Below are 132,313 nucleotides of genomic sequence, written 5' to 3'. Positions count from 1 at the left end.
ATTGGCCGCCGCCGCCGCCCGTCAGCACCGCCCTCACCTGATTGCGGGCCCGCGCCCCCTTGGCCACGCCCCCTCCCCGCCCAGCCCCCGGCCCCGGAGTCGCGCACTCACCGGTGTGCCCCCCATTGGCCCCCGCCCGGCCAGCTCTCGCTTCCCATTGGGCCGCACGCTCCGAGCTCCGCCCCCCCTGCCGCTTCTCATTGGCTGGGGAAAGGGGCATGACACGGGCCAAAGGCGGGGTGGGGCAGCCCGAGGGCGGAGCGTGCGGGCGCCACCTGGTGGCGGGCGGAGGCGGCGCACACCTGGGCCAGCGCCGCGCCTCCCCCCGAGCTCGGTGTCCCTCGGCCCCCGCGGGGACCGTCCCTGCCCCGTGTACCCGGAGCGCGGGCCTGCGCCGGAAACCAGCCACAGTCTCTGTCTTCTGTCAGGCCATGGTCTTCCGTAATCGAGCCGAACTTAAGCGCGGGCGTTAGATGGTTTCTGCACGAGGTTGTCATGGGTGTATCCTTGCTGAATGCCTTTGTTGAAAATTAACAGAATTTACTTCTCACTCTTGCAATCAGCATGTAGCTGCTTGGTCCTGAAAATCCTAATTCCTTCTCCCTGCTACCAGGGTTTTCACAGCTTGTGGAGACACCAGATCTTGTCAATAGAATTTGTTTACACTTGGTAATATTACTGGGAGATTTTCTTTACGTTTCACTCCATTCTTTTTTTTTTTCATCCTCATTTGAATTTCAGTGGTGAAACTGGAAATGAAAAATCTCTGTTCGTGCTTCATTGTAACAATGAATCGTAACAATGAAAAGCAGAATACCTTCCATTGCTTCTTAAAACAAAGACTGGGAATAGACTGGCCTTTTTGTTTACCCTCTAATAATTTGGTGGTACTTTAAAAATATATATATGCAAAAATGAGCTTGAATTAAAAGCTTTGGTTCAAAGCTCCCAGTTTGAAGTTTGAACTATATTCAGAGTATCTTCACATACCCACTGATACCAAATGAGAATCCCAAGCACCCTGACAACACCTGATGTCTTCCCACTTATACAGAAAATCTAGAGTTAAGTTATTCTTCAGTGTTTAGTAAATGCAATTACACAGTTCTTCTCTGCAAGATAGATTTTTAAAATTTTCTCCATTCCCGAGTGAGGCCTTTGGTTTGGCTTATGTACAGAGTAGCTGCTAGTAATTCTTTAATGTTGTGTGTTGGGGTTTTATCTATCTTTGCATTAGCACTATGCTGTAGCACCTTTATAGGAAGCATAAAAGGATGATGAAGATCTTAAGTGTAACATGCTCTGAGTCCATACAAAATCCTTATCATTGTTTGTAAAATATTTGAATTTACTTGAATTTACTCTGGGATTACACCTCTACTTAACTGAAACTTAGTAACAAGTATTGCAGAGAACCCTACAGGGAACTACAATTATTCTAGTTTCTCTTTTTTTTTTCCCCAAAGTTCAGAGCCTTTATTTCTCACAGAAACCAAACATAAGTGGTCTAGAAAGAGCTGGTATATTAGTATCCTTATTTTACAAACAAAGAGCAAAATGCATCTAGTTGAGGTCAGAACTAACATTTTACTGTGACATATGCAAGATTTAGGCATGTTCCAGCACAAGTTTTCAATTGAACTTGTCTAAGAACTGAGCTTCAGGTTCTCTCCTCTCTCTCCATTGCCTCTTGTCATCGAGGGCAGAACTGAGGATGCATCCTCTCCACTATTCCTTTGTTACTCAAGGGTGTGTTTTCACAATTAGTGTAAGCTTATCCAATACTACTCTGTTGCTGAAAGGGACTTTCCTGCCCCTTGTCACATGCTTGACCTGCTTTCCTGATTGCAACAGTAGTGACTGTGTGGCTGTGGAGTCATTTCAGCTCATTTCTCTAGCTGAAAGCTAAGCCTCTGAGTAGAAGCAGCTAGTTTTCAATCAGCTTTTTAATGTTGATCTGACTTGCATTAGGACTGTACATACAGACATTAAAGCACAAGGAAGCAGGACAGGTGAAAGGGACAGCCACCTTTCAGCAACATCCCATCTTTAGGTTACCTTGTCTTGATCGTGAAGACAAGGGGTAACAAATAGCTGTATTTATGATTTTTGGAGTTCAAATAATAGATGACTGAGATGGAATGTGAAGGGCTGATGTTAATGTTCCTAGTTAAAATAATTGCAGTTGCATGCAATAATTTTCTGTCTAATTTTATGTAGAAAAAGATTATTTCTTTAATTCACACAATGAGAAACAATTATGTTTTATGTGAATATGGTGCTTTAAATGTTGTAATATGAAAAAATGTGAGACATAAGAAAATAGAGGCCCTCCTGTCTTTCAGCTGTTTGCCACTTACTTTGATCACTGCTATAGAGCACTGATAGGTTTAAAGTAGAGAGTTGTATTACTGATGGTGAAAACTATGGTAGGAAAAAGATTGCTTCTGTAGAGGCTCAGGTTGCCTTCTGTAGTGACCTGCCAAGACAGAACCCTGCCATCTTGTGGAATGCCTTGATATCAAAGTACACAGCTTTGCTGCTCAAAAGACACCTTCCTTTTTTGTTGTTGTTTGTTTGTTTGGGGGTTTTTGTTTGTTTTGGTTTGGTTTGTTTGCTCGTTTGGTTTTTTTTTTTTCTTTATTTACCGTGATTATATGTTTGTTTCTACAGAAGTGGTGTGACTGGCTCAGGAAGCCACTTGTGCTTGGAGCTGGGAGAGTGTCCAGGGAAATACTCTGAAGAGCCATCATAGGATTTTCCCACTCTCATAGACTTCTCTTGGCACCTTTTACCAGCCATGTCAGAGACTGGTTTCTGAATGAAAAGATCTGGCCAGATTGGGTAGGCTGTTCTTAGCATCAAGGTAAATAGAACTGTCAGTAAATATCAAGCTCATGTTCCAGTAAATGACAAAAGGTAGAAGAAAAGAACATTAAAGACTGTCTGCATGCTGTCTTTGAAACATGGCATTTTAGCACTGGCAAGATACAGAAAGATTTTTGAAACGGTCCATGCCTTTCTGATGAACATACAGCCCAAATGCTACATTGAAACTTTTTTCTTATGCATTTTCTAGTAAGACTGTATTTGTTCCCATTATTATTCAGCAGATCTGAATAATGGGAATCAGATTTTAGATATAACAGATCCAGCTCTTAAAGACTGTATTTGAATACACTGTGCTTCTTAAAGCATTTGAATACTCTGTGCTTCTTAAAGTTTGGACATGGTTTTTGTTATAATTTGTTTAAAAAGGAGAGTCTAACCTGAAAAATGCAGATGATACTCTGAATATAGTTCAAACTTCCTTCAAACTGGGAGCTTTGAACCAAAGCTTTTAATTCAAGCTCATTTTTGCATATATATTTTTAAAGTACCACCAAATTATTAGAGGGTAAACAAAAAGACCAGTCTATTCCCAGTCTTCGTTTTAAGAAGCAATGGAAAGTATTCTGCTTATTCAGTATCATTATTAATACAAATTCAGGATTATGATCTCAGCTTTTGTCCTGTGTTTTCTAGAGGCTTGTGCAGACTACCAAACTAGTACTTTCTCTTTCAGTGGTTGTGTTTCCTCTCTCTTCACTGGACTTAGCAGCTCTATAACTTCTTAAAACTTGGCAGTCCATAGTTATAAATCTACACTGGATATCAAAATGTTGGTGGTCTAGGCTCCTAGTACCTGTGTTCTGTAAAGGGAGAAAAACAGAATAGTATTAAAAACAAAAGAAAGAGGAATGTCCAGAGAAAAGGAAGGAGTACTGTCACAGTCCAGCTACACTGCAGTACTAGAAACATACTGTACTTCCAACTATAGCTACAATGAAAGCACATCCCTACCAGCACAGTGAGAAAGTATAAAAGATTAAGGAGATGCCCCTTGGCACATCTATTGCAGCTCACTCCTTTTACATCCTGTGGTAATTTATATTGCATCTTAAATTAACCCAGCACTAACACTCTCATTTGGCTTTTATACATTTCAGAGGATACACCACAGATTTGTTCTGTGCTTTTATCCACAAATATAGCCATATATACCACTCTGGAGATGAATCTCACTCCAGTAGCCAGATTTGTTTGATCAATTACTGGTAATTTCTACTCAAACAATGTAAGCTTTATTGACAAATGGATTCTTCTGTCATTAAAAATTGCCTCTCTACATGGCTGTAAAGCTCAGCTGGGTCGTTTCCCCCACTTTAGAACAGTACCACTTTGCCAACATCACTTTAGTGTAGGTTTGCTCTTGATGAGGGGGAGAGGGGTAAGCCGCTGGCAACAGAAGCTTTATGAACTGTGCTGTGCTAGCTAGGAGGCAGGCTGCAAATCTGGGTCTTTAGCATCTGAGTCAGTAAAGAGAGAGCTCTACTCTGCTTCATAAAATATATATGCTAATCTCCCAGATGGCTATATGTTCTTTCTCCATAAAACAGATGACCTGGAAAAATAAAAGACTAAAAACACTGGAGAGTGGGAATTCTGGGCCAAAATCTGGAAACTTGCAGTAGATTTTATAGACAGACTTGGATTTGAAATTTAGTTTGAATCTGGTTTCATAACAAGTACAGCAATGCCTATTATTATAGGTCACAGTATAATTTCACATGCAACGTGAATGATTCATACATCTGCATCCCTATAAGAAAAATAAAACAAAGGAAGAATTTCAAATGAGATTTCTGTCTGCACTAACAGATATACACCTAACAGAAATAACGGTTAACTTTGGCTTAGTAATGATTAACATTTGCACACTGTATATTAGCTCAGTCCGAGCCACACATATAGTTCTTGTTTGATTAGTCATAGATGGAGTTGCTGCTCCTGTAAAGGAATATCAGAACCATGCTGCCACACTGGCAACATTGTGCCACAGTTTTGCAAATGTGTGGAAGAAATATTTAACTTATTTGAGGAACTGTGATTAGTGCAATGCAAATGCTCTCACCAGAGTTCAGCAAAGACACTACAGAAAACTTTTAACGTTTCTGAGATCTTTATAGGTGCTGATAGCCTTGATCCTTGTTTTCATGTTTCATGTGAAAATAAAGCAGCAGCAGACTACCCTTCAGTGTCACAGCCAGCATATGGTGCAGCACTCACTCAGAGTACTCTGCACTGCCTCCGGCACCTCATCTCCCATTCAAGGCCTTCTGCCCATGGAACAACCAAGTCTCCCTTGTTTGTGAGGGCAAATGAGATTTTGTTTGGAAATACCAAAACCAAGAAGGAAAACAAGGCATTTTGTTTAGGTTTTAAGTTTGTCAAACAAAGCCTTTGGGACAGTTTTCAGATCACTAAAGCCACCCTTGAATATCTTCAGAAAGACAACACAAGAATGAAGAATCCTGCATCTGAGTTCAAACCATACAGATAAAAACTTCATTTCTAAACATACAGAGACACAACATCCACAAGATACCAGCACTTGTATGCAAATCATAGCCTCATACCCAAATCCTAACTCTGGTAAATTTGTCATTATAAAGTTATGGACATAGAATAGATAACCTTTTCGTTTGGAGTGGCATAATCATTTTGTCAATTGAGGCTGATGTCTTTTTTTCCCTAATTTTTATTTACTGAGTTAACTTATTATTCAGAATAATAAACCTCAATCTAAGATAAGACCAACTAGGTCAATGCAGTAGTAATTATCATAGAATTATATAATGGCTTGGGTTGGAAGAGACTTAAAAGATAATCTCATTCCAACCTCCCTGCCATGGGTAGGCACATCTTTCACTAGACCAGATTACTCAGGGCCCCATCCAACCTGGCGCGGAACACTTCGAGAGATGGGGCAGCCACAGCTTCCCTGAGCAACCCGTTCCAGTGTCTCACCCTCACAGTAAAGAATTTCTTCCTAATATCTAATCTAAACATACCTTTTGTCAGTTTAAAGCCATTACCCCTTGTTCTATCACTGCTTGCCCTTGTCAATTGACCCTCTGCAGCTCTCCTGTAGCCCCCTTCATGTACTAGAAGGCTGCAATGAGATCGTCTCAGAGTCTTCTCCCTCAGTCTTCATTGTAATTGTTTTTTGACACACTGTCTTGAGGGAACAGGCGACATTTGCCTGCTGTTTCCTTTTATTTACAATCCCAGTTTAAATCCTTAGCAGAATCAGTTGGAGGAGCCTCTTTTTAAAAAGTGGATGACTTCTGGAAAATTTTCTGTCTTGATTTTCCCTTATAGTGTCTATGCCTGGTGACTAAGCTCAGATATAATACTGTATCCATTCTAGATTTCATAAGGCAGCTAGAAGATTTCCTCATACTTACATGAAAATAGACCTAAGTCTATTTTGATCTTTTAGTTAAGTGCGGGCAGAGAGACACATGTTTTTATTGTGATGCTGTCTCTCAGTACTGGCAGCACCAGGTCCACAGACAGACAGAGACATGCATTGAGCAGGGATTTCGTGTTACAGGGTTGAAACCATGTCAAGAAGTCTGCCTTTACAATTCAGAATTAATTTGTGTTATTTATTTACATTATTTTCCTTCTCAAATTGGTGGTCTTAATTAGTGGACTTGGTCCTGCACACCATCAAGGCACTGCACAGTTCACTGTACAGCTGAAGCTTTTGTAGGACAAGGAAAATGTGATTCATGGAGTGAGAGTAGACAGTTCAGTCCCAGACTACAGACTGGTCAGCGTCATTGAGTCTAATTGGTACTTGAACAGTTTTCAAAAGAGAACATGAAACATAGCTAACTTATGAAGGATACATGCCTTCTTCTTTCTCGTGCTGTTGTATTTCCCCTCCAAATGATGGTGCTAAAAGAGCCGGTGAGAATAAGATTGGTTAGCGTATGAATGACAGGATGTTTGCACATATATATTGCTTGACCATAACTCTTCCTGCTCCACTGCTAGTAGGATCGAAACTTTTGCCCGGTCCGGTGGCGGGGAGGCCCCTGGAGCCTGCGGGGGGCGCCGGCAGCCCGCGGTCCCGCCCGCCGCCGCCCCGCAGCGCCTCCGGCCACTCCGCGCTTAAAAGCGGAGGGATTCTCGTCCGGGCTATTTTTGGCCCTGCTGGAGCCTTGCGCTGTTTCCTCAGGGCTCAGAGCTTATTGTTTTTGTTCACGTAGATGAACCAACTGTAGTCTACATAGGACGTATTTGTTTTCCAGTTCCTCAAACCATTATTACCTTTTTCCTGTTCCTCTTGAGAAAATGGACTTTTGACACCCTGCCAGGTTGCATTACTGAATTCCCTTGCCTGTTTCAGGGTGAAATCATGATAAAGGCAGGCGCTTTTATTGAAAGGAAAAAAAAAAAAAACCCACAGAAAAAAATGTGGAAGAAAACCTTACTGTGGGAAAAAAGCAAGTTGCGTAATAGTGAAGGAATGAGGTAGTGTGAGTCATCCCGCTCATGAGCACTTCATCTGGTGAAGTTAGCACCATCCAGGAGGGAATTTGCCAGGCCCTGCTTACATCCCACAACCAGTAAGCCTAGCCAGAGGTGTAGCACTGAAAATAGGACTGTATCCAGTAATCCCCTAGCATATATGTGAAACCATATCACAGTTGTCTTCAGTAGAAGCATCAACTCTCCTTACCTGCATTTTATTATGAATAACACCACGAAACCCAGCCTCATCTAGGTCCACAAGGTAGCCTGGAAGACTTGGGTCCACAGGCTCCCCCAAAGACCCAGTTTGTCGTTGGAAGACCCCTTTTTATGGTCCATGCTTCATACTACCCTTACCATACTTTTCTCCATCTTCACCTTCAGAACAAGTTCTTTTATCATCAGAAACTGCAGTTGATTTCAGTCCTTTCCTGTTCTCCAGTTTATCCCTTTTAACCTTCTATGGATCTTAGGGCTGTCATCACCAATCCTAAGGGTGATGTAAGAGTGAGAGAAAAGAAACATGCATTTTGGATGTAATCTTGTTTCTTTTTCTTAAAAACTCTGGAGGAGGTGAGGCAGGTTAACTATCTTTCATTTGAACTTTGAATTAGTCTTAATTCAATTGTAACTGTACACACACATCCAGGACTTCTAGCTTTTTCCTCAGCTCTGCTACTGATGGATTCAGAGAATGTGACAGGTTTTCAGGCTTGTACCCTCAAAGACTGACTAACTATTGGCTCATTTCTATCCATTATTTTGTATAGAGAGTTAGAAGGAAATATGGGTCACAAACACAATGGCCATTGCTATCTCATTGGTGGGGAAAATATGAGGTGTTACTTTAAAGGACAAGCTTTCAATAATGAAATCTCTTCTTTTCCTGAAGACTATACAAGGCCACACATGCTGACTGTGCAGCCACCTCATACTGAATTTCCTTGAAGGTCACTCTAGCTAATTGAATTTGATGGATTTTCTGGAGACATTAGTCCCCCTCCTTCTAAACATTTCTAGCCTGGAGCTGATACTCATCCATCACTCCATTAAACTCAGTCCCTCATAATTTCTCTGTTGTATTTATGAGCAAATCTGATAATTTAAGTACTTGTCTCAAAACTTGTGATATGATGAGGTACACAGAACCAGGAGATGAAATTAGCTAGTGAGAATAGCATCTGACAGAAGCTCCTACCAGGCCTGCCAGTCACATAGAAGTCTTTTTGAGAAAGTATGTGTTGTTTAGATCTGTGCTAAGAAGTAAGGCAGAAGGGAGGCCAGTGAAGAGCTGGATAATTATAAGTTCTGAACTGTTTATTTGTAAGACTCAGATCCTAGAGATTTTCTGCATTAAAAGAAAAGCAGAGATATGCACAGTTTTCCTGATGTCAGTAGAAGTAATAGTTGTGAATAAAGATGCTTTTCAATCTAGAGCTTTCAAAACTACACCTGGAACTTTGACTTAAAAAAAATTCTAGAATGTTTTGCTTGTTTTCCATCACATGTCATTTAAAGAGTTACAAGAAAGCATTTAGTTCCAATGCTACAACCTAACTGTAAAGCAGCAGGGTGTACCAGAAAATTCAAAATGCAGTCCAAGAGTCAAATTACTTTGGCCACCTGTACTTAATTCTTTTGTTACCACATTGAAACTGTTTTTCTATGATTTGTGTAACACTCAATACTAAATTAAATCTTGGGAATACTTGTTCTACTGCAAAATATCTTTTTGTGGTTAAAATATTGTTTGCAACAAAACTTCCTCTTTTCATCTCACAGCACATGCTGAAACAATGGCAAAAAGATAAATTACTCCAAAAGTAATTTTAACTGCTGTAAATTTCATAACAGGATCCCTAATTTCTATAATGTTTAGAACACTGTACATAACAGCTATAGGCAGTGCTTACAGATTTCTGACACAACCTTCACTGGCATTTCTGGGTTCTGTAAGCAGCACAAAACAGAGAACTAGTCTCTCCAAAAGGGTTGCTTACTCCACCCTTCCTTTGTTTCAAAGTGGTTTCTGATTTTTTTGCCTTTAGGGTTATTTTTAATGTTAGATCATTTCCATTGTTTATCTCCAAAAAAGTGTTTCCAGACCATTTTGCAGCCACCACTCTTCTGGAAAGGCCTATGAAAAACTGAAGATTCTATGTTTCCTCGGCAGATGTGGTCAGAAATATATGACTATCATCAGCATTGTACACCTACAAGTCTTCTCCCTGATGATTTTTCATTGCTTAATCCATCAAACATTTCCCAAAGGGTTGAATATACCTTTCCATGCTGCAGACCAATAAAGAATGCACCAAGACTAATGCTATTAATATGGACGGTGTTCTGGAGTGAAGAACATAGCAGCTGCACAAGGCACCCATGCAAGTGGTCTTGGGAAATACAGGCACCTCTGGATGCCTGAAGATCCCTAAGGATCTGCCATGAGGGATTTATAGGCTGTTCCATAATGGGTAAATTCACTCATTTCTGAGCAAAAGATCAGGAAGAAACTCTTCAAAGGCTTGCACTCTCTCAGAGAGTATCCTGTGGGCTTTTCCACAGAAGGGATGGACAAATGAGCAAATTTGAGGGTACAAATTTGTAGAAAATGCTTTAGACTGGCTGAGAGCTGGAATTCATCCCCCTGCAATTCTCTGACCCATGAACTTCACCACTACTTTGCCAGTTATTATCTGCTGCTGATATGAGCTGGGGAACACTCTCATGTGATAAACAAGTATAGGGGAAAGCTTTAGTTTCATCCCACTGCCTTGTCTCTGAACCAATGAAAAACTCGTCTACCACTGACTCTGCAGAAGCTGTGACAGTTTGCACAGATGTTCTTCATGTAAAACGTAAGTCTGTTTAATGGATCAGGACTTGGGAGATCTACATGCTGGATTTGCCAGTGATTTACGTCATGACCCAGAGCAGATCACTCTATTGGTAACAGTTTTAACATCTGTACAAAGCAATTAAGGGTACCTTCTTTGCAGGTTGCTTTCATCCAGATTAAAGAAATATATCCAACACATGCATTAGTATCGGTGCCACTTAACAGAAAATTTTGAGTTGCAAAGAGTTCATCTATTTCTAAGTCCACTTTTCTTGGCTGCACATAGTTCTCTATTCAATCTGGTGCTATCGTGACATTGCTCATGTGGTAAAGAATTCTGATGTCAGACCTCATGGACACAAGGATAAATATAAAAAGTGAAACCCAGTCTGATATGAGAAGAGGCTGAAGACTATCAGGTCATGCAGCTGAAAGAAGATTTGCATGAAAAATTACCCTGTCTCAGAACCTGTGGTATATCTATACATGTGCACGAACACATGGGGCCATATATACACGTGTGCTCTTTGTTCACAGGGATTGCCTTACTGGGTTACAGCAAAGAGCTGGCTGAAGGCAGAGGCTGCAAAGAGAGACGAGTCGAACGTGTGCCCGTGTTTCTCTATAGCTAAGACACTAAGGTCTTCCTCCCACATCAGTTCAACATGGAAGGCTGTTTTCGGAGGTAGGCTAAAACCAGTTGCCCACTGAATGTCTGTAACAAATCTATTCAGCCAGCACAAGAAGGAGAACACCTTTGTTGCTGCTTTTGTTTCCTTGATGAATACTTATGCCATCCCCAGCTGGCTGCTGAAGATCGTTTTTTTAAAAGCCATATGTCCTCTCTAAGAAAGCTCTCATCACACCTCCTTCAGGCTTCCATCATTCTACTGTACTTATGCTTGACTTCATTTAGTTCATGAAGCGATGCAACTGTAAGATGATGGCTTTCTTCAGCTCATGCTTAGAGAAAACATGGCCTAGAGAAGAAGAAACGATTGTCTCGGACAGCAAATGTTACTCACTGGGTAGCTCATGTGGGTTTTCTTTCTAAATAGCTCTTTAAAGGGTTGCTGGAACACAAGTTACTTTAGATCTGCCATAAATTGGCAGCATTTCAGGGCACTCCCCCCAGATTAATAATTTTCACATTCTGAAATCTGTCAACTATACCTCCAGACACTGCCAATTCAAGCAAATACAAAAAAGAGTATTCACAACACCTCAGGGCATGATTTCATCTGTTCTTCTATACTAAGCAGGTCTGACCTGCTCAATATTTATCTGGGAGACCTCCAGAGAACAGAAAGAAGAGTACAGGAATAGGCAGATCTTGTGAGGCAGCTGAGATTTCTTGCCAATATAAATCATGCAACATCTCTGGGAATTTAAACCTTGGTTGCTTAAAAAATAGCACTGCTTCTCCTGTGACCGACCTATATTGGCACTGAAGCACTGTATGGCTAGAGATGCTACCTTCCAAAAGGGATTTAAAACTGAGATTCTGCAGTTCTTTTCTCAAATTCAGGTTGTTAACCATGGCCACATTCCATCTCAAGGCAATGAATTACATACTGTTTCCAATAGTCTTGAATGTCAAAATTATTCTTCACACCTCCTACTAAAGCACATACTCACTGCCATGTTCCACTTCAGACAAGGCTGTATTCAGTGAGGAGTCTTACATACACAGTTAGCAAAGGAGTTGAAATCAGACAGAAATATGGAGTTACTTTTCTAATTATTCAGAATGAACTCAAAATCCAAGAAAGTTCTAGGGAAACTGCTAACACAAGTAGGACCTTTCAACTAATTTTCCCAAGCAAATCCTTGTAAGAAATGCAATTGCATGAAAATGTGACATATTCACTTCAACACTCTCACCTTGCAATGCCACCAGTTATTCCACAGATTTCCACAGCTCTCTGTTGATAAGCCAAGTGTCTTAACACTATTGTCCAAATTCTGCCCACATTTCCTCCTCGGAATTCCTAATTTTTGTGCCTTTGCAGTACCCTGAAATTGACAGGCATTTAATATACGTTGTAATTCTGCCTCTAGCAATGTACTTTAAACCAGAACTGTTTCCTAGGCAGGGACTGACCAATTCAAAAGGCTGAACTTAGAAAAATGGCTAAGAAGAGCCATAAGAGAGAGGAAATCCTTCAAATTTGAGAAGATGCTTTTGGGGGCTCATTATCTTACAGTGGGAGCTTTGTATTTCAGACAGAGAGTTTTAACTGCAAACAAAGATCTTAAATTGCAATTTATGCCACTGATATCATGAATCATTGTTTGGTAGAAATCTCTTACAGTGAGGCACCACTGTGCTGTACTTTAAAGAATGTGGTATAAGTGCTGCTAAAATACTGTCAGCTGAGTGTTTGGATATTCTAATTTTAGCCTTGTTTATTATGCTTCTTCTCCATGGCATTTTTAGGCAATTCATGTACCAGCAATGTTAGCAAATTCCTCTTTTTCAGAGAGACCTCACGGTCACTGGGACATTGATGACGCTTCTCGTTGTGATTTCTGTATGGACATGTTCACACAGTTAGGTCCTTCAATGTAAAAGTGCATGATGCCCTTACAATTTTCTTGTAAGAAGCACTGACAGAGCTATTTTTAGGAGGAAAATCCATGTAAAACTCTACTCTTTCTCCAGCAATGGGACTATTAAGCCATTCTGACTGATTTTTCAACCATGCTGAAGCAGCTGCAAGAAGTTAGGGTAAGGAGACTGTGGCCTACACAGCTGTTAAAAGTGTACAGCAGAAAGATGCATAGATACAAATTCTAACATGAAATAAAAGGAATAGAATTGAAGATACTATTGTTCAAGTAGCAACTTACAGAAAGCTGCTATCAACAAGTTGGTAAGAATTTGTTTTTATTAGCTGTCACGGGACTTCTTTGTCTGTGCAGATCTATTTTAAGCAGTTTTCCCCTTTCAGCACTCCTTGATAATAAGAAACTTATGCAAGTGCTCTTATTTGGAAAGACTCTTGCTTTGGTCTTCTTATTTTGTCTTGAGAAAACCACAGGGCTCAGACAGTGTATAGATAGAGCTTACATACTCAAAAGGTGCAGCAGGCAGCTGAGATAAAGTGCAAGGGCAGGATTAGTGGGACTGTGGATTCCACAGTTCAGCTGTTTACAGATGAGTAATTAGCATCCTCCACCCAGTGAATTATCTCCTCCTCAGTAGCACCGTGAGGTAATATGGAGAGCTGTATTAGTCACAGCGATAGTTGAAAAAAATTAAAAAAAACCCCAACCCCAAACCTTTCTTCCCCTTTCTTCTATTGTGAGTGTAAGAACGATATTCTCCCCTACTGAGAGGGAATAGTTTGGCCTTTCCCACAAGGTCCTGGGCAGGGTGTATCCTGAAAGCACAGGTGGATCTGGGAATGTGATTTGTGGTAGGCAGTAGCCTGGCACATAGGTGGGGCTGTTTCTTGTGAGGTCTGTGCTAAACCTGCCAGCACAGCATGGAGAGGTTGTCTCCCGCTATGGAACCTTGCAGCTGGTAAATCCCTCTCTGGTCTGTGCTGAAACACTAGAGAATAGGCATATTTTTCTTGTTGTTTCTAAAGGCTGTATTCTAGTTGGGAGTCAGGGTAATATATAGGACTAGATTTTGTGAAATAACTTCATAACAATCCCTTAATGTGCAAGGCTGAATCTGGTGTGACTTATAGAAATGAAGTGGGGTCTGTGAGAGTATCTCGTTCTTGCTCAGAAGTTTGTTTAAAATCTGTGCAAATAGCAGATAGGCTGCTGCAAGATGCTGATGTCATGGCAACATGTAGAGTCCTGTAGTTGCTAAAACCACTCTACTGTAATTAAAAGTTAACATAGAACATCTTCCTGACAGGCTTTATGAGAAAATTAGCTCTCTTACAGTGAAACTAGGCTAGTAAATATCGTTGTAAAATTACTTTCTCCTTTCTCTCCCTTGTAAACTCACTTCCTAATTTTCATATGAGATGAGAGAATAAAACATATCATCACTATTTATGACAATGGGTCAAATTCAGATAAAACTTTTTCTAACTTGGTTGCAATTATAGGGAATGGTAGGGGGGAAAAAAGTCAAGAAATAAAATTATGCAAAGGTTTAATGCCTTGGTAGCAAGTATACATTTCATTATTGTTTTTTCAGAAAAGCAAAAAGTAGGTGTGCTTTTTTCCTAGGCTGATTAATTATATACAGAATTAACTCCTGTCTTTTTTTTGCCTATTTTTTTTTTGAGCTAAAGTTGTTGCTTTGGATACTGTATGCAACTCCCATAGAGTAGTATGTGTCAGCAGGATGCAAAAATTGGAGTTGAAATGCTGCTGCCTAACTATAGATCCCAAGTCAAGGGATCAATAGGAAGATTATATATATATAAAAGTTGGTAGCGATCCACCAAGGCCTAGTTTGTCAATCTTCATCTGAGAATAAATACTTTATCCAGCACAGAGAGAAGTGCTAACCTTCATATCTGTTAAGTGAGTAAATTGGTGCTGTTCTTGTTTTCTGCTGAGTGTTTTATTAGCTACTCATAATTTGGTATCATACTGTGATGATTTACTGTAACAGAAGTTTCCAAGTTATAAGCTTCTTTTATGGACATAATAAGTTTTGTCCAATTTAGGCAAAATACTCTTTTTTAACTTTCTGTTTCACTTCTTGTCCTAATTATGAGTTATGTTCTCATAAAACTTAGGAATTCTCTTGATAATTAATTTAAAAAATATAATTTTGGGTATCCCATGAAAGATGTCTGGAGGGAAAGTGTAGAACTGCATTCCCTTGAATGAGAAGATGAGAGACTAATGCACTTCTAATGGTGAAAAGCATGCCACAATGTTATTATTAGAAATAGCAATGCATTGAAGCATTTTTTGTGACAAGTTTCAGTGTTTTATTACTGTTTTGATTAACTTCTTCTTGTAATAGTACATGTTGGTTGGTCTCTAACCACTTAATTTAATGCCCACTCTCAAATATTTTATCTAATAAATTGTCATGCTCTATTTTTTCTAGAGCAAACTATTTTCCTGTACCCATCCTAAAGAAATACTGTAAAGCTAAAGTACAGTGCAGATGATAAGCTCCTTATTCACTGGCATGCACAGATTGAATCTACTGCTGTTACTTTCTATCTAGGTGTTGATTGTTTGTTTCCCCTTGAAAGCTAATAGTGATTTCTTTTTTCTTGCTTTGTTAATGATGCCTACAACCAGACTTGTTATCAATTTTACTTTTTGGGCATGGATGGATTCCAATAATATTATTTCCCCCTCTTGTGTCCTAATGTTTTCAATCTGTCTGTATTTAAATAGCTAAGCAATGAAATTTTAATTGTTCTCTCAAGCACATGATATTCTCTTCCTTATTTTACTGGATGCAGACTAGATCCTCCCATGATGAAGCGTACTTGAACAGGGCTATCTGTGTGGAACGAGGTTATGCTGTTTTGGATCAGGGTTGAGTCTGTAATTTTACCTGTATTTTATGTAAATACATATATGTACATGTATTATTATGTTTTGCTTCCTCTGTTTATTTTTTGCTTTTAACTTACACACACACACACACCTTCCTCCCCCCAATACCCCCAAGCCTTTACAACATCATGGCTGGTCCAGTGGTCCAACAACTTCTAGGAGTGGGGCTGGGGAAACAGCTAGACGCCTCCACAGCATCCAGCTTCTCACATAGGGGCACTGTATAATATGAATAATTACAAGGATGGTGAGGCTCATCTGGCCAGATTTAATTAAAGGCTTGTAAACAGGAGCATAAAGATTTCTAAAGCATTTACTGTAGCCTTCAGACATGTTATTAGTGAATGCTATCCCCTTTGCCTCCCTTTGTGAAGGTGAACAGCTTTTATGTAACATTCATAAAACAGCTGCTGAAAGAACTAACACTTCATAATCCTGATCATTACAGTATCAAAGTATATGTATGGATAACACAATCTAACCAGTTAATCTTTGAACAGCTGTATTTATAATTTTAGTTTTTAATGGTATTTTGGCAAATGATGCAGTTGAAACTATTTTCTTTTTTCTAAGCATACTGTAACTGTGAGGTTTGTCATGCTTGGCTTTAATGCAAAAGGATAAAGGGAATTCCCCCTCCTCATTCCATGATAATCCTCTGTAGTTTTGCACTGTTGTTTTTTTTCCCTTCTCCGCATCTTTATTTCCTTTAATATCTCAATCCTGTTTGACAGAGTGAAAAAAATGCTCTTTTGTAAAATACTGCTCCCAGTTTTGTATTTGAAAATGCACTGTCTGAGAAAGGTTTATTTTTTTTACTGGGGACAGAGCCATTGTGGTTGAGGCTTTATGTCCATCCCTTCTCCCTACTTTCTCACTGGGGGAACAAAAAATAGATGAAATACATTTGCTTTGAGTCAGTAACTTCTGTCTTCTGGTTTTCCAAGAATAGCCAAATGCTGCCATTGGCTCACTAACTGTCAGGGAGACGGCAGAGACTGAGGAATTAATGCAGCCTCTTGAAAATACCAGCCCAAATGCATGCTCATCATGAGTCATGGCTGAGTGCTTGGGTTATTTCATTCCTGCAGTTTTTCTGCAGTAGAGACCCAGAGTCACAGAATGAGTGAGGTTGGAAGAGATCCCCACAGTGGGTCATCTGGTCCAACCTCCCTGCCCAACAGGGACCTCCTAGAGCACATGGCACAAGATTGCACTCAGACAGTTCTTGAATATCTCCAGTCAGGGAGATTCCTTAACCTCTCTGGACAATGTGTTCCAGTGTGTGGTGACCTGCACAGTAAAGAGGTTCTTCCTCATGTTCCACTGGAACTTCCTGTGCATCAGTTTCTGCCTGTTGCCTCTTGTCCTATTGCTTGGCACCCCAGAGAGGAGCCTGGCTCCATCCTCTTGGTATCCTTCCCTTAGGTACTTATGGACAATGATGAAGTCCCCTCTCAGTCATCTCTTCTCGAGACTGAACAGGCCCAATTCCCTCAACCTTTCCTTCTAAGAGGTGCTCCACTCTCCTCTTCACCATCTTTGGAGCCCCATAGTGTTTGTAGGAAGAGGACTCCTCTTGTCCCTTCTTGAGGGCACTGTCTAAACTCCTTCCCTAATCTGCCCCTTTCTAAATGACATGTGAGATTTGGGATGTGCATATTAAAAGGGAAAGCTTGAAAAGCCAGCCCTTGATGAGAACTGGTGACCTTTTAAAGACAGGTGAACGTGGAAGTTGAAATTTAAATTTGTGAAAGACTCGTGGTGCACCCACGGCCTGCTTGCTGTGTTGTGTTCTCTCTGTAAACCCTAATGGTTCTGGCTTTTTAGGTGTTGCAACCTACAACAAAGCCTTTGGTGGGGATAGGCATGCCAAGGTTTTGGCAACACTATGTATTGAGAGTAAATGGGGGGCTTCAAAAATGGCGAGGTTATTTTCTTACTGTAAGTTTGGAGACTTAAAGTGTACTTGAGAGGCTTGACAAATATCTTCCTGCCCTGCTGCAAGGAGAGGATGCAGCACTTTGCCAGGAGTCAGGCCCTGCGAGAAGGAAAGAAAGGAGGTTTGAAGGGGAAAGGGGGTTAGCCCAGGCTCCTTAGACGTGAGCCTGAAGATGGCGTGTCTGAGTTAGGGGCGATGCCGATAGCCCAGCTGAAGTGCCGTCTACACCATTGCCTGCAGTATTTAGATTTAGGTTGGACATCAGGAAGAATTTCTTCACAGAAGGGGCGATTAGACATTGGAATGGGGTGGAGTCACCCTGCCTGGGGGCCTTCAAGGAAAAACTGGATGTGATAATGCCATGGTATGGTTAATACGGTGGTGTTCGGCCATACCTTGGCCTCGGTTAGCTCAGAACTGTTTTCTAACCGAATTGATTTCGTAATTCTTTGATTGAAAAACCCCTTTCCCAGGGCTGTGTCTCTTCCCACGTTCCACAGTACCCTCAGAAGGCGGGAGCCCCGCGGGCCGCTGGGGGGGGGGGGCGGCACGCGGTACCCACGCTCGGGGCGGACCCGAGCCACCAGGGGGCGCTGTGCCGGGCGGGGGCGGGGCTGCGGGCAGGCCACGCGCAGGCGCAGCGCTGCCCCTCCGGCGGCGGCGGCGCGCGTCCCCTGCCGCAAGGGCCGCCGGTCCGTCGGCGGCGCGGGGGCGGGCGGGCGGCCCGGGCCCGGACATAAGATGGCGGCGGCGTTGCTGGGGCGGCGGCGGCGGCGGTTGCGGCTGTCGCGGAGCGCGGGCGGTGCGCGGCTCTGCCCGGGCTCGCAGGGCGGATAGAGCGGGGCCGGCGCGGCGGAGCGGGGCCGCCATGGGCTCCCAGGTGCTGCAGATCCTGCGCCAGGGCGTGTGGGCGGCGCTGAGCGGCGGCTGGTACCAGGACCCGCACCAGGGCGCGGGGGTCAACGCGCTGCACCTCTACCTGTGGCTCTTCCTGCTCGGCTTCCCCTTCACCCTGTACATGGTGAGTGCAGACCCGGCCTGTGCCGGGGGTCGGCCGGGCCTTGCGGGGCCCGGGGTGGGGGGGGAGGGTCGGGAGGGGCCGCGGGGCCGCCGCGCGCGCGCCCCCTGCCCGCGGCGCGGCCCCGGGAACGGCCCCGGGCCCCCCCGCCGCTGGGAGCGGGCCCGACAGCCGCGATCGGGGCTGCGGCGTTTCGGGAACACCGACCCGTTACTGGCAATCTGTGGGTGGGCGCTATCGGGGCGCGGCGGGGCTATAGGCGCTGGCACTTTGCCTTCGTTTTTCTGTTTTCTTTCGTTTGAAATTGAAAATATCTCTGTCAGTTTCCGCTGCCGATATACTGACGGTTTAGTAAAAAGCAGTTTCTATAGAAGCTGTCAGATTTATCCAGTGTTTTTGACTGGCAGCATTATCACTTTCTGAGTTTTGAGTGTGGTGGAGGGATGTGGTTCCATTACCTGGAAGTTTTACTTGGATGTGGTGTGGTGTGCTCGCTGGCAGTGTATCTGGATTGTATTATCGACAAGAAGTTAGTCTGGCTTTTTTGTTAATGTCTAGATTTCAGTGTACTCGGTTGGTGAGATTTCCTGTCCTATATATCTTTGTAACTGACGCTTCAATCAAAGCTGTTAAAATACTAACCTTTAAACCTAGGAACTTTCTTGACGTTTGGACTTGGGAACAAATAGAGAAGGGATGTGATCGGTTAGAAGAAAAGGGGGCGGTTTCCTGTTGGCCAGTAGCTTTTTTCCCCCTGTGTAAGCTGTGTTTAACTTATGAAATGCTAATAGTTTACTTTGGATTTTTCAATAGAAAAGTGTGATGATAATAGTGTGCTTTGACCAGTTTTGTGTATATGAGGCAGAACATCGTTTGCAAGACTGCCAGATGCTGTGACAACCTTAAGTAGAAGCTGCCTTATGAAAATTTAGTTAGTGAATGAAATGTTGGAGATAAAATGGTATGCAAGTGCAGTTGCAGAAATTGAGAGCTCTGAGGTCAGGCATTTGCTCTGTTTAAAAGCAGTTTGTAAGTTTGCAGTATGAGACACTTCATACTAAGAAATAGCTAATGTGGAAAAGGAGGTTACAGCTCTGTATGGTTTTTAATTCATATTACAGTGTCTTGGAAAAGGCAACTCTAAGGCTTTTTGTTTGAAAACTTCTAGGCTACTGGCAGGGAAACTAAAGGCTGAGACAAATTACTTTTAAAACTGAAGTTAAGTGAGAACAGCTAGGTAAAACTTTTAACTAAGCAGATACTTTGTATGAGAACTGTGAATCTGTATGTATTTAAAGTTCTGCAGAATATGGGCAGAAGAGGTACCTTTTGGTTTTGAATATAGCTTTACAATTTTTTTTTATAATAGTACTGCTCTTCTGTTTCGACAGAACAGTCTATTTAATTAATACTGCCTTGCTGAGAAGGCTCACCATGAACATCTACATCCTGCACGCACAGGAGACTTTTGAAGGGGGCTGATCTATATCACACATAGGTCTTTTAACAAATGGTAAATCTGGGCCAGCATTTGAGTCTCCTGCTGCTCTTAAAGCAGTAGGTAAGCTTCAGTTACCCGTACAATGGGGTAAACTTCAGTGTTGCTTAAACACTTTTTCCTGTGCAAAGGGAAAAGACAGACAACAGCAAACTGCTTTGGGTTTTGTTGAGGTCAGAGAAATTCTCTTGCTTCATAGCTCTGGATAAGTTAAAGATGCAACAAGTGCCAACTTCCCTGAGAATAAGTAGGGAGATTAGTCACAAGTTAAAGGAGATTGAATCATATTTGGCTGTTCTCCCTCTTTCCACCCTCTGCAGTTTAAGTGTTGTCTAGACATAAACTAAACAGGCAGAACTGTGTTGGTCATCTTAGCTTTTTAGCATCTCTTAAGTTCTTTTTCAGAATAAAAAGCAGTAAGTGTTGCATTGCTGTAGGACATGCATAAATAAGCAGAACTTGCTTAAAAAGTCTTAGGTAATTGTAATCTGAATTCTGAGCATGGCTCACTGATGTGTAGGAGGGAGTTTCTATGCTAGCTTCAAGTGACTTGTTGCTGGCAGACAACCCTGTGTGTTTAAAAAATCAAGGTATATAGAAAGACAGACTGCTGACAGGTGTTATATTACTTATAAGACTTCCCCATTTAAAGATTTACAAGATCATAGCATTGCTTTTATGCCTTGGATCATCAATAACTGTGGTTATTTCTAAGTTGTTTTGTAGGAAGAAAGACAAAAGAATCCCCTAAGAACTTTGCTTATAGCTGGCTCTCAAGGCTGAATGCATTTAATAGAAAGCTAATCACTTTTTTTTCCAAATGTTATTTAACCCCCAATAGGAATAGAACACTTTAGGATATGGGAATTTAGATGCACTTACTGCTTAAAGACTTGGTTTAGTGCACCCAAAGTTGCTAATCTTTTTTCTGTGCATTTTTTTTGTTGATCTGGTATTTTCAGAATGGAATCTGGTAATGGTTGTGGTCAGCAAGTAATGCCATAAATCTGTGTGTTCCATTGTGTGTGTATGCCAGTGCTGTTAGAGTTGGTGGATTTAATGTGTGGTACAAACTTACTGAAAAAATTAGCAGTAGTCAGTAAGCAACCTTTCTTCCTTGGTCCTGCATCTGCCTTCTGAGCTTAAGCACGTGCAAGTGAGGGTTGTACCCTGTGTGAAGATGACGGATGTATACATACATGTATCTATTTTACCAGTCTGGATACTTTTACTTTTTCTCGTGTATTTATATACTTAAACTGAGCTTGTTGGAAGCGTGGCAAAAATAAAAGTGTAGATAATGAAGGAACTGGGGTCTAGAGTAAGAAATGCTGGTATAGGGAAGCTGCTTGAGTCTGTTCTTGGATTTGTGGCTTAGCAGTATGCATATAAAAATTTTGCTTTCTAGGCTAGTTAAATCTATCCTGTTTGTATTCAGTAACAGACTCAAGACTGTGCTTGTTGATGTGCCTGTCTCTTGTAAGAGCTGATCCCTGCTTTTACTCTAAAGCAAAATTAGAACTGGGAGAAGAAAATGTGCTTTCTATATGGTGAAGCTGTCCAGTCACTTTGTAAAATCTAGTGGTAGAGTTGAAAAAAATACCCTGAATGCAGAAGCTAATGTTATGCATCAGTGTTGCAGGGGGGAGGGGAAAGAGGAGGCTGCCAAAGCACTTCCCCTAGTCGGAATGCTGTTTCAGCCCCACCACGTGCGCATGAGGGGGTGAAGTCTTGGCTCTGGCACTTGTGGAATTTTGCCAGTGACTGAAGAGGAGCCAGGGCTGTACCTTGCTTGGGGTGATGGGCTCATATGTACCTACAGAACTTGTCTGTCAAAGTCAAGCTCGTTTAGACAACAGTTCACTCAATTTCCTGACTTGTGTACATAGTTATAGAAGTAGGTCATATAAATGTAGCTTCACGTGGAAGTTTATCCAGCTGAAGTTCCTGAAATATGTCCTGTTTCTTAAAATAAGATTTTAAATAATTGAAATTCAGTTTGTGATCGTAATGCCTGGTATGCCATATTGTTCTAAGACACTTCTAGTTTCTTGGCTACTCAAGTTTCGGTTGTATGGTTTGATGTTTCAGTCAAAACCTACATGACTTGTAACTGAACTCTCTTCCAGATAACAGCAGTTCTTAAGGGCTCTGATTGTCCATAAACAAGAATTGGGGACAAAATTGTATCTGTTGTTTCCTGATCTTTCCTCTTTTCCAGTAAAACTGTTTCTATAAAATACTGGGCTCAAAATGCTTGTACTCTTAAGTCTTTTTACAAGATAGCTGTTACTTCTTAATGTTTAGTTGATATCACCTTTATGTATGGATTTGCAATCTGATTTGGTTTTGAAAACTTTGCTGTGACTGTTTTCAACAGGTAACAGCTATGCATTTTTTTTTTTTTCTGAAAATAATCTGGAATTTTCATTGCATCTGTAGGGCCTAGCTAAAGATAGGTAATTTATTAGATTAGGTGGGATCCATATAGTGTTAGTTTCTTCATAAGGATGTTGTACAGCCTCTGATCAATGAAGTTTCTTCTGGTTCCTGGCACATATGTGCTGGAAGCATTCAATTTAGATGCAGTGACCTTTTGTGGTTAGGAATTATTTTAATGCTGTAACTAGTGGTGGGAGCTTTCTTTTTCTATTTTGACCATTGGAATCTAGAAGTGCTTAAACCTTTTTCTACCTACTTTTTTAGAAGAGGTGTGTTGTGATAGAAGTGAGCTGACTTAACTGCCAGGAGGTTTCAGAAGAGGTAGTCTTCCTTACCTTTGCCAAATGTGTATCTTGGATTTGATAAGTTGACTTGAAAGCTTTAAATTTGGAACGTAACTCTTGTGACAAAGGTGGTAGAAAATCAGTGTCCTTCTCTCGGCCCCCCATATTTGAGTGTACTACTCTAGCTTCCCTTTAAAGAAATAGTTTCAGGTAGGAGTTTATCTAATAGTTGGGTTTGTTCAGTCATTAGATAACTGAAGTTTTCAACAGAACATAATTAAAAACAGTTTTTATATGGTTCTGGGTAGCTCTTTATATTGTACAAGAGCTTCAGTTGTGATGACTGCTGTGGAGTATGTTTTCTTTTGGTGCTAATGCAAGTGATTAGAAATGTGCAGTAAAAAGGGCTGTTCTCTGAAATGTTGTTGCAGCTGTAGACTTGTGGCCAGCTGGTATCTACTAACAAGTGCTAACCTGAGGGTTTTGGTATGCTGTGCTCAATAAAAACGCTTTAGTATTTGAAATTATTTTGATATTATTGAGATGTAATCTAGTGGGAAATTTGCATGACTTAGATTTGTATTCCAGTTTTGAAGGTGGTATCACACAGGATGCTGGTGAGAAATCTGTCTCTCCTCAAATGTGGCAAAATGCTAAGCATGGTTTAAAATGGTAATCTTGCTTTTAGCTTGCTTTGTTTCGTGGGGAGAAGAACCCAAATGGATGTTGAGTGCTTCTAAGTTTGGCTAAGAAAAACAGAGAAGGTGCAAGTGATTTAGCTTAGGCTGCAGTAAGTCTCCTCTTCAGGCTGTACTGCAGACAAATTGCTGGTACCATGGGTGGCAGTGCTGTGCCCACAGCATGATACTTGATGTCAAGTATGTTCATATGGCAGACTAAGCTAGGTAAAATGCCATCTCCTTCCCAGAGTATGTGCCCTATTCTGAGATGAGCAGCTACTACAAATATGAAGAAGGAAAAGTAGTCAGTTACCTTAGCTTATTTTTTTATTTTTCTGTAATTCTGTGAAAACAGAATGTGAGGAAAAATCTTGAATTCCTTGTTAGGTTTGCTGCAAGTTACATGAGGTGTTTTGCCTTTTTTCTTGCACTTTTTCTTAACGCTTTCCTTTGAAAAGCTGGATGTGTAGGTTTCGGAAGATAAACTGGATATACTGTGACCTTCCTGCTGACAGAGGAGAGGGGAGAAAGAGCTCTCTAGACAGGAAAGTACAGGCATGTCTTTTATGGAGCAATTCTAGCTTTTGTTACTTAGTGTTAGTCTGACTCTTCTGGTAATGGCTTCTGAATGATAGGTGTTGTAAAGGAGAGGAAAGTTGAAGCTCTGTGAGGTGGGGTAGCAGACTGCCTAGCAGGTACAAGCAACTCATGTGTTTTGTCAAAGTTAACGGGCTGGCCCTTGTCTGCAGGGAACCAACTCTGAAGTTTTTGGAAGTAGAAACACCTCATTGAGGAAACCATTCTAGCATGAGTTGTAGGGATGCTTTGTGATTGTGGATCCTGTTTGCTTATTGATGCTGGTTTTAAGTAGCTTGGTTTCTTCTTTCTCCTCCTTAGCTGGTGCTTGGTGAGTGAATATCTGTTCATCATGATGTTGTCCAGCTCAGCATGTGAAATGAAACTTAGAAAACTTCAGCTTAGTTTGCCTGGCCTACTTCAAATGTTATATTCAGTGTTGACTTAACTTTTTTTGGAGGGAAAGGTACGTGTTGATGATGGTTGTCAGACTTGACTTGTTTTGGATGATACCATGCTGGGTTGTCGTGGTGATCAAAGTTCCAGGGACATCTTGAAGAGTCAGAAGGGGAAAATGAGTAGAGAAAAAGAAAAGGAGGCCTCTCTATTCAGCACATATGATCAGGCTGAGTAATTTAAAATTGATTGGCTGACAACTATGGTTAGGTTATGCTACTTAAAATCCTTCTAAGATTCAGGGAAATAATTTCAGGTAGGAGGTTGCGTTACATTGCGTAATGTTGCGTTATGTTGTCAGCAAGTCAATTTTAAATGACTCAAAATGTTTCTGTGTGCTGGTTAAAGGCATTACTGTCTTATACTTTGATCGTTTTGTGGTTTTGACTCTGCAAGATGTTCCTGGGACTTTATCAATGATGACTTTTCTCTTCCCATGGCCTCTCTAGGGAGGTATGGAAATGAGCTGGAATTGTCCTTCAGCCATGAGGTCTAAAAAGACAGTTCATTTGTTCTACTCATTTACTATTAATGTTCAAGCTGGATATCAGCTGTTTAATTCTGATTGTCATATGTCTGTATGTGGTTTTATATTTTGGAAGTATATCCCAAACTACACTGTGAGCAGGGTAACGGATAGTGGTGCACTGAAATACTTCAGAACCTAAACTTTTGTTGCTTTTTTAAGGGAAATGATATATTTGTGGATGAATACTGAGACTTAATAGCTCATTTTGTTTAGTCACTGCCTAGGGAAATGGCAAAATTTAAAAACATGAATAAAACATGTTTTAGAAGGATGAAAGTGTTGAAGTGAAATCTGGAGTTTAACCAGTACTTTGAACACTTCTCCTAAATAGCTGTTAGGCTGGACTTCATCGATACCTATTGCTGAAGTGATTGATCTGTAAAAGCCTTACTTACCTCTGCAAAAGTTGCATGACAACTCTTAACTCTGACTGGAATTTCAAATGTTGAATTCAGGACTGAGGGGGTTTTTTTTATGTGGCTTCTGGTTGCCTTTCATACAGATGAAAATTTTTCTTCAAAACATGTGTTGGCTACCTTTCTGTGGGCATACAATGATCTAGCACAAATCTTTGCTGCCTCTGGTCTTGCAGGTTATTGTGTTCTGGTGTGCAGTGTGTGTGTCACACGTGTAAGCAACCTCTTTATGTATGCAAGTAAGAAAGTTTGGCCTTTGTGACTGATCAGTATCTTGTCATGCAGCAGTAGCTGTTGGAAGCTGACAAGCAGAGTCAAAACACCAGTGTTTGGTTTCTAAGCAGGTTTTTTCCTGTCCAACCATGCTGTCAAACTTGCATCAAGTTTTTCCAAAACGGAGTTGGTGCTGTGCACTAGACCTGAAATAAGATCTCATCCCATGCTTGCTTGATTTAATCTTGCCTTTTTTTTTTTTTTTTTTTTTTTTTTTTTTTTTTTTTTTACTCATAACAGTTAATCAAAAATATTGGGTGTCACACATGGCTAGCTCTAAGTTTCCTGGTCTAGGTCTTGCATTGCAAAAGCATGGAAGAAGAGAGTAAGAGTTGAGCTTGGTTCTCAGGCTTCAGTGAGACAAGTCTATTGAGCATGGTGCTGTGGTGATTTGGTATGTTTGGTAGTCCAGCTGTTTCTTTTTTCTGTGTTGCTAGACTTTTAATGTTTTTCACACAAAGACCGACTGTAGGTGGTGTAACTTTCAGAATGATCGTATTTTCTCCATGAAACAAACTGTTAAAATCTAGATAGTGTTCTTACAGATATTTGACCTTGTATTCATTAACTTTTTCTTACTCTTTTTTTGGAAGGCTCTTCCTTCTTCCATGATGATAGTAGCTGTCTACTGCCCCGTGATTGCAGCTCTCTTTATCGTTTTGAAGATGGTGAATTACCGTTTGCACAGGGCACTGGATGAGGGAGAAATTGTGGAGAGGAATGCCAGTGAGCATATGGACAGAGGTGCAAAAACAGAACAAAGCAATGTTTCAGCCAAGAGGAAAGACAGCAATGGGCCCAGGTAAGTTGTCTGCTGATGTTTGCATACTGCTTCAAATGACTAACAGTCCTGTCTTCATCTGTGTAACTGGAGTGGTGATTGAGATTAAACACTGAGGAATACAGATACAGACCTGTAGTTCTGAAAGATGGTTTTAAGTCTGGTCTTGAAAAGCAGACTTATTCATGTATTAGGTTTGAAATGATGGTTTCACAGTAATTTCCTAGTTCCTCTTCCAAAGGAGCTCAAGAACAATATTGAACATGCTGGAAGCACTGAAACAATAGCATGAAAAATGTGAGCCGATTAGGTCACTAAAATACTTAATGAACATAATTAGTACAAGTAATCTTATTTCAGTAGTAGATGTAGTATTAAAAATCTAGCTTCAAAGTCCTCATACTATATGCTAATTCTTTTATCACTAGGAGGAGTGTCTGATGTGGTTTCAATTTTAGTGTTGCAAAAACAGGAGTCAGATACAATGCTTGACTCCAGTCAGTCTTTCTTTAGGAGAACATTTTCCTGTGAATTTGGAAATTCTGGAATTGCTCTGCTCAGTAATGAAGTTAATGATTCTGAAGTACTGTCAATAGGAGGTGATTGCTTTCCAGAGAACTCCGCTGTAGCCAGCATAAAAAAACACCAGAGGTTTTCCTCCTCTGTCCAGACTGTTTGGAGAAAGAAGAGCAAAAGATGACTCATCAGCAAGGCCAGCTTAACCAGTTTGATCAGACTGTGGATGTTTTACAAGCTCTATTATCAAAGCCTCTGCTTGCCTTTAGATAATTAGGGCCATCTTAAAAGTTAAACTGTATGAAGTAAATCAACCTTGAATTGTTAGCTTTTAAAGATGACCTTTCTCTTGTCTCTGAGTTTCCGGTACTAGTAGTCATGAGTAGTTTTCAAAATGAGGTGATTTGTATGCTATCCTGACTCTTAAAAGGCTGTGTGTCTTACTAAGGAAATGTAGTTGAAAGAAGCCTCTTGAGTCTGTTTATTGGGATGCTTTTAAAGAAAGGAAGTGTTAAACTGCTGCTCGTTAAAATGCTAAGCCTAGAAGTGAAAGGACTTTCCTGTGTATATGTGGGGTAGCTTCTCATGAGATGGGTCCTAGATTCTTCTCTGTCTTCTCTCAGCTCAGGTATTGTTGGCAAAAACGGTGTCTTAGATTCCTCTAAAGCTGATAGACAGTAACTTCTTGTATCAATCTTTTATAAACCTGCCCCTTTTTCCATGATGTGTTTGGCAACTGAAGCTGCTTATTTTAATTGTGACTCCGTTTAGCTTACACTATACCTTACTAAAACTGTACTGAGGTATTTTGGCATTCTGTTTCCCTAATTGTATCTTAATGCTTACTCTGCTTAATAAAATTCATGGAAATAAACTAGTGGTCTGTTCTTTCTCATGCAACCTTGGTAATGCATGTTTTAGGTGTGACCTTTAGATGTTTTGTCTCTGAGTGGTTTTTGGTGGGTTTTTTGTTTGTTTGTTTGTTTTTTTGTTTTTTTGCCATGTAGCTTTTGCTTCCAAAACAGTGGCCCAAACTTGGCAAGGGAATTTCTACTAGTGCTGTGAATTACTTCTGGATGTTTCAGTTCTGTTTTGTCTAGGGAGCAGTTGACATGGGACAAGATACTACATTATAAGCATTGTGAGCTCAAAAGTAGAGGTTAGTTTGATGCTGTGTGTCCTGCTTGCCAACTAAAGTTTCATTAACTTTTATATGATCCTTGTTCCCACTTTCAGGTCTCTTAACTAGAACTGGGAACAAGGTCAATGCAGAAATTACGGAGTTACTTTTTGGTAAGTGGGATGTACAGTATATACTAATCTTTGCCTGGAAGCATACAAGAACTCTGGGATAACATTCAAACCAGTAGATGGGATGTAGAATGAGTGTTTAATTTTGAGCTGTAACTTTATTAGTAAGTTAAATTGGAACACTAATAAAAACCCAAACCTGTGTGGGAAGAGAATGTGTATGTAGGGTTTTCTTCTTTTTGAATTCTGCTCCTCTAATATAAGGTGGATATAGGGGAGATTTGAGCAGAGATGCTATCTGAAATATTTGCATAATCATAATATTAGTTTTGATAGCTTAGGCTACAGCATGTGATACTGAATACAGATGTATATAGTATAGTTTGCAAAGCCATCCTAGAGTTTTTACCCTGCCCATTATATACTCATGGAGATCACTTTAGATACAAATCTTAGTATATTTGTAGGGTTAAGTAGAAGTAATGTTGAGGGTTCTGTTTAGCTTTTAAGAATTGCTTTTCCTTTTTTCTGAAGATGTTTATCCTCAAAGTGGTGCTTTCAGGTATCTTAACAAATTATGTGCTGTCACTTGTAGGCTTGCTTGAGCTGCTCATTTATCTTCAGTCAACACTGGTTTGTGGATGGGGGTTTTTAATGTTTCCGTGAAACTTCAGTATGTTTAAGCAAAGAACAACTTACTGTTCCTTTAGAGAAGCCTTGTTTATTTTTTTGCTGTCCCCTTTCTAAAGCTGAAATTCTCTAGTTAATTTTTTCTCTTTTGAAAGAAGCTAGTCTTAATTTAGACATAGGAATGTGAGTTGCTGTTTTCATACTTCATATAGTTGGTATAGTAGTGTTTCTGTGAGGTTTCATGAGAGTAAGTAGAGCAGATATAGGCTGCTGGTCTCGTAGAAATATAGAAGAAGCAATGCAAGCATGATCTTTGGGTATCAGTGGACCCACATAAATAATTTAAAACCCTTAAGTCAATCCTTCTTTTGGATGTATGAATATGGCTTCTTGTCAGTGACTGCTATGGTTCAAAGTATCATAAAGCGTTCATCTGGTGACGTTGCTGTTTCTGATCTCCAGCAGCATGGGGGAACTGTAATAATGATGCTACATAAATTTCAAATGTATTTCTATCAAGTAAAGCTAGTAGCTGGAGAATGTTGCATCTTTGAAATATTTACAGTCTACTTAAATATGAGCAAGAGAAATAAAATTTTAAAAAGGTGATCTCTAAAACTCTTGCCCTGCTTTTGCTTTTTATTCTCCTTGCAGTTTTCTGTGGCTGGCAGACCTGTTCTTGAGTTTGGAGTTGGTTTGTATTTTTGACTATAATTAGTGACTCAAGCTTGAAAGAAAATTTGTCTTAATACTTGAAGCTGTTGTGATCTAGCATTTGCTAGATGCAGTGGCTCTTCTGTATTTTGAGAGCAGCCTCCTGACTTGTTACCCTGCTATTTTGATTGGAAATTAAGGACAGATGATGATTTTCAAAGGAAAATAATAAAACCTTTCCTCTGCTTTGTCCAGAAATCAAAATAACTTATTCCAGATTACCTCTTGAAGTTCTGGTCTGAATGTCAGATTTGAGCAGTCAATCAGCCTAAGTCAGATTTTAAACTTCTGAATTCATGTAGACTTATGGCCTCTTCAGACTTGTGGTTAGTCTCTGACATGCTCATGTAATATACCTGCAGGTAGTAATTTTAGTTAAAAGAGTTACTAATAATTAGAAAGAATAGTTTTAGTTTGCTTTATGTCATCTTTGAACGCCTCTTTCACAGCAATCTCCACTGCTGGATATAATGTTTTCAGTCTTCTTGATTTGTGTAGTAACTTCACTGCAGTTATTTTGTTTGCAAACTGAAAAGTGTAACACTTGCTTTAGGGAATGAAGACAGCCAACTGTAAGAAACAAATTGTGGATTTTCATATCAGAAAGGCCTGGCCACAGCACTAGCATCAAGTAGCTTCTAAAGAACTCTGAATGTTGCTAAAGTCCAGATACTTAAGCATACAGTGGTCAATCCTAGAAATCTGTATTTCCTGCTTGTTCCTGCAGACTTTGTTGGTGGTTGTTACTAACTTTTGTTCAACTATTGGTTTGTGTGTGCTATCACAGAATACAGAAGCTGTGAGTATAGTGGCAGTGATGGATTGTGTTGTTTTTCATGCTGATATCTGATGATTCAGTTTTAGACAAAATTGCCTCCTTCTTCTACCCTGGCTAACTACCCAGTTCTATGCATGAAAGCATATTTGCAATGACTTATTTTTCTACTTCATAAGATGTACTTTAATCACATGCAGTGTTTCTCAATGAATTATTCAAACAGGAAAGGAAACCCATCTTTTTGTGAAAGGCATTCTTTGTTATATCTTCAGTTTTCATTGTAATGTATGCTGAACTTAAACATTGTGAGATTTTTTCACTTTAGTCTTTAATTTCATGCTATGTCCTTCTGTATTCTTAAAATGCTTACAGAAGCAATATTTTGGATGAAGCTGGGACTGTATCTTTTAAAATTCATTTTCCTTACCTGCTGTAGCATAATTGATAATACCAGGTCAGAGAGGGCTCTCCATTGCCAAGAGGGTGCCTGTCTGTTTGCTGATCTGTAACAAAATGGTGGCTTTTCACTTCTTTTTTTTTCTTTTTTTTTTTTTTTTAAATTTGCTGGAGTTGGATCATAGTTGTTCTGTGATCTAATGGCTGGTTGTCTTTTAAGTTAACTTATTTTTACTGAAGCAATATAGAATATATTCCTAACTTCAAAGTGTCCTTTTTTTGGTCACCTCTTTGATGTAGGAAGAATCATGTGCTGCTTATATTACCTAGAGTGATTCCCAAGGTTGTGCCCTTGCACCTCTCCAAGATGAGAATATCTTGAAGTGTCATACTGCAGAATGAATCATGTGTCAGGTCCTTTAGCGTACAGACAGTTTGTTTACAATGCCCTCAACTGATGTCCATATATTACAAAAATTATTAGAATAACAGAAGATGCGGAGGTGGAAGAGACCCATCAGGATCATTGATTCTAACTCCTGGCCCTGTGCAGGCCACCCTATTCAGTGTTGGTCTTATTGCATGAGACTTTCCTGTAAGACTAGTTGTCTATTAAGTAATCCCTGCAGTGCTTCTGTCCATTTCTGTCCCTTTCTTCAGGGGGATTTTGTCTTTAGTGTCTTTGGTCCAGCTGGAGGAGCGTTGTGCATGTGTACTTTGTTCAGCAAAATGCTGGACTTTGCTTGTTGGGAGGCAGTTGTTTATGCTTGGCAAGAAGCAGAGAGGGTCAGTGTCAAATTACTCTGCAGTTACTTCTGTTTAGAAGTCTTTTGGATCAAGGTGCTTGAAGACAGCTGTAATGGGATAAGAAGAAGAGTGCCTCAACTGCTTCCTCTTTGCAATTAACAATCAGTGCTAGGTTGGATCCTTGTGTTCTAGTCCTCGGCTTATTTCAGATCCTGTTCTCCTAATGGATGGATCCAACTTGCCCTTGTTTCATAAAATATCTGCCTTTGACAAGCTGAATTCTGTTGAATTTGATGGTGTTGCTCTAGGAAATAATTTCAAACCAATAGTTATTAATCCAGAAAGGGTGAAATCACTAGGATGTAACGGTATATATGTTGTACCTCAAAGTATTTCTTGGTAGGAACTGTAAAGTACCTGAAGGAAAGTTATTTTTGGGTAGAAAAATGTGGTTTGCATCCCTGGGAGAGATACCATGGCCCTATATGTCTCTGCCTGTCCAAAAACTTTTACATGTGGCTTTCTTCATTAGCCATCCTTGCTTTTGCTCCTAGATTCAGTCTAAGGAAAAAAACAGGAGTCCTTTCCATGCTCCGAGTTCTGTGTAGTACACTTTTCTATTGGTGAATTTCTGGGTGTTATAGTTTCACAGATGATCCAAAAGTTACATGTGTACATGTACAGACAGGGAAAATTTAATATGTCAGCATTTTGGAATGTCTTATAGCACCTAGGTCTTCACAGTTGGTGTTGGCTGGTGACAATGGACTTAAGGTGGCAGCTTCTGTGACAGTGTATAGCGTGCTCCAGCTCAGACTGAGCTTCATGTGTCAAACAGGCAGTGTTCATCCAAGATACTGGAATATATTTGAGCCCCTGATTTTTGAGAAGGGAAAACTTGTTTTGAATCTGCAGTCAACATAGACAAACTTTTGTTTAACTGGTGGGATAATGTGTTTTGTTTTTTTTTTTTTTTTTAATGTTTCTCTCAGTGATCCTGGTGGAGGGATTGAGATGTCAGAGTTCATACGAGAAGCAACTCCCCCTGTTGGCTGTAGTTCACGCAATTCTTATGCTGGGATAGATCCAAACAACCAGGTGAGAATTAAAGCTACTGCAGTTGTTGCTTTAGTATTGCTGGCTTTGCAATCTGTAGATAACCTCTTCCTATTATTTTACGGGGGTTTTTTTGTAATTTGTATTAGATTAAACAATTTATCTTTCTTTATGTAACTGCTTTATTAGTAAGGCATTGCATTCTCCCAGCAGCATAGCTCTCTCATCCCATCGTGTACTTAAATTAGTAATGGCTGGATTTTGTAAGGGAGCCTACTATCCCATCAGAAAGTGTTCACTTTTGTTCAACTAGCTTTCTTCTGATTTAATAAATCAAAATGGCTCCGAGCATGGTGAGCTAAATACTAAGAACCTACTCTGGTGGGATTCCCTTGTCCCTCTGGGTATCGGTGAGCCATTAGATAGCTCAAGCTGTATCTTCATCCTTATGTTCTAAGTTTTTCTTCCTCCCTTACTTTTGTTTGTTCTGCCATTTAAAGCTTAATTGGTAAATTTAAGTGCTGTATTTGAGGAGGCTTCTGTTGTCTTAGAAAGTATCCACTGCTGATTATCTCTTGCAATTGTAAATAGCTTTTTGAAAGTTATTATTCCTGGTAGTTCAAATTTTGCCGTCAAAACAGTTAGTTTGCTTAAGTATAAAGAAAGATAAACTGCTAGAAATGGAAAGACTAAAACTGCTTATTTTTTGGATGTCCTCTGCAAAATATTCACTTTCTTGATTGTTCAGCAGGGTTGGGAAGAAAGCAATAAAGAGGGACTCCTACCAGATAGAAGTGCTGAAGAACATGGCTTGCTTACATTTTAATGTAACTGCATTATGCTCTAGTTGCCTTGAATTTCACTGGGAAAGTTGCTCTGTTTCCATATTATGTCTACTAGGTTTGTGTTCAAATTCCATAGCATTGGATGTGCTGTTCCTTCTGTCTGGGTTGTGATGTTTAGCTAGTTGTGGCTACTTTTTCATCAACCCTTCATGAGGACAAGTAGATGGTCTGGCCAGGCTGTACAGTTATGTTGACAATGAGCAATGCAGCATCATAGTAAAGACACAGAACCCGTCTTTGAATGACGTGGAAGTCCTTGGTGTGGTATTACAATATCATGTTCTTCTAATTAGCTCTCTGAGCAAGCAGTAGATAACAAAGTGCAGTGGTATGCTAATGTTGGTGTTTTATCTGAATCATGCTCAGTTATGCAGCATAGATACTCTTAGGAGATTTTCCTTCCTTTAAGAGAGAACACCAGCAAATGCCAAAGGAATAGGAAGCGATGGTCTATGTGGGAAGATGGAAGCATGATGCCCAGACTAGTTCTTTGACTTGTCTTTGGGAAAAACCTGTTCCAAACATACTTATGGCAGTTTTAATATTAAAGCATGTGAAGAAGTTCAAGCTACTGGGACAGAAAGTATCGTGTTTAGAATGTATTTGTCCTAATAAAATTAGTATCCACTGGTCCCCTGTGATTGAATGTGTAGCATGAAAAGGGAATGTGAACAGTAAGCATCTGATTTCTGTTCAGTTTTTTGTGTTAAATAGCTTTCCTATGATGATGCATTTGTATTCAGTGACAGAATTCAGCAAAGCATATTACTGAAGGGAAAAAATGTTGAAACATGACAAAATGAGTAACTAAAAGTATGTGTGACAATGTAGTGAAGAAAATGTATTAAACAAGCTCTTAGCTGCTTTTTCGCATTACCCGTAACAGAGCCATTGTTCTTCTGTGGTATGGCTGAATAGAATCTGCACACATCTTCAGGTTACCAAAATTGCTGTGCTTACAGAAAAGAATTAGTAGAATTATGCTCTTTTCCTCAGAGTAACTTGAACTAGGAATTTTTGGAAAACAGCATCCCAAATTTTTATGTATTTATGAGTTCAGATTTTGCCTTTGAGTGCTCTTTATCTTATTTCTGAGTAATTTAATTATCTGACACATGCACTTTTGTATGCTATCTATAGTTAAGAGAGGTTGTATTGAAAATATTATTGAAGGAAAGACTAAGTTCTCTTTACCATCTCTGTAGAGTAATTTCCTGTGGATTATAAGATATATGTAGAAAGGTAGACTGCAAACCTAAATGGTGAAATTTTTTTGTATGAAGAGGTACCGTGCCTGCTGGTTTGCCATTGAATGTGAAATTAACTGGAAAAATACGGGTTTTTTCACATGGGAGCAGTTTTTGGATTTAGCTTGGTGTTCACTGTGTTGAACAGATAAGTTTTATAGTAAGATTGTGTTTTCTTTAAGCATTTTAGACAACCAGGATCACTGCATTAAACGTTCAGCTTTACAATAGCAGTTGCTAGTATAACACTGCACTTGTACTTTGTTGCCACATTAAGTAAGGAGAAATCCTAGGTTAGAAACTGTTTTTAAAATCAGCATAGTAAAGTTTCCAGAAACATTGGTTTTTGAATGGAATAGTGGTGTGATATAGTTGGATGCTTAATTACATGACTTGTCATCTCTGCTTGCAGTGGACACATAGTCAGAATTTTACAGCACTGTGCTGCTGGATGCTCTTGTGCCTTTAAAAACTTCTCCTAGCTGTATTGGCAATACATGTGTTGCAGTAATAGGGAATAAGAGTTGTTTATTTCCTGAAAGTGTACAGCTTTTTACATAAATCTCTGCTTTTAGGTTGGATCTGGGTTATCTCGTCTGGGAACAGCAGCAACCATCAAAGGTGAGATTTTTAGCTATTTAAATTATCTTGCAGAAGCACTTCAAATCGCTGTTGTTTATTATGTTGTTTCCAAATACTGTCTACCATACTCATCTTGATTTTTTTTTCTTTTTTGAGCAAAATACAGCATTTACTAGTTGGAGGAAGTCTTCTTTGGACATGGAAATTATATGACCAAAACATGAGGAGAGGATATTCTGGGGCTCTTGTTCCTTTTCCCATGTAATGACAGGTTTTCCCTTTGCCTATAAAATGTGGAGCCAAAGGGTTGGTTGGGGTAGACTTTTCTCTATTATTTTGAGTTCAGCGCAACCAGTTACCATTCGGGTATTGTATATCAATGACTCGATTATTCCTGGTTGCTTGGCATCTAGCTAAAGTGTTTTCCAGCCCTTGTGAACTCCTCTAAAATGAAAAGATAACAATTTTGCATATTATGAATAATTTCTTGTGAATTTATCCAGCCACTAATAAGGCAAAAAAAAAAATTTGAATATGAATTTTTGTCACCTTTTTTTTTTCCCCTTGCTTTTCTGACCATTACAAGCATTTTCTTAGTCTACCCCTCTTTTTTTTTTTTAATGGGCAACCATGCAAAAGTAAATGTTCCAATAGATACACTTCTAAGGGGGAAAAAAAAATCGTTATTTCCATTAAGGTCTGTGGAAGATAAAAGAAATAGAGTAGACAGTACTTGTATCTAAAAGAAATCTTGTGTTATTGTAATTATGTAATTATTGTTACTTACCTATAAATGAAGAAATACAAGCAGCAGTCTTTCATGACAAGTGAGAATGTAGATGAATGTGTTAATACTTTGAGTACTAGTACTCTCGTTTATTAAAATTCACAGGTGATACTGACACTGCCAAGACCTCTGATGATATCAGTTTGAGTCTTGGCCAGAGTTCTAGCCTATGTAAAGAAGGGAGTGAAGAACAAGGTAACATTTCTTCTTCTCCATATTTAAACATGGTATTTTGTTACCAAAGATCTTTTGCTTAATATGCTAAATAAATTAATGCAGTTTGTTGATACCCTTTCTTAGAGTCTATCTTGAAGTTCCCTGTTTCCTTTCTTAATTACTCAAGCTTCTGAGAAGCATAATTTGATTGCTTATAACTTTATTCTTTGACTGTGTGTTTCTTGTTCTGGCATCTTCCAGCAGGTAATAAATATTTACTGTAACCTTACTGCTGAAAGATAGCTAACTTAATTTCTTTAGACAGTATCTCAGACTACAGGTGGCCTGGGGTTGTAATTTGTTTTGCTTACAAGTACAGACAAATGGAAATAGCTTTTCTATAAAGTAAATAACCCCATACAGAGCTGTATGTTCTTAGAGCTATAGACTGCTTCCAAGGTGCAAGTTATTAGAGCTTGGTGATTTATTTCTTTTTTTTCCCCTAATATTTAAGGAAACTGTTTGCTTGTGTTCTGAAACAAAACTTGACAATTTTTCATTTCACTTCATTACCAGAAAAAGACCTGCTCTGACTAAAAGATCATAAAACCAAAGGGAAATCTTTTGTTTTCTGATTTTTCAAGTACCTGGTGATTAGGAGGAAGTTAACTCTGAGAATATCACCTTTCATTTTTCCAGTCTTATCACTAGTGGGTGATTAGGGCCATTAGATGGATGATTGTCATTAATGTGTGTTTCAGTGCAGAAAGTGTGTTTGAAATAGACCATCACAGGTGGCCATGCTATTGTAATAGGCCAGCAGGGTTCTGCTACTTTCAGCTGAGTAATGTAACTGTGAAGTCTCTTAAGTTGCATGTGTTCACATACACTCTACAGAAATTTAGCAACTGTAGAAACTGAACTTGGCCTCCAGATCTTCTATTTTTAGTGATTAGTACCAAAAGGGAAAGTAGCCTGACTTTTAGTACTGCCTGCAGGTGGACACTTCTACAGGAGACTGCTTTTGATGGGTAAGAGGAACGATTGTTCTAATCAAAAGCTAACAGTGAATCGTCATGGTTTGCTTTAACAGCAAAAACTACTGTGGTTTTTTGGTTTTTTTAGGGGTAGTGAAACTCAGTGACTTCATAGGGAGTTTCAATATTGTACAAAAAGACCTGTGACAGTGACTGCATCCTTGCTAACTGTGAGCTTACTTGGTATCTGGTAGGAAAAGGTGACTTTTGTTGTGGTTTTGGTGACTTCAGAGTTAGTGGGGTTTACTCTGTTTTTATTAGTAATCTTAGTTTGTTTACTCCGTGTAGGAACCAAAACAATGGGCAAGGTAGTCTTTTATAAGAAACTTTGGGCTACGTGAAAATATTAAGTCTGAGACACGTAAGCAATAGAGGAGGTTGAGGACTTGTCAGAATTGCATTGTCTTATTAGCTGCTGGGGTAAGCTGGTATTGATGGTTTGTTTCATTATTAAAAAAAGCCTGTCATGTTTGCTCAGATGTTATAAAATATTTTTAAATGGTAATGTGATGCATTCACAGTACTTGCAATTGGATTTTTCAGTTAATTTACTTTGTCTGATATAAACAGTTTTAAAGCAAGTTGTATAACTTACGTGAGTGTTTTTCATTAATATTTTTAAATATGTACTTCAACAGATTTGGCGACTGATCGGAAGCTTTTTCGTCTGGTGTCGAATGACTCGTTTGTCTCCATCCAACCTTCATTGTCCTCTGGACAGGATTTGCCAAGGGACAACAGTGACAAAGTGTGCCTCTCGAACAACCAGCTTGTGGACCAGTCTAAAAACAGTGCATGTGACACAGAAGTAGCTTCGCTTGTAACTCTGCATTCTCACTCCTATAGGAAGGATCATAGACCACGAGGTGTACCAAGGACTTCTAGCTCTGCTGTTGCTTTTCCAGATGCTTCACTAAATGACTTCCCCCTCTATCAGCAAAAACGAGGACTAGATCCTGTCAGTGAGTTAGAAGCTTCCAAGCCCCCTTCTGGATCCCGAGAGTCTTTGGGTGAGAACTCTTGCATTTCAGGAGTTTTTCAATTAGATGACATTCTGAAAAGTAGCAGCCCTCAACCATTGACTAAGAGTGGGAAGAGCAAATCCTTGAAAGCAGACAAAAGTATGGACAGTCTGAGAAGCCTGAGTACTAGAAGCAGTGGTTCAACAGAAAGCTACTGCAGTGGGACTGATCGTGACACCAACAGTACCATCAGTAGCTATAAAAGTGAACATACTAGCTCAACACATATAGAAAGTGTATTATCAGAGCACGAGGAGGAGTCTCCTAGAGAAGAGAAAAAGGATGGTAAGAAAAAAGACTGTGGTGTCGACTCAGAGGATGACAGTAGTTCTACTACTGACAAAAGGACTAGTAGCGAAAGGACTGCTGTGGAAGTGAGCCCTCTGGGTGGTGTTCAAGAGGTAAAGGGTTCTAATGCATCTGATGAGATGCTCAGCCAGAAAGGTCTTGGTGCCTCTGCTTCAGAAGAGGCCAATAAGAACCCACATGCCAATGAATTAACTACACAAGCTGACAGGCCGCTTGGGAAGGCTGCTGAACAGAGAGAGGAGCAGAGTGAGAAACTAGCTGTGTTAGTAGATTCAAGAGCTTCTAAAGAAACTAGTGGAAAACAAAAAGAAGGAGATGTTCGACCAAAATCTTCTAGTTTAATACATCGAACAGCCTCTACCCACAAGTCCAGCCGGAGAAGGACAGGAAAAAAGCGGGCTAGTAGTTTTGATTCAAGTCGGCACAGGGAATATGTTTCCTTCCGAGGTGTATCTGGTACTAAACCTCACAGTGCTGTGTTTTGTCATGATGAGGACTCCAGTGATCAAAGTGACTTGAGCAGGACATCAAGCATGCAGTCAGCTCACCAGTTCAGCAGTGATAGCTCTTCCAGCACCACCTCCCATTCATGCCAGTCTCCTGAGGGAAAATACAGTGCTTTAAAGACCAAATACGTTTCTAAAGAACGTGGGGGCACAGACTCTGAAAATGCTCACAAAACCCACGTAAGCTCTGAAGGAATTAGCAAAAAAAGATCTACACGACGGACTTCTAGCACAAACAGTGCCAAGAATCGTGCCAGAGTGTTAAGCCTGGACAGTGGTACTGTAGCTTGTTTAAATGACCCAAATAGTTTAATGGCACCAGGTAACATAAAACAGTTAACCACTTCAAAATCTGATTTGGAAGCCAAAGAAGGAGAGGTGCTAGATGAGCTATCTCTGTTGGGAAGGGCTTCACACTTAGAGTCAGTCACTCGTTCTAGGAATAGCTTACCAAGCCAGGCTACATTTCCTGAAGGGGAAGAGCAAGAGTCAGCAAGTGGAGGTAAGTAAATGACCTACCAGAAGAACCTTGTCATATTTTGTTAATGAGCCTGGTATCTATGACTTAAGTTAAAACTATACTTTAAGCATCCTCCTGTTTCTTCACTCTTGCCCAGTAAAACTGAAAAAGCATTTCCTTCATAATCTCTTGGAAGATCTACAGAAATGGATGTTGAATTCAAACAGCTTTTTCAAAATCTCTAAGTAGAGGTGTTAGGGGTTTGTTACCAGCAGTCTTCATTAATTAGAGCTGTATCTTAAAACTGTTATTTGTGGTCAAATCAAACCTGCTCCATTGTGTTGGGTATTAGAAACTATTGCAGCCTCTCTGGCATGGCTCGAGGTGCTATCAAGAAATAAAGCCAATCCCAAACCCTTACCATGTTGCCTTTAATTGTGAATTCTTACAATGGTCTGGTTACTAAGCTGAATTCTCCTAGGGATTTTATTTTTGCTTAGCCTTGCCATTGCTGGCTAGACAGTGTTGTTTACTTCAGGTTTTTTTGTCTTCATTATGTGAACACAATAACCTTACAGTGCTGGAGAGGAATGTAGTTTCCTCTTACTTTCCCTAACTATTGTTTTGCTTGGTGTAATGTGAATAATGAGTTTACCTGTAGTAGCTGTTATTAATAGATTAGTAGTGGCATTTAAAACAAAGTTTGGAGCTCATAATAGTTTTTTTTTTATTGCTTGTTACAATGTTTGTTTCTTTTCTTGGTTATATTGACTGCCTTAATTGGAAGACTTTTTGTGTCAAGGTAGATAAATGTCCTTAAAATACATTTTCAGAACAGTATGAGGTTGTTAATTACCTCAGTCTGACTTCTGGACTTTCAGAGGCCAGTACCTACCAGATAATCTGGATCTTTACATCTAGGTGGACAAACTCTTCGTAAAATTGTATTTTAGATCAAGACAGGTATTTTTAACAAACTATAGCAAATTTGACCGTTCCTATTATATAGACTGCCTAAACAAAATAATGATTTGTTTTAAAAAGAAAGGCTTCCAGCCCACAGTGAGGTAAGATGTATGACCAATAGTCGGGTTTTCTTTTGGTTTTTTTTGGGCGTTTTTTATGGAGGTTTTTTTGTGGTGTGTCCCCCAGTATTAACATAAACACTATAAAAATCAGTACAGTTAATTTCTGGGGAGGGAAAAAAGTGTGCCACACTGAAGTTCAGCTGTGTATTGATTATTGATCAAATTTGACTGGTTTACAATTTAGTTCAGACCTGTTTTTACGCCTTCACTGTACCAATGTATGCAGATATTTTTTTTTTTTGCTTTCTCGATTATTCCTAGTAACAGATTCTGCAGTAGCTCTAATAAAAGAGTCAAGGTTGCTCTTCTAGTACTAACTCTACAAGCTCAATACTTAATGCACATTATTCCTAAGGCCTTGTTAAAGTGACAGCTGTTCATGTCTACTGAGAGTAATTTGACTAATGAAAGGTCTCCTTTATGTATTTGCCATTTTGACTCTATGCTTTCCTTAGCACAAAAATTGATTTCTTTTTGTTTTGTGTTATTACTGCTTAAAGCTGTTAAGATTCTCTCTTTATGTGCAAAGGAGGATTAACATACCTTACCTTTCAGAACATGTCAGACTGTATATGTACTTACTACTTGTCAGTAATCTGGAAGAATTAATGTAAGACAGATGCTGTATATTGTGAAATATTTTGATTGCACTTTTGAAGAGTGAAATAGTGAGGCAGACGAACCTTAACACATTTCAAAGCAATCTTAAAATGCAGATCTATAGCAGCTTAAGCAGGAAAGGCTTGCTGTCATTCTTGCTGGCCTCATCAATTTCCAGTTTAAAATTTTACCTGGTCATTTTGAAGTTGTTAGTATTTTTAATAAGTGGCAAGTACCCAAGTAGTACTTCTCTATGGGTTGTAGAATGTCTCTAAGAAACAATGTGGAATCAAGTTCTCCAGATCTGATGACATGATATAGTTAATAACACTTGCTGTATATTGTTTATTCCTACCAAGAGAAAAGGAAGTATTTCCTTTATGACTGTAAGAAATGAATGTTTTGAAAGCAGAACAAAAGTATGACTTACTTTTCTTTAGCACTACTTAAATTTATGTAGTCTTGTCTAGCACCAAGGCAGTGATTTCTTTGCATTTATCTGTTCATGATCAATTAAATTCCTTCATACTGTCCTTCTTTACTGGTTTTTCTTGTGTGTGTTTTGTTGGTTTTTTTTCCCCTAAATTTATAGCTTATATTACAAGTTTTGTAACGTGTATCTTTAGTGGTGGCTTTCTTCTTTAGACTTACCCATGACTAATAGTAATGGGAGAAAATGTTTTAACTCTTTAGCATCTAATTGCTTTATAGCCAATATTTCTTACTACTTTTCTTCACCTTTTGGGAGGTTTTTTAAAGACATACATGTGTAGTATAAATACATGTTATATGTGTGTAGGTATAGAATTTTTTGGAGAGAATTAAGAAATTATTGTTGCAGGTGAATTACAGAATAAACAGTTTGGATTTTCATAAGATCAAGGGATATTGGTTGGATGTGATTTTTAGAAGTAGTCTGGTCCAACCTCCTGCTGAAAGGATTGTTTTATAATTTTATATAAATATTTTTAAATGTCTGTGATTGGTTATGATAACTTTCTGAAACAAATAATTAACAGATGCACACTGGATAACTAAAAGACTGATATTAATACCACCTCCTCTTTTCTAGTCAGCAACTTTCAGTTCCTGTTTTTCAAATATGACTTAAATCAGTAATTATAACTTCATTTTATCCTTCAGTCTTTAGGGACTAAACTAAGAAGTACATTCTTGTTTGTGTAACTGCTAAAATGTGTTTCGTAATGGATATGGCCTTTACTAATCTTCCACTAAGCAGGATGCTATACAAACTTGTACATATTTCACTTCTGCAGATACAACTTAGTAGTTTCATTTCTTTATTATTATGCCAGGAAGTGGTGAATGACTCACTTGCTGTAAGATAGTATGTGCATTCGAATAGGATTTGCAATTCATCAAAATACAGAGAAACAGCATCTGAACATTCTGAAGTTAAGTGTATGTGGTGGATGTATAACAAAAAATGGAAGATGTCTTACAGTAGTTATCCTTGTTTAACTATTCAGACTCCAAAAGTAGCTAGTGAATTGATGAGTCATGGGTTAGTTGAAGTTGTTCAGATGTCTAGTGATATTTTGGAAATACCCCCTTTGTACTGTCCTGTGCCTCATTTGTGTCAGATGTGTGCTGTTTCTGGATTGCTGTTTGTAACTGTTTAAAGAGTCGCCATAATGCTGTATATAACACAGTGATGTTTTGTGCAACTTGAGCTGGCCTGAAAAGTCAAATCTTCTCTCCAGTTCTATATTAACTGTAAAAGATGTGCCCTTTAAGTTGCTACTCTGTTTTACAGCTTGCTGTAATTTAAGGTTTATTTACTTTGAGTTCTTGAGATACAGATAAAACTGCATGTAGTGTGATGCATTTTTCCTTCTGTACATTGCATAGCAATATTGAAGTAACAGCTGATACTGTTTTCTGTGTTTTGAGGTTTGCAGTACGTCTCTACAGGCAGGCAAAATAGGGCTTTGTGAGTTTGGATTAGTCTTGTGTTTCATGTGACACAGGGAAACCTGTTCATCTCTTCAGTCTGTGTGTATTTGTACATACAGGCTTAGCATGTCTGCCTGCAATTACTAAAATTCAGTTCTCTGTTATTCAGCCAATGGTCATGTCAGCTGCTAGCAATATATTACTTTTTCCTACTATGCTGATGTTGCATATGGTCTATGTCATGACTCAATTGCCTGTGTTGTAGAGCTGTTCCATGCTTTGGATGGCTTTAGTTTTTGCTATGTTTTCCTGCAGATAGAATTAATATAATTACAGAAGATGGGGCTTCTGATCTTGTTTTCTGTGCATCTACCAGTTCATGCTCAAATGACTAAACCAAACAGTTTTGCATGAGAAATTGGAGTTTAGAAATGGTAGAAACTGAAAAATGTGTAAAGTTCCTGTGATCAGGTTGCATGTGTGTTGGCTATCTCTATTAATGTATCCAGCAGTAACTGGACCCAGGTAAACAGATCAGCTGTAGAAAGGGCTCTCTTCTGGATGAGGTTCTTTATTGGAAGCAAAAGATTGTATTCCATTACTTGAATTTTTTAGATATTAACTAGCAGAGTTGTAATGCACATGACCTTTGGTTCAAGCATGACAGAATTTTTATTATTAGCCCTTTCCAATATCTGACTTAGAAAGCATTATACTGTACTGCCACAGCTTTTTTGTGTGAAGGTTGAGTTTTGCAGAGTTCCTTCTGATGTTGGATGGATATCTTGTCATCTCAGTAGAGGTCAGATAGCTACCTTTAGACACTTAAAGATGTAGACAGTGTTAGGAATGATATGAGGCTACTGTGGAATTTCTGCAGTTTTGGAACTTACCAATGAAATAACACTTGGAATGAGTCATGCATCTATTAATTGTTAACCACTTCTAGTAAAGCAAAATTTTAGTTAATTTTGTGGGGACTTGATCCTGTTCTGTCCCTTTTTTGGTATTTATGGGTAATACAGAGGCTTTCATTAGATGACACTTGCTTGATTTGGAAATAGTGGTTCCATTTTGTTGACATGTGTTGCTCATGTATTTGCTAAGTATTCATCTCAAACAGGAGTTGAATAGGAATTTTTGATACTAGATAAAAATGAAGCTGCATCTTCATGCTACTTTGTAGATGTACCTGGTTTTATTGGCATGCATATAAGCAAGAAAGTTCTGAAAGCTCTGAGCTGTGATGGAATTGCTCACATTGCTGCAAAATGTAGCTGTGAGATGAAACTTCGGAATGTATTGAAGTTGGCCACTAATTAACATTTGGTTTTTTAGTTAAGGCCATGTAATGCAATCATGATGTTGTGTGTATGGTACACTAACATAGTATGCCACGTATGCTGGAAATGCTGTGTTCTGAAGATTTACAGCAACTTTTCCTTAAGGTGAATAAACCTAAATACAAAGTCAGAACTAACTTTAATAAAGATTAATGTCAATTACAAATGTCTGTCTACTACATGAACACAGTACTAGGTATCGATACCCAAATCCCAGGATATAGGGTCTGTATTGGGCAGGGGATCAGATGAGGTTTAGCTTTAGTTCTTCTGACCTGAAGTCCATCAGCATTATATTCAAGAGGTCCATGTGAGAAGCCTAATGTTTTTAAAAGTGGAATAATTCAAGTGGAAAGTACAATGAAGTAGAATAACTAAGACTCTAAGTTTTATCTTTGGCCTTAGTATAAAAATTTTACTGTCAAGCTGGTCTGTAAAAATATTTGGTTCAGAATTCAAACCAGATGGTTTTATTGTCCTGCTTGTTCCCTCCTCAATGGTGTTTTGCTTTTCAGATTGTTGTAGTGACTGTTTTGTCATAATTGTAAATATTTCTCCAGGCTAGTTTCAGACTTTTTTTTTAATAAATGCAACCACAACACTGAAGTCTTGGGCTTTACTTTCTTTCCTAAATTGTGTGTTGTTTTCTTCTGCACTATTTTCTAGCAAAAGTTTATAACTTGGAGATCTGTTCGTCATTGTTTTTCCTTTGCTGCCCACATCTCTGTTCTTCAGAAGTAGTCATTAGTGATATTTTTCGTTAAATATCCACAGTAAGTTATAATACTCTGAGCCAATATTTTGATTTTTTTTTTATCAGAGAAGTATAAGTAATCACTGCAACTGTAGGTTTTATTAAGGTGTGTAATAACATGGTGATAAACAGCTGCATACTGAAGATATGGACTGAACAGACTGCTTTTTTCTGCTTGGGTATCTTTCAAGTATGGTTTTTAATACAGTGTCAGGGCATATGAAAATAAACTATAAATGCCTCAACAATGAGGAGAATGATAGTGCTAATCCGTAAGTGCATGTGAAGTACTTCTTCTCTCAGGTTTTCAACACAAATGAGATACAGATGCTCAATACAGAAGAACAATATTTCAGCTGTTTGGTTTGGCAAAGTATGTTCTGTGTTAGAAGACAGATTTCATTGCTTATGTGAGTGCATGAGCTAAAAACTATTCATTCCAGCTCTTGCTGAGAATTTGTAGGCTTAGTAATTAGTGACTGAAAATAGTTAGGTCACAATTTCCCATTTGGTAGGCTGAGAAATGGCATGTCCAAGCATCACTCAGGTTGTGTGTGCACTTTTAACCATGCTTAACCTGACTAATGTTCAAAACCATCTAGGCTTTAAGTGATGGGGGGAGAGGTGTAGTGTTTTTTGGTTGGTTGTTTCTTTTTTTTTTTCCTTCTTTCCTGAGAAGAGTAGGAGACTTTCTGCTGTGGTAGGTTTTTTCTTGCTTTCTAGTTAGACTGATATTAGCAATTTTTATCCTAAGAACTTTATGGTTTTCCACATGGATACTTCACCTTTGTATTACTTTCATACCATATCTTTCCAGGAATCTTCTTATGGAGAATTTGTCTGTATTTCAGAAATTGTGTAAGGCACTGGGTTTAGCATTTTTTGGTAGCAAAATGAAATGGTCTTGTCAATGCAATAAAATTTTGGCAGTTCTGCTTTTGCATGTTGTGCTTCTTAAGCTTCCGTGTTCTAAGTTTTGGTTAAAAGCAGTGGTAACTAGCTGCAGGGAGATGTTGCAAAGGTTTTGGTTTGATTTTGTATAAATGTTCCTGTTCAAAAGAAAATATTTGTACTTTGTTTCTTAAAGCTAGGTGTCTTACACAACAGTTGTGTAGTTGTAGTGTAAAACTGAGAGTCTTCAGTTCTGTTTAAAACCTAGAGAAGCTACAAAGGTGAATGTAAAAAGGTTTCCTGTGAGTATCAGTTCAAGTGTCTGATGACAAAATGATATCCGTGTGACTTTGTAAGTGTGTAACTGCTAATTGGCTCTTTTCCAATCAGAAGTGTTAAAAAGATTAATTTTAATGCAACCATCCATGCAAACATATTCATTAACAGATACAAGTGTCATTATTTCTTCTTTGAAATTAAATGTATTATATTTGGGAATAGGTGTGTGAGGGGTTAAGTTTGCCACAAGGTTGTCACTAGGTCTCCACCTCTTACATTATTGATCTCTGGGGTGTAGGTTTGTATTTGTAATTTGTGCACCTTGAACTTCAAACATGACTTCTCAGTTCTTCAGAATAGATAATGTTGGGGACTCATATTCATAGGACAACATGCAGAGGAAGTGCTTAAATTTCTTGACATTAAGTGTAGTGATTCAACACAAGTGTAGAATAAAAAAGCCACCGTAGAGCGCCTTTTAACAAACATTCTGTAAACTAAAAAGCTTGTCTTCCTCTACTGATTTAACTAAAGTAGGCAGGAACTTTAAGAGCATTACCTGTGTTACCTCTTCCTGTTACATCTAGATTTTGTACATGATTATAGATGTTGGATCTTACATTTCTGGAGACTAGGATAAGTTATTTTAAGTAGCAGTATTGGAGAAGTGTGTGTGACACATCATAAATATTAAAGAAAGCTTATTTATATTAAAACATGAAAAAACTGCTCTCAGATCATCGTAGAGGGTAAGTTAGGAACTTTGTCTTAACTTCCTGCTGGTGAACTCACAAGCAGTTGCACTGATTTTCCTCATTAAAGGCAAGTAGAAACACAAATAATACGAATTAACATAAATAGCTCTCCATACTGGTATAAATGTATTTTAAATTCTGTGTCTTTTATGAAATATTAAAAAAAAAAACCACCCAAAAGCCTCCCCAAAACTGAGCAAATGAAAAAGACCAATACAACAAAGAAAACAAAACCACAACCCCTTTGGTTTTCCTGTACAACCAAAAGCAAACTTTGCTCAGTTTGGCTTTCCACACTTCGTGCTAATCCTCTTTGCTCAGCTAGCTTTTTTTTTTTTTTTAACTTCCTTAGTCATGTTTTCAACATGCAGTTTCTTGCAATGTTGGGTAATGTTAGCAGACTTGGAGCTTGTTCGTCTGAAAAGCCGTGCAGTCTTTTCAAAAACTTGTTGAGTCGTGTAGTGACCCTGGATGTCACCACCTACATTCAGGAAGAGTGTGTATAAAAGATGCGCATTGAACAAAAGTTTGAAGATGATAAATCAAAAATCCCATGGTAAAACAGGTAGAAAGCTACACCGAAATCTACTTTGATTTTAAAAGTTAAAATGAGATAATAAAAGGTTAGAAAATCCCAAAGCTGTTTGCCTGTACAGCTTTGAATTTAATCCCCAAGTACATATGAGTTTTTTTCATTTTATTTTATCTTCAAGCACATTTGTATCTCTAGTTTCCTCACAGGACATTGCCTCTGTTAGTTCTTGAGATAGACTTGCTTTAGTGATAAATTGGAGCTATATAGGAAGGACCTATAGTGTTTCCATAGTCTCTGCTTCAGTTATTGCAGAAGATGATGTTTATGAAAGAAAAACAGATGTCAGTGTTAAGTATGCTACCTTAAAGAATTGCACTTGAACACTGCTTTTGCTAAGTAGTTGCAAATGGTAATTAAGATGCAATGCTGATGTTTACCATGTTTTAATGGTAATGGTAATTCAGATACTTACACTGCAGTTATGACTAGTCACGGTTCTTTATTTCATGTTGCTTAACTATGGTCTGATTATCAGAATTGCTTTTACATCTGAACTCAGTGGTAGCTGTGTTGTAAATACGAATTTTTATATGCTGATGCGTATCCTAGAATAAATGAGCTTTACAAATTGTCACCCAAAATTAATGGGCAGTTTTGACCTCATGTCAGGATTCAGTCTGTCTTGTTTAGTGTGGCTCACTTGCTTTGTACTTCAAGTATGAGAGCTATGAAGAAATGCTTTAAGAAATTAGGCAGTGTATTAAAATAAAGCTGTATATATTAAACCACAGGAGAAATCTATTGAATTCTTGCTGAAATACCCTGAAAAGGTAGTATAATCTATTCATGATTAGAATTGTGAAAACACTTGTGGAGAGGAATGAGGAGAGAATGAGCAATCCCTCATTTTCCTGAAAGTACAGGAAAGGACTGAATTAAGGATGCCCTTAACTTCTCTAGTTTTGGTAATGAAATGCTTGTAACTTGAATGTTGGTGTTGAAGTGTATCTCTTCATGTAGCTTCTTTTGTTTTAAAGCAAACTATAGATTATAGCCTCAGAGAATTCATTTGGTAACATGTGGTTCATGGGAATTAAACTCTTGCTTCAGTCTTTATTGCTTGAGCTATGGCAGTATTACACAATAGTAGTAGGTTGTTATAGGTTGTTGTTTCCTGTAGACCAGCATTAGAATCTTTGCTGGTAAGTGTTGAAAGCTTAATGACAGCAGTGTTGTAACTTGAAATGTGCTGAGGTGCGTATGGGTTACTCTGCCTGTAGTATTTCTGCCATTGCTCTCTGTGTTTTGGGGGTTTTTTGGGGTGGGGGAGAGGGGGTGGTTTTTTTTTGTTTGACAGAATTCTTGGTTTTTTCACTCTAGTACAGCCTTCTTGGCTACCAGTTTGTGACTTCCCTGTCAAGGTAGTGATTCTCCTCTTGCACTGACTTCATGTCAGTTTTTTTTTCCTCTTCCTTCACTTGCCTGCCAAACCCTATTTGCTCTGTGGCCCATTCATTTTTGAGCTCTTTAGTGCTCTGCATTCAAAATGGCTAGGAGCTTCCTTGGCTTAGGAGGAAGAATTCTCAGATTGTAGACACACCATGAAGCAGTCCAAATCTGAAGCTGTTCAGACTGTAGAGCTTAAGGAACACAGCTGGATTTTGGGGGATAATATGTAGATAAATATTTTAATCCCTTGAGTACATACAAACTGGTTTTTATGATGTTGCTTTATAACCAAACCTTTTGTTTGGGGAGTTGAAATAACAAAACCATCAGTCCTTACAAAAAAAGTATTCTCTCACTTACAACCTCCTGCCTCTGTAAATTATGTAACTAGTAACTAGTCTAGAAGGAGCAACATGTATCCCTTGATGCTTATGAGAAAAAAAAAAAAAAGCCCCTCTTGTTTTGTCTCCTGAAAGAGTTGTGATGAGGTTAACCTCAACCCTACCTATTTGTTAGAAGTTATAAAATTGAGAAGATAATGGTGAGAAGTGGTAGACAACTTCGGTTGTCCTTTAGGCTTCTTCTTAATTATCTGTTCAGTGAGATAAAGGGTGAGGTCAGTTGTCTCTTCCTGCCGTGTGTAAACAGAAAAGATTTGGGCTATATTTTGCAACCTGGCTGTTTGGATCTGGGGGTAAAAAAAAAAGTAAGCTGTATATTCAAGAACACTCCCCCAGCCGCTGAGATGTTTGCTAATAACTGTGTGTTGTGATCCTGTCTTGAGGCAGCTTATTTGAACAGTTAGGGCATAAGCTACTTTTGTTGTTGCAAGTCAAGTTGTTAACTTGGGGAGGGTCAGAGGGAAGAGAGGAGTCTTAAGTTACTGTGTACGTAACTAGGATGGGTTCTTATTTGACCTAAAGTCTGTCTTGATGCAGCAGCACAAGCCAGCGAGGAGACAGTGACATTTCGCCGTGAACGCAGCACATTTAGGCGTCAGGCAGTACGACGCCGGCACAATGCAGGGAGTAACCCTACCCCTCCTACATTGCTCATCGGATCACCCCTCAGGTAGGGTATCTAAATGTTCCACCATATTTAGCATGCATGCAGCAGACCACTTCCCCACACCCACCAGTGTTGCCAGAAAAGCACTTTTTACTTCCTTCCCCACCATAACCTTGAGCTGTCACTGCATGTCACTGTGGGCTTGTTGAATTGTGCATGTATCTGTGGCACTATTTTAAAAATGATCAGGATAGTCAGTCTCTAACATGTTACAGCTGTTTTCAGATTGATATAAAAATTAACTAATGTTAACAAACTTAGCCTCAGTGGTTTTCATGAAAAATTTTAGAAACTTTTACTTTCAATCAACGAGAAAACCCAAGATAACAGTATCAGCACTCCCCATTTTGGTTTTCTTGAAGAAAGTAAGCATTAGGGACTAGTACTGTGATCATGCTTCACATCTGTAGATTGTGAGAGATAAGCAAAGTGACAGAACATTATAAAGAGCTAAGTACATATGGAGGCTCCAAATCTGAAATACAGGTAAACCTTTATGAAGATCTGCAGCTTTTTACAGCAGAAGAGAAATAATGAAGTGAATAGAGTGCCCAGTATTGCTAAGTATTAAATCTAATTGTGTGGCACTTTGCATGCCTCAGCAATGTTTGAAATGTACTGTGTACATGTATCTCAGGAGTCCCTCAGCCTTTACTGCCCCTTTGTTTACAATGCTCAGCCTAGTGATTTGTTACATACAGTGGCTCTGTTTGATCTATCAGCCTGAACAGTAGAAACAGCAGCCACAATAAGTTCTTAAACTTGTGTTTTAAGTCTTTCAATTTTTTGGTTGCTTATGATATTGGAGAATCTGGTGAGGAGAACATGACCTGTAAGAACATCCCCTATAAGTATCAAAGTAATGCTCCTTCAGTTATGTGATAAATATGTAGGAGGAATTGAATATGTTATATATTCTTCATTTGTATGCTAAACTGTTTTTGTGTTTTGGGAATATTTATGTAATTTTTTTGAACTAGCGAAAGCTGTAGAAACTGAACAAGTAAAAAGAAGATACTTAAAATAGAGGATGGCAGAAGAATTGTGCCATCTTTGTCATATCACTGAAATACTTGAGGACTACATTTGCAAATTTGCCTCAGGCACAGGGGGATTGCAAGAATGGTACCTAGAAATCTAACAAGTGAAGGATTGACTTCTGTCATATCAAGAACTGAAACTAGTTAGGTGTGTTTTTAGTGGCTAGTGCAGTATGAAGCACTAATCATGTAATTTCAGAATTTTTTTGTTAAGCTTTTGGTCTTGCTGAATGTAGGGTGTTCGAGCTAGTGATTTACTTCATAGTGGAGGATGATAGAACTTTGTATTCTTTCAGATCGCTTTTGCTTTAACTGGTTGCTTTCACTTGCCTCTGATTTTTTTTTTTTTTGTTTTCCTTTTTATAAAGGAGGGTAGTGCAGTTTTGTGTATTGCTGCGTAAGAGGCTGTGCAGACTGATGCAAGCTCCTCAACTGTGTATTAGTTAGAAAAGTGTTTCCTTTCTTGTAGGTATAAAGTAGGGAAAATAAAGGACTGTTTTAAACTGTGGTTGACAGCTGCCTCATTTCACATGCTAGTGCAGTCATTAAGGTTCCCATGGCTTTAGCTTGACTTCAGTGAGAGACTGTGAAGTAACTTTGTGAACCATGAATTTCACTTTGTGAAGTGGGAGTAACTTTTCAATCAGACAAGATGTTCAAGGGTGAAATAGCAGGTTAAATATTCTAGCCTTGTATTTCCTCTAAGCATCTTTGTTATGTAAGTTTGTTCCATTCTAAATTAAAAAAACCCAAACTGCTTACTGTACTTTCACTAACATAATGACATACATTACCAAAAATACTTCATAATATAAACATAATCAGAATTGAGTACTTAGTGAGGTTAATTTACTCGAAGCGCTGTTCGTGATGCTAAATGACTGCTCCTTGGAGTGGAGTTAAATTGCCCAACCAGACACCAATGTGCTTTCATATTTGTTTGACACAAATTCCATTTGAGCTATCAACTGTTGAATGTATCTGAAAAAAAAAAATTTATTAGTGTTCTAATTTCTAGATAAACAGTCTGGAAAAAAAAACCTTTCCTCTGTATGGGTGGCTTAATTTTAGTGTAAATTCTGTGTTACTGGAAGGAGGAAACCCTTAAGAAAGATTTAAAAGAAAAGAAATTATGCCTAAAGAACAAATGTGAAGAAATAAAGAGACATTTTTAGCCGGTTACCACTAAGAAGCTTTCAAAATATTGCTGCGATTGTACTGACATCATTCCTATATGCTGTTGGTGAGCTGCCCCAGTCTAGTTTCTGGTATTGCTAATCCATTACTTCAGATATTTAACTTCTAAGAGTATTAGATTTACTAATCTTTAGTTGCCCTGATGTTACGTGTTTCTTATTCTTGCCAGCAAAACTTTAATCTCTAATCTTCTAACTCTGTCATAAAATCGGATGTTGGGGGAATGGTCCCTAGGACGCGTTGCGTTAAACCTGATTTCTTTTTAAATTTCCTATCCATGATTGCAGTTACTTTTCATTTCTTCTGTGAAATCTTTAGGAAAAGACAATGACATTATATATGTGTGAGTTTGGCAATGGTAAACAAGTAAAACCTGGTCTAGTAATATCTGATAGTTTGCTAAATTGGACACAAGATTATTTTGCCTGGTAACCTTAAAAACAAAACAAACCCCAAATCCCCCATAAAATACCATCTACCCCTGCTTTTGTCCTGTCTAAATGTCAACAGTGTTTTGGGCACTTAAAAAATAAGTATGCATTGGCATCCCATGTAGTCAGTGGTGTATGCATGTGTGTAAGTGACTGTATGAAGCAGAATTTTATTTTTACAATTATCAGGCAGAGGATAAACACCTTTTTTTGCATATCTGTGCAATTAGTTGACATCAATACTTTGGTGGGATTTTTTAATTGTGACAGATTTGGATAACTATTCAAAGGGCAGCTGTGTATATACCTCTTGATATGTACCTGCTATTTATGGGAAAGCAGCATTGTTTAGCATTGTTTTGGTGTTGCTGATAATACTTAAAGAACACAGTGAAGGTTGGCGCATCTGTGAACTTCCCTAGGGCTTTTGTTGCTGCATTGCTCACTGAAAGCCTTGTGTACAGTGACAAAACACTGAATTTGAATTTCAGATTAAAATATGTTAGAATACAATAAATGAGTTGCAGTTCTTTTCCTCCTGAGCTGTGTGCATGTCTGCATTATTTTGCATGAGCTTTTCTTAACACCTATTCTTACCCATATTTTGTTTTCCAGTGATGCTCTAACAAAAGAACTGAAAAGTAGGTGATGTAGAAAATACTGTTAAAAGCAAGTACATCAGATATAACCCTTCAACTTAGTAAGATTTTTTTTTAGTTGCCTCATTTGCCAACTGTAGCATCACACTGTAAATAGTGAAGTGTTAAAAGCAACAGGTGGTACATATTGTTCTTCAAAAGAGTGCTTAAGCTATTTTCCCGTCTTTAAAATACAAAACCGTTTATCTAAGATAATGCCACAGCTAATGACTGTATAATATAAATTCTTTAAATCCACAAAATAAAGGATAATAAAACCACTGCTCTTGCAAAGGTGGTCTGATATATAGTGACACTTTGTCATATCTAATATTAAAAGTTTAATATTAAAAAAGCTATTTAAAAATCTAGCTTTAGTAAATAGCTTTATAAAGTAGTTTTGTAATGGAAGTCTGTGAAGAGAATTAACATTTTCATGCACTGTCTGCTCATAACTATAAATGTACGAATTTCTCTGAAGCCCAGGTTGACTTTTTAAAACCTGTGTTTTGGTGAGTAATAAAGCTTTTGTTGTTACTTCAAAATAACTTCAGAATCAACTTAAAACTTTTGCCAATTAATAACTTTCTATAGAGAATCTCAATATGTTCAAAGTAGTTCTGAATCCAAACATATTCCTTCAGTTATCTTCAAGGTCTGTGATATCATATGGCCATTAACAAAGCTTAAAAATGTTTTCTGGTTAGAGTATGGATTAATAATAAGAAAGGTGTTGTCCTGTGACTAATGAAAAAACCCCCTAAACAGCCAGCTAAACAGCTGATCAGGTCATGCCTGAATAAGCAAAAAGGACCCCAACTTATGTGAGAAGACTGGAATAGTCAATAGTAAATATAGGTGATACCTCAGGTTAGTCTATAGTTAAACTAACCACCTGTAATTTGCTTTTGCACCCTTAGGAAATTAAGACTTGCAAGAGTATACCTACCTGTTGGGTGACTTGGGGAGATAACTGGAAAGCACTACTACTTCTAAGAAGTTGACAGGAACAGTATCTCTAGATTACTTGATGTAACTAGTGCCTAAATACTCTGTTACACAGAACTTAGGGGTCACTTTAACCCTACCTATTGGCTGCTTAATGCTACTATACTCTTTTAGAAAGTTTTCCTCTTTAAACTGAAAAATCTTGTTTTGCTTCACTTCTGGCTCTTTTTCACTTCTTTCTGGTAATGTGTCCCCAATGCGTGTTTTCTCGTAGCCTTCAAGATGGTCAGCAAGGCCAGCAGTGCTCCTCCCAGGTCAGAGTGCAGTCCCGCCCCCCTTCCCAGGCAGCTGTGCCCGGTGCTAGCGCCTCCTTGCTGGTGAGAAATGGGAGTGTCCACTTAGAAGCATCACATGCCACTGCATCTGCTGTAGGCGGTAGCAGTTTGCACGATGAACTTGGTATGCAGGCCTTATGTAACCTTGGTGACATGGAAGTTTTAATACGGCAGATTTATTGGTAATAATGCAGTGAAAATCAGCTAACCTGAGCTTTGTTTCTGAATCTTGTAGGTGTGTTTTAGGAAGGCCATATTGTTCATCAGTTTGTTGCCTTTGTCAATCGCCTTTTCCAGATGCTTTATGTAACAAATGCATGATGAGAAAGAAGGAGACATAGATACAAGTAATGATGGTGTGAGAGCTTTCTTGATTTGAACGATGTAACTCAAGTAATAAATTTTCTTGTGGTCTTGCAGGAAGTTGAGCAGAGATGGAGACTTTGGGGATCTTCTGGTTCCTGAAAAAAAAAACTTATTGCTCCTAAGAATTCTTGATCTTACCTTTTTTAGTTGAGTTGGTTAGCTGCTGTTCAAAAAAGAAATACTTATGTAAATGAATGCTTTGCTTTTAATGTACACCTTAATTTAGGAGCTTGGTATTGAAAGTAAATCTGGACTCTTTCTTATATCAAATGTCATTATTTTATGGAGCTTTATAGTGCCCCTTAGTTCTTCATGGTCCATTTTATGTAGTATTCTTGATTATTAACATCTTAATTAACTTCTATGCAGCTAGTAAAATTGCTAGGGAGAAGTTAAGATGGTCTTAATAAATGACTGATCTGCCACATAGTAGTACAGGGGCAGGTTTGGAAAAATTCCTGGCAGGGGTCTTTGCAGCTACCTGTACATGGCGTGAATTACTTATGACTTCATCATTAATATGTAACTCTTCCTTGGATTATTGAAATGGGCATCTTGAACACTGACAATTATTAGTGATGAAATTTTGAGCAGCTGTCAGCTGTAGTAACCTAAAAGTACAGGTTTGATCAGAACACTGACAAAGCATTTGTTTCAGACCTTTCTGTAACCCAGTTCTAAAAGATAAGTGAGTTGTCATGTTTCCCCACTAATGGGGAAGACTCCAGGAGTTGCCAGTCTCTGGTAACCATTTAAATGTGAGTTTGACTGAGTTCTTCATTCTTCTGCATCATCTAGCTGCAACATAAGGAAAAATTGAATATAAGCAAAACTGAAAACCACCTTGACCTACTGAGATATTTTATAGAATTTAACTACAGATGTAATAAATACACATGATCTAGTTATCTAATCATTTTCATTGTAGATTCTGTTGCTTTACTGTTTTCTAGATAGAAGTGTTATTGTTTCAATCTCAGTACTTGTATGTGTCTCTCAACTATGGAAACTTGTCACATGAAACTCATTTTCTTTATTTAATTTGGACTCTTATTTCTTATTTAAAAAAAATATATTTGAAATATAATTCTGAAATTGTTATACTGGCTATATCTGTCGAAGGTTAATGTTGAGATACATTCTTGAGGCTGCCATTATTTATTTGAAGGATTTGGTTCATCTTACCCAAAATAAGACAGTTGAGTTCTGTAGAATTTGCCATTTAATACGCAACCTAGGTCTACATTATTTAAGAGCTTATATTACTATGCTCTAGCAGAAATCAAAGTAGATCATATATGAAATTCAGCATGGCATTCAGGCTCTCTAAAAAGGTGTATTCGTTGTATTTATTGTGTATTGGAGTCTTCAAAAATTTGTATGACTCAATTCTTCTGAAACTTTGTCCATATTGTGCTTACAATTATATGGGACATCACATTGTCTTTGGGAGGCATAAGACTTCCAGGGTCTGCTAGATACAAATCTGATGTATAATAGGGATTTGTTTCCTGTTTTGAAACTCTGAGAGTCTTGTTTAGAATCCTTTGAGAGAAAGCAGCTGCTATAGGCAGGGTCTTCTTGTGTTATTTTAGCAAAATCAAATTTTCCAGTTTGTGTGGCAGGTTTTGTGTAACAGGTGCTATCTTTTGTTAAGAGTAAAATAGTTGGCAAAATGGTGCAAGCTTTCATGTGAATGATTCCTTTAATCCAGCCTGACAAGAAAGTATCTTTCCTTATAAAGGAAATGTGGTTAGTTTCTTTGGGGGGTTTTTTGTTGTTTTGGGGTTTTTTTTTTTAACGCTCAGGGATGAAGTAACACTATTTTTCTGTTTCCATCGAGTCTAAGGCTCTTGGTTTTGCTCTGTTATCCCAAGATATCTTACTGTGAAAGATGACCCTATTACTTTAGATTGTGGTTTGGGTTGGGAGAAGGTTGTAGTTTGTTTTTTTTTCCTTGATCAGCATCAGAATAAAAATTAAAGCAATGAAGGAGATATGACCAATTCTGTGTTACTGTGGAAATCATTGTGACTGCCCAGGGCAAAAAAAAATCCTGAAAATAGTGGGGAAATATATGGAAACAAAATCTGGTTTACATCAACTGGACATATCAATGACAAACGTAGCAGATGGGGTTCTATATCTCTGTCCACTGCATAAGAGTTTATTTTCTTAATTCAAATCCTCTTGGAAAGGCAAGCAAGGCATGTATTAATTTACTTTAAAAGCCTTCACATATAGGGCTCATGTTTTCCTTTACCAATGCAGTGTCTGCTTCTACATTTTTTCTACTTGTGTTGATGTCAAGCTGCAGCACTTAACAAGACACACAATTTTTGGTTTTGTTTGCTTTAAAGTTTCTTGTCTGTTAATTTGATTCTGGTGGCTTTTTTTACCTAGGATGAGCTTCACTGTATTATACCTGTCCCACACGTGGCCTGGTGATGATGCAGTTGTCTTTAACTGGGCATTGCTCTGGGAGTAAGGCAAGAGATGCTTTGAGGCATTATCTTCAGTCTTCCAGGTTCAAAGTAGGAAGATTTTTGTCAGTTATGTTGTTGGAGGGCTGAGGGGGGAAGAACTTGAAGGGGTGGAAAAGCAGCTTGATGTGGAGCAGAAAATATGAAATAAATCATAGAAGGAATGCAGGACGGAAAGGAAAGGTGGCAAACCAAATGCCATGATTATAGGCAGGGTTGATAAACAAATCACAAAAGCAACAAAACATGTGCTATGACTTATGTGAATGATGGTTTTCAGAGCACAGTGTGGCAGGTAGTGATGCTTTTTGTTCTCACTAATATATGATTCTCTAAACAGGTGGCATTTTTTCAGTCCTTGCAGTGAAGACTGATTAAATTCAAGTTAGAATTTGTGAAGTAGTTAGGAATCCAAGTACTGAGTTATTAGAACAGATGCCCAGTGTCTGAATCAGGGGTGAAATAACAGACTCTTGTCCTTGGCTAGATTATTTTTTTAAATTGCTTTTGTGCTTAGAGAGAACTGCTCATCTAGAGTTTTACAAGACAATTATGCGGCTATGTTGGACTTCTGGTTGTACTGTTTATATAACAAGCAATAATCTTTCAGGTTTAAGTATTTTAATTCATGAAGGCAGTTAAATGGTTTTGAATATCAAAACTTTTTTCTAAAGACAAATGTGTTCACTGGTTACTTACTTGATTAAAACCAATTTAGAAGCAGTTACTCAGTGCCTTTTTTTAATTAAATGGGTGTAATTTATTTGGGATGGATGTGGGAGCATGTTCAAAGGTACATGTAGAAAATAAATATTCACTTCCCGTTATTCCTATGGAAAATATCCATGTTGTAGTGTGGAATTTGGTATAATAGGTTAAGTTCTTCTTTTGACAAACTTCATATAGGAACAAAAAATGAGCTACTTTGAAGTGTTCTAACTGAAAATATGTAAGTCTTCATACCATAGCTGATGGTAAAATTTTGACCTTTGGAAGTAAAGCTCCTAGCAGTCTTCCAAGTAGTCAAATTCTGATGACTTCGGTTTTGCTGACTAGGATTTTAAAAATACTGACTGAAGCAGTAGACAAATATGTGTGGGTCTAATGATGATACAGATTTCAACATGTCAGTAAGCCTTTGCATGTGAATTAGTCTGAGAGGCTTGAGTAAAAGTAATGTTTATTAGATGTAAAACTGGGAAGCAAACTGAAGATAACTTATCTGAGGAAACCATCAGAGGCCCATTTTAGTTAAATCCTGAGCTACTTAAGTCTTCCAGGTCTTGTCTGTGTAAGCTCATCAGCCTATTGCTTTTGTTGATGCCCTTAACTGTGGGAACATGAGTTCATACAGTGTGAACTATTACATGGTTGTCTCTGCATGTGGTGATGACATATTTTGGTCTTTTGGAACAAGGAAACTTGCTTCAAAGGAAATACCTTTGTCTTTTCTTCTCCATGTCAGAATGAAGATGTATTTTGAACTTGTGCCCTTGAGTATCAGTGTCTTGGTTTGTTATTGTAACCTGGTCCAAATGGAATATTTTTTGGCTGACCTTAATTTGCTAAGAACTTACAGCTCTCCTTTTCTTTTTTTTTTTTTTTTTTTTGTCTGTGTGTGGAGAAGTTATAGACATTTATGTTGAGTGGGCAAACATGCTATTGATCATATTTCCTGGTTTGCAAAATAATCTTTGGAGTCTCTCATTTATTCACAACTTGATAAAACTACAGGCTTTAGAGAGAAAATATTTTCTTAAACTTATTCAATATGATGCTATTCAAAGTATTTCAGAGAATGTTGTGGGAGACACAGGAATGGGAGAGAGTCACTAGAGTAAAGAAAAATGCTAGGTATAGCCATATGTATTGAATCTTGAGTATTGAAATTCTTTGTTAGAATTTGTGTACTGTGAGGAAGCTGTTCCTATCTCACAGAGTTTAAGTAGTATTTATTTATATGACTTTGGGGCTCAGACATATTATCTCCAGTCACCCGTTGGAGTTTGTGTCACCAACAGCAGTGAACAACAGTCTTGTCAAGTTTTCTACTGAGATGAGTTGAGGCTTTTCTGAAAAATCTTTTTATTTAAACTAACCAAACAAAAAGCCCCAACAGAACAACAACAGCAAAACCAAACCAAATCAAAAACAGCAAAAGAAAAACAAAAAAAGGAGGCAGAAAAAGATTTTGTTTTAATGAGAAATTGTCCTTTGCTTGCCAGGGAGCTTTCAGTAGGAAGCCTATATTAATGGGTGGGCAAATTGCAAGCATGACATATCCTGAATCCATTTTTTAGTTCATGTATAAACAATTGGAATTAAGCGTTCTGTTTGTTTGCTACCTCTCTGTTCACCAGGTTTATGTCTAACTGCAGCAATGCAGTACTTACAGCAGCAATATAAATGCAGTGAATTTTAACAGATTTAGAGATAAGTTGGGTGACAGGGAACTGTAGATATGAGTGAGTGTAGTAGTTCAGTAAACTTCTTCTGAAATAGTTCTCTCAGCCCAAGAAAAGGGGAAGTTATATGTCCAAGTAGTATATTCTAACTTCTGTGACTAGAATTTCATTAATTTAAAAACTTAAAAGCTTAATTTCCAGGATCTATATTCAGTAGTGCAAAACTATGAAGAATTTAACCCAAACTTCTTTGGTTTTTATCACAGCTGGTTGCCCAGGAGACTTTTCCCTAATAATTTGTGAACGTTTTTGTCCTGAGAGGAACCTGAAGCATATTATCCAGTATCTCCATGTTTGCTGTTGTATTTTTTTTTTATTGATACGGTTAAGAAATAAACCTTTGTAACCAAGGATTTTTTTTTTTTAGTTGTGGGACGATTCCCCATGTCTTCCACTAGTTTAAATTTTAAGCTTCACTATCAACTGTTTGCTATACTCTGCATTGAAAGCCAAAAGATAATTAGCTAAAACACTTCATTAAAATCTTAGCCATTGAAGAAAAAGCCCTAACAAGTGAGCTTTGTGCTTATGCCTATGACAGATGTAATTGAATATTGAGAGGGAGCTGCTGTGTTACTGAGCTCTGGCGCACGCTGTCGGTGCCTCCTGAGCTATGTAGTGGACTGTCTTGTCGGAATGGTGGCTCTGAGCATGGCTGTGGGATATGCCTGGTTTGTCTGAAGTGCTCCCTCTGAGGGTAGAAAGCTTTATGAAGATACTTTCAATATACCAGTATTTTTTTTTCGTTGCACTGGGTTTAAGCATCTAGTTGGAGGGATTTAACCTGCTAAGATTCAAATGCTTCCAAATCAAGCTTAATTGTCTGTGGGTCTGAAGAGAAGCTGGAACAGGATTATATTGTGTTAAAAAATATTCAAAACCCACTGTGTTAGAAGGAGGCTATGTTCTCACAGAAATGTGAAAGACTGGAAGCTCTGATCTTGTTAGGTATTTCTCCGGGGACTGCTTGTTACCTTGTATCAGCAGAAGGAAAAGCTGCAAGACATACAGCTGAGGGATGTATTCAGTTTTTCTTCACACGCTCCAAAGTGGGATTTTTCCTTTTGTTTATATAAGCTGATCTTGGAATATTGTGTGTTTTGCATCGTGGCTTAAGCAGGGTTTTAAGACAGAAGAGACAGAGAAGTTGGCAGATCATTTAATACGAGATCAGTTTCAAAATCAGGTTCCCTGCATTCAGAGCTGAAATATATTGAACCTGGCCTTCAGGGGAAATTACAGTGCTTATCTCTCTGATCAGGCCAGTGCTGGGAGGAGGGTACTGTAAAAACATCATAGTAAGGTAATTTATCATTTGAGTCACAATCTTTGGCTCCTTGTTAAAATTATGTATTTTGGAAGTACAAATGGTTTATCTAAGAAGTTAGTTTGCAGTCCTTTGTTCTTACACTGAAGCATTTGTTTCTAGCTTGGAGAATAAATCTCTGCCTCAATTTACTTTTCTGAGTTTCCTAAGTTAACTTATGAAGCATCACAGGTCACTTCTTTCAGTCTTTGTTTCTTTTCAAATAATGTGGACTTTTCAAGAGAATTTTATTCAGGATACTTGGGTTATCTCTGTTGTAGTTAAATGTTCTTAAATGCTGATAGTGAATGATTTACTGATGGTTCTGTTAGTGGTGGGGAAGAACTGAAGAAGCTGGTCACTGAAAATTTTTCATGTGGTTATTCTCTAAGGGGAAAAGAGCATACATTGTGCCTCTGTTCTGTTAATGGTGGAATCTTGTAAATATCAACTCTTTAATAAAATCAGTACTGGAGTTATGGTATATATGTTATGTAAAATGGTATGAAAGACAACTGTGTAGCTAATGTCCGCACTGGTGACAAATTAATGTGTAAGCACATTTTATGTTTTGACACTAATGCGAATTCAGATGTCTAAATTGATCTCTGTAGTAAGTTAATGAATAGAAGCTGCTGCCAATGGGATAAAACGTGAGGAAATTTTGACCTGCTTTTGACCTTTTCTTTAATAGGTAAGTTCAGTTCTACGCTCTACGAGACAGGGGGCTGCGACATGTCACTTGTGAACTTTGAGCCAGCTGCAAGAAGAGCGTCTAACATCTGGTGTGTGTGAAGGCCAGTCAAGAGTGATGATTCTTGTCTTTCTGCAACCGAATACTTGATTTTAATTTTAAAAAGTTACTTAGTATGGACTACCAAAAAAAAAAATCTGTAAAATATATTAGCCATATACATTTACTTTTGTGACATAAGTGATTTTTGCTGGAAGATGGCATACAGTTAAATATTATCTCAGAAAACAAAGACTTCTGTTAGTTTAAGCAATACACTTCCAAACTGAGAACTTGACAAATGCATTTTTTTATTGGCATATAGAAGGTCTTTAAGGAATTTAACCCAGGTTTTGAGAAAGTAGGTGGCTGTTGACCATAATGGCTATTGAACTTCCAGTTGTGAAGCCATTGTAAACTGATAAATTTATTCTCGAGTTCATACATGGCATCAAACAGTACGTGAAAGTGTTAACATGCCTGAGATTAAATTTTGACTTGCAGTTGAAATAACCAGCTACATACTGGATAGTTCATCTGCTGTTGGAAAGATGCCCTTTCTTTCTCTGAAGCGATAGGAAGCAGAAGAAAGAAAAACAACCCAAAACCTCCTGTGGCTTCCTGCCTGCCCCCAATCCACTTCACTATGCAGAATTGCTCTGAAGCTATTGCATCATGTTGAATACTATAATTCCTACCACATGTAGGTGGAATAGCTCTTGGAATTATGGAGTATTGAGTATAAAACCTCCCATCTTCAAATCTTTCTTGTGCGAGTGCCTTTTGTAGAATTGAACTTTGATGAAAAGTTCTGTATTCCTTCCACAAAGCTGCTAATCCCTGCCTCTGCTGCTTGCATGTTCCAGATGCAATGGCTTTGCTGTTGGTTGCTGTTATGAAGTTGTATGTGCTAATGGAAGGAGCAAACTGGCCACTTCAGATAATCAGATCTCGGCTGTAGAGAATATTTGAGTTTCAGTAAAGTAAAATTGATAACAAAGAATGTTTTTATCTTAAGGCAAGGAACTGAAGGAAAGTTGCATAAATTTGATAGAAGTCTTAACAACCATGTGATTTACATAGAAAACAAACACCCAAAAGCTATGCAAAATTGGGGGAAAAAGCAATGGTTGGATATGGACTCTCATACAGTAAGAGAAATTTCTCTTCATCTCTAATGAATGGAAATTGCAAAGTAATTTTGCTCTTATTACCATAGGTTTAACTTCATTTAAAGTTAAGTTTTTCAAAAGCAGTTTAAGTAGCTCAGTATACTTGTGATGCCTTAGGATTTTAGCTTTTATATTTTTCATATATTTATAATTCTGCAATTCTGTAATGTGTAACTCTAAACTCCACATAGACTGTTAGCTACTGTTCTCCCATTTTGGTCAGATAAAACAGTTCCTCTGTAGGGCTGAAAATCAAGGACACCTTACTGTCTCGGGCCCGAGAAAAGTAAACAAAAGTGAGTTGGGGGGGAGCAAACTTGGAGTAAATGACTTCATTACCTGAAGTTGTAATTGGAGGATTAACCCCCAATATGCAAATGGACCAAACTTACAAAAGTGTGAAAACCCGTGACCTGTCGTCCATTTTTGGGTGTAGCCCCGGGGCGGGCTTTGTCCACCCTAAATGTACCTGAAGGCCCTTCAATGAGTATAACTGCTTTTTATTCTCTTAATTTTGTCTAGCCTCTGTTTTTAGGTTGTCCTACAAGGCATCACTTGTGCTAAGTATGTACTATTTTTGGCAGTTTTGGGATCTTGATTAAAAACAGTATAGAATTAAGAGAAACTGCATGTGGACACCTAGCAGCCTCTGCACTTCTTTAGAGATATGATGTGTGTTTACAAATCAGTAGCTAACAGCTTATAAAATATTTTTGGTTTTTTGAGTGGAATAATTACTATAATTGTAGTTCTTTTTAGACAATTTAGGGACTGGGTGTTGAGAAAATGTTATTAAGGGTAAGATTAGAGGGTGTCTTGGCTTACTATAGCTATGGAGTGTACCACAATACGTGAGATGAAGTGGCTACTTGCATTTGTAATAAGTGACTGAAGGAAAAACTTCCAGATATTTAGATAAAATTCACAAGGAATCAAAATTTGGGACACTAGGAAATTAGAGTGACCTGTTGAAATAAAATGTAATTTATAATCTGAAGTATTTTCCCTGTTCTTATAGTGACACGGACTCTCACGTATCGAGTTCTACCTCAGTTCGCTTTTATCCACATGATCTAGTAAGTTTTTCTTACTTATTTTTAAAGCATGCAAAGAATCAGAAAACTATCCAATTTTATAGCACTGATTAATCATTCTTTGTGGTAGTTCTTTGTTCTTATGTAGGAATTTTGTCTGGATTAATGAAGAGAAAGTATTTAGTATTGTAGTGTCTTCATATATAGATACAAATAATCTTTTTGCATAGCACTTTAAAACTTAGTTGATTTCCTCTGATCTAAAACCTAGTGATTTAAAAACACTCATAGAAATTGGATCTTCTAAGATACCTTGTAAAGGTTTCCAGAGATAATGTGTACAATTTGGACAGAGTTTTCCTCCTGTGTGTTACTAAGGTTAGCAGGCAGCAGAAAGACTAAATATTTTGTTCTGACCAAAAGAAACTTCACTTGAGTAATTTCCCTGAAAAGAATTTAGAAATTTGTCATTGGAATCTGCTGTACAAAATCTACATCTATATGCAAGGAATGACTGGGAAAACAAGGCAGAAGCTTACACTGTTTCATACTGAAAATAGCTTTAATATTCCTTAGTTTTGTGATCTCAAAACTTTTATATTATTGTTGAGTCTAGACAAACCTGTACCCTTAATTCTGAAGTCATATATTATGGTATGAAAACAGTGCAAATGGTCATGATTCTTAAGCTGGCAAACCAAAGAAAAGTATGTTGAAGTACCTAATGACCTAATCAAGAGGGAAAATGAAATACAGCTTTAGGATTTGGCAGAGGAGCAAGAGACCTCCATTTGCCTGACCATGCTTGATCAAGAACGTGCTTTTTAAACTTGGTGTCTGCTAGAGGAGCTTTCTTTGCTTTCCACAGTCCCCCTTGAAAATGTAGCCTTTAAAAAAGAGGCTGCATTACCTCTTCTTAGTTTGCCAGTGTAGTCCCATTGGAGGGAATGATTCTGTTTTAAGGCAAATTTGTGACTGAAAAGCTCAGCCTATGCTCCTAAATGGCAGTTTCCACTGAAATTTATTATTAGTGCCATGAATGTTATGCTAATTCTACCTTTTAAGAAATTAAGTTTTTAAAAAATTGTCAAAAAAGGACCTGTTTTCTGACACAGCTTACCTAAAATAGTATGGTTTGTATTTTTGAAATGCCTTTAGAAAGGGAGTGTTCCTGCTTGTTGTTTTCACTAGTATTTTTCTAGGAAGAAAAAGCTGGCTAAGCATAGTTAAGTACACTGATAGTTTAAGAAGTGATGAAAAAAAATTTATAAATCAAGAAATTGAATGTTAACCTTAGATGATTGTAGGAAAAAAGTACCTCCAAACACTAAACCTGTACTTTTAACACTTGAAGGTAGCATGAGTATTGAAATTTTACTCTTTGCTTTAAACATCTGTGAAGCTTTTTCATTAAATGACATTTTAACAGTTATATTGTCTAAGAATAAAGGGCAATATTGTTAAGTGCTTAAGATGCTTCTTGGCCTGGTTAATGAAATTTATGAAGTGGATTAGATGATGCATACATACTATATATCTTATTAGCATTGAGTACTCTCCTTGAATATCTTCTATGGTTGTTAGTATTACTGTGATTTTCAGGACAACTCTAGACAAGCTACAAAATAAGTAATAGTCAGTTGTAAATACTACTTGACTGGTTAGGGTGGAGCTTTTTCTTTGGTTAATTTCTGAGTGTATTTTGGATTCAATGAGGTTTGAATTTGACCGCTGGTGCATGTGTATGTTGCTTTGTCATGCAAAAAGAACCATTCAGCATTGGTTTGCATGCAGATTAGCTGTCTATAAGAAATGCGTTGTAATTTATTTAAATTAATAATTGGATTATTCTTGTAGTGTATGTTGTCTGTGTATCAGTTTACTCGTCTTCAAATTTGAAGTTTTCAGAGTAAATGGGATAATGTGCTTGGAAGATACATTCATTTGAAATAAGGCATATGCTGAAATGCCAAAGAGTTGTGTTGTATGCAAACTGTTATTGCTGCTAGTCCTATTCATGTGCCATGATAAGCACAGAAAAAGTAAGTAGAAGCCTGTGACAGTGCTTAACATGTAATTTCTCAAAAGTGAAACTAAAGAGTTCTAGCAATTTTCTTCAAAGGAATTTTCAGTGTAATACCGTGATTCAATATAAATGAGCTTTTGTTAATACTAACTTTCTTTTAGCTTTCTCTTCCTCAGATCAGGTTGAACAGGCTGCTAACAATGGATACAGATCTGCTGGAGCAGCAAGATATTGACCTGAGCCCTGACCTTCAGGACCACATGCAACCTCAAGAGGAAGCAGCTCAAAAAGTCAAGCAGTACTATCGCTTTTGGATCCTACCTAAGATTTGGATTAGCATCAATTTTGATAGATTAACTCTTCTGGCTTTATTTGATAGGTGAGATCCTTGTATGTCGCCAGACCTCAAAAAGCAAAGATGAAAACAGTTACTAAACTGTTGTATAGATAAAACTATCTGTAGAGAATTGTACTTACTTACTGTACTCTGAAACGTGAAAGAACAATACTGAATGCAGTTTTTCTAAAATAATGGAGAATACTCTCCTTTTTTTCTCCAGAAATTGAAAAAGGAAACCAACCCTCACTTTGCCTGTGTGGGGCAGTAACGCATTTGTATGATCAAAAAGAAAGATTTGTTGCCAGTCTTATAGCTAGAGTATAGCCTTCTCCAAAAATTAATCGAAAGGGTCTACAACCTGGCATGTACTTACTGTTTCAGCAAATAGAGAGGATTTGCCTGCTGCTTCATAGCATTTTTTCCAAGAGTTGTTTAGTAGTGTGACTTCTTGTCCCTGCTGCATTTACCTAGAAAAATAAAATTAAGGTGATCCTCCAGTTACCAGCTTTTGGAATATGTAGAGTATTTATATTTTGGTAATGAACCTCCTTGAAATAAAAAAGATAGTAGTGATTCTGTCCAGGGAGGAATATTCATAATTCTGTTCTGAAGCACTATCAATATCATGTGGAATTACCTGTATTCCACTTGGCATATCTTACCCAAGCGAGAGTATTTTTAGGTTCTTCATTAGAAAATCATGAATGGCAGGTTGTATACACAGGTAAGTTGTCATGCTTGTGTTTTTCATAGGCTTATAATCATCCTAGATGGGCTTTGAATATAGATTTGTTAGACCATGCTTCTGGTTGAACGTTTGAATTATTTCTAAAATTATCTGCTGAAGTTATCTTCTGTTGTTTAAAGTAAAATTCTGTAAGATACTGTTTTCTGCTGTCATTGAAATCCTGGTAGCTCCTAGCTTTGCTAAAGGTCAGTGTGCTAGTGTAGACTGTGGAAGTTCAAATCTATTAACTGTTTTGCTACCAGTAGCATAACCCTTGTTAGTTTTTGACCCTAACTGTTCTTTTGCAGCTTTTTCTAGACATAGTTCGCTTTAAATTCTTTTTTTTTGTCTTTTTTTATCTCTCTGTTTAATACAGGAATCGTGAGATCCTTGAAAATGTATTAGCTGTCATCCTAGCTATTCTAGTTGCATTTCTGGGCTCTGTACTTCTTATAGAGGGCTTTTTCAAGGATATTTGGGTCTTCCAGTTCTGCCTGGTAATAGCCAGTTGCCAGTACTCGCTGTTGAAGGTATTTTAATTTCTCTTTACTTTCTATAAACAGTAGATTTAACTCCAGTTGGGTGTTGCAGGTTAGTTAGAGCTTTAAGGAAAAATGTGCATGCTTATCATTTATAAAGAAATGAGTAAACTTGGCCTCATGGAAAGTTCGATAGATGGTAATACAAGGTCACTTCACTAGAATGGTTCTGCATATGTTTGTTAAACAATCCTTTATTTATTGTTCTCATATTTTTTTTTGTTTGTTTTCACAAAGAGGAACACATTCTTACTAGCTGAAAACCAGCTACAAACTGAACTTGAAGTTTTATTGGTATGGGTTTTAATTTTTTTTAGTGTCTATGCCTCAGTGCATTCATGATATCTAAGCGTATATTTAATCAGATTATTAATTTTTGTTAGGCTGTTAATGGCATATTGGTAATCTAAGTGATTATTTTTTTATGATTTGACTGTTAGGATGGAAATTGGATTTAAAATTGAAGTTCATAATGCTATTGAAAAAAACAGTAAAAGCCCTAAAATTGAGGGGGTTGGGGATTTTTTTAGAATTTGGGTTATGGACGTATACTCTTTAAGTAGATTTTGTTGTTTATGACATCATGCTATTTAAAGGCTGTAATGTAGCTTGACATCTGTAAAATTAACTGTAGATATTGTTAAAAGAACTTCAACCAAGAAGTTGTGTGGGGGGAGGTAAACATGCCTATCTGTAGATTGGGTGACTTTCCTCGTTTCATTTTGGTTTCAGAGCGTTCAGCCAGATTCTTCTTCCCCTCGACATGTAAGTTGTTGGCATGTGCCGCTGTACTAACCCTGCAGATGCAGAACTCCCTCAGAGAATTGATCATTTTGGTTTCATCTTTTTGGCATTTCTTTTATGTTCCTTCTTATAAGGCACAAAAGGCTTGTAGTTGTCTTAGTGTGTGAGAGGGGAACAGATATTGTTTTCCCCCCCCATCATACTCCTTGTATTTAACAAGTCATGTCCTCCTGTTTCGAGCTTAGCTTTTGCTAGGGAGGCATGTCATGATAAGCTTTTTGATGAATCTTTATTATTCAAGCAATTATACTGAGAAGTATTCCTAATGTTGTAATTCACTTTGCTGGCATGAACTGACACAACTTGGATGTTCTGTTCTAGTCTTGTAGATCATTCAGTTGTTCTAGTGGACACACTGCTTTATTTTTTCCCTCTAACAAGCTGAGTTTGCAATTCTCTAGTGAGCATTAATGTTTGAGCATGGATATGTTAATGTGCTAGTATTGCACAATATGTTTATACTCTGTTGTGCATCTACTAGATTGCCAAGACAAAATATTACCTTTGTCCTAGATAAAATGTGTAGAAGCATTATTCCTCTGCAACAGGTCATTAACTTTATTTTGCGTAAGTTGTGTGTTTTGATATAAGACCAATAGAGATTGTCCCCCCCCGCAGCAGAAGCAGTATCTGAGTAATAAACTTTAATCCTTTTTTCCTTAAAATTGGTTTATTCTCAGTTGCTTACAAAGCCTATCCAGAGCTCTAGCATTTAGTACTGCAAGCAACATAGCATAAAATATAGCTGAGACTAAGGGTATGTATATCTTAGTCTAACTTAATCTAACCATTGTGTCCTTGTTATATCAAAGCCACAAAAAGGACAGACTGATATCACTGCAAGGCAATGCATTAAGGATTTTATGAAGGATATGGTGAGGTGACAGACAGTACACTGGTTGATGACCAATGATTAATTTTGGTTCTGAAGCTATCTGTAGCAGAAGAGTAAAAATTGCCTTTTCCACTAAAAATGAACAGATGTTGGTGTTTTTGTGTTTTTTTTTTTTTTAAACAGGGTCACAATCGTATCATAGCCTATAGTAGGCCTGTATATTTCTGTTTATGTTGTGGTCTTATTTGGCTGTTGGATTATGGCAGCAGAAACATATCTACAACAAGATTCAGGTTGTATGGAATGGCTTTCACCAACCCATTGCTGCTGCTGTCAGCCAGGGACTTAGTTATAGGTGAGTAGATTTGAATTGTTTGCTCTACAGCAGTAGAACTTTCTTCGAACACTTTCCCCTTCTACAGCTTTGTTGTAACAAATGGCAGCGATGCCCTCTACTATGGTGTCACAAAATTTTTCATTATCCAATATTTTAGCCCTTACTTTGTTACTTAACTTGGATCTGGATAGACTACCATTTGCTTGGACCTAGCTGCTCAGTAGTTAAAGAAACATTTTGATTTGGACCCTTTCACACTCTCTGAAAGGGCTTATGGCAATTGAGTAGGAGTTCTCTTAAGTCAGGTTATTTAGCAATTTGGCAGAACAGTACAGACACAATTTTAAAAAACATTATGCACAGGTTAAATCTTATTTAATATGCCTCTTCTCAGAACAGGCCTATCAGCAATACCAAAAATACAATTTTTGAGCTGTACTTCCATTTTGAGGTAATTCCATTGTTTTCTGAGCAGCACAGTGTATTCAGAATACCGATGACATTTAATATCACCCTCCTAAACCTAATGCAAAAAACAAGCATAAACCCCTAAACAACAATCCTTTCCCCTGTGTACTTAATTATGAAAATAATAACAGCCCTGTAATCTCAGAGCTCATAGAAAGAGGGAGACATAAACATTTGAAGACCATCTTATCATGGGAACTTTGTGCATTGCTTTAATGGAGCAAAGTTATTTGAGTGATCTTCTGTGGATCACTGCTTTGGGTGGCATAAGAAAATCTGTAAGAGTTCATCTAAACTGAATGCAGTTGCTTTTCAGTAGTGTCAAAATACCCGTGAGTGAAGGACAACAGCAGTTAAATGTTATGTCTGCATGCCCCCAGACCATTTTCTGTCCAAGAAAAATGAAAACTTGGTCTCAGTGTGGGTTTTTTAAAATTTTGATTAATAAGAATTACTGACCCAGGCATTTTGGGTATTAGTTCTTATTACTCGATTTTAAGAACATCCTGAATTTTATGCCTCATACTGCTTCCCCCTTCAACTTTCTGCTAATAAATCTGTATTTAAATTTAAATGCCCAGAGGGAAAGTGTCTAAGCTGCATATTTCTGAACAGAAATTGTCCAGACCTTTTCAAAGGTGCTTTTTGAACAAATTCCTTGGTTCTATTCATGTACTGGCATACTTTGTTCTGTATAAAAAAAGAAATTAAGATAGAAGATACTTTTGACTCATTCATGATACAAAACTAGCATAATTTCTCTTGATAATGCTCTGCCAGTTTTGGAAGTATTTTCTTCCCTTTTCTACCATGTGGAGTCATTGACATAATGTATACCCATATCACCATAAGATAATACATAAATGTACATGGAGATGGTGTGCCCTACTGTGGAAGTGAGCTACTTCTTAGAAGTACTGAACAGTGAGTCTTTACCAGTTTTAAAAGCTGTGGTGGCATTTTCACCAGGCCATGTCCATCTTGGGATTAGCTTTTAAAACTACTTAGTTGAAGAGTTCAAAGTGGGTTTTGATCCTTATGTTTTCCTGTTCTTCTGGGGTATCTTGCAGCAGCATATGGCGTTTATATTTCTTACCAGTTCTTCCAATAAAAAATCAGATTGCCAGAACAGCTCACTGTACTTTAAAAAAAACCCAAATGAAAATCCTCCAAACAATAAAAAACCACAAGTGGAACTCAAAAAACCAAGAACCAAACTGAAAAATCACCAAGCAAAACAAAAAAACCTGCCCCACCAACCTGCACTGCACGTCCCACCGTGCTCCCCCACGCAATACACTTGCCCTTGGAGCAACTCTTACTGTTGCCGAAGCACTGTTTCAGAAAGCTTTGCAGTTGATCAATTGTTCTAAATCTACTCCACATTTATAATAATTATTTTATCTTTTCGCCTAAATGAAATTTAATAATTTCATTTAGGTGAATTTAATTTCACCTAAATAAATTAATAAAAATTATTTTATCTTTTCACCTTGTTTGCTATTAGAAAACAATGATGTAAAAGACTGTAAAAGCATCATAAATATTGGCTTTTTGCTGGACTACTCTTTAAAAATTGTGTATTCTCAGATCTGTCTAATAATTTTGTTTCCAATGGGCCCAAGATAGTTTGACTTACAGACTTTGAGGAAACAACTTTTTAATCTGTCAGTGACAGAAGGCTGTATTTGCCTCCTATGTAGGCTTCCTTGAGTAATAATTTGAGATAGGGGGTTGACCTGAGAATTTTGAAAAAGTATTTCCTTCAGGTAGTGAAGAGCTGGTCTGAAATCCTATATTTCCTGATTCGTGTCAGTAAAAAAATGCAGAATTCAGTGTCTTTCCCAAGCTTGCAACCTGCATGTTTTTAAATTATATTATTGTTTAACATTACCATGGAGTGGGGAAAATCAGATTCGCAGTATCTGACTGTAGATATTTCTAATGAGAAATCCTTCAGTGTCCAACTATTCTGTGCATATGGAATTAGAAAATTAAATTTGAGACTCGTGGTTCTTTACAAGATACTTCAAAATCTGTTACTTCTTCTGGTCACTGAAGGTACAAGTCAGTAAGATGATAGAAAATCTTCCCTAAACTGCCAAATTTTGTCTGCTAGGATTATTCTCATTATTTGATCCTTCTATCTCTCAGAACTTAGAACTTACAATATGCTGTTGCATGTGAATTAAATCTGAGCTACTAGATCTGAACTTGTGTAGATTATTTCTGCATCTTTTATTCTTTAAGATAGAAAGTAAATAATATGTACAGGTTGAGACATACCATTTTCTGTATTAAAATTAGGTGGCATTCATTTATCTTTGTGTTCTGAAATCCTGTAATTTGCAGGTGTTTTCATGGTTCATACAGTTGTCTTTGTTAAAAAAGCACAAAACCCCCAGTCATTTAGGATTAGAACTTTCAGAAGTGGTGTGGAAAAATTAGTGAAATTGTCAGATGTTATTAGTAGCAGAAAACCCGGAGGTGGGGTGCTTGGCCTCTCTGACGTCAGAGTGGCTGGTGTTAGGTTGCTCCTGTAACTCCAGACAGGCAGTTAGGCTTGGATAAGCCTCCCTTACAATGAGTGAAAACTCGTAAGTCTAATCTGTAAACACTCCTGGCTGATCTTTGCTAAATAAAAATGGAAAGCCTAAACTGCCTTGTGTCCATGTCTACAGCAATTAAAAGGAAAGTACTATTGATTTGTATGACCTCTGTATGCAGTCAGTTCTGAGTCATTGAAGTAGAACTTTACATAATGTGTATTTTCCTTAGAAATTATAGTAGAAATGCTTCAGTGATGTGGAGTTAAAATATGGGGTGTGTGATACCCTAGAACTTAAACTGAAAAATATCTTACCATGCTGGTTTTTTCACATTCACCACTTTTTCATCTCTTTTTTTTGTAGTGTTTACACTATGTTTCCCTATAGTATTCTTCATTGGTCTCCTGCCTCAGGTGAATACATTTGTGATGTATCTCTGTGAACAGCTGGACATTCATGTCTTTGGTGGCAATGGTGAGTGTTGTGTTTTGTGTCAGTGGCAAAAGTGTGAGATGTGGAGCAGCCAAGATTAGTATGTTAGTTAAAAAATTTAGTGGTTAGTATTTTTATTCCTACCCTCTAAACATAGAATACTTAATGGTGTTTTTAAAAAGCCTAAAGGTATTCTGATTGATTATTGGGAAACAGAATTGCTGTCCTAGTAAGTCTGTCATAAAGTGTACTTTCTTCGTCAGCTGGTTTCTATTGCTATTCTCATGGTAAAGCTGTTGAATAAATAAGGAGGTTAAAAAAGCCACATAAAATGCTCTTTATAAAAATCGCTTCTAGGGAAAAATACAAGTAGCTGCTCTGGTTTCAATTGCCTTTTTTTTCCATCAGAGGGTTGTGGCAACTAGGGGGCTGATATCATCTTAAACTGAAGTATTTTGTATTCTAACTTAAGAAGATAACAATGTTTTGTTTTTTTTCTTTTCATTTCTATGATATTCAGCTACCACAAGCCTGCTTGCAGCACTTTACAGTTTTATCTGTAGTATTGTGGCAGTAGCATTGTTGTATGGACTGTGCTATGGTGCCCTGAAGGTGAGAAAAATTTTATGCACAGTAAACATCAATGTTTTGGGTTTGTTCTCTGCTTCCTTCTGTATTAAGTAATGAAAGTATGCAGCTACTGAATTAGAAATATTAGTTTGATTTATTAGGGTTTCATACTTGCTCAGCTGTGATGTCAATAGAGGAGATGCAATGCAGGAGCAAAGCAGACTTTTTTGCTTTCAAAAGGTGTGTGATTTGTGCCTGCTCTAACAGGCTCTTTTTTTTAGTTGAAAACACATGACATTTACTGTCAGTCCCATTCTACATCAATTCTTGAAAAAAATCATGCAAGTGGCTTGATTCTAGCAGAGTCTGCATGTGCTGGTACATTAACCTCTCAAAATGGCTCGTGTAAGTATTTTTTTCTGGTGCTGCAAAACTGAAATAGTGTTTTCAAATTAATATTTACTTGAAAAGAAACCAAGAAATAGTTTGTAGTGTCAAAGCGAAGATGTGTGTCTATCTGAAAGGTAGAATTCAAGAGTTAGCTGGCAAAGGGGCAAGCTGCCCCCTTTGTTTTTTGCTTGAAATGTTTTGTTTGAAAACAGTATGGAGTGTGATGTTGGTTCTGTTTGTTCATTTCAGGTGTGTCAATAATCAAACGTGCTCAGTTTACAATGAATTGTAGCATGTGTGGGTCCAACTCAGAGTTGCCTGGCTTTTCCACTTTGTTACAGAGAGTAGAAAGTTCCTAGAGGAAATACTCCCATGATGCTATCACCTGCAGAACATCATTAGCCTTCTGTGAATTTGTACACTTGTCTCATTAGCCTTTTGTAAACACATCCATTTAAGACAAACAAGCATTAGAAAAGAATAACTCTTACATCTTTGCAGATCCAATACAGATCAGGAAAATAAATATATACACAAATAAAGCCACTTTTTAATCTGCATTCAGCACAATAGAAAAAATAAATCTTGAGTCAAAATATATGTAACTTTCAAAATTGAGAAGTGACTAAATACAGTTCTTAAGAGCCTGTGGTCTCCAGGAATGTAGGAAATGCCTCGTAAGGGTTATGAAAAACGATGACTGTTTAATGATTAAGATGGTGTAGACTTGAAGGGGGTGTACACTGTGTTAGTGTTTCTGATCTATAGTTGGACATAGGTAAAGATGGAACAACTTTTTGTACAAAAAGCCCTGGTTTGTTTTTGTGGAATTGTAGTTAATTTATCCGTTCTCTTACCATGATATACAAAATTCTTGTATGTCAGATAAGTGGTGTGTACTTTGTATCCTTTTTATTAACATTTCATTTCTGTCTCCAGGATTCCTGGGATGGGCAGCATATTCCAGTTCTTTTCTCCATATTTTGTGGTTTGTTAGTGGCAGTATCGTATCATCTCAGCAGACAAAGCAGTGACCCTTCTGTACTTTTGTAAGTGGCTCAGTTTGTACCTCTTCCCCAAGGAAGAAGCAAGTTGCAAGGAAGAACTACTAATAATGTTACACTTAGTACTGTTTGAACTTCTACTCACCTTCATTAATCAGAAATAATGTTCTTGGTTCAATAGTTACAAATTCTCACATTTTGCATCTAGTTCCTTCTCTAACAATGACCTTTTTCTATGGCTTTTGATAAATCACTTACATGCCAAAATCTGATCTAAATGCCTGCTGATGTTCTCCAAAATGTCAGTCAGGTACCATCTTTCTGCTGCTGGGTTTGTTGGGAACAATATGTACCCTTTCTGTGTTTAAAGAGGTGCTCAAGGCACTGGTTTAAGCTGAAGTCTACAGGGGGACTTTTTGAACAGTTTCACTTTGTTGATGTGTTCTCATATTGAATGTGTGCTCAAAGCACTTGTTCAAATAATTGTGCAAAATTATAAGGATCTGTTTTGGTTATGAGGATTCCCATCTAGCGTGGGGAAACAGGTATTCATGTTATACTGAGTTGGAGTAGTGATCTGACGCTGAGGGCGTTTGATTCATTTAATAATGATACATGTAAAACATAATAATTCCAGTAGGAGAAACACCTCCCCCAGAACAGCCAATAAAAGCTCAGCCACATACCTAGGTTAGGCAGAGCTTGAACTTGGATTTAAATGTAGCCGTAATGTTAGATGGATTTGATAAATAGTGGCGTGGGGTAGAAAGTGAGGGACTTATCTCAGTTAACAAGAAAATTAATGATTCATAAGTGTTTACACTGGAGGAAATTTCTTATCTTTGGGTTGACCACTAAACCTTGTCCAATTACTCTTCGCTCAGTTGATATGAGGTCCTTTTCCCTAGATATTTGTTCTTCTGTTCTTTCCAAAAACTAAAGCCTGTATGTTCATGTTTGACCGGCAGTTTCACCTGTTTAGCCAGATGTGGCACAGTTAAGCATTGTAATACATTACAATATGTAATTTCCTTGGAAGATCTAGGGCTTGTTCTGTAGTGATCTTCCTGTCCATAAAGTGAAATAGTATTTCTGCCCTGTGTAGGGTACTGTAAGAAAAATCCCACTGAGGAGTTGTAAGACAACTGGTTATGGCTAGTAACACTGCACATGGGCTTCTAAAAGCTTCAGTGTAAGGTTTTGGGGCTTTAGTATCAGCAAGGCCTGCTAAGAATTTAGAAGTTTGGTCAGCATGGCTAATTCATTAATTAATCAGAGTAGAATAGGTTTCTTTTGTTGTTGCTGAAGTTTGAATTAAATCAAAGAATTCATGGGTCTTTAAATGGTGTTGACAAGCAGACTACTTCTAAATTTTGCATATTTCTGTTCAGTTACTTGTGAGTTCAAGTTTTGTTTCATGATTGCTAAATTTCACCTAAAATTCAGTTTTTTTCAATTACTTCTGTTGCTACTAGAGAAACTGCAGTTTTGAACATTTGGCTGCTGTTCTTTAATAGTGGCCATTCTGTGCAACAGAGAACTAATTCTTTTATAAAGTTGAGATAGCTGTAAACTTGCTGAGCTATGTGAAATCATTGATGTGGCAAAATTAATTTTTTTGTGATTAATATGTAATAGAGCTTCTGACTGTTATAAAACCATGTAGAACAATACATGCTTTTCAGTGGGGTTTTTTTGTCTTTCTCTTAAGCTCTTTAGTGCAATCAAAATTTTTTCCTAATTCTGAAGACAAAAACCCTGAGGATCCTCTGTCTGAAGTAAAAGATCCTTTACCTGAGAAGCTTAGAAATTCTGTGGTAAGTAGGCTTTTTAATTATTATAATTTTAAAATTCAATTTAAGAATTTGATTTGTGTTGGTTTGTATAGCATCTGTCTAGATCTTGCTTAGCTCACTCTTGTCACTTAGCATGGTTCTAGTCAGAATGGATATCACAGCATTTCCTTTAAATTTGCAGGTGAACTCATGTGCTACACTAGGAGTATAATGCTCATATTGCAATTTTAAGTTACTTAAAAGCAAAGAGAATTGGAATTCCCTAGTGTGGATTCAGTGAAGTATCACTGAGGATCATCTTTTAGCTCATGAATAATAATGATACTTGCTTTTGTGCAGAAGTTCGTGGGAAAGACTTAATGGTGGCAAAACTATATAAACTTAGTATTTCTAATAATTGTGATGAAGAGCTTTGTGCTTGCTGTTCCAGAAGTGGAAAATAAAAGTGGTGGAAAGTGTTTTGGGGCTTTTTGTGGCTTGTTTGGGGTGGTTTGAGTTGTTTTGTTGCTTGCGTTCTTTGGAGGCAGATGTAACCTGTTCCATTTACTTAAACACTATTTTGAAGTTTTAGTACAAGTATTTATGGAAGTGGTAATATTTAAAGATTATTCTTTTTCGCACAGTGTAGCAAAAAATGAGTTAAGAAGCTTAGTATGTTTAAGTTCTTCAAAAGAAGGTTGAATATTTATTTAGCTTTGTGTAGGGCTCAGCTGTAGGCTGAACTGTGTAGCTGGGTTTTTCGTAACACAGTAATTACAAGCATGATGAGGTGCTTGAGGTGGAAATAAATATTTATTATTACTATTATTATTATTATTGTTATTAAATAAATATTTAGAGTAGAGAAACTGCAATTCTTTTAACATTGAACAGGAGAGAGTTGACCGTAGGAGCTGCAAGCTACTCTTTAGCTGTCATACGGTGGTGTTAGTCTCCAAGGGGGCAGAGGAGCTGAGGATTTTAATAGCCTTTCTTACAGTGGTTTTTAAAATCAGGACAACTGATTTTTAAAAAGTAAGTTATAGCCCAGGAAGTGAAGGCTTTGCAGCAATAATTGCTGTGTGTAATTATTTGACTGATGGAGTAGATAATCCTTTAATGATTTTCTAGGCTGTAAATATTGATGGTATTTTTACAAAGTTGGGAACTGGTCTACTAAACTTGAGGCTTTGAGTTGCAATGGCCTAAGTACTCATTGCCCCCTTGTGGCGGACTCTGGCATGACTAGTTTGGGGGGGTTTTTTGCCTATTATCAACGGCTTGTTACCATTTTTTAGGAGTAATGGAAAATTCAGACTCATTCCTCGGGGTCATTCCAAAGCTATCCTTTACCCTTCTACAGAGGAGGCAGAAAAGGGTTAAAGAGCCTGGTTGTTTCACCTGGTTGATAGCTCTGCTTAGGCAGCACTCTTCCAGAGCTCTTATTTGCCCTGTAGTTTAAGCAATTATTAGATCATAAAGGGAAATTTGGTTGTCCCTTTCAGTGCTTTCATCAGCGCTTTAAGGGGATCCTTACAACCCCTCACAGTCCAGGATTAGATACTGTATTGGGTATATTGATTTGTCCTGCCCCATTATAGATATGCATCTTTCCCTTTCACTTAGTTGGACTGATGCTCTTAGCTGTAAGATTTGTCTTGTGAAATTTCTAATGACTTCAGTGGAAGTAGCTAACATTGGCATAATTTGAAAATCTTTAATCAGTTTCAGTGTTACTGCATTTGTGTATTGGAGTCCAGTCTTTCAGTACTTTCTTAGCTTGGAGATATTTGCCAACTTTAATGATTCTAAGAGGTCAACCAAAGCTGATATTTTCTAAAATAATTTTATTTTGCCTTTGCAGAGTGAACGATTGCAGTCTGACCTGATTGTGTGTATAGTCATTGGTGTCCTCTATTTTGCAATTCATGTCAGTACAGTATTTACAGTTTTACAGGTAAGATGTTACTTCAGTTGGCCTTCTGTATGCGAATACTCTCATGTGATATAGAGCTTATTCTGGTAGTTCACCAAGTCTTCTGCTTAGTTTTAGTCTTTAAACATACACGGTGACAAGTACATGACTGAAGGTCTTCACTTTTATGTACTCAAAAAGTCATCTTCCTTAGTTCTTTTCTAGTTTCTTCTTGTATTCTAGACTTTTATTTTAGCCTCTGACATAAAACACACTTTTGTTTATCTATCTCAAATAGTGTCAAGCTCATTTTGGAATAAGGAAAAATGAAACTTTAAAAAAATGTTTAAAAGGATTAGTGCATAAAGTTTGAGGGGCTGAACCTTGACTTAGCAGTTCCATGCTGGCATGGCTGTAGACTATAGAATTGGGGAGTACCCCTTTACTGGAATGATTATTTACAGGACTTCAAAGATCATCTGAGTTTCAAGTTTTTTACTTGTCAGTCTAGCTAGTGTTACTGCTTTGGATACTTTGAATGTCTGTATGTGGCTCTTGATGATAATGGCATGGCACTAGATCCTGTGCTTGAGTTTAAGTAAAGCATTTCCCTCGAGAGCTGCAGTTACTGAGTTTCTTATTTTGGTATTCTTGTTGTGGAACCATTGACTACCTTATGAACAGCCTTATGTAAGGCAAATGAAAATTTCTTGCATGTATTTTAGAAGGATTTTACCTTCCTGCTGCTAACTAAAGTTAAAGTGAGAAACTAATTTTAAAAAGCATATGCATTTAGGTAACTTCATATTTTCAGGTGAAGTGCGTTACTTAAGCATGTGTACTTGTGTTTGCTGAGGAAAATATCCCTTTTGTTGTATGGTTGGATTTCAGTTCTCCACCTGAATGTTGCTTTCCCTCATTTTTGAGAGACTTGGCTGTATGCTCTTCACCAGTTATGTAGTTCAATAGCCTTGGGCTTCACGCAGTTCACGAAGAGCTTATGACAAGATAATGCAATCCCAGTTTTGCAATGACTTATCTAGAAATTTAGAGAAAATTTTAAAGAGTAGAAAGCATTATTGTGAAATCCAGCCATAATCCCACGTTAATTTTGCAGTATTTTGTGATTTCTGTGGAAGGGATTGGTCTTGTGGGAGGCTTCTTACCTTCTCAAGAGAATGTGAAGTTAATGATTTGTTTTTGTTTGTTCTTATACCTCCTTTTATCCAGCCGATGGAAATGTCAATTGGGTTCAGCCTTTAGAGGATAATACCTTTATAAAATGAAGTGCATATGGGTCAGAAGCAATGAACTGTGCAAGAAGATTGGTGTACTATTTTTACTTGAAAGTACATTTCAGCTTAGTGAAAATTTGTTAGATATGAAGGAGGTTTTTTTCTCAAAGGGTTTCTTGTTTTATCTTAAAATTGGTAGTACAGTTTCTCATGAAGAAATACATTCCCATTATAATTATTAATATTACAGGAGCACTTGCCTGGATGCTGAAAAATACACTAGCAAAGTAATATTTTATTTTGTTTATAAAACACAAACCTTAATTTCTTCAATTCTTCTTTTTAGCCTATTTTAAGTTATGTTCTCTATGCATTGGTGGGTACGGTAGGCTTTGTGACCCATTATGTTCTGCCTCAACTCCGAAAGCAGCTTCCTTGGCACTGCTTTTCTCACCCGCTGCTGAAAACCAAGGAATACCATCAGTTTGAAGTCCGGAGTAAGTATTGTTTGTAACACTTTCTTGAACTTGCTTTAGTTGCTGACCAACTTGTTGCCTATTCATATAATTAATATCTTTATTATTCTCACCACTGGAGAGTTTAATTATATCTAATCTATCAATGAATTCGTTTCTCAGTTCCTCATGCTTTGATTCCATGATGTTTTATGTATCATTTAACTGATGATGATAATACAAGTGTTAACATTGTCTCAGAGCAGCTCCATTAAAACATAATCTTCAAAACCGTAAGTGGCAAAATTTGTGCTAATGATTGCTTCAAGAATTTTTCATAACAGTCGAGTGTTTCACTATGTATTTCCTCAACATAGCAAGTTTTCTAATGTTTTAGAGGCTTAAGTATGGAAATGCTGGTGGAGACTTCATCCTGGCACAGATTTGGTTTTTAATAGTTTTGTTGACATGTTTAGCCACAGCAATAGTGCAAGTGGCCAACTAATGGATAAAGACACCAAGGGACCAGTCTTACAAGTTGATCTGCATAGACATGTGCTTGCAGCTTGTGCTAAAGCCTATGAAATCTTTCCCCAGAGATGCAGAAAAGATGAAGTTATACTGCTCATCAGTTTTCCAGAATGGATAAATGTTGTGGTAGATTGTGGGGACTTCACTGTTGGAATGTTTTTGGTTTTAACAGCAGATTTATGAAATTTGTGTCTGAAAGGCCTTGGAAACAACTGAAATTGGTTTTTCTTTTCAAGTAGTTGTCAAGACAAGAAAGCATCCTGCTGCTTTCAGGAACAGAGAATTGTCAGAATTGATTCACAAACTTCATACCTTTGTAGCAGCTGTTCAGTGTGGTCTTTTCATTGATGTCTAACTGGTGGGATTTTTTCCCCAGCGATTGCATGTAAAGATGGATAAACATGAACAGCAATTGTAGGATGATGTCATACTTTATCTGGAAGAAGTGAAAAGTGCAACTGTATGCCTTAAGTTTTTAATCTCTAAAACTAGAGAAGCTGTAGTTGGTGTCCTTTTGCTGATACCTGGCTTCAGTATTTTTGTATGTATTAGTATTTTTGGGAAAGATGGAAGCCATAACCAGTAATGTTAAATAACAGTTTGTAACATCCTCTGATTTGGTCCCTGTAACTTAAAGAGAATTCATGCCATGTCAATGACTAATAGTCTTTATGGCTTCTCTTGAAAAGGAATGTGAGTTCTTGCTGGGGTTCATGTAGACGTGTAGTCACTCACAGCACCTTTTCTAGCCTCTTTCAAGTGTGCCTTAACCCTTTATGAAGGCATCAATGTTTACCGTAACTTTTGATATAAGCTCTTCTAGCCTATATTGTAGAATAAATTTTCTTATCTTAATTTGCATTAATTTGAAACATATCTTAAAATTCTTGTAGAAGTTTAAAAGAAGTTGCTCAAGTGATAGACACTTGTGTTGGCAGGTTACATAGGCTCTTCTGTATCGAAGAGTTGGAAAACAGGAGTCTTTCAGACTGACTATGGTTGGAAAACATCTTTTTGCATGAGATGAAGCTGTTTAAATGATGCATTTTGTCTATGGCAATGTTGAAATTATTGAAGAGGTGGAACCCAATTTGTTTCCTTCTGTGTAGAGTAAGCATGTAGCTTGCAAACTGTTCTGTTGTTGTGTGAACAGTGCAAAAACTCTACTGGGGCTGCTGACAGGAGCTTCTCTTTATTTTGGTTAAATAAAGCTACAAAAGTCCATTGTGAGAAAACAGTTAATCCAAGATACTCGGATCAAGAATCTTTATTTTGTAAGCAGAGATTTTTTGATTTGACAGTGCTATCTGATTTCTTTTTTAATATAACTTGACAGATGCTGCGCATGTTATGTGGTTTGAGAAACTTCACATTTGGCTCCTTTTTGTAGAGAAGAATGTTATCTATCCACTGATAGTCCTCAATGAGCTTAGTAGCAGCGCTAAGAATATTGCTAGTCCAAAGAAACTGGATACTGAGTAAGTATAAAAGGCTATCAAGTAATCTTGAGTATGTCTGCTGTGGTGGAAAATTAAATAGGGACTTTATGGGAAGACAGAATACCTTAATGGTACTGTCTTAAGAGTAAGGCAAGGAATAAATAAAGCTTTTCTTTTTTTAAAAGCCCTGATAAAGCTGACTTAAACTGATTGGAGTATTACACTGTTAAACTAGAAACTCCCATGAAGATAAATCATTCAACTCCTAGCATATACTGTCTTGATTGCATGTTGTGGAATTACCTAGTAGTGGGATAAGTTTGCTTGTTAAGCTTCAGTCAGTCTATAATATGATTATCCAGATGGCAAGTTCAAGATAGTGTTGATATGTTCTGGTTCAGGTGTAAATTTCAGACTTGTTCCCTGAGTTGGTGTGCCAGCTTGCAGCCCCTCTGTAGCTTTCTTCTCTCATCAAGGAATTCCTAGCCCCTAAGTATAATCCATATCCAGATGGAATTGCACACTGCTTCTTAAATTGAGTCTTAGTTATAATCCCTTGAGCAGTGTATCTGACTGTCTCAGCAAATGATAGCTCAATAATAGGCCCTACATTTTTTATCTCCAAGAAACAGTAGCAAGGTGTCTCTTTTGGATTTGAAGTTCTATTCATTTAGAACAAAAGAGTATAAATATTGAAACAAAATGGAAAATATATTGGGAGGGTAGGTTGTTAGATTAATTTTGAGGGGTGTGGGGGTAGCTTTTTTGGCTTTCTTAATTTTAATCCCTGCATCTGGTAAATCCTTGCTTTGGGTTTGTTGTCACTGTCACTATGAGACCTTTGGGAGGATTATTGCCATTATGTTACTTTAATTTCTCAATAACCGTTTGATTTGTCAGTTGCTATGTCTGAAAAAAATTGCAGTTCCCTCAATAGAAATTAGAGCAATATAGTCATGTAGGAAGTGATAATCCAGTGTTCATTATCATCCTCTTGATGATTAATCTTGCCTTTTTGCATTTCAGTATTCATAACCTAAATTAAAGACCAAGTTTCTCTTCAGAGTTCAAGGCTATTTCATCTCTTAATTTTTTTTTTTAGTGGCACACTTGGAAATAATGTTAATTCTTGAACATTGATTGGCTTGAGGATACTGATGAAAAGACTTAGTAACCTTTTAAAGAAAAAATCTGAAGTTGTCTTTAAAAAAACCAACAAACAAGTAACACCCCTCCACCTTCCCTGCCCCCCAATTTCAAAAGCAAACCCAAATCAAAGTTTGAAGAGATTGGTCTTGCATGAGAGCAACAATTTGTGGTCTTTAAACCCCATTCAGGTAACAGTTAATAACTGTTTTGTGTGACTTCCTTACACAGGTTGGGTGCTTTAATGATCACAATAGCTGGCTTGAAGTTACTGCGTTCATCATTCAGTAGCCCAACGTGCCAGTATGTCACTGTTATTTTCACAGTGCTCTTCTTTACTTTTGATTACAAAAGTTTTACTGAGACCATGCTGCTAGATCTCTTCTTCATGTCCATACTCTTCAGCAAGGTAACTTTTAACTATTTTTAGGTGTTTCAGTTCATCCAAAGGGGAAAACAAATGGATAGTCCTATCTGATGGGTAATCTTGCAGATTCTCAGTCTTTTGTGCTGTAATAGATATGCTGTAAGGCAACTAAGGTTTCTCTTTCCCAGGGCATTTATGTTGGCTTGATAAACCTTATGTAACTTTCTAAACATCTCCTGAGTTTGTACGTAGAACAATTAAGTGCATGTTATGTTACTTGCTTTTATAATTATATCCTTTTTCTAAGTCTCAAAGCTTCTGGTAGACCAGTAAGAACTCTAGGATGACCAGTAAATTCCTCAGGATGCAAAACATGTTGGTTCTTACCTAAAACACTGAATTGTTTTTCTCTCTTTTTTTTTTTTTTTTTTTTTTTTTTCCTCTTTAGCTTTGGGAACTCTTTTATAAATTGAGATTTGTATATACCTACATTGCTCCCTGGCAGATCACATGGGGGTCTGCCTTCCATGCTTTTGCCCAGCCCTTTGCTGTGCCACGTATCCTTTGAAAATGCAAACTTTCTCCTGAAGTTGTGTACTTATAACTTCTGAATATTGTGTTATAATGGATTCTGCATTATGGGGTAGGACTACTGAAGGAACAGGTTTGTCTAGTGAGTATTTACAAAGAAACTGTTCACGCTTTCTGCCTTGTTACAATGCTATGAATTATACAGTAACAGTAGGAATAGACTCATGACATAAAAGAAACATGGACCAGAATTATTACTGAAAGTCACACAGCTTTTCTTTGGATAGTCATTTCTTTTTACAGGAGTCACTAATTACGGTTTTAGTACTTGAGTTTTGCATTTTGGACTTCTGTAGGCTGGTCTGAATGGAGTGCTGAGTTAGTATTCTCAATAGAATTTTTGGGAATGAGTGTCATGTCTAGTGCTGGATTTTCATCTATTTCTGTTTTTAAAAACAAAAATAATCCCCTTATTGCTGGAAATACTACAAACATACTTCGCTGCATAGAAATTCATAGGGAACTCGTTTTGCTCTTCATTGGTGTTGCTGTCTGTATTGAACACTATCACAGAAGCTAAAAAAAAGTAGTTGTTGCTTTGCTTTCCTTAATTCGCTTATCCTACAGATTCTGCCATGTTGTTTGTCCAAGCAGCTGTGTCAGCTTTCTTCTCTACTCCGCTGAATCCTTTTCTGGGAAGTGCAATATTCATCACTTCATATGCCAGGCCTGTCAAATTCTGGGAAAGAGACTACAAGTAGGTGAAATAAAGTTTAAAAAACTTTGTTTTTAATAGTGTAAATATGTCTAAAGTGTTGGTTTAGGAGTTTTGTTTTTTTTTTTAAACTTGCTCATTTCTGCTATTTTTTTTCCCCCTCAAACAAAACCAGTGTATAGCACTGAAAGTTTTCTCTAAACCTGTTTCTGAAATACTGTAGCAGCTGTTTTTTACACTAGGAACACTTGCTTCAGCTGCTTAAGTAATTTCTACTTAGAGGTATGCCGTCCTGGTGATTTTAAACATAGAATTTGTGGTGCTGTGAAGTGCAATTTTAATCAAAAAGTGAGTTTATGTATAAAAAGGTTTAGGGGAACAGCTCATAGATGTATTTTACCTGTGTTCATTATTTCTCTGCTCACAGCAAAACTGGTTAAACTTAATATAAAGATCTTTTAAAGTAAGTGGTTTTTTTGTTCGAGGTGGGATCAGTAGTAAAAGAATCTTCAGGTCAGATTGTGCTTCCTTTTGTTTTCTCTTAAGTTCCCTATTGCTGATAGAGTATTAGACCAATAAAGTATTGTATAAACAGCATAGAGGAAGTTGAATGGATATTTCTGGTATTATTTCCCTTCTAACATTATTACAGTTTAAATGCGATGTTTCAAATCTTAGATTAAAGTGTTGTGGTTGTAATTTCAGACAACGAAAGAACTGTCTAAAAATTAGTATTTCACTAAAGTCTACTGAAATGTTAGCTGTGCTAATTTAATTGTTAAGTTTTTCTCATATCTAAACCTTTATGATATCTAAGAAAATACATGCACTTTTACCTAACGTGCAAGATTATGGCCATTTACTGTGGACAAACTTTATTAGGCATTATAATGCTATTGCAGGCAGAAAATACTTCTACATATGAGAAGAGCAGCAAATATGCATCTGAAGTTATTTTAAAATAACTTTTTGAAACTATTTCAGTGGGAATATTTAACATTGTATTAGAAGTTTCTTTCCATAGACATTCTTACAGTAATATATTTTGTGTTAAGCATGCTTTATTTTATTCTTTCAGCACAAAACGTGTGGATCATTCAAATACTAGACTGGCTTCGCAGCTTGATCGGAATCCAGGTAACTCTCCTAGCTGGATTTTGGTAGTTGGTTTGGAGGTTTTTTTGGGGGTTGGTTTTTTTGCAGGGGAGATGGGGTTGTTTGGGAAGTGGGTTGGTGGGGTTTTTTGGGGTTTTTTTTGAGGGGTGAGTTTTCTTGTAGTGGCTTTTTTTTCAAATGTAAATGGCTTTTATTGGATTTTTATAGGACTCATGATCAGTTTGCCCTCTGATCTTGTCCAACTGTGCCCAACCTCTCTGTTGCTCTGTCTGTTATTTTTTTCTCCCATCATCTCACTTGCTTTATTCTTTAGGCTCTCCCATAAATTTTGATTTCACTCTTAGGGCTTGTGTTCCTGCTTTTACCTTTTTATTTATAACTGTAGCATGCATTAAACTTTTTTGCTTTTTATTCTTGAGTAATTGAAAAAGTGCTAAGTATTATTTGAGGATCTCTCAATACCATGGTGATGAGACCAGTACAATAGACATTACTGAGAGATATGTCTGTGCTCCTTTGATTTTACACTTCGGTATCTTGAATAGGTTGATGGGAGATGCATGAGTGGAACTGAAGGAATAATTTGGAAAATGGAGGGGTGGCTAAGAGAAAATCTGGTTTGAAATACAAATGTGACTCGGCATTCATTTGGAGTAGTTATTCCTTAAAAAAAGGGGAAGTGGGGGTAGAGTATGACCTTGGAACAGCATTGCTGTTAACAAAAACGTAGGATTCAATGTGAAGTAATAATTGACATTCAAGCTTGATGTTTTTCTGCAGTTTCACATAACCTAAATCCCCTCTTCCTGCAGGTTCAGATGATAACAACCTGAATTCTATCTTCTATGAACATTTAACCCGTTCCCTTCAGCATAGCTTATGTGGAGATTTGTTGTTGGGTCGCTGGGGAAACTACAGTACTGGGGACTGCTTCATTCTAGCCTCTGACTACCTCAATGCACTAGTACACCTTATAGAGATAGGAAACGGCTTGGTCACCTTCCAGCTGAGGGGGCTTGAATTCAGAGGTGAGTGTCCTAGACTTCCTTAACTGTGTGCACTAAAAAGTAGGCTTCTGCTTTGGAAACTGATGTTTTTTCAGTTCTTTCCTGTTAATAAATTGCTTTGAAAATGGCCTGTAGGGCCTCTTGATGCTCCTGTCACTTGATGCTAAGTCCCTCTTTCCATTTGAGTGCAACATGATTACTTGTTAGAGAAACCTAACTAAAATTAAGCTATCTAAATCTTTTGTTTGTTGGCAGATAGTTCACTTAGTGTTAAAAGAATTTAATTGGAAATAAGTTGAATTTTGAAGTCTTCTAAACACAAGTTCACATTAAAACAATCTCATAGAGCATTCAACTCTTTCTTCTTTCCTCTGTTTTCTCCTAAGGAACTTACTGTCAGCAACGAGAAGTAGAGGCCATCACTGAAGGTGTAGAGGAAGATGAAGGTTTTTGTTGCTGTGAACCAGGCCACCTTCCTCACATGCTTTCCTTTAATGCTGCCTTTGGGCAGCGTTGGCTGGCTTGGGAAGTGCTTGTAACAAAGTATGTTCTGGAGGGTTACAGCATCACTGACAACAGTGCAGCTTCCATGCTTCAAGTCTTTGATCTCCGGAAAATTCTCACCACTTACTATGTGAAGGTATGGTTCGGATCAGTGCAGCCCGTGGAGGGAGGCAGGCTGGGTTACACCTGGGAAATGCTTAATGTCTTGAGCTCATAATGTCTGTCATGTGAGGATCATAAGGTGTGTTGATAATTACAGATGTATGAGCACCTTCTTCAAAGGAGGACAGAGTTTGTTGTACTGATGGTGACTGGGTACCCTGGTGCATGAGCAGGACAATGACCCTGTAGTCTAGATCAGAGAGAGGACACCTCCCAGCTGAAGCTGGAATAGAACCTTTAAAACTGTTACCCAGATACGATAGCTCTGTTGTAAATGAGAAGTTGCTTAGTTTGTTTCTGTAGAGAAAGCTGAGCTGCTTTGGTCTTCATAAGCTGTCCAAACCCATCTTTGGTTCTTAAAAAAGAAACAAGCCCTCTTCTCCAGTTTTAAGAAGTCTAGGCCTCAGATCCTTTCAGATAATCAGTGTACTAATTGAGATCTTTCATAAACGCTCTTTCTGAGAGCTGAAAATTTTCAGGTTAAAATGTTTCCAAGATACTTATTCACACATGCACACAAGTTGTCTTCCCTAGCACAGGGGTCTTAAACTGTTTGATATTTTAGCTTTTTTAAATTTAGAATTCTTTAGAAATTCAGTGTCTAAGTGTCCATGTTAACTAGATAAAAATTTCTATGTATTTGTTTTGTGCAAAAATTACAGTGAGGATCCTATCCCCATCCTTTTTTCCTTTCCTTACTCCTTCAGTGTAGGCTTCAGAAATCCTGACAGTCTTTGAAAAATACTCCTATGCACCACCTGTATTGTGTTTTCTGTGCAAATCTGTTGCACCTGTGAGCTATAGAAATGCTACTGTGTATCACTTTGGTTCATTGTCAGGAAAAGAATGCAAATAAGTTGAAAACAATTGAGATTGCTGACTGGGTTTTTTTTAATTGCAATACTGACTCATATTTTTAACTGCTACTGTTTCAGGGAATCATCTACTATGTCACAACATCCCCCAAGCTAGAGGAATGGTTAGCTAACGAGACAATGCAGGAAGGACTGCGGCTGTGCACAGACCGCAATTATGTGGATGTAGACCCAACATTTAACCCCAATATTGATGAGGATTATGACCACCGTCTGGCAGGGATCTCAAGAGAGAGCTTCTGTATGATATATTTGAACTGGATAGAATATTGCTGCTCTCGAAGAGAAAAGGTAAGTATGTGAGGAAAGCCATTCACTATTCTCGGATGGTGTTAATTTTTCCTGTTGGTTTGACTTACAGATGGGTTTAATGCTGATTTTTAAAATAAGTATGTATAATTAAAGTATTTTGATTGAAGTGGTTTTGATCTTCCACTTTTGAGATCTGAATTTAATAAATTCTGTAAGTAGTGTATGGTTTAACCCGTTCATTAATGAATTTTATTTGCCAGCTCAAATCAACCAACTGAATCTTAGGTATTTATCTACATGCAAAAGGTATGTCTGCAGAATTGATGTTTTGTGCTTAGCGTTCACAAATCAACCCTAACTTAAACAAAAAAGCACCAAAGCCAAAGTCCCTAAAACCCAAGATACATGTTGCGAGCTTGTAAGACTTACTCCTTCTTTCTCAGTGAACACACTATACCATTCCTTTGGACCACTGGAATTGTTGGCTCATGGAAACAATTGTCCCATATTCAGCCTTTTCTTCTTTCTGCAATCCTTCCACCTTTTAAATAGGAGTGTTAGTATGTTTGTACAGGAATGCTCTGACTTCTTGCTGTTTACAAAATAACTCTGTGGTGTAGTCAAATTAGTGTTGCCTTTGAGAATAAGCAGAATTTGACTGAGATTAAAGGGACAGGAATATAATTGGAATTTACATGTTTAATGAAGGATCCAAGACTTTAAGAGTTCAGTTTTGCTTTGGAGGTAAAGGATCAGTTAGAAGCCAGTTTTAACAGGGGTGAGACTTAAAGTCCTGTGGTCAAACAACAGCCAAAGAAAATTATTTCCCTCCAAAAAATGAACGTGAAATATTTTGTATGTGTACTGAAAATCAGATTTAATCATTTAATTGAGTGATGCCGTTTGCTAGGGTGCTACATACCCTGGCTATACTACTGGCTTTGAACTGAGGGCAGGTCTCCCCTAACTAACCCCTTGACTAAAGCTGTAGTCCAGGGAAGTTCTCAGGTAAATCAGGCTTAAATACTCCTAACCAGTGGTAATCCACTATATTCACTGAAAATATTTTTGTCTAAACCCCATGGTTTTGCTAATCAGCAGTTTGCCTACAAGATACACATACCCATGGGGAATGTAGCATACATCTGTTTAGCTAACAGTTTGTCTTGTTTCAGTTAATCTGTGTGTTTGCCTTTACAAATATTCTTAGGTACTTTTAAAACTCTTCCTCAGACTTTGAAACAGAATTGATTTTTTTTTTAAGAGTAACTGCTGTGGTAGGTACATACACACGCTTGAGAACTGCTACGTTTGGGTCTTTTTACTCCTGCTGTCAGAATCATCTTTTTCAGTGGCCATTTCTTTATTCCATTCACCTAATTTATTATTTTTTCTTTTGTTATTACAAGCCACTGGATTCAAGTAAAGACTCACCCCTAGTGACATTGTGTTATGGACTGTGTGTTCTGGGGCGGAGAGCATTGGGAACAGCTTCACATCATATGTCTAGGTAATAAAACATTGCTGCAAGCTTCCTGTCCTCAAAATCTGAGTTCTTAGATTAAGTTTTAGATGACTACCTTTTCATAGAAGAAATAGATAATTAATGTCATCTTTCCTTAAACTGGGCAGGTTTGCTGTGTAACTGTGTAACAGCCAGTGAAATGTAACTAAAGAAAAACAAATGAGGGAGAACTTGAATTTCAGCATATTGTTTTATTGAACTAATTCAAGATGGGAATTCTGGTATGGGTAAAGACCCGTTATAACCAATGGAAAAAAAAAAACCAGGAACTGATAGAGTTCTAAAAGTAAGCTCCATTTCCTGCATCAAGTAGATGTCCTATAGGAAGTAAGGGGAAGAAGAGAAAAGTTAACTTTTTTGAAGACTGACAGCCTCAACTCTAGAAAGCAGATGTAAAATATAGCTATAAGGTTCAGGAAATCACAAGGTGGTGGCTTAAAAAGAAGCATAATTGGATGTGGAAGCTATTAGTCAGCTGGGTGCTGACTATAAAAACTGTTCTACTTCATGTTCAGCGCAACTGTTAATTAATTCTTCTAAGTACCAGCCAATTGCCTCTTGAAGGTTGTGCAGATATGGAGTTGCAAGATTTATTAGAGCATATTTGATTTTTCACTCTTAAGTTAGCTTAGTAATTGAAAACAATGCCTTTTAAGCATGAAAAGTTGACAAGATTTTTATTTTGTTCTAAAGCATGGGCAATTGAAGTTGCATACCCTCTTTAACTGGTCCATTGTGTTACATACCCTGAAAAGTTTTCCCTTTAAAAATCTTCAGAATGAAATCAGGCACTCCTCATGGTGTTTCTGTTTAATTTAGTCCATGTAAATAGTCTGTTGCATGTATAGTTTGTTCGTTACCTGTTCAGTGCAGGTAGACATCTAATGTACCAGATTTTTTTTACACACACATCTTTTCCCTGTCTTATCCTGTAGCTTACCTTGGTAGAGAAGAATTGTGTGCCTTTCTGTGCAGCTCAGCATTTTCTGTCCTTTTCAGTGATAATAACTATGGATTTGTTTGTACTTCTGTTAATACTTGAGCTGTTTTCATGGTTTTTTCCCCTTCAACAGTAACCTGGAATCCTTCTTGTATGGCCTTCATGCCCTGTTTAAGGGTGACTTCCGTATATCTTCAATTAGAGATGAATGGATCTTTGCTGACATGGAATTGCTGAGGAAAGTAGTGGTTCCTGGAATACGGATGTCACTGAAGCTACATCAGGTGAGAGATTACACAGAAAGATATGTCCAGTCTTTTATTTCTGTGCATTTGTTCTTTTCAAACTAAGTGTCTGGGACAGAGGAAAAAGAGGATGAGAATAAAAGGATTGTGATAGAAATTGACAACTGAAAACAAGGGAGCATTATGGTCTTGTCCTTTGATTTATTGTAGCTTTTGTGGAAGGTGATACCGAGAAAAAGGAATGTTTATGCTCAGAGCTTGAAAATTACATTAACTGTAAATCAGAGAACATGTCAAGCATTGTTTCATACCTGTCTGGAGACTTCCCTTATGAGCAGCTTCTCTCATATTTTCCCTCTCTTCCCTCCCCACACATATGTAATAGGCTTTAAGGTTATGCATTCAAAGCTGCACAGTCCTCTCCTCCAGTGGGAGTTGTTTTTCTTGTTCTTTTTACTCTGAAGTGTTGTAATCACAGGTTTCAGGTGAGAATGAGAATAAGCTGAAATTAGAGTTTGTCTTTGTAGTGAAGTGCAGGTGAAGATGAACAATCTCAAATTCTGTCCAGCCCATGTATTAATTCAGCAAGTACAAGAAAACATGTACTTATCACTTTAACAGTGATAAGCACTGTGTAAGGGGGGAGAAGTGTTGGTATGCAAGAAGAATAGATTGCTTGAAAATCATAATAAATAAACAAATCTTAGTTGCAGTTTAAAAATTATTAGTTTATTTTTTGCCTTCATTGCAGAGCCTGGAGTCCCCCAAAACTAGCAGTGATTGAATTAACTCATTCACATAACACAAACTCTGAATTTAGCAGTGTGTGTGTTGGGAGTACATACAGCAAAGCAGAATAATTACAAAATCATTGTTGAAACCAGCGGAAGTACCACTTCAACAACTCTCTAAGTGTTCTCAGAGAGTTACTGTGCAGAATGGGTTTGATTGAAGTCAGAGAATGAAAAGTGAGAAAAATACAGATCACTCTAGCAATGAAAAGATAGAAGTTCTGAACATTATTATATTAATCTATGAAAGATTATTTTATTCACTTGTAGAGCATGAACGTACCCAGGCTTCAGTCAGTGTGGAAATTTAGCTATTAACCACAATTCTTTTTTAACCAGGAAGTAATGTTATCCAATACTGAATTGAACTTGCAGGTTTTGTGTTTATTTGACTGGCAGTAATGTAAGTTGTCTTGATAGTATCTGATGCTGAAAAAGTTTGTCATCAGGTATTAATGTGAACTTTTTAATAGTAAATATTGTTTTTCTTCTTACTGCCGTTTTCATATATAGTACAGTCTCAGTGAATAATCAGAGCTTTACTTAAGTGTGTTTTACAGTTGGAGGCTCGTGAATAAGAAGAGAAGCTAAAACTAAAAGGCTTCTGCCAACAGTATAAACAGATATAAATCTAGTGTAAATTTCACCTAGAAATTTACTTGAATCAGTGATAGACAGGTCCTTCCAATTATTTTGGTTTGAAGTTAAAAAAGAAGCAAACACAAGCAAACAGAACCAATCTATTGTAAAAGAAGTTATCTTTAACAGTGTTCTTAAAGTAGGTATTTGATACTTTTGATGGCTAACTTTGTATAATGCACTGGTCATTTCAAAAGTTTGAGGTGTGAAACATTCTATTTTTGTGTGGTTACATCTAAAATGTTAATCATACCTTATTGAACATGTATTATTGGAAACAGGATCACTTCACTTCTCCAGATGAATATGATGATCCTTCTGTCCTTTATGAAGCTATAACAACCCATGAAGAAAATCTAGTTATAGCACATGAAGGGGACCCCGCTTGGCGGAGTGCAGTTCTTTCCAATTCTCCGTCTCTTCTTGCTCTGCGTCACGTGATGGATGACGGCACCAATGAATATAAAATCATTATGCTCAATAAGCGCTATCTCAGTTTCAGGGTCATTAAGGTAAGCTTTGAGTATGTTTCACAATGTGACAGCAAGTTGTGGTGTATCTTAATCACTATACCGAACTGCTGCTTCAACTCAAATCTTGACTGTTTTGTTATTAGTAGGGCTGGTTCTTCTCATACAGTGCAAGTGTTGTATCAGAAAATCAGTTCCGTCTCATTTAAAATGTTATTTCTCATCCTATTCTTAGATTTGTTAATCCTCACTGTTGCAGCCTGTGTGCCTAAGTTCAGCCTGTTAAAGAACTGCGTACGAATGTGTGCAGTTGTGCAGTGCAATACTGCATATGCTCATGAAGGCTTTGGTATAACACAGCAGTCACCACATGCTTTCATTGCTTCACTTTCTGACACAGCCTCTCTACTTGGCTTTTGCAGGTGAATAAGGAGTGTGTGCGTGGCCTGTGGGCAGGACAGCAGCAGGAGCTTGTCTTCTTGCGTAATCGTAATCCAGAAAGAGGAAGCATCCAAAACGCTAAACAAGCTCTGAGGAACATGATCAACTCCTCTTGTGACCAGCCAATTGGATACCCCATCTATGTCTCACCTTTGACTACTTCCTATTCAGATAGTCATGAACAGCTAAAGGACATTCTTGGTGGAGCCATCAGCTTAGGAAACATCAGGAACTTCATAGTGTCTACATGGCACAGGTGAGCCAAGGAAAGGGATTCTCATTAGTATGTGTTCATGCTCTCATATTCCATTAACTAGTCTTGTACAGGCCCAACACAGCATAATTTATAATACTCAGTCACATAAAAATAAATCAGTCTTGACTTTTATTTTAGGCACATCAGTAACATATGGCAACTGCTTTGGTGCAGGATTAATCTCCAAGGCTGAGTAATACACCACAAACTATGTAAATGAGAGCTCAGAGGAAACAGGACGAAGTCTAGATGCAGGAACTGCAACTTCAGGTCTAATGTTAGGTCTGATAATGAGAGACAATGCAACTTCTGTACTTTTTTTTTCAGTACCATTGCTTTTGCAGTCTATAATACCATCTTTACAGAATGGTACAGTTTGGTAGGGTTCCTGTTTGGCAAATATTTAGCATGAAAATACCTGTATTAATGTTGTTAGGGCATGCTCATACATAGTTAATGCAGGCTTTAGCTGTTGTTCAAAATCACAGAAGTGCTTACATGTTATATAATGCTTAAGGTTAGCACCAGAACAAGTAACTGGAATGATAATATAATAATTTCTCCATGTGACCCCTGGGTAATCCAGTCCAAATTCGTGCTGTGTTTTATAGGCCATGAGAACTTTTACTGCACTTCTGGTCCTCTATGACAGTGGCTCCAAAAGCAGCAGTGGCAGCAGTGTGGCATTCAGAAATGTGTGTCCCAGTTCTTACTAGTTCCAGGAGCTGGTGCCCTAGTCTGAGCAGTCCTGTAGCTGTTCTGATGGTCGTATTTATCTTAAGACATCTGCAGCACATCAGAACAGAACTTGCTGCTTCACCCAGAGTGCCAAAAATGCCACATTTACCGCAGTCTGTGGTGTTTGTCTCCTGCTGCCACCAGCTTGTCCAACTTGATAGAATAACAGGTGAAAGTATGACACACAACAGTATTTGAATCCAAGGTGTTTATGCTTCAGGAAAAGAGAAATGTAAAGTAGGAATTGAAGGCAGAAGGAAATGTGCTGTGGTTGTTGTGTCCTTTTGAAGTTTATTAGTGTAAACAATGTGGTGAAAAAACTGTGTGGTTATGTATATATGTACTGGAAAATGGTGGCTAACCTTCTGTCTGTATGTTCAATATGTGCTTGAATGATGTGTGTCAATAGGGGATACACATCATCAAGTCACCCCAAGACAGCTTCAAACAGTTGTGAGTGCATTGCTGTATGTAACAGAAGCCAAATATATTGAAAATCCAGCATTCTTTCCTTGCTAGTCTGTGTAGACAAAGGTCTTGCACTGTAACAGTTATACATGACTAGTGTGATAAGTGGCTTAAGTTTACTAAACTGTCCTAAAATAACCAGGATGTTCTATGAGCATTTTAGAGTTAAAATTGTATCACTTTGTTGTAATTCAGAGGTGGCATAATTTTTAAAAAGCTGTTTTATATGAGCATTTGACTTGTCATAAATAACTGTTATTGAATAGCTGTCATGAAGAAAATCGCAATCTCTTAGAAGCATTTATATTTGCAAAGCATATTCTGAGAAAATGAAGTCAAGTTTTAACTGATTTTGCGAAGTGCTGTGGATTGTGCTGAGTGAAGCCTTTTGCTTGTCATGAAGCATTTCTTAGAATCCTAATGATTAGAAGGCCTACCTTAATGTATCAATTGCATTGTGTTTCCAGACTAAGGAAAGGCTGTGGAGCTGGCTGCAATAGTGGTGGAAATATTGAAGATTCAGATGCTGGAGGTGGAGCTTCTTGCACAAGTAACAATGCAACGATCAATGAGTCACAGAGCAGCATGTCACAAGGAGGAGGGAATGCACCTACAGGGCAGGGACCTGGAGCAGTACAGCACCCTCCTGTTGCACCTCATCCCACAACTTTTCCTGCAGCTCATCCACCAACTCATCCCTCCACTCTGGGTAAAGTTAAAACAAAGAAACAACTTCATACAAGTTCAATCCTATGGCCAGAACAGGCCTTTTAGCAAACAAAAGCAAACAAAAGTGATGTGGTTTTGTGTTGTGTTAAGAGCTGCTGGATTCATCTCAAACTACAGTATTGTTTTATGCAATACAAAGTTCCCAAACAGATCTGATAAATAGAGGTATAGTTGTGCTGACAAAATAGATTAAATAACTTTTTATAACAGGTTTCTACAGACTGGATCTTTTCACTTCTGTTATATTGTCTGCAAATATTGATCTCATAATTTTTTGGAATATTTATAATAGCTAGACAGTGAAACAAATTCTCTTTATTTGCACAGTATTCTAGCTGAATCTATCCAAGGGTCCACAGTGATCTGTAGTTAAGGAGGTGACAAACACTAAAGCTTTCAAAGCTTTAAAAAGTCTTTCAAACACTGCCTTTACTCAGAAAGAAAACATACATGTATGTAGTTGAATGAACATAATTACATCTATCAGCTGAGGAGAGGTATCTGCAAATATTTACTATACGAAAAGCAATTACACCAATGCTCGTGAACTGCAATTTCTGGTTTTAAGCGTATTAAATTCTGAACTTGTTTTAAAACAGCTTTTGTTCTAACAAATTTTCTGACCCAAACTTTGAATGTGTAGTCAAGCATATTAAGAAAGAATAGTCAGTATTTTGAAACATGGGCATCTGTACCTGCCTTATTGCCTTAAGTATGGTAAACTGAAGTGTTAATATTAAGTAACAAATTGTTAATGCAGCAAGTGGAAGACTGAAGCATTTTTCAAGGTACTTCTCTGATAGGGATTGTGAATTGAACAGATGAAATTCTGAGATGAGATGAATGGAATATATTGAAATGTTCTGCTATGTGAGATGCAGCAGAGATCTTCTGCAGTACATCTATTTCAGATCATGTTGGTTAGAGCCAATCAGTTTTGTATATCTGTGCACTAAAACATTTGTGTGTCGGCAATCTGTTGTGTGGGGGAGGCTTTATCAAACTTTCCTGATTCTGTATCTTTTACTTTTAGGCACCAGTCACAGCTCTCACTCTGTGCAGTCCAGCCTTGTCAGACATTCCCCTGCCCGTGCCTCAGTAGCTAGCCATTCATCCTATTGCTACGGCAGCCGTCATTCATCTCTTCGCACATCCACAACGGGCTTTGTGCCTTGCCGGCGCTCTTCCACCAGTCAGATATCCCTTCGTAACCTCCCATCATCCATCCAGTCCCGCCTATCTATGGTGAACCAAATGGAACCTACTGGCCACACTGGGGTCAGCCTGCAGCATGGACTGCCCTCTTCTAGCAGCTCCAGCCAAAGCATCCCAGCCTGTAAACAGCATGCCCTTGTGGGCTTTCTAGGGACAGAAGGAGGGAGTAATGCAGCTGAAACTCAGTCAGGTGGCAATGCAAGCCCTGCAAATCAAATGCAAGCCAAAAAGGATGACGTTATTTACAGAATCCAGGTGAATAGTCTAGAAGAACAAGTTAACTGATGTTTCCACGTGCTTTTATTAGTTGTTCCTTTGTATGTTATTGAAATAGCTACTTTAAAATACACATTCTAGAATATCTGGTATAAAGTTTCTGTGCAGTTATGTTTGGAGAATTAATGTAGAGAAAAGATTTTCTGGACAAGCAGCCTTTCCTGCATGCTCCTTGTTTACATTATTTTTGTTTTGCTGTAGTGGAGCTCTGAGAATGTCAGTGGAACTCAGTTCCAGTTCATACTTAGTTTACCTTTTACACGTTACAGTAGGTAAAGCTACACAGCTTCGTTTGCAGGGTAGAAAGCTTTTTTCTTTGAAGTCAAGTAGATTTTCCACAGAAGTAAGTGTAAAAATACTTGCTTTCATTTTCATTTGTATTTATTCTTTGATTATATCCACTTCAGGGTTTACTGAGCAGCAAACAGTACACTATTGACTAAGTTAATCATGGCAGCCTTACTTGTTTTGTGAAAATCCAGAAATTTGTATTCTTGCTTTGTTAGCTTTTTATTAGCCCCACATACATGTCTTTGGCATTATACTAGTGGGAAACCTCAAGAAGTGTATTTAAGAGATTAGGTCATAATAACCAGGATTTCATTGCTGATACCACCTCAGTTTAGAGTAATCCTTAGTAAATTGCATCATAGTGGGCAAAGTTAAATTAATTTTTCAGGTCTGTGCTTAGTAGCTTTTGTTTGCAAGCGAGGGCCCTTTTATGAAGCTGCTTACTAATCCTCTGTGTGAGGAGGATAAAGTGGACATGTGCCCTTGGATAGTGGACATTATGAAGTTCTCTCTGTCCTTAAATAGGAAGAATTTTTCAGGAGTTTTCTCCTGCTTGCCCTGTGGAGAGGCCAGTTTACTTCAAAACACAGGGTGGGTCTCAACTAACCATGCTAGTAGATAAATACTTCTTCTGCCTAACAAAGAATTCCCCAAGACCATGTTTCTTAAGATACTCTGTAAGAAGTAATGAGCCAATTTTAACAGCTCATCATCACTTAACTTCTTCCTGCTACTAGACTGTGTGCTGCCAGTGCTCATGTTGTGCCAACTCCCCAATCCTGCCATGAGCTAGTATAACTGAAAGAAGTGGGGAAGGGAACCAGAGCTGTTGCTTCAGTGAACTGGCATATTGTCAGCTGTGTCTGAAACCACAGCATCATTTCCAAATTCAGTGCTGTTTGGGCTTGGAGAGCCTGGAGCTTGAGTTTCCAACCTTGAAATTGGTCAGAAATCAATTTCAGTGGGTTAAAGTCAGTTATCTGGAATTATGTAAAAGGTTACAGTTTATCTGTTTCTTTTAAATTTTGGCTGAACTAACAGTCAAAACTCAATTCCTGCTTATAGTTAATGGATCCCAGTCAAGTACTGGAAGGTATCAACGTGTCAAAAAGGAAAGAGCTGCAGTGGCCAGATGAGGTGATACGGCTAAAAGCTGGAAGAAACAGCTGGAAAGACTGGAGTCCTCAGGAAGGCATGGAAGGCCATGTAAGTTTTGCTTAGAAGTTGACAAGCTAACCTTAAAAAAAAAAAGCAGTGTCTTGATTCTGTGGCAGTCTGCCAATATGTCAATGCCAAAGATCAGTGTAGTGGTTAAGTTAGATCAGCAGCTGTCCTCAAAATCACTGTTGCTGGAAGAGCAGGTTTAGAATCCTAATTTGAAGCAGAGGGATATTTCTGCGACTCTGTGCAAAAGATGCAAGATGATGTTTCGAATGTTGTCAGCCACCTCTCCTTCCTTGCCTTCTTTTAGCTCTTGTCATGATCACTCAGGCATTGCTCTCATTCATCCAGCTTTCATTTTCCTGTCTTTAAACTGCCAATCCTTGAACAAATAAGGAAGATCAATTTACTAACAAGTCCGTAATTGAAAGATTAACAGTATTTGGTTTTAAATTATTCTGATCAAAATATAGCCAAATAAGATTGTCTTTGGATGTCTCTTTGTTATATAACAGATACATGATAGGTGTTTGCTTTCCTTTAAGAAGAAAATCTCTTCTAACTAAAACTTGTCAAAGCCCATGACATGAAATTCCGTCTCTCTTTTCCCTAGCGATGTTACATCTGCATTTTATAAAAATTGACTGCATTGGCTAGAAAACTTATCTCCCAATTTAAGCTCCTTTTATGGGCAAAAACCCCAGTGTGGTCTTTGAAGCTTTTTGATTTTTACTGAGGTGCACTTTTTTTTTTTAAGACCTTGATGTCTGTAAAGATGCTCCACTATTCTTTCAGTGATAGAGGGAGGAGTCATTGACACTGTGTCTGCATTGGTTCATCAATAAAACTGTATTTTCATCTGGAATATATCTGTTTTGAAGAAATTTCTGACTGCTCACATCAGTTGGAGCCATTGTTTATAAATTGCATTTAGGGATAGATTTTGCCATTTGAAAGTCCACACCACTGTGGATATATGTGCAAACTTCAGGTAAGAAATGGAGATACACCAGTAACACAGTATATGCTGTATCTACTTTGCTGTTTTATCTACATGAAGAAAGGGCCCCAGAAACACAATTACTCATGGAAGGAATCTATCAGAGTTGACAGTCCACTTTTAGGATAGTAGGGTTATGTTGTAGGTAACACCTTTGAGTAGAATGCTGTTGTAAATGTTCAGTTATGTTGGGTTTAGACGTACTGTTGCAGATCAAGAATATCATAAAGATGGTGAATGTAGAGTTTTACTGAAACCTGTCCTCTTGCCTGGTGTCACTGGACAATTTTTTCAGGAGTTTGTGAGTGTGTTTTGTGAATTGCAGCATGCTGACATGTACAGTGACTGATGCTGAAGAAAGATTAAGAGGATTTAAAAGTCAGAAGAAGCTGCTGTTCTGAATGCTTCTCATCTATTTTTGGTACAGCATAAGGGCAGATTTTTTTGGAAGAGTGTCTTTTAACCCAACAAGAAAGGGAAGGAAGCACAGATTATCCTGTTTGTGATAGGAGGAAAGGATTTAACTTGATGACATAGTTTCCACTGCCTGCTTCAGCTGCCTGTGGTTAAACATACTAGTATCAGTTAAAGCTTTTGGGACAATATTCCCTTTCTGATCCTGTGGCTGCGGTCCTTTCTGCAAATAGGCAGAAATGATTCTTACCTGCTGAGTTGCTGCTCATCAAGCAGTTTACCTTATATCTGCTCTCAGTATGAAGTTCAGCACTCAGTAGTTTAAGACTTTGCTGCTACACAGAAAAAAGCATTTTTCCTAACTTAGCTTTTTATCTTGCTAAGTGTGCTATACAGTGTGTATATAAGGCAGAAAGATATTATAAGGTTTCTTCAAGGAAATTACATTTAGGAGTCCTCTTTGTAATGTAGCTACTTTTTCCAGATTTTGAGAGGGTATGCCCAGCATTATCTTTTCTGTGATACATGATGCTGGGGTGTAGAAGAACCCTTTTCCTCCTGGAGATTCTTACCACCTCTTGACTTCCTAGTGACATAATTTTTCATGTTGTCAGTCACTTATATGGACCAAATAAACACCAGTCATGATAGAAGAGATGGTAAAACTGAGAGTGGGAATATGGCAGTGGTGAGTTTTAATCTGTGTACAGCTTTTTGCATATACACAAGTTTTTAAGGAGCCATGATACTGATGCCCTTAGCTATCTCAAAGCCACCAATTTTAAGTTGGACAACAAGGATATAGTACTTGAGACTTCACTGGAAGACTTTTTATTGTGTCTGGGGATAGGATATTCCCGGCCTCATTTCATACAGCAGTGTAAAAGGTTTATATGGACACACTTTGAAGTCAGACTTGAACAGACCACTTAAGTATCACAGTGTTGCATCAAAGAGGAACTAAAGATGCCATGCTTCCCTGGTTAAAATTCTCTCCCTGTATCTATGCAGCATAAATCTCATGCAATGGACAAAGCTAAATGTCCCTCACCCAGTGTTAGAGAAATTGTCAGCTGTGTGTAATGAAGATAAAGTGAGTCTCTTGGATTTGATCTTGGAAAACTTGTGGGGTTGTTTTTCTTTTTTTTCCCCTTTATATCTTTAGGACTCTTGAAAACTTCACTGTCGTGGAATTTGTAAAAATTAGTTTTACTTACTTTTTGACTGACTTTGTCTTGAATTAAGGGTTCTTCTCCAACAGTTGGAAAATTTCAGATAATCCTATTTCTATGAAGCTGACAATACTTAGACCTGTGTTAATGGAGCATCCTTATGGTTCCTTTGAGGCACCCAGAAGTTAAGGGTGTGTTTTTATGGAAGCAGCTGAGCAGAGACATGCAAGGTCATACAAGGGCCTGTATGAAAAGGGACTTTCTGGCAGTCAGTATCAGGCAGGATCCTTGGAAGCAGCAGATCAAAATACCTAAATTCTGTAGATCCAAGGGAGTATGGTACAGTAATTTGTACCACTGTTTCTGAACCCCTTCTTTGTAATATTTATAATTTAAAATTATCTTTGAATAACTTTAATTTAGAAGATCAACCTTGAATTTACAGTGCATAGGAAACGAAATTAGGGCAAGGGCTTTAATTTGGAAGAAACAGTAGTGTACACCTGACTCCTGGTAAACTGCAGTTCTGTGCTGCACGACACTGAGGTATTTTAAGGCTATAATAATTAGAACATCAAAATATCCCAAATCTGCATGTGTGCACTTTTTTCAATTGCTGCTCACTTTGGATGAACTGTTGGTTCTGATCTGGGTCAAGTTGTTTGTTCCTACTCAAATCTAAATCAGACTGGCTGTTCTCAGGTAAGGAGGCTATTCTCACAGTTGGACTCAATGATCTTACAGGTCTTTTACAAGCATTTAGGTTGTAAAAGACCTAAATGTGATTTTAAGCTGCAGATCTTCAGACATACTTCAATGTGCAGCTTTGGGGGTATGCTGTCACTGAAAAATGAACAACTATGTCAGTATAGCATCTATGTTTTTGCTCCTTTGGCCCTGTAAGGGTCTTGATCCTTGATCTGATATCAGCCACAACTTCGATATGACAGCTCTCTCTTTGGAGCTTACATTTCATTTTACTTTGGGTTTTTTTCCCCCTAGGTGATTCACCGCTGGGTGCCTTGCAGCAGAGATCCAAGTAGTCGGTCACATATAGATAAAACCATCCTGCTGGTTCAAATTGAAGATAAATACGTTGCTGTTGTTGAAACTGGAGTCCTTGAACTTGGGGCTGAAGTGTAAATCTCTTTGAGACTGAAACTTCCCCTTCTCCAATGGTTCGGAAGAGAGAAGGGTCCAGAAGAAGCAGCTCCCAGGACATGAAACTTTGGTCCGGTTGTAGGAAAGGACTTGAAACACAGATTTGTCTAAATCCCTTTCCTCAAATAAACAAGTGTAAGAAATTTTTTAAGTTGTTAGCTGCTGAAGAAACACTTGCATGAAGGATAGATTTGTTGAGACATATCTTTTGTTTATAAATTTTGTTATGCATTGCGTAATGCTTTAAATCAACAAACTTTTCAGTTCTAAGATCAGAGCACCTCATATTTTTCTAATTGTTTTGCCAAAAATTGCCATGTCTTGTCACAGAGTGCGTGGAATTCATCCACCTTATTTTAATGAAATTGACTACAAACCTTCAGTTTGGTGAAACAGTGTAAGGGTTTCAGGTGTGGCAAGAAGAGACTGAACAGATGTATAGATTCTTATTCCTTATGAGCTAAACATTAATGAGAACTGCACTAATTTTTTTACAGCAATGCACTAAAAACAACCCTGAGATTGCTGAGAACATTTATTTATATATATAAATATAAGTATATAAAATACCATTATTTAAATTGCCTTTGGGATTAATCCCCTCCCTCTCCATATACATGTTGATGGTAAGGGCTGTGCCATGGGTTTGGTTCTATGTTCTGTATTTCGTACAAGTGCATTTGCTGCATCCTCTTCACAATAAATGGTAAAATAACAAATGTGTAGAAAAGCACCTGAGTATCCCTGTACTACATCAGACTTTATTGTGGTGGCAGCGGTACGTCTAGCTTTAAAGTGGGCCCCAGTATGACTTTCCATCTGTCTTCCCTTCATCAGCCATGGATGCTTTGCTTCTTTACACCCAGAGCTGGCTGTGTTGTTTCACTGGCTCTTCTCTGGCAAACACGGTGGTTTTAGTTTTGTAGTGGGAGGTGCAGGTCCATGATTACTTCACGGATGCTTGAAGGATTTTTTGATTCTATCCAATTTTAAAAGAAAAAATAGCAACAACAAAACTCCCCAAACAAAACAAAAAAAGTACCAAACGAAACTTGACTTCTGCTTTTAAAGATCTTTTATAGAAGGCACAGCCCTAAACTTGTATCAGTTTTACCACCTTGCCTTTTCTTTCCCTTTAGTCTTCATTCTTTTCTATGACTTGAATTTTATTTTCTGTGATTATATATTCTATGTAAGTGTAATTTGAGTATTTATAACTGTGAAGTTGAATTATTCATGTGTTACATATCCTAGGTTTTATTGTATTTTTTTAAAAGTGTGTATTCAGGGAAACAAGTAACTCAGAACTATCATGGGAGTGTGAGAGGGAAACTGGTTTGTTCTTGACTTGCAGTTCCTATGACTCACTTTTCTTAATCCGTAAGAAAAAAATGTACCTGTTGTGATTGTTTCCTGTTTCTGACCTGTAATTATATAGGACTCTGGGGAAATTGCATACAGTACTAGCTTTTGGGAGCAGCCATCTTCTTCCCAGTCACCTCCACTTCTTTATGTGTATTGTAACTAGAAGAGACTTCTGATATACCACAGGGGTTATTGTAATTAATTCTCTGACATCAGAGAAACATTGTCCATTATGTACCTAATGTAAGAGTGAAATTATATGGGATAAGAAAAAAGGAAGAAACAGCTACTTAAGAAACGCTGGTATTCCAACTCGAGTCACTGTATGCCATCTAGGCATGAAAGGGTAAGTCTGTGTGCCTGGTAGCTACTCAATTCCAGTTACTGTTCCCAGTAAGTGATACTGGGACCTTGCTTGCATCATTGATTATGCAAACTTGTCCTCGAAATGCTGTGCATCTTAGAGTTGCATATTGCTATTCAGTTTATACATACACAGTCCCATTTAATCATGGTATAAATGCACAGATCTGCCACCCTTAAAACTATGTGGAACAGCAAAATTATTTATCATATATACACATTATAGAGTAGTTGAATTCATCTCCTGCATATGTGAAAATGTAGTACAGTAGATGAAACTTCTGTAGCGGTCTGGTAATGCTGCTATCAGGAATGAAGAAAATGTCTAAGTTTTGAATTGAAGGCCTCTTAGTTAAGGTTTTATTCTGTGTCCATCCTTTCAGGTAAATACCCTTTTGATTAATTAACCCTCCAGGTTTTCTGTATCACTGGAAACATTGCTTCATTTTAAAGGGAGAAGTTTGTTTGAAAATAAGCCCCTATTTGACATTAGTTGCACAGGGTTGGGTTTTTTTTGCCTTGGACTGAAGCCTTGAGGTAAACAAATGACTGAAAACCAAAAAACATAGTTTAGGGTTTTTTGCTTTGTTTTTTTTTTTAAACCTGACTGAAACAGCTTTCAGTATGTTAACCCTGACAGAACAATCTCTCTCTCTTTGGGGCAAGGTAAGGACAATGTGCATTGCAGGTAATAGACATGATTGGAATTAATGGCTTGTTAGTGTGGAAATTTTAGCACATGTGTATCTGCCTGGAATTCGATTGGCAAGCAGCAGACAGGGAAAGAGAGAGACTTTTCTTTTTAAGGGCAAAGAGAATTGAAGAATATTTATATTTTTTATAAATCATAAGGTTTTTGGTGTGCTGCCTTCAGGAGATGGATTTTAATGTGGACAGCTAAAAGGTGAACACTTCCTTTCAGGTACGCAGCTAACATCTGTTGTGAAGCCATTCACATAGTGCTCATGCCTGTTCCAGATCTGCTCAACAGAAACCACCTAGTTGAAATTTCACTCTTCCATAAGGCTTTGGAAAATTAACTCCTTAAAGTTTTTCCTGAACTCATTAAGATTCATATATGATTGTATCTTGGTTTGTACAGAGTTTGTGTTTGGTTTCCAGTGTGCAAGTGACAAAAATGTTTGGTTTTTTCTAACTCAGAATCACACAGAATTAACTAGGTTGAAAAAGACCTTTGAGATCATAGAGTCAAAGGACTGAATACCACCTTGTTAACTAGACCATGGTACAAAGTGCCACATCCATTCTTTTCTTAAACACCTCTAGGGATGGTGACTCTACCACCTCCCTGGGCAGCCCATTCTAGTGCCCAATCACTGCTTCTGTGAAGAATTTCTTCCTAATGTCCAGCTTAAACTTCCCCTGGTACAGCTTAAGAGTGTGTCCTCTTGTCCTGTCACTGGTTCCCTGGGAGAAGAGGCTGAGCCCCACCTGGCTACAGCCTCTTTTCAGGGAGTTGTGGAGAGTGATAAGGTTTCCCGTAAACCTCCTCCAGGCTGAACAACCTCCTCCCCGGCTTCCTCAGCTTCCTGATAGGATTTGTGCTCCAGAGCCTTCACCAGCCTTGTTGCCCTTTGTCTGGATGCATTTGAGCATCTCAATGTCCTTCTTAAATCGGGGGGCTCAGAACAGGACACAGCACTCAAGGTGCAGCCTCACCAGTGCCAAGTACAGGGGGACAATCACTGCCCTGGTCCTGCTGGCCACACTGCTCCTGATAAAGGCCAGGAGGCCTTTGGCCTGCTTGGCCATGTGGGCACACCTCCCCACAGGATAGATCTGTCTGTGGAAACTTCTGTTTTAGATGGAGATTATTTCATCTTTTGTTTTATTTTCTTGGCCTTTGTCTTGATGTGTAATACTCTTCTCCTGTTGTAAGGATGGAAAAGATGGGCATTTTCTAATGAGTCCTGTCAGTCCAAATTGAACCTTATGACAGAGCAGAATTTTTTAGATCTTTCTAGATTTTCATGAAAACCCATATAGATGATTGCTTTTACTCTGTCCACTTGCTTTGTGATATTCTCTTGCCATAAGAACATTCCAGTTAAGTCCTCCTGCTGTAGCTTCCAGGAAGATCCCAGTCTATTTTCTTTCTCTTAGATTTCTTTGGAAGTGGTATCTGTGTACATATGTAAGGACTTCTCCCTAAAACACTCAGTTGGAGAAAAGGGCTTGAAAACCCCATGGATCAGATTATGTTCGTTAGTAAAAATGGCTATTACGTGATTTCTTAAACCCTCTTCCTATTTCACTTCTCTGTGAAATCTTTTAAAATGTTCTGTTTAAAACAAAAACCTAGAACTGTGTATGTGACACCACTGATGACACCTAGACTTCTGGGCTACTTGGCAGTGTATTATACTAGTGCTGGATTCTGGGGATCTCTCTCATGGTCCAGCATATGTGAAATGGTTTCAGAGTTTGGGGAAGATGATGGTGGTCGATCGTTTTTTGAGGTAATTCCTTGGCTGAATGGCCCTACAGCCACTTTGCCTGGGACATCTGGCATGTTTCTGAGCGGTGATGTCAGTTTTCCGGTCAAGACTGTAGTTACCACCAGTCATTCCTCATCCCATGTTCACAATGCCTTTGGGAACTGAAGAACTCTTTGAGAAGCCTGGATGACTGGTGAGGTGACAGATGAAGACTTGTGGCACAGGTCCTTGCCTTTGGCAGGAGGCCGTAAAGTTTTATCTGGATGTGGGCAAGTGGTGGAAGAGATGCCTTATGATTGATTCAGCTTTCTCTGATAATGCACATGCCACCATGCAACCTAGGGGTGTAGATAACAAAGACACTGCTTTAAAGATCTATCTCAATTACAGAAGTCTCCATTCACAAAATGGAGCTGGATAAATTGCATTTTTTACCATTAACAATATTATTCAACTTATATTGGATTTGGGGTTGACCGACCACAGGTTTTATGTACTTAATTTTATTAAGGAATTTTATACCTATTATATAGGCATCTATTCTTTTCTTGTCTGGCTTGCTATTTGATAATCTAATGCAGTACATTCAGTGGCGCTGGACTCTTTCAGAAATTGTACTGGTAATTCCTGGTGCCTTAGTAAAAAAGTGGGTACATAACACCTTGGTGGAAGGTAAAGCATGTGATTTGTTTCACCCCAGCATGATATGCATATTTCTAAAAAGGTGATTAAGATGGCTGCCCCAAAAGATTTTGGGAGTATACCTACATCACTTGGTCATGAACATTTGAATATGAGCAATTTTTATGAATTCTGGTATGTACAGTTTGAATAGATAATCCCAGTACACTTAGGCTACAACTTTGAAAGATGGCAATCAAATAGCTGGATATGTAACTTCTTACACAGATGCCCCTGAAAGCTTGACAATAGCTGCTGGTTAGGAAATGGAGAGGGGAGTAGAGCATAAATGAGAGGATGGCTTTGGTTTTTAATGGACAATGAAAATATATATTGCCTCTACCAGCAAACGGTTACTTTGCCAGGGATAGGGATATATGTACCTGCGTGTCTGTGAGTGTGTATGTGTCTGCGTGTGTTATTGGAAACAGCCTGTAAATATTGTAGCTGTTTAAAATGGAAAAGGCAGAGAGTTTTTTTGCAACATGTTGCAGCAAAAGGACAGTATTGACAGTGGAGAAACACTGAGAAATAAAAGAACCTTTTTTTCACTTGTTGTCATTTATTGCACGATTACATTTTCATAAGATGTCATTCTCACAAATTCCCTATAAGGACTATTTTAAGTTTACTCAAACCATCCTTTAATGAAGGATTCTCGTGTTTAAAAAATGTCTTTTGTAGCTATGCAAAGAGTAACCTTAGCTATTCCTATTTTACTGCCAGCATCATCCCTGTTTTCATGCTTTTACATAAATAAGTGCCACATGCCCTCTCTTTTCCAGTTAAAATGTTTTGTCTTTGTTGAAGCATTTTCTCTATCAGTGATTTCCCTTCTCTTGAATGTTTTTCAAAGCCCAGAACAGTCTTTTACTGTCTTTGTGCTCAGTAATTTTTGTTCATCATACTTCACAGGGAAATACCTTACCTAGTGTGGTTTAATCAGTCATTTCTAATTTTCTGCCATCCTTGATCTGATAGCCAAGTGCAGCATTAGGTGAAGTCCTGATGACCACGGTGCTTACATGAAGCACTTTTTGATACAGTGATACTAGTTTAAAAATACTCAGCTGCTGTCTGTCCAGGACATTCTCTCAGTATTTCACACTTGTCCAGGGACCACATTATCTTATCCCTTACAGTTTGAAAAAAATCATCTGTAACATAAATAATGGTGATTGGACAGCCCTGGGTCTTTAAAGATTGGATGTTTCCTTTGTATAAAACCTAAACACAGCATCTGCAACTTTTCTTCTCCTTGTCTGTGAGGCTTGACCCACAGCTGTTTCTGGCCTCAATTTAAGAATGAGAGAAGAGCACAAATAGAGCAAGTGTTCTTAAGGAGAAACAACTCTTTTTTTCTTAATGTGAGTAAGTGAGTCTCAGTGAAAAAGACTAAAAGTTCTGTTAACTGTTGTGTTCATAAGCAGCAGCTGAGCCTTCAGTTCCCAATGTCAAAAAAGGATGAGCAGCACTTCCACACTGATTTAGGGGATGGCAAAGGCTAAGATTTTTACTGTAATCCACTGTTACTTGCTGTTGGTGTCAGCTGAAGGCCTGCAAATAGTAAAAATGGGGGGACCAGAGCCCTGATTAGTGGCTGGAGGCTACTTCTCATGGCCGTTTGGCCTGAGAGAAATCCAGTTCGCATACTCTTGAGACACTCAGTCACTGTGAGCCTGTCTAGGACCTGGGAGCAGGGTCTTTGCTTCTACAACACCCGCCTGGTCTATGTGAGTGTAATGCCTATTGCATGGCTTCTTTGTATTGCCAAAGCTGCTCCTCTGTCCTGTTTTTAACCGGCCTTCCTCTGACCCATAATTCTTGTGTAGAAAGATGATACTTGGCTTCTGGTACTTTTTAGATTTCTTTGGTTGGATCAGTTTATGTGGATTTTCCTCTCTTCGTCAGAAAGTGGTTTGGGTTTCTTTCGGAGCTCCCGCGGCAGAACACCGTGTCCTGGTACGGCGCCGGGGCTGCCCGAGCGGCCGGTGCGGGCCCGCGGGGCCCGAGCGCTGCTCCCGGCGTGCGGCGGCTCCTGCGGGGCCTGGGCCGCGGAACCCGGACGGGGCACGGCGGGGCGGCCGCGGCCGGCAGGGGGCGCCGGAGCCCGCGGGGGCTCGGTGTGTGGGAGCGGCGGCGGGGCCGGCGGGCGCCGGGCTTGGGCGTGCAGCGGGCGCCCTGGGACCCGCGCCTGCCTCTCCGCCCGCTCCTCTGCTCCGGCCTTGCCTTGGGATTGTGCTCCCACTGACGCCGCTTTTATCCCCACCCTCACCGCAGCATCCAGCTGTTCCCGCTAAACCGAGCGGTGAGGCTGCGCTGCTGGGCCGCCCCGGGATTCGGAGCGCCCCCGTGTCCTTCCCTCTGCACAGCAGGACATGGATGAATGAATTTGACTGTTTGACTTTATTTTTTTTTTTCCCCACTATTTCGTAATGTCTGTTAAGATATCACAAAGAAAAGAAGACACCCACCCACCTAATTATTTTCTTTCACTATCGGTGATCCCATGGCCAGGGGAGTGAGAAGAAACGGGAAACAAACAGCAAGAAAAAGGAAGACAAAGATGTTGGGGAAAAGACACAGGGAAAGAGACCACTTTTGTCTTTCCAGAAGCTGGAAGAGATGGAGTGGATAGCTCCACTATAATTTTTCAGCCTCTTTCTAGTAATTCCCCTATGTGAAAGTAAACCAGAGGTGAATTCCTCAAAGTGCAAATTAATTTTGAATGTAATTCTGATTTAGTAGACATCAGTCTTAGCAACTACTAAAAGAGTTATAATAGGCCCCTTTCATTTACTCAGTGTATTGTATATATTATGGTGCATCGTCACACTCAGGCAGAATTGCAAATTAAGCCTTGGTTAAAGGGCAGAGTGTTCTTGCTCCTTTGTGATGCTGGGAATGAAATGGCTGCTGTTTCCATATGTGGTTCTTGGGAATGCATGCGTAACTCCTGTAACCCAAATAGGTATCTGTACTCCAACTGCAGTAGGAATGTCAGCTGATGAGGATCTGACTAGCCTGTCCTGCTTGTTTGGACCCCACATCCATTCTGCTGGTGTGACAGGCATTACAGGGTGTCTCAGAGCAGTGTACCATGACCCTACACAGAGTTCAGTAACTCTTTTTTACTTCAGCTATGGAAAGAAATGCTTGGGACCTGTGCACTTGTGAAGCTCTCCTGTGAGCCTACCTGCACCATCTGGTGCAGGTGCCAGAAAACACAAGCAGGACATTGTTGTCAGGAAGTCAACACTGTCTTTGTAGAAAACAACTTTTACCTTGCTGATAAGAGCACATTTTACATGTCCCAGCGGTGGCTAACAGGGATAGGGTGACCTTCGCAATGTTCCCCAGCAACAGGAACTGTTCCAGCCCTCCTCTTTTTTTCACCGTGGGAATATCAGAGGTTTGGAACAGACCAGCTCCCCCTCCCCTGCACTGTCACTGCTGTGGTACATTAACTTTTTCTCTCTTGCACTCTTTGTATTTAGCAGCACCTGGAGCAGTCAGCCCTCTGTGCTCCCTGACATCTTCTGAGGGAGAAAGCCAATGCCTTTTGCATCATCTGTCCTTGCTGGCACATTTGCAAGTTCTGTCTGTCACTCAGAGGTGTGGAAAGCAAAACCAGTAGCAGCTCGTCCTTCTACAGGCAACAAGACAGCAGCTGCCTCTGGAAGAAGCAGTGCTTGGATATATTCAGGGCAATTATATACCACAGCTCCACGCTTCTTGTCATTCTTGTTGTTTGCTACTAATGGAGAGTTCTGGTGCATCAGTGTTGTGTACATCTGCAGCAAGACTGGGCTTTTTTCCTCCCCTAGAGCTGCAAAGGCATCCCTCCCAAGCTCTCTTTTGCAGCCATGGCAGAACCTAGAGCTTCTGTTTCTTGCCTTCTCAGGATCTTTCCTATGAATAACAAGGTAACCACCTTGCTGCACCCTGGTTTTAGTACTCTTCACTTACCTTTGCCTAAGGCTTGGAAACCCCTGGGTTGTAGCTTCCTGCAGCACTCTTGTCTTATGTCACTGAATCTATGAAAATGATCCCTGAAAATGATTCTTGGCTGTGGCCTGCGTGGTCTGCTTTCCTGGTACCTTACTTAATTAAAAAAAAAAAAAAAAAAGTTCTATTTGGAAAATGCCTCATACTTCAAGGTAGGTTGGTTGCTGTCAGGGAAGTACCTGGGTAAGGTATGGCTCACTGCCATCCAGGGAGCCTGCTGCTGTCCCACACCCCACAGCTGCACATGCTGTATCCACCTCCCCCCTGACCCCTCTGCTTGTACTGCCCACCAGCAGACTTGACCACAGTGCCTGCCAGCCCATTTGCCTGCTGCCAGCTCACAGGGAGCCACATCTGAGATCTGAGACACGTTTTTTTTTTCAGTTTGGCATGATGTAGAGTGCATTAGGACCAAGGAAGGCAGCACCTGTGAGAAGAGACAGCCCTAACATCATATAAAAGTGCATCTACTGGTGATATTTGAGTCAAGTGGGCACCCTGTGCATGGACAGGTCTTCCATCTGTTGTACCAGGTAAGGATTAGGTGCCACCTGGGAGCTTGTGCCTGGATAACCTGTGCTGGTTGGCTCCCCCTGTGGGGTAGGCTGGCTTGTGTTGGAAGGGACCTTCAAAGATTATCTAATCCAACACCCCTTCTACAAGACCAGGTTGCTCAGAGCTCCATCCAGCCTGGTGCTGAACACTGCCAGGGATGGGGCATCTGCAACTTCTCTAGGCAATCTATTCCAGTGCCTCACCACCCTCATAGTAAAGAATTTCTTTCTAATACCTACTCTAAATTATCTTCCTTTAGCTGAAAATTGCTGCTTTTCCTCCTTTCATTAGGGGCCTTGGTAACTTGTCTCTGTCATAAGCCCTCTTAATACAATGAAAGGTGAGGTACCTGCTGGATGTGAGAAACTGGGGGCTCTAGACGTCAGAAACAGCATTGCCCACTGCAGAGCTGATCAACAACTAAGACTGATGGCCAACAACCAAGCGGGACCCACCTGAGGGGTGATTCGGTGAAAGCCCTGTACATCTCTGCCTGAGCCTCGCCACCACTTCAGCCTTGCTGTTGTAGCACCTTGGAGCCCTCTGTGCGTGCCGGGCGATCCCTGTGAGCACGCAGCCGCTCCACAGCCCCATTCTGTGCAGCCTCTCGTGCGTAGTGAGAGCTGCAAGTGACCCGTGTAACGAGTAATTGGCTCGGAGCGCAGCGCTGGCCGTGACTATAAGTTCATCTGTACGCGATGTTGCACTGCACCGCTCCCTAACTATTTTCAACACAATTGATTTTCATTACGGAAAATGCTTTCCCTGAAGGAGACGGCAGCGGTGATGCACAGTGGCACAGCAGAGCTGAACTTCATCTTGGGCACGAAACACACCATGTAAGTATGTATCAGTGTCAAGTCTGGGGGAAATGGTGCTTTTTCCATTGCTGTTCCAAGCCCCAAAACCCATTCTCACCCTTCTCTGGGGCCAAGGAACTGCCAGCACCAGAGGAAAAAGGAGGAGGGGAACAGCCCCTTGCCTCTCTCACCCCTGGCTACTGCAGCTCCTCAGGGGAGGGAGCAGATGGGCCCCTCTGAGCTCATTGTCACCCTCTTCCACCACTGGTACCCCCACTGCAGGAAGGGGGTGAATGCTGTTGTGCTGCCCCTGGGAACCCTTGACATAGGCATGTCTGGAAAACTGTATGGGGATCATCCTCCAGCTGCCTGCTCAGGTTTTGGAGGCACATAACTTACTGCTAAGGTATTCTCTTTTTTACTAAGTATTTAGCAGTGGCTGTTCTAGAGATTAGTAGAGAATGACAGGGGAAAAAACCTAAACCCCACAGATGACTTTTACAGTCAGGTTTGGTATACCAGTACTCCCACGCCTGCGTTTCTCTCCCAACAGGAGCCAAATTGCACAGCCTTATGTAACCAGCTATATAAAGAGTGCCTTGAAGGAAGGCAAAAACGCTGCCTATCCCCCACCCCCAGCACCATCACCCCCAGCACCTCCTGCTCTCCTCCAGGTGTGTGGGCTGCCCATGGCTCAGCTGCCCCCCCCAAAGGCACCTGAAGCCTGAGTGCTGCTGCTTAAAGATGCCCAAGTGCCATCTCCATGCCTGATGTGCACCCAAATGCCCAAGGTGCATCTGTCCCTGTCTGTGCCTCGGGAAACTGCCTCTAGCTCTAGTGTGTCACTGGCTGAGGTGTTCCCATGGTCAAGGGTGGGGGGATAGAGGACAAGGAGAGGGAGTTTACACACACCATGCAATGCAAAGCATAAACTGGGCAGCGTGTTCGAGCGGAGAGCCTTTGCTTGCCCAGCTGCAGAGGGCATTTGAGGCAGGGTGAGCAATCATTCAGCCTTGTGGTTTGTCTCTGGATCTTTCAGAGTAGTGTGGGGGCAGTCCTGGGTTTGCTAAAGTGCTCCCGGGACCTACTATTCTGTATAAGCGTGTGTGTATGTATCTATAGGGACACTCACTTCTGAAGCAAAGGCTGCCTAACAGAGCTGTGACCTGGGATGTCTGCAGCAAACCAGGCATCACACAGAGATGTAGGCACAAAGCACGTGGGTTGCATGAGCAGGAAGCTGGAAGAAAACTGGAGCTGTAGCTCAGTGTTCCTGCCTGAGCCCAGCTTGGAGATTTCCTACAGGGCGCTCACACCTGCGCTGTAACTGCATTTTTATTTTCATCCTGAAAATGTTTTACAAACAGTGCCTGGGGACAAGCATGGCTTTGCCAGGTCTCTCTCTCTCTTTCATAAACATGCAGATGGCTCACCTTTCCTAAACTGTTCTCTAAATGTTTTCCTCCCAGCTCTAAATGACACTTGGGAGGATGCGAAGGGCAGCAGTGAAGGGAGCTGTGCCTTTGTTGTGCACATAATTCCAAAACAGTCATGTAAAATACATAATTGCTGGGGCAAGAACTGCTTAAAACATGAATTCTAACTCAGCTGGCAGCTGCTGTAGCAGGGACCAAGGATACTGTGGGAGAGGGTGTCTGTGCAGAGGTTGAAGCTGAGCAGCAAAGCACAGGGTGCAGGATTACTGTCAAAACTCTGCTGCTATGGTGACTTTTGGTTAATTTTAATTGTTTCCACCTCCCTTTTCATGCCTTCTCATAGACGAAAGCAGTTTTATCCACCTCATGAGAGAGAAGTGTTGTGGGAGGCAATTCACATATCTATATAAAAATATGTCATGCTATAAAGGTTTTTCTCATACTGATGTAGATGGAAGCTTCAGATTTTTCTCATTTTTGGGGGAGGCAGGATTTATGAATTAACTCGGTCAACACTGAGCTAGAAGCCAGCCAGGAAAGCAACCCAGCTCCATAAGCACTGCCATGCCCAAGGAAAATCCAAACTGCAGTTGTAGCGCCTTTCCGTTCAGAGCCACAGCTCTGAGGTGGAGGCCTCTTTGCAGCCCATGCACTTCACAGGGGTCAGGAGAAAAGCCTTTGGAGTGATATAAACATGCCATGTGCCAACATAAGTCAGGTTGCCTGTAACAGGGCTGGAGATGGGAGAAGGGTTTTCTGTGAGAAATACCTGCCCAGGGGAAGGGGAGATGCTGCGGTTTTCACCACAGGAGCACTGTGTCTCATGAACTCTGCTCTGGACCTCCTTCCCTGTATAACTGCTTCTCATTTTTTCCTTCACCTCCCTTATTGTACTTTGCCGTAGGCAACATTCAGCACACAAATCTGGTTTTTTATGTTTGTACAGCTCCTTAGACAATATGTATGGCCTTTGAACACTTATGGTAACATGATTATTTTAGGGCATTGACAGCTGTTCAGATTTCCTTTATAGTATTGTTTGGATCCTTTTTCTTCAAATGTGAAAGTATTGCTAATGCAGGCTGTGCTGATAATGTAGACTCAAGCTAGCTTATTTCAATATGTATGAGATTTCTTCCTATGCAATACGGGAACCTTCCTGAAGTTGAAATGAGTCATTACTTCCTCATAAACCTGCTGCAGACAGTCCCCTCCGCTGGCAGCAGCTCAGAGCCTTCTCCATGTTATGCCACTTGCAAAGAACTGTCTGTATGTGTGTGTGTGTCTCTCTGTTTTTCTTCTTCTCCCCCCTCTGCCCCTGGCTTTCCACAGTAATTGCCATTCTCCTCCATTCCCACAAGTACAGGGAGAGGTACGGGAAATTATATTGCTAATTAAGGTACGGAAGAGAATACAAAAGCCGTAAACTATAAATACTCCATCTGTGTTAAAAACCAGTGACATGTATTGTCCTTGCTGGTTGGAAGCCAAGGAAGTAGGCAGAGACTTCAGGAGCAGGCAGTGCAGGCAGCACGCTCTCAGAGAGCCTCTGACTGCTGCCCCCAGACTCAAGTCACAGCATTGCTGCAGCAAGAAATCAGGATCACAAGCAAAGCCACGATTCCATGTTATCCAGGTTTTCTAAATACAAGCTGCACCAAAGTACAGGTGATGCCTGTCAGGATTTTTATATAGTGTCAGGCTTAAAGCAGCAGCTTTCTAGCAGCAGTGTAGTCCATGGTGATGGGATGAAGCTGGAAGGCTGCTCGCAGCCTCTGCAGCAGCACCCCCAGCGAAGGCATGCACTGGTGCAATAGTGCACCCCAGGCCCCCCTGCACGGACCTGCTGCAGCTGCCTGGAGCATCGCCCGGGGTGGAACCTGCTGGTGCCTGTAGCAGCTGTCTGGTGCCCAGCTCCTCCACACCCAGTGCCTGCCGGTCCTGCCTGGCTGGTGGGGCTGCGGGGCCTTCCAGAAGGACGATTCCTCAGGGCAGGGGTGTGGAAGAGGTGTCTTGCTGGGAGCCATTAATTCCTTCTGAACACTCACTTTCTGCCTGGCACTGTCAAGCCATGGTGTGCCTGGGTTAATCTGTACTTCATGTCATGGGCCAAGTTCCTGCCTGTAAATCCTGGATTTGTGCAGAGGTGTTAAAACCACTTTATGTTATTTTGTGGCTGAAGAGGGAGAATAAGCACTGGGAGTGGTGCCTTCTGCTACTGCACCCACAGACTGCGCCCCAGGTATGAGTTTTTCTTTACAACCAAATCAAGTTAGGTTTGGAATAATCCACACTTTCTTGGTTCTGATGGAATTTAAGATGTTCCCATTCTTGACAGGCAAGAGATTTAAGAAAAGTACTAAATATTCAGAAAAAAACAATAAACTTTGATACTTGGTGATGCTGTGTATGCACAAAATTCATGTTTTCTAGGTCATAAAAATAGGAATGGGAACAGAGATCTGATCCACAAAAGTACTTATATGATACTACTGGTCACTACAAGTGCTTCAGTTCAAAGTCTCAGTTCTCAAAACCTGTGCCAAGATGCTGAGTTGACACATGTGAAGAAGTTCATACCCATTAACCAGAGCTACAGGAGGTGCTGGGAGCACTCCTTGGCCCTAAAGTGGTGCAGGCAGCACAAGATCAATTAGCTAAAACACCTGACTACCTGACTGTTTATCAGACAGAGGGGGCCACTCTGCATTGGTTTGGTTTGGTAAATCTTCTGTTTGAGGCAGTTTTTCACAATAAAACCAAAATTACACTAGCAACTACATGCAAAAGGACATATTTCCCAATGGAAGCACTCTGAGTTCAAGTGCTTACAGAAATAAAGTTGTGCTTTCCTCCTCAGCTTTGACAGTCGGTGCCTATTTGTTACAATGGTGGTTCATTACTTAATGGGGCCCTTTGGCCCATGTTTCTTGCCTAACATGCTTCATGTTGTGCAGTGAATGAAACAGAGTTTTGAACAGCCCATTCTGCCTAGAGAATGAAGCAGGTGTTGTGCGAGACAATAATGCCATAAACAGCTTTATTGTTATTTGTGTATAGCAAGAAGCTAGATCAGTGTTTCAAGCAGGTTTCATCTCACCTCTGTTTAGCACCGAAAGGAAATTTGCCCCTTGGAGCTGATGTGATCCAACAGCTCTCTGCTCCCTTCCCTCTGCCATGGCTCCCAGTCAAGGGACTCCGGGTTTCTGCTACCCTGGGGCTTAGGGACGTTGCTTCTGCCAGCTCAGAGGGCTGCCAGGGCTGGTGTCAATGTAGAGAGGGAAAAGTTGGACTCCTCTCCTTGGCAGCAAGCTGTTAGATCAATGCAAGCCATAAATAATATCAACCACCCTTTCTAAGGAACAAGCACATTGCCCGAGGAAAAGTGCTCTCAGTTCTTAATTAACTGCCCAAGCTACAATACACAAGCTCTCTTCTGCACAAAATGAAGTGCCTGTAGAATGAACTGCCCTGCTTACCATGGCCTGTTCTGGGTGAGAGAACTGTTTGCCCACAGGGCTTCTGTGTGCAGCCCCAGTGCAGCAGGATAGACACTCACCAGGCACTGATGAAGAGCAGATAAACCTGCTCACCAGGAGGTTGTTTCTCCCTGAATGCCCCCTCCCTCCCCAAGGAAAGGACAACAAGAGAAGGCTTTCAAAACCCAAAACTTCTGGAGATAATCCTGTCACTGCACTGAACAGTGCAGGCTGTGCCTCTTCCCCAGTGATATGAGAGGGACCCAACTTCCCCTGCACACCATAGGCACCAACACCTTTTTTCTGGGTAGCAGCCTCTGGTTATCTGGTGAAGCTCAAAGCTCAGCATGAGCCACTAGATTGCTGCAGTGAGCAGTGATACGTAGTTCTGCAGGGTCCCTCTGCAGTCAGTGGTGGGGGATAAGCAGAGCAAAGTCATAGAATCACAGAATAGTTTGGGTCATCTAGTCCAGCCCCCCCAGAAATAAGCAGGAACACCAACTAGATCAGATTGTTCAGAGACCTGTCCAACCTGAGGGAATATTTCTAGGGATAGGGCATCTACCGTGTCTCTGAGCATCCTATTCCAGTGTCTTACCACCCTCATTGTAAAAAACTTCTTTGTTATATCTAGCCTAAGTACACCCTCCTTTAGTTTAAAACCATTAGTCCTTGTCCTATTGGTACAGGCTTCAGTGTAAATCGTGTCCCCATCTTTTTTGTAAGCCCCATTCAAGTACTGAAAAGCAATGAGGTTTCCCTAGAACCTTCTCTTCTCCAGGCTTTCCTCATAAGAGAAGTGCTCCATCCCTTTGATCATTTTTGTGGCCCTCTTCTGAACCTATTCCAACAGATCCGTGTCCTTCCTGTGCTGGGGACCCCAGAGCTGGATGCAGCACTGCAGGTGGGGTCTTCTCCACACCCCAGCACCTCAATGTCTTTCTTGTTGGAAGGGGCCCAGAACTGAACACAGGATTTGAGATGTAGCCTCACCAGTGCCAAGTACAGGAGGATGATCACTGCCCTGGTCCTACTGGACACACTATTGTCCTTTATGTCCAGCTTTTCTTCCACCAGCACTACAAAGTCCTCCTCCACAGGGCTGCTCTCAAACCCTTCACATCCCAGCCTGTATTGATACTGGGGGTCACCCCAGTCCAAGGGCACGACCTTGCACTTAACCTTATTATTCAGCCTCATAGAAGCTCATGATGTTGACATGGTCCCACCTCTTGAGCTTATCCAGGTCCCTCTGGACAGCATCCTGCCCCTCAGGCATCATGCTCTTTACCTTCCCACAGATGCAATTTAGTTGAATATGCATTTGCTGAGCCCTGTGTACTTTGCTGTCACGACCCTTTAGCACTTCTGGAATATAACCAATATTTCCGTAGGGTAGTGCTGTAAAATACTTTCCCTTTTTTATTTGATGGCTTGTAAATGAGTTTTAACTAAACTGGATAGAAGGATAGGTGTTCAGTCTCATGGCAGCCTCCATGCTGAGGCTGCCTCCACTTTCAATACAAACCTTTCTTGTGATTTCTCTCTTTGAGAAGCTCCCAGCTGTGCTGTGGAAGGATGAACAAGCCCTCACTTGTCCCACACAATTCCACTTTGGTAGACTGAGCTTGTTGACTATTTCCTTGCTTTTCTTTGCATATCTTAGAAAAATTATGGTCTCCTAAAAAACCATATGTGCTTCCTGAGGGTAGGAAAGCACTCCCTCTAAAGCAAATGCTGTTCAGGCTGGAGGGAAAACTAGGGGCTTCTTAGAGCAATTGCTAAAGCTTTTTCCTCTCTCTGGAGCAGCAGAGCACCAGTAGCTCAAACCCCAACCCACCATGAGCTCAATGCTGAACAGAAAGCATGTCAACGTGAGTAACTTTATCAGTCAGAGCCTTGCCCGGCAGTTTTCTGCAAGCCAATTTGAGGGACCCACAGCTGTAAGCAGGGAGGGAGATGAGAATGGTTCCCATGACCATCTTCAACATCTCATTCTCTTAGAGAAGGGGCTTTTGGCTTGTGGGTAACACAGTTGGTCTTGCAAGGGACATGGTGTTAGTCCAGGCTGAATAGCTGTCAGGACTGGATTCTGCCTGTTGTCTGTGCACTGAGACATCACATTTTTAATGATACAGTTGGAGATGTTTTGGGGTTTTTTTTCCCCATTAGATCTTTGCTTCATTAAAAGTCTCGAGACATACACTAGGAGAAAGAATTATGGCAACACAGAAAGCTATCAGCTCATTCCTGTGCAATTTTCAGATGCATGCACCTCTGTTAACTAACCTGTGTCAGCAATGTTGCATCTGTATATACATCTGCATACATACCTATATATGCATACATTTTGCATAAAGTGTTTATATCACAAGGCAAAGGTTGGAAAAAATGTGCTTCTTGTGCATGAGGATGCTTATACTGTTCTGCTAATGAAGAAGTGAATTTGCATGAGCCTGGGCATGTAATTGTATTAGGATTTGTAAATAATTTATATGCATTTTGTCAATTTAAACTAAATACTGTATCTAATACCTTATAGGTGAAGTCATTAGGCTTCATAAGGCAGACTCAAACATGATGTTAGCATAATGCAAGCTGTACATGAACAGAATAAGGACTCTGTTCCCTCAGACTGGGCTGTAAATGAGACTTACACGAGCATGCATTTGTTTCATTTGATGGGAAGATTTAAACCTATTCAAATGTCTTTATTCCAGATATCAGGGTCTTTTAAAAGGTCTTTTATTCTTGTTGTCATGTTTTGTACTAAAACAAAATGCTAATGAGTAAGAAAAATAGAGGCCATATGCACATGTCAGGTATGAACACCTCTAATGAGTAAGTCTGTATGTCTGTCAGGCTGGCTGTAAGAGGTTCTTTTTCCCTCGCCCCATGGTGATAGCTTATTTGGAAAGTTGGGCTAATGTCTTCCATGTGGATAAATGCTGAAGGTGTCATTTCACAGCTGTGCTCTCTTGAGAGCTGAGGTTGGAAAGGGATGATTTATTTCCACCTGTAAATTCCTGGGTTTGCTAACTGAGATTGTGCTTCTTCTCACTGGTAACTGAAATACTTATGCCACTTGTGGGTGACAGTGGTGTAACCACACATACCTGTGTGATTCATATCTCAAATCATATGAAAATCCTTTCGAAAACCCCCAAGAGTAACTTGTCAGGGTGATACGCAGTGCAGGTCTCTTAGAGAGACACTGCTGCCAAGGGCTGGATCAAATGCTGGTGACAGTTTCTGAGAAATTAAAGTTTACAGCATGTTGATGCCAAGAAAAAAGTAAAGCATTTGGCAATAAATCTTTTGGGAAAGGACGTGGCACAACTAGATAGGAAGGGGTGGTATCGTGCTGGCATAATTTATGCCACAAGGTGCAGTGAGAAGTGCAAGATTGGAGCCCATGTATTCATTGCTCCACATAGGCAACCTGCTGGAGCTGCAGAGGTGATCTGGAGCTGCACTGGCACACCCCAGGATGAGGCAACCCAAGGACTGCAGGGCACCAGGTGAAAGCAGCAGTGCAGGGTTGTCATGCTGCAGGGCCAGCTTCACCCCATGCATTCTTTTGTACAGGAATAGCAGGAAATGCTCTGCTCTCCTTGCAAAAGGCAATGAAGTTTGCATCTAGTGGGTTTTTATCATAAGCTTATCATCAAGCCTCTCACACAATTTAAGGTTCTCCCACAAAATGACAAATTTGTGAATGGGCAGGAATTCTATCCTGAGTTTTTACAAAGCAATTACTAAAATTTGGAAACTGTTTGTTCTCTGGATGACATTATTAAAACGCATTGACCTTCATGACAATCTTGCTGACGAACTAAAATGGGCAGGAAGCAGGCAGAAATGCAGCATTCCAGTGTTGCTGGCCAGTTTTTGTGTCAGATATATTTCCTTTATTGCTCTAAAGTGGTGCAAGGAAATACTTTTTTTTTTTTTTTTTTTGCTGCTTTAGATATCCATCCATCACCTGAATTTTTCTTGATATCATTGCACTACTCTGGGGGGCATCTGGCATCTGTTTATTTGTGTGCTGAGAGCTTGGTTCAGTGAACTGCTGATGGAAGAGTTCAACATCTCTCTGCTCATCAGAGCTGGTTTATTTGTTTAATCAGCAGCTCTGTGCTCTTGGTTGTCTGTACCCTGTGAAGCTGGGACTGTGCCTCCACATCAGTATTAGAGGAGGATTACATTGCAATTCAGCTTGATCTTTCCATTCAACATGCAGCTATGCTTACTTTTTCATTTGTGTTAGGCCAGACCATCACATTGCAACAGAGCTACATCCGTTTATGCTGGGTGAGGGGCCCTGCAAATGCTGTGTGCTTCAAAGTGCTGCCAAAAGAAGCCCCTGATAGATTAACTGCCCACAGCACCCAATGATCAAAGCAATCACTCTCAGGTGATGCTGTGAAGAGAAATAGGGGAAAGCCATCCTAAGGACACCATTTGTTGAAGGAATAACATGTGTGCTTCTTCCTTTTCCTTGTTGCCCTCTTTGGGGTGAGCACTCATCCCTGGAGACTTGTTTTTGTAATGGCAGAAAGTTGGATAGGGAGTGTAGAAAGATTTATTGCCTGCCCTCCGTTGCTTGCTTGCTGTATTTCAGAAGTCATAGAAGGAGGTGATGGTGAAGAAGAGTGTTAAGACAGGATGAAGAAAAAGATCTATTACTACCAGTGAGGGTGCATTTTTAATGGATCTTGCAGCAGACATATTAAAATGCATATATTAAAAAAGGCAGTACTGGCTGTTTTGTCTTTGTAGAAGGAACAGGAAGAAAATTACCTTCAAGAAGAACTTGAATGCAGAATTTTTAAAGGTCTAGAGAAGTTATTTCAGGCAGGACTGGTAATGCTATGCAACCATAATGGATACACCCTTCTAGATGAAAATAAATAGGTCAGGCCGCTTGGAATGAATATACAAAGGTTGCCAGAATAAGTAGAAATAAGACAAAGATGGCTGAGGCCCATCTGGAATTAATTGCGGGCATGGATGTCAAGGACAACAGGAAAGGTACATCAATAACAAAAGGAAAACTAAGGATGACATGGGCCTGTTGGTAAATGAAGGGTGGGCAGTGATAGCACAGGCACTGAATGCCTTCTTCGCATTGGTCTTCACTGACAAGACCAGCCATCAGGAACCCCTGACCCGGGAGCCCAGGGTAAGGGAATGTTGGAAGACTTTCCCTTGGCTGAAGAGGATTGGGCTAGAGGACATCCACAAGTCTGTGGGCCCAGACAGGAGGCATCCACAAGTGCTGAGAGAACTGGCAGATACGATGCTGGGCCACTCACCATCATCTTTGTGGCAATCAGAAGAGGTGCCTGAAGGACTGGAAGAAAGTGAGTGTCACCTCAGCCTTCCAAAAGGGTAAGAAGAACCCAGGGAACTACTGGCCATCCAGCCTCACCTTAGTCCCTGGAAAGGGAAAGAGTACCTCATTCTGGAGGCCATCTCCAGCCACGTGGATGACAAGAAGGTGATCAGTAGTCAGCATGGATCCAACTAAAGGTAAGTGATGCTTGACCAACCTGATTGCCTTCTACAGTGAAACAACTACCTGGATGAATGAAGGGAGAGCAGTGGATATTGTCTACCTCAACTTGAACAAGGCTTTTGACACTGTCTTTCACAGCATCCTCATAGGCAAAGTCAGGAAGCATGGACTGGATGTGTGGACATTGCGGTGGACTGAGACCTGGCTGAATGGCAGATCCCAGAGGGCTGTAATAGTGGTACAGGGTCTGGTTAGAGGCCTGTCCCTAGTGGTGTCCCCCAGGGTTCTATACTGCACCATGTGTTGTTTAACTTGTTCATCAGTGACTTGGATGAAGGAACTGATGCCTTCTCAGCAAGTTTGCTGAAGACACTCACAGCTTGCTGAAGAAAGCTGTGAGGAGTGGTCAATACCCCAGAGGACTGTGTTGCCTTTCAGAAGGACCTTGACAAGTTGGAGAGATGGGCAGCAAGGAACCTTCTGAAATTCCACAAAGGCAAATGCAGGGTCCTGCACCTGGGGAATAATAACCCCAGGCACCAGCACAGGTTGGGGGCTGACCTGCTGGAGAGCAGCTCTGTGGGAAAGGATCTGGGGGTGCTGGTGGACAACAAACTGTCCCTGAACCAGCAGTGCCCGTGTGGTCAAGAAGGCCAATGCTGTCCTGCGGTGCATAAGGAAGAGCATTGGCAGTAGGTTGAGGGAGGTTATCCTGCCCCTCCTCTCAGCCCTGTTGAGGCCTGACCTGGAGTGCTATTGTCCCGTTCTGGGCTCCATCTGGTCCTGAGGAGATGTTCCAGTCCCCTCTTCATCTTCATAGCCCTTTGCTGGACTCACGGCTATGAAGATGAAGAGGGGACTGGAACATCTTTCTTACAAGAAAAGACTGAGGGAACTGGGCCTGTTCAGCCTGGAAAAGAGACAACTGAGAGGGGACTTCATAAATGTATTTAAGTATCTGAAGGGAGGGTGTCAGAGGATGGAGCCAGGCTCTTCTCTGGGGTGCCAAAGCAATAGGACAAAGAGGCAAGGGGCAGAAACTGATGCACTGGAAGTACCAGAGGAACAGAAGGAAAAAATTCTTTACTCTGTGGGTGAGTGTGCACTGTACCAGTTACCAGAGAGGTTGTGGAGTCTCCCTCACTGGAGATACTCAAGAACCACCTGGATGCAATCCTATGCCATGTGCTCTAGGATGACCCTGCTTGAGCAGTAAGGTTGGACAAAATGATCCACTGTGGTCCCTTGCAACCTGACCCATTCTGTGACTCTGAAATTCTTTGTGCTTCATTAATAATTCTCACATAGATTTTTGATGTCTGATCATTTTACTGTCTGATATTTTATTAATTAATTTTGTTCCTAATTGAGGCTTTCTGTTGTCCTAGAGGATGGCTAGGGGACATGGCATGAATAACAGGGTCCACTGGGTTTTCTGTATTCATGAGGTTTCACTTCCATGAAGAGAACTGAAAGTCCTTTTCACCAGGGGTTAATGTATGAGGCTCAGAGTGGATGAAGTTTGTGTGCTCTTTTTAATAAGAGCTGCTTTTCTTTGCATAGACACTAAAACTCCCTGAATTAGAGCGCTGCCTGAAGGGACAGGTATTATGAAAAGAGCTGCCAAAGCCTTTGTGTGTCAGTGGGAAGCCCCTGATTATCACAAGAGGATCTAAATGGAAAGGTGACATTCAAAAGACCATTAAGATAAAAGCCAGGATGGATTTCCTTCCAACCTCTCTTAATATAAACTTTAGTTTAAAATCCCCTTTCCTGAGAGAATGTGTGATTTCATATACACAGCTTATTCCTTAATTGGGTACAGTCAGCTGCTTCAGAAAGCAATTGCTTAGCCAGGAGAGGTAATGAGATTAATTGCAGAGGTAGTAAGAATGTCAATATATATGACAAATATGTACTTCTAATCTTTCAGCCATGAAAGCCAAGTGGAAAACATAGTACCAGCTACTTCCAGATGGTTTTTCAGGAGAACAAGCACAGATCTGATATGGACAAAGTTGCCTCTACTACATAAACCAGGTTTCCTCATGCATGGTTTTGTGGAACTTTAGGAAATTGAAATGAAGGGTGTTTATGGTGAATTTTTGTTGTTCTGTTTTCTTGTCCTCTGAACTCTCTTCAAGACTGTTGCCTACAGTGTGCTCTCCAAGGCTCTTCGTAACCTAGTTTTGAATGAAGCATGAAACTGGGGTCTGTCCTTTCTGCCTGAAAACTGTCCCATAATTTCACAGTTCTCCCTGCTTGGCCAGGGCTCGCAGCTGAGAAATGTTTCAGTTTCGTCCCATTTTCCCTGTTACAACTGTGCGATTTTTCCCAGGAAAATACACAGGAGCGTGTGTGCGTGTGTGACTGGTTCTCCCTTCTGAGCATTAACTGGATTGCAGTGTGAGCCTGAGACTTGGAAGTGTGGATTGAGGAAAAAGTGATGACAATAACTGCTAATAGTTACCATTTGTCAAGCATAAAATATACTTCCATTTTGCCAGTCGTTGCCCTGTAAATTCAGTGATGCTGTCAGCCTGGCTGGCCCCTGGGAGCTACTGCTGATCAAAGTTATCCTGCAGCTTTGGGGTGACTCTGGCCAAGATCTCAAGACCCAGACTAATATCTAAACAATGCTCCTCCTGTGATAACAGTCATTGTCATCTCAGGCATCAGCAGCAGCACAAATCCAGCTTGCTGTCTTTTCACTCCCATCATGTACTACCCATGTGCAAGTCCCAGTATTAGCAGAAATAGACAGTAAATGGATTGCCTAATTTGCACAGCTGGGCCTTGTAGTTCTCAGCTGTTGTTGAAGGAAATGCATGAAATGAGCAGGTCACTTCTGTGCCTGTTCAAAACTGGCGACTGTCTTCAGGAGTTATGGCAGGCTTTTTCAACAACACTTTCCTTTTTTCCTGAGGGTTGTCTCTGTCTTGCAATGCAGGATCAGGGATCCACCAAACCTGCAACAGGTACAGAGCCAGACCCACAGTGTATCACATCATGCCTTCAGTCAGATGGTGCAGTGAGCAGTTGTAACAAGCTGCCTTTGACCCTGCCTCCCACCCAACTTCTTGGCTCACCACCGCGTTAAGGCTGCCTAAACTCAGCACCTGGCTGAAAAGCTTTGCAAAGGAGCTGTTTTAGCCTTTGAGAGTTTAAATAATTACATTAAATTCTCATTATACTAGGCTTTGATTTTGCTGACCACACTAAAGTGAAGTCCCTGTTTCTGTTCATGACTAATATTTAGCCCAGATGGGAGAAGTTTGTATTCAGAGGGATTTGAGCAACAGGCATAAGATGAAGCAAACTTGGCAAACAGTTCCATCCACTGTCGTGTTATCAGGGTTACTCTGGGAAAGGTAGAGGAGGTGACTTTGTGTTTTGCAGGAAATGAGTGATAGAACCCTTCACAGCCCAGCCCTGACTCTCCTGACTTGCCACAAGAGTGCAGCTTTTTTCATCATCTCCTGTAATAAATTGCTTAAGTTAGTCTGCCTTCAGAAAATACTGATGACACATCTCTTTTTCAAGGGAAAGTAAAAAAGTACTTTTAAATTTCTCTCTTGCACATTCTTTATTTCAGAATTTTGTTTTGTGTTTGATTTTTCTGGATTTAGCATAGAGTTCAAAAGCAGTCTCTGTCCTCATGTTTTTTTCCTGTTCTTCATAGATCTGTCTGGCAAACTGTCCTAGAATTGCCGAAGCTGGTAGTAGATACAGGCATAGCTCTGCTACCTGCTGCTCTGTGAAGACTTCTAGTTTCCTGCTTGGAAACAATCATTCTAACAGCCAGCTCCAAGGAGCTGAGGGTGAAAATAGCCTGAGTTTGCCTTCCTGCTGGACCAGAACTGTTATCTCTCATTCACTCACTATCACTTTGTCCAACTTAACTGTAAATGTACCAAGCAGTAGAGCTTCTGTCACGTTACTTTTGAGAGATAATTTTGTATATCTCACTGCCAAGAAGTCCTTCCTCCAACTCCACATTTTCCCTTCCTATCTTTACCCTTGAATGCTAATTCTATCTTGGTCTATTTTGCTAATTATGTCCTTGCTCTTCATAATATTTAAACCCTCTCAGGTCTCTCCTGTCATCACTTGACTGTGCTACAAGCATTAACCCCTTGAGCCTTAGTCTTCTGTTTGTAAGTGATTCAAGTTTTGCCATCAGCTTAGGAGACAACACCACAAATCTTCAAACCTGCTTCATAGGCAGAGTGGTAGAAGTTATTCTTTGAACCACCAGTAAAAAGAAAAAAGGAGAAAAATGTCAGCACAGAGAAATTTGCTTCCTTTGGAGAAATAATGTGTAATCAATGTTAGTTCTGATGAGAAATTGCAAAATAAACCTGTTTTGTTTTTAGCAGTCCACCTAGACCTTCTTTGCAGTCGTTCATTGCATTCTGTTTAGTTTGTTCATCTACCTCCACTAACTTCCAGCTACATTAGCTAATGAAAGGTTGCTTAGCCAGGCAGATCTTTAAATGCTTGCAGCATCCAAAAGTAAGAAGGTTAATAGTCCAAATGCTCTAGCATTTGAAGATGCTTACAGCATGAAAGCTTCTTTTGCATTTTTATTGATTTAGAAGCCACGGTAGATGATTGTAAATACTTCAAGGACATGCTTTTGGCATGTGTTGAAAGACACATCCCTGCAGTGGTGTAAGTGCCATGTTTTTTGGGGCAGGGGTGAAGAGCACCAGGGTTCTCAGGACGCAGGTGCTCCTATTAACCACTCACTGCAGGAGCTGGTTGAGAGAGTTGGTCTTTACCTACAACTCTGCTTATTCAAACAGAATCCCCTGAATTGCTCTAGGGGAGAACAGAGGACTTGGGGATATTTAAAAGGTCATCTTCCATGACTGTGATACATCACCAGTTGCTGTCTGCATGGAGACAGATTCCTGAAGATTGTTCACCCTTACTGTGTTCAGAATCAGAGTATTTTTTGATCTGCTCTTCTCTATCAATAAAACACCTTCCCTTCTGCTACCCTCTCAATCTTTCTATTGCTTCCCAACTGGGATACCCACATTCTGACAAACCATGACCTTGCATAGTACAGAGATACAGGAAAATCTGCAAATGTGGATATTGGCACATGGAATAGATTGCAAGGGTCAGGGATCAAACAGAATGGTGTTGATTGGGAATCTGCAAGGTGAGGGAACTGCAAGGCAAACAAATACCTCTCACCTTGTGGGGTGTGCAGCTGCCACTTCAACGTGCATGTACTCATGGCCAGCAGCCCCTGGGCTAGGACCTGCCATGTGTTTTGATAATGCACTGTTTATATAGCCCAAGTCATCCATTATTCCCGTCTGTTCTGGTATTTCTTTACGTCTGGAGAGGTTTTTGAATTGCGCTACTCCCTGAATAACAGATTTTAACAAAACAGAGAAAAAAGCTCCAAAATAAAATCTTCAGCAAGGCTGAATAATTCATATTTTTCACTTATTTATAGACAGTCCAAACCTTTTTCCTAATATCTTAAGTGCTTAAAGAAAACAATGCACAACTTCTTTGGCATCAGATGAATACGTTAGAAAACCATCCATGTAAATCTGCACTCTAGTCTTTATCCCACAAGGCAGGTCCTCTGGATGCTGCCCATCTGCCTGACTTGAGCTCCACAGCAGTTGCCAGGGCTGGGAAGAAACCAGATATTCCTGTAGGACTCTGGCAAGGGGAGTATTGGGGCTGGGAGCTTGCAATCAGGATCGACTGACCACAGAACAGGAGCAGAAGACAGGAGTCTCTAACACGCATGCCTGTGACCCATCAGAAGGCAGCATGAAGTTGGAGACTGAGATGAAATCGCTCCTAATGAAGGAACCGCTGCAGGGGCTGGATGTGAACTAAACAATTTTGGACTTTGGTCTTCAGACTTCCCAGCAACAGAAGCTTGCCTAAAAGGCAGTTTCCTCAGAGTATAGGATAAGCAGTCTAGCAAATGTACGTATGCCTCAGCAAAATGAATTTTAAATGAATCTACCATGTAGAATTGCAAGCTTAGTAGATTCAAGGAGCATCTGATATGGTGGAATATATTTGGGTCTCAGTAAAACATTTAAAAAGAGTTCATCAAAGATGATGCAAAGTGCCTTGGTTCTGACACAGATGTAGCCATTTTTAAAAGTGCCCAATGTTCTGCTAATAAAGGATAGTTGGCAGCAAGGTGGAGAGCACAAGGGAATCGGGAAGCAATGATGAGATATGCAATGTTAAATAGTCTGCAATCTATATTCAGAAAAATCCCCGTGCAGGAACGAAATGAGGGACTAGGCATCACCTGGATGCTGTTCCTGGAGAGTACTGGACAGGGAGGAGCTGTAGGTTCAGAGAAAGGAGAGATGGTTAGAAACAATATGATAAAATCAGTGGAAAATGCAAAATGATCCCAAAATATGTCAGCTTACGGGGGCAAGCCTGGGGGCAGAAACCCAAGAGTTTTAATCTTGGCAACAGTAAATGATACATAAAGCTGCAGTGCAGCAGGCTCACTATGATATTATTCTTTACTAATTTCCATGGTATCTGAGCACTGCAGAGATTATATAAATAGACACTTTCTGAAGAAACTCTTCTCTCTACTAGGATACATTAGGAATTTTATTTATCAGCTTCTGTGTTTTGCAGTGATGGGGTGGGATACATTGAGAAGAAGGGCTTGAATTCAGGCTTGGTTACAGCGAGATTATTCCGTTCCTGCGAGAGAAAAAAGAAGCTGTACTTGTAATATTACTGGTGACACTCCTCTGTCCTGATCTCCTGCAGGGTTTGCCCTGATGCAGAACTGACCACTACCCCTGATAAATGTTGCTGATGTGAGTGCCCATCTCTGAAGCACACTCACACTCAGGAGTTGGAGCTTGAATCTAATCTGCTACTGAAGGAACATCCTGAGGACTGCCCAAAGCACTGATATGGTACCTTCATAGCAGCGTGTGTGGGAGAACATGTGGGCTGCTGAATCTTCAGGCAGATGACATGATATTTTATTTCACTCTATTTCTAGAAACCCCAAACCTTCGTTCCTAAGTGGTGTGTGGTGCATTAGTGATGGTGGGAGGTGGCAAATGCATGATTCAGCGCTGCCTGGGTCTTTATCCTTCAGTACAGGCCCATCATAAACAGTGGGAAGAGTTTCTAACTGAGGGCTGGAATAGGCTATTTGGCTGTGAGGGCGGTCCTGAAGGATGCCCCTGGAAGAGGGGCATGTGCTGCTGCACATGCTCTGTCTCCGTCTTGTAAACCTGCCCTACTTTCTAACACATCACACTGCACCTAATTTTAGGTATGTTTTAGACCTGTTTCTTATGGAACTTCCATGGGATCTTCTGGACTACCCTCTTTGTCACCTATATGATTAAACTTGTTGGCCAATTTCAGCCAAAAAAGGGGCTTCAAAAATAGCACTGGTCCTCTAAGTTTCACCAAAAAAATTGTGTGCAGGAGAAAAGAGAAATTGTTCCCAGGATTTCCTCTGAGAGTCCCCAGTGCTGCAGCAAATGCCAGCTTGCATGTTGTCACCAAAGTAGGCTTCTGGGGAGAGCTGTAAGGCAGAAAAGCTGAAGGGCTAGAAGGAGAAAAGAGTGAATCCTACTGTGATTCACTTAGAAAGCCAGTTAACCCCAAGGCACAAACCCAGAGAGAACATGGCTGGTCACTTCTGTTATTCACTGGGCTGCTCCGTCCTTGCTCTGGATTTGGCCCAGCCCCAGGCAGCTGGACAGTGCTGGCCATGTAGTGTCAGGAACTGAGGTTAGGGACAGCTGAACAAACCCCATATTTCTGCACAAAGAGATCTAAATGCAAGGAGGAGAAAGCATCAGCTGTGTCCAGGATGTCCCCAGACAGTACCCTAATGTCCATGAATCTTAAGTTGCTCTGCAATCACAAGGCTGAGTCCTGTCCTTTCCCCCCAGTATAATCCTATTAAAGATCACAGGGTTACAGCTCATCGTGCAAAAAGAATTTGACCTGTGCTTCCCCCCAAGCTGCCAAATGAGGTCTAGTCCATGGCGGGGGTTGTTGCTATGCTGAGGGGAAGGCAAATGAGGCAGTTGTTTGGGGAAGACATTGTGTTTTCTTAGTTTTTAACTGCTAATAAGGCAGCAGAGGAGAACAGCACATTGATTGATTCAGTGCGTCTTGGGACTGGAAACACCCTCATTTGCAGCTGCAGG

General features: G+C 39.3%; 1 protein-coding gene across 7 annotated transcripts; it reads left to right on the top strand.

Moving 5' to 3' along the window:
- The first annotated feature begins 18,349 nt into the window (after nt 1-18,349).
- PCNX1 (pecanex 1) lies at nt 18,350-108,826 on the top strand. 7 transcript variants are annotated; one of them, XM_082283680.1, is made up of 36 exons: nt 18,350-18,669; nt 26,414-26,622; nt 32,626-32,731; nt 35,357-35,402; nt 36,256-36,345; nt 37,982-38,650; nt 50,190-50,322; nt 54,848-55,032; nt 62,223-62,313; nt 64,452-64,509; nt 66,655-66,872; nt 67,937-68,090; nt 68,832-68,864; nt 69,922-70,093; nt 73,456-73,566; nt 74,045-74,136; nt 75,424-75,533; nt 77,200-77,305; nt 79,128-79,220; nt 80,760-80,910; nt 82,736-82,877; nt 84,216-84,393; nt 84,800-84,908; nt 85,510-85,639; nt 86,676-86,734; nt 87,526-87,741; nt 88,107-88,360; nt 89,322-89,552; nt 90,923-91,023; nt 92,112-92,262; nt 93,935-94,165; nt 94,546-94,820; nt 96,494-96,735; nt 97,789-98,225; nt 99,603-99,743; nt 103,287-108,826. In XM_082283680.1, exons 1-36 carry the CDS (start codon nt 18,517-18,519, stop codon nt 103,425-103,427), a joined length of 6,018 nt encoding a protein of 2,005 aa, XP_082139806.1. In that variant the 5' UTR covers nt 18,350-18,516; the 3' UTR covers nt 103,428-108,826. The 7 variants fall into 7 exon arrangements, with proteins under 7 accessions (XP_082139806.1, XP_082139801.1, XP_082139800.1 ...); XM_082283675.1 differs by having other exon boundaries at nt 37,982-39,682; nt 50,193-50,322; XM_082283674.1 differs by having other exon boundaries at nt 37,982-39,682.
- Nucleotides 108,827-132,313: the final 23,487 nt, after the last annotated feature.

The sequence above is a fragment of the Coloeus monedula genome, assembly GCF_965178545.1.
Source record: "Coloeus monedula genome assembly, chromosome: 6".
In the NCBI taxonomy this organism is placed as follows: domain Eukaryota; kingdom Metazoa; phylum Chordata; class Aves; order Passeriformes; family Corvidae; genus Coloeus; species Coloeus monedula.
Note: the sequence above shows the minus strand (reverse complement) of the source record. Positions and strands in the feature narration are given on the sequence as shown.

Coding starts and splice junctions, on each gene's coding strand:
- PCNX1 (XM_082283674.1), top strand. CDS start 18,517: ATGGGCTCCCAGGTGCTGCAGATCCTGCGCCAGGGCGTGTGGGCGGCG. Junction 80,911..82,735: donor CCATCAGTTTGAAGTCCGGA/GTAAGTATTGTT, acceptor ATAACTTGACAG/ATGCTGCGCATGTTATGTGG. Junction 84,909..85,509: donor CCAGCCCTTTGCTGTGCCAC/GTATCCTTTGAA, acceptor CTTATCCTACAG/ATTCTGCCATGTTGTTTGTC.